The sequence below is a fragment of the Agelaius phoeniceus genome, chromosome 10, assembly GCF_051311805.1.
Source record: "Agelaius phoeniceus isolate bAgePho1 chromosome 10, bAgePho1.hap1, whole genome shotgun sequence".
In the NCBI taxonomy this organism is placed as follows: Eukaryota; Metazoa; Chordata; class Aves; order Passeriformes; family Icteridae; genus Agelaius; species Agelaius phoeniceus.
The window spans coordinates 25038674-25182852 of record NC_135274.1 but is presented as its reverse complement, the minus strand read 5'-3'; the positions used below and the strand labels follow the sequence as shown (position 1 = coordinate 25182852).

At 42.6% G+C, this 144179-nt stretch overlaps 2 long non-coding RNA genes across 2 annotated transcripts; both read left to right on the top strand.

The window, feature by feature from the left end:
- Positions 1 to 39670: 39670 nt before the first annotated feature.
- On the top strand, positions 39671 to 52960 carry LOC143694882 (uncharacterized). Its single transcript, XR_013183625.1, has 3 exons — positions 39671 to 39807; positions 44726 to 44898; positions 52533 to 52960. It is a non-coding gene; the product is annotated as an uncharacterized LOC143694882 (long non-coding RNA).
- Positions 52961 to 62110: 9150 nt separating this feature from the next.
- On the top strand, positions 62111 to 132264 carry LOC143694904 (uncharacterized). Its single transcript, XR_013183713.1, has 20 exons — positions 62111 to 62304; positions 66827 to 66881; positions 68403 to 68462; positions 68741 to 74987; positions 84874 to 85011; positions 90203 to 90291; positions 93848 to 93982; positions 95680 to 95735; positions 97072 to 97194; positions 100271 to 100390; positions 103217 to 103937; positions 106707 to 107345; positions 108965 to 109196; positions 111458 to 111674; positions 119118 to 119237; positions 123106 to 123166; positions 123608 to 124750; positions 127173 to 127323; positions 129549 to 129613; positions 131994 to 132264. It is a non-coding gene; the product is annotated as an uncharacterized LOC143694904 (long non-coding RNA).
- Positions 132265 to 144179: the final 11915 nt, after the last annotated feature.

Here is a 144179-nt window from a genome sequence, read left to right as displayed (position 1 = left end):
CAAAGCACGGAGCTCGTTTGTCATCAGCCTTCGTTGGGGGAAAGTTTGCTCTCAAAAACCACTGAAGAAAACAACCCTGCTTGTATAACAAGCCTCGTTGGCTGCTGGATTTTCAAGCAGATGCCTCCTTTCCTCAGATCAAATAGTTGAAATATCATCCCTCGCTAGGTAAAGGGGGAAAAAACTTCATTGTCTGCATCTTTTTCAAATCCAGCTGAAAAGTGCTTCAGGTTCTTTGTGGGCTTTTTTTTTTTCCCTGTGTTTTCAGATCACTGCCTGTGCTGTTCTGGCACTCCCAGGATCAGTGATAACAAGCAGGTCTAGATAAGACATCCAAATTTCTTTTTGCTGGGAGTTATGAGTTGGTAGAGCTGCAGTGCTCCCAGGATGTTCACTGGTACATTTTAATTTATGGAGCATTTTTTTAAAATTTATTTATTTGTCTTTATGAAAAAATAGAGTGTATTTATTAAAAAAAAAAAAAAGCAAAAGCTTTCAGGGAGGATTTCTAAAAAATAACCCAGTTTTGTGCCTTTTGCAGTGATTTGACAGTTTTGGACTGTATTTGCACAGTTGATTCATGACCTTTGATGAGGCTGGATTTGATGATATCTGAGGTCTTTTCCAGCCTAAATAACTCTGTGAGTTTGAGAACTGTGGGGCTCTTTGCTAAGTAAAGGAACTCCAGCTCTTAAATCCCATCCTTCATTTCCTGTGCTTTAATTACCTGTGACCTGGAGTGATTCAGTGTCACTTAAGAGAGAAAAGGCACTTTATAAATAAATCATTTTCCTCCCTAGAGTCCCAAAACATTGGTTTCACATCCTATTATCAACACAGGGTCGTGCTGTCCAACAGACTTTTAAGGCACCCTGAATTCTGTGTGTTGTTATTATAAAGATAATGAAGTGCAGTTCTTTCAGCTAATATTGTTTGCAGAGAGTCACTCCAGTAAATTATTGGGGAATAATTTCCTTTTAAACTGAGGTGAAACTCAACCCAAGGAGATTTCATTTGTCTCACTGAAGCCTGTTTGAAGGTGTTATCTCCACAGGTTTTATTGGAAAAGGAGGAGCTGTGGTTGCACCTGGAGGATGATGGTTGTGCTCTCCAAGCCCTGGCCCAGGAATTGGGCTGAGCTCAGACAGGTAAGGTAAGTGAAGCTAAAGCTAAAGGAGTGTGGACATGAAGGTCCAAGGAAAATCCAGCCCTCAAGGAATGAGTTATTAGCATGGATGGAGGTTGTTTTTGCTGAAAGCCAAACCAGTTCTCTATGTTTTCATCCTCAAATAATTAATTTTTTTCTAATATTAAAAAACCAAACCAAATCCTCTGGTGTGACCCATAAAATTTTAGGTAATGGAGAGCATAGAGACAGATGTAGATTTATGGGGCTGCTGGTTTGGCTGGGAGCTCCAGATCCCACCTGAGCTCCAACACCTCTGCGGGAACCCATCTGACTCTGGCTCGTGGGAGAAGCATCCCAAGTGTGGAAAAATTTGCATCCAAGAAAATGAATTGCTGGCTGTGGCATTACTGAGCTTCTCCTGGGAGGTTCAGCAAGCTCTGGGCTGTGGGAATTGAGTGGAAATCACTGGGAGAATTTTCTCTGCTGGGGAAACGTCCACATGAACCCAACAAACACCAGGAGCTCTTGGAAATCTGCCTCCCTGGGCCTGTCCCACTTGAACGCAGTTGGAAGGTAAAAACAAACTTCAAAATGTCCAAATAATCCAAAAATCTTCTCACTGCAGAGCCCCCAGATTCTTGCTATAACAAAATTCACACTGGATGTCAAAGCCCAGGAACTGATTTGCAGTTGCATTAAATCCAGGGCAGTCCTGGAACAGAAATCCAAGGAACAGACACTTTCTGCAGGCTGTAATTGCAGGGATTTTCTCCTTCTGTCTTTTCGGATGTAAAATGGACAGAAGATATTTTGGAGATAATTTTCCAAATGTTTCAATTATTTTTTCCCTCGTGCAAGTTGATTTTAAACTTACCCATGTTAATTATTACACATGTAAAGGCTTGGCACCTTTCACTACACTGGGCTGCTCAGGTAAGTTGGATAATCATATTTTTTAAATGTCTGTAGCATGTCACATTGTAGTCAACAATTACTGAGTGGCTTTGTTGTGGTCAAGTGCCACAAACCAGTAGCACAAGCAAAAATTTCCCAAATTCCTCTACAAATACCTTGTCCTAAAAAAGTAGGCTAAAACCCAAGGCCATTTGTACATGAGAAGGTTCCCTACCAGAGCTGCTAGATCACTATTAATTTATTTGACAGCTTTTAGGCTGAGTTCAGATATTAGAGCTGTCATTGTAAAATACTTCCATTTTTCCTTCAACACTGCTTTGAGATGCTGCTGCTTTGAAGCTGTGTCAAAGTAGCTCTGAATCAGGAGAAACTTTCCATTTTATTTTTTTTTTGTAAGTTGAAAGTCTGAAGAGCCTCAATATGCTGTATAAAATTGTTCTGAGGATCGAACCTCCTCCTATGGTACCCTGGAGCATTCAGTCACTTTCAATAAATCTCTTTTAATAATTTCTCACTTGTCCTTATTATTACTAACAGCCAGAGCATCTCAAGGCAATGTCAGAGTAAAGGCTTTGGCTGGATGCAGGAGGAAGGCTTATTTGAAAGTTAACATGAAGGAAAAGTAATCCAAATGTGAACTTTTTGGTGGAAAGTGACTGGATATTTTTTTTGCATGAATTTACAGATGGGGTCGATTCTGTCAAAAAAGTCTCAGTTTCTTTGATTTAGGAAGTTGTGTTACAGGGTAAGGATGTTGAGAATGGAGTTTGGGAGGTCTGTTTTTCTCATTTTTAAAGCTTTGCTTTGATTAGTTTTCTTTCATTATCTCTGGAAGAGCTGCGTTCAGCATCTGTTGGGAATTTCTGCCATTAAATAATTCCTGAGATATGGATTTGGGCTACTTGACTATCTCCCCATCCTTTAACAAAAATAATCAACCACAACTTTCCATTAAAAGTATCCTGTGAGTTTGGGGAAGGCTTTTCATCCTCTTTACCTTGAGTTAATTGCAAGCCCCCTTTATTGATCCCCACGATGTGGATGAAGAATTCCAACTGGACAATGCTCCCTTGTCTTCAGCTGGATGTCACACTGATTTCTGATGGATTTATCCAGGGAGTGATAAGAAACAAATTCCAAGTGATTATCTGAATAAATAAACGTAATTCCCCATGTGGAGTGAGCTGGATCAAAGCAGAACCTTGACCAACAAATCTTTCAGCACCTATTGTGCTACTCCCAAGGTTTCTCCTTCCAGCAACCTCTTCCCTGTGGTTGTGTGGTCCAAACTGCATTCTCTGCCCTAAAATTGATTTCCTCATGAGCTTTTTGTTTAAAAATGTGGCACCTGAAGGGACCCCCCCCACCAAAGCACTGCCTCACGCTTGAGCCAAGGTGAAAGGATTTAATCTCAGGACTACCCCCCTACTGAACGTGCACTTCTTTCCCTGAAGATGTTCCCAATTCCCATGGAAGCCACATAATCCTGCAGGAGGTGATGCTCCTTGCATCACCTTCCTTGTTTGATAAGGAAGGACAAAATCGGGGAGAAACCATTCATTTCTTTGTGGTTTTGTGCTTTTTTTGTTGTTGTTGTTGTAGGACTGCCAGGAAGAGTTTTCAAACAAGGTTTGGGGAGGGCGAGCGAGGCCAATTCTCTCTTTATGGTTGCTTTTTTCCCCTCATAAACCAACCCTCAGCTTTGCTACCAGTCTATCATGGAGGAGATTTAATCTCTATAAAGCTCTTGACAACTGCAGTGATAATTTCAGCCTCCCAGTTTATGAGATTATAAAAGGCACTTTTCCCTCACCAGTGCGAAGAGCTGGGTTTAGCCAAGCTGCAGTGGATGATTCAGAACATTCATTTTGTGCCTGAGAGAGATCCTGAAGCCTGGCAGTGCCTTGTGACCAAGTTATGTGGTGTGGTTTGCAAAAAAAGAGCCGATTTTATAGGAATCATTGTAACACAATGAAAAGGATCTTTTCGGGGTGTAGCTTTCAAAATACACCCATAAAACAGTCCTGGTGGTTACAGGGTGACAGGAGCATGGCAAGAGTAATCACTAGGCTGCATTTAATATAAAATAATGGAGTTTGTAGGGTATTGGGACAGAAAGCAGAAGTTTGTTACATACATTGACCCTTTTAATGGAGCACAATGGAATTTGGGGGTCGGCCTCTTCTCCCAGGTGATAGAAGAAGGGCAATTGGCCTCAAGGGAAGGCTCAGGTTGGAGTTTAGGAAAAGATTTCTTCACTGAAAGGGTGATTAAGCATTGGAAGGGGCCGTGGTGGAACCACCAGTCCTGGAAAGGGTTCAACAATGAGCAGATGTGGCACTTGGTGCCTTGGATTGATTGACAAGGTGGTGTTTGTCCAAGTCCAGACTTGATCTTGGAGATCTTTTCCAACCTTAGTGATTCCATGAGTTCTCAGAGCCTGGCTGTTCCTTGCAGCCAGAGGTGTGGGTGCAGAGCAGAGGAGCCCTCACCATGCCCGGGCTGGGCGTGAGGGGCACAGGGCCAGCTCTGTCCCCTCGCTGTCCCCACCCTCAGCAGCTGGGCCAGCATTCCCAGCAGACATTCCTGGGAGCACGAGGAGAACAGCAGTGACTGGGGAGGTCATGGAGCAGAACCTGTTTGTCACTGCCCCTGTCAGTCCTTGGTGCTACCGAGAGGGAAAGAGCTGGGAAAGAGCAGAGCCTGACTCTGGAGCCACCGTGAGGCAGAGCAGAAATTCTCCAGAGCAGAAATCCATTTTGATTTAGGTGAAATGTACATCTTTGAGTCTGTGGCTAGAAAACAGAGCTCTGTAGCCTGACTGCAAGGCCTAGGCTCAGGGAAACTGATTCAGTGAAGGACAGAGATAAGGGGGGACAGACAGAAGGTGATAGAGTGAGATAGAGAGACTGCTGTGAGAGCAGGTCAGCCTGACCTAGGAATTCTTCCTGATAAAGAAGAACTAGCGGCAAATGTCAGGCGAAATTCATAAAAATGAATATGTCTGAGCCTATTGTGAAATTGTATGCTTATTATTATTATTTGAGAGGGGGATAAAAAGGGACCTGAAGTTCCCAGAGGTACTCATGTCTTTTAAGGAGAGCAATCTCTGCATGCGTCTGGTGCTGTAATAATAAAATAATAATAAACATACCGGCTTTACAACTTGCACAAAGTTGTGGAGTTTTTGTCTCTCTCCGCAAAACATCTGGCTTGCCCTCCTGGGGTTCTGGGTGAAGCTCTTGGATCTCCCAGGGGTTTTTGATTCAGAGGTCTGAGGAGTAAAAGCAGGAATCCCATTTTGAGGCCTCAGGAGGGAGGGCATCAATGCACAGCCCTTTTCTGTGTTCACACGTGAAACCAGGAGGAAGGAAATTGAGTTTTCCGTTCAGTCAAACTCGGCTTAATCCGGTGGACGAATCCAAAGGGAAGAGGAGAGTACTGGAGGGAGACAGGGAATATCTATGGGACTGCCTGGTTCTCAGTTTCTCAGCAATCAGGGTAAGAAGCCATCAGTTCTCCCCCCAGGGTTTGGATTTCTTGAGGGGAAGGTGAGGCCTGAGGCTGGGATCCTTTCCCGGGCGGGCGGTCAGACTCCAGCCCAGGATGAAAACAGACAGGGGAGGCTCCCAGAAGGTCCAGAGGTAGAACTGGAGTCCTGTCAGCGCTGCAGATGCTCCAGAAACATGACAATAGGAGCAGATAAATCTTTTAATTAAATATTTCACATATCAGTCGTAATTACTTCCAATTAGCGCTAATGAAGTAAGGACGGTACAAACAAGCAATATAATCTGGTGATAAGCATTTCTTAATTAATATGAATGGCATGGATGGCACTAATTGACTCAGTTTGGGTTTGATTTTTTTTTAAAATACTTTGGTGTTTAAAGAGTCTCTTTTATTTTTTGAACTCTTTTCCCCTTTCTCTCCCTTTTCTTTCCTCCACTACAGCATTTTTTGCTACTTGGAATTAAAATATTTTGAGTATCCCAAGCTCAGTTTTATCCAAGAATGTTTACTGTCTCGAATTTATATTTTATATATTTTATATAGTGATGAAATCAAATCCTTGCCTCATCTCCATCATGGCAGTTCCCATTATTAACAGTACCACTGAAAATTGGATCTTTGTGAGGCATTTTCCAAAAAGCAAATGCATCATGCAGGAAGGAGATAAGTTGAAATGCCAAACCCATCAAACCAAATTTGAAACCTTCTCATACTCTCAGATATTGACATTCTTTATCAATATTTAAGATTCTTTTTAGGAATCCCAGGCACAGGATATTTGGTAGCTTACCCTGACGAGGAATCCAATATATAACTGTCTACAAAATGTGGCTTTGCCAGGATGAATAAAGCCTTCAAAATGATCATGAATCACACCAGAAGATTTGTGGGGATGGTTCTCCCTGTTTTCTCTGGCTTAGGGTCTCTGAAACCCTGTTCAGGCCCTCATATTCTATTTTACTTTCTCTTCCAACTCCTGATCTTGTGTCAATCCAACTCTTCCGTAAAGATTTCTGGGGGAAAAAAATTTAAATGAATTCCAAGATTTTTACAGGCCCATTTTCCCCATTTCCTGTGAAAATGTTCACAGGAATTTGATGCAGGGAACTCATCCACCTTTTGCAGATCAGTGCAGTAGCTGGGAATTTTCTGGGAACAAATAACCCAATCTAGGATTGGCCTATAAAGTTTTAGGGGTGGGAGCACAAATAGAAACCCACTCCTACTAATCACAGTCCTCTCCCTGCCTTGGGTAGCTTATTTTACAATTGGGGGGGTCAATCTTTTCCTTTGATTTAATTTAATCAAAGGGATTAAATGTGGGATTTTAATGACTCCTGGAGATCCAGAAGAGCTGCCAGTGTTGGTGTCTTCATTCCCTTCCTTATCAGTAAAAGGAGAGTGTGAACTGCTGCATTAAAGACAAACATTGATTAAAAAGATTTTTTTTTTAAATTTTTTTTTTTTTTTGGTGCAGCCTCATTTAGTCTTTCAAAAACCATCAGAGAGGATAATTCCATCATGCCCAGGATCCAGGGCTGATCCAGATCCTCAATTCCCTTTGCTCCCCCTGGAACCTGCGACCATCAAGAACATTTCAACATCAGCCCTTGGACAGGAGACTGTAACTCCTTCCATTCCTAAAATTTCATATTTTTAAGACACATTAGGAGACAGTGCTTGAAGAGAGGAAAAATAAATGAAAGCATAAAACTGAGTAACAATTATTTTCCCTGCCCATTTGAGGGGAGCAGCGAGCAGTCATTACCCTCATAAATCACCAAGTGTCCAATTTTGGGAGCAACAATTCAAGGAACTTCAGCCAGCAGAATGAACTAGGAGAGAGCAGCAGTTTTATTAAACATTTCCAAGACAGATTGTGTGGTTAACTGGCAAATTGGGGAGTCTATAAATAAAATATGGAAGGAGCAGCCAACTACGAGCTCCTTGTTTTACACACAGCTTGTCCCCATCAGTAAATCTGTTTTAAAAGCTGCTGGGTGGTTGATAAGAATTGTATTTTCTCTTTGAAATGATATCATGTCATCCCAGCACCCAATCTCCTTGTGCTGGCGGCGTTATTGGGTGATTTGTTATAATAAATGTATTTGCTGCTCACTTTATGCTTGTAAGGACACATTTTCCTCTTGGAAAATGGAGGTAATTAGACCTGAAATTCTCTCTCTGAGTGACAACTTCTCCACAGCTCAGGAAGTGCTGAGGTACCACTAAGGATGAATTTCATCTTGTCATAAAAAATTGCTTGAAGTATTCTATTTTGCAGGAGGCGCTGCAAATCCCATCTACCTAAATGAAACTGGGCTGGAGAAGAGGTGGAAAATTACCTGGATTCTGTGAATTTCTTTTTTTTCTTTAATGCTATGAAACTTTTTTCTGTTTTTCCCTCATGGGTTTGATTAAGTTTTGCTGAGAAACTTAAGGAGGGAACTCAGCCCCTTTTTTTTTCTGGAAGGGTTCAACAGCATGCTTGTCTCTCTTGATTAAAGCCAAATTTTACATGCTATTAAAGCTGAGTTTGTTTGCTGCTGATCTTTAATATAGGCAAGAAAAAAGCTGCAAAACCAGGCCACAAAAAAAAAAAAAAAAAAAATTAGCAACAAAAATCACATTTAGGCAGAACAGGAGATCTTAGACAACCTGCCCAATTAAAATTACATTTAAAGAAGTCATTTGAAGCTGAGAGAATGAAGACTTTGAGTTACAAAACAACCCAGCTCATGGAGAAGAACACAAAGCTGTTGAATTAAGGATCAATCCAAACTGGGATTTTCAAAGCTTTCCCTCTTCATTGAGCCCATTTCAGGAGAACTGCAGTGGATAACCCAGGCCTGAACCTGGAAACAATGCCCAGCAGAAATTGCATTTATTGCTGTTAATTCCATGGCATTGAGGTGGTTCCATGATCCAAGGTCAGCTGAGCAGGGCCAGGAATTGGATTCCCATTTGTGGTTTGTGCCACAGCTCAGCCCTGTCAATGAGGGATGGAGATCAGGAACTTCTGGGAATTAAAGGATTTTAATGAACACCTTTAATGTTGCTTTAAAAGTGCTGGTTAATTGGGAGTATCCTTAATAATAATATCAGGAATTTGGGTATCTTTATCACACCCAAATGGGAGGTTTTAGGAACGTGATCCCAGGATAAAGGGTAGATTCCCAACATTTTTAGGCAGGAAAACTTAAATCTGACAGACTCAGCTGAGGTCAGGTTCTAGGTGGAGAAATGAAAAGCCTCAACAAAGAAATTTTAAACCTAAAGAGAGAGAAATTAAAAGCCTTAAAGATGAGAGAAATTAAAAGCCTTAAAGAAGAGAGAAATTAAAAGCCTTAAAGAAGAGAAATTTGAAGGAATAAAGAAGAGGGAAATAAAAAGCCTTTAAAAAGAGAGAAATTTGAAGGATTAAAGAAGAGAGAAGTTTAAAGGCTTTGTAAAGAGAGAAGGTCAGGCTGTTTAATCGATGTCCTTTGGATTTTGGAAGCCTGTGCTCGCAGAGGGCCCCGTTCCCTGTCCGTGCAGTCAATGGGATGCTCCCAAATGAGCCTGGCCCAGGTGCAGCCCCATCTGAGCTGGGCTTTGGAGGCTCCTGGGCTTTTGGAGGCTGCTCCCTGCTCCTGGCACGGCAGCTGGATCACCCAGCACAGCATTTAACTGCAGCTGGAGCTTGGATTTGCCTCTCACCCATGAGCCAGGAGCTCCCATCCAAACCTCGTGGATGAGAGCCCATGGGCAGAGCAGGAGTCTCCCTGGCCCTGCTCCTCTGCAGCAGGATCAGGGCTGGAGCCAGAGCAGCTGCTGCCCTGGCTGGCTTTGGGGCAGCACTGAATTTATCCCTCTCCCCACCCATTATTCCCAAAACTTCTGTGTGAACAGGCAGCTCCGTGCCGGGGCTGCCAATGCTGTGCAGGAACATGAAAACAGATTTGGAAATAGGGAATCTGCTCCCAGGGCTAGAGAGAAGGTGCCAAGTGTGAACTCTCTTTTCCTGTGGGGCTTGAAATTCCATGGAATCAGTGGTTTGAAGGGATCATTGAGTCACAGAATGGAAGGGCCTTAAAGCTCATCCAATTCCACCCCTGCCATGGCAGAGACACCTCCCACTGTCCCAGGATGCTCCAAGCTTTATCCAGCCTGGCCTTGGGCACTGCCAGGGATCCAGGGGCAGCCCTGGGAATTCCATTCCAGCCCCTTCCCACCCTCACAGGGAAGAATTTCTTCCTAATATTTCATTTAAATCTACCCTGCTTCATCTTAAAGCCCTTTCCCCTCATCCTACAACTGTGTGCCCTTGTAAAAAGTCCTTTTCCAGTGGAAAGAAACAGGAGAAAGCAGATGAAAGTGTCAAACAGAAATATATTTCAATTTGATTACATTGCCCTTATACTGGCAACGTATTTATATGTGCACTGTTAGAGGAAGGGCACTGAAACTCCAGAATGATTTTACTTTTGTAAAAAAATCTCCATTTACTCCAATAGGAAGGAAATCCTGCACTGCTGCAGCTCTATGGAGCTGTGTCAATGTTATTTGGGAATTTCTGCGGGAGTTTATTCCTGTAGAATTTGAATGGCAGAGTTTGTGTAGCTTTGCCAGCCAATCCTCAGAATTCCAGAACTTTGATTAGTAAAATAAAAACACACCTTCAGCTGTTCACCATATTTCTCCCAGAGAATACCAAAATTTCTCCCAGAAATATCTCCCAGCTCTGCTGCAACCATACATTTCCCAAAGTCTCTCAGACTTGCAGAAAACAGGATGGATTTGGATCCAGAGGATCCGAGGTGCTGGTTCCAGCCTTTTTTTCTGACAGGGAATGGGATTTGCTCCATCCTGGCCTGGAGTGTCTCCCTTAAACCTTCCATGGGGAGGCACTGTCTGGGGTTGGAAATGCAAAGGAATTCTGTGTGTTCAATTCCCACCTGTCAGAGCTGGGGCAGTTCTCTGCTGCTCTTTGGGCAGTTTTCTTTATCTCTCCCACAGCCAATCCTCCCTCCAGGAGATCTCTGCTGTTCATGGGCCATTCATTATTAATTATCTCCTGTCCATGGCCAGTGAGTGTCCCTGCAGGGCTGATCCAATCCCATCATCCCATGGGGAGATGCTCCGCCCAGGGGAGGAGCCAAGCATTCCTACCTGGGTACAATCTGAGCTTTGGGACAGCACAGCAGCCTCTGCCCCCTGCATTGCCAGAGGAGCAGCTTCTGCTGCCCTGCATTGCCAGAGGAGCAGCTTCTGCCCCCTGCATTGCCAGAGGAGCAGCTTCTGCTGCCCTGCATTGCCAGAGGAGCAGCTTCTGCTGCCCTGCATTCCCAGAGGAGCAGCTTCTGCTGCCCTGCATTCCCACAGGAGCAGCTTCTGCTGCCCTGCATTGCCAGAGGAGCAGCTTCTGCTGCCCTGCATTCCCAGAGGAGCAGCTTCTGCTGCCCTGCATTCCCACAGGAGCAGCTTCTGCTGCCCTGCATTGCCAGAGGAGCAGCTTCTGCTGCCCTGCATTCCCACAGGAGCAGCTTCTGCTGCCCTGCATTGCCAGAGGGAGCCCAGGCCCATCTCCAGCAGCCCTGGAGCTGCAGAGGAAAACTCCCCCCTTGTGCAGGATCCCTGCTCCAGCAGAGCCACAGCTGGCACTGCAGGAGGGCTGAGCCCCCATGGGATGGGGCTGTGCCACCCCTGACACACAGGGGGACAGGGGCTGCTCTCACTCTGGAAGGGCTGTTTTGTATTACTGCATTTTAATCTTAATTTTTCCCCAATAAAGAACTGTTATTCCTATTCCCATAGCTTTTCCTCAGAGCCCCTTAATTTCAAATTTATAATAATCCAGAGAGATGTGATTTACATTTTCCATTTCAGGGGAGGCTCCTGCCTTCCTTAGCAGACACCTGGCTTTTCAAAACAAGACAGGCACCACAAGATTTTTGTGCAGACCCAGCTTGCAAAATGGACCTGTGAGATCACCCTGTGATGCTTTTTGCCATCTCCAAAGTGAGGAAACAAATATTTTTATTTCCTGCCACTTCAGTCCTGAGTTTTGCCCCAACCCCTGAGATCTCCCAGGGTCAAGCCAGGTAACCAGGAACCGGGGTGTCAAAAGTGCAGCCCGAAATTTCAAATAACTTTTAATTAATCTAATTAAAATTAATTGCTTCTGCTTCTTTGGAGAGTCTGGACCAGGATAAGCATTTCCATCTTCCACATGCAGCCCTTCATCTCTGCCCGTGTGCTTTGAAGTGAGTTTTTCCAGCTCTGCCATCAGCTGAGAGGTCTATATTAAGTAAGTGGAGAAGCTCTGCTTGTCTCTCACATCCCAGGATGTTTGGCTGAGTTTTAGCATCACAGCTTTAGTAGAAAATGATTCATTAACGAGGAGATGCAATAAAAAAGGCAAAATGTGTGAAAGCTCTCAGGTATTTTTACTTTCCTCTTTAATGACTGTTCTAATATGACCATTGACTCTTTATTTTTTTTCCTCTGTTAACAGTTTTGTTGTTAATTTGAGGTCAAATGGAGTGAAAACCCAATATGTTTAATTTGTATCTCTATTTGTGCTTGAGTCTGAGTAAAACTCTGATTATTTAAAAATAGGGCTGTTCCAAAGGACTGTCAGCTACTCCAGTTCCAATTAAACTTTTTGGAAAGGCTCAATCCGGTGTCCACCAAAAATCAGAGTTTGCCACGAGTTCCCCTTGGAGCTGAGCAGTTCCACAAGCAGGAGATGATTCCTGAAGGGGAATTATGGAAATAACAATAATCCACTATCTACCTGCTTTAATTGTCATTGCTTCACCTTTTAATTATTGAAAGGTTTGATGGTAAGATATTCCTTAACATTTACTAAAGTTAAAATTGTTGGGATGAGACAAAATAATTGAAAATATTCACGTTGTTCACATTGCACTTATATTTAATTGTTTTGTTTCTTTATTTGGGTTATTACAAAAGGAGGGGAAAAAAAATCAGTTTTCAAAGGCATCTTCTTTTGCCAGCCAACATTTCACCCTCAGTTGTCCCGCAGTGAATGAATTATTGGGGACTTATGAACATATTAATCATCTCCATGGAAACAGTTTGCAATTTCACAGCACAGGAGTTTGACTTCCCTGCATGACAATGAAAAAAAGGAAGGATCTGAAAAAGAAGAAGCTGAGGAGAGATGAAAACCCCTCCAAATTTAGACCCAACTTTAGCAATAGCCACTCCTGCTCTGGGAGAGGAATCAGCATTTCCAGTGCCCCCAAGACCTTTGGAATTTGCAGCCGATTCAGGTCATGGATCCTTCAAAAGACTCAACATGCCTTGCATGTAGGGCTTTGTAACGGGAATTAATTCAATTTTTTTCCCCCCTGCAATGGTGCTATTTAAGGAATCAGCTCTCTGGGATGTGCTTGGCAATGGTTTGAAACTGGAGACCTCAGTAAATGAGAGAGGTTTTGCGCTGAGGAAAAGGTGTTGGGTGTGAGGCTGAGCACAAGTGTGGATCAATATCACAAATATCAGGGGTTCGGGGCAAGAGAGGGAAAGGAAATAATCAAATTTTAAAGCCATTCTGTAACACAGCAAAATTTAGAGACAGAGAAAAAAAACAGGAGCACAGACAGACAATTTTTAAACCGTGATCTACTGGAATATCGGAACATTGCTGGAACACTGGTGGCCTCCTCCACCAGGGCCATGTCCCTCCTGTGGGAACCCAGCCCAGGACACAGCTCCTGCTCACCCTCCTGGAACCCCATGGAATTCCCTGTCACTCCACTTAGATCCAGGCTTTTATCCCAAAACACACCCTGCAGATCCAGGCTTTTATCCCAAAACACGCCCTGCAGAGCGCCAGGAGGGCTGGGGGTGCCAGGGGCTCCCAAACTCTGCAGGAATTCCCTCTGTGATCCCTCCCAGCTGTGGGGTCTGTGCTGAGACCAGGAACAGCTGCTGCCCCTTGGGGAGGGGGGCTCTGGGAAGGGAATTTAGCAGAGGAGGAAGGGAAGGAGAGGGGAAAGGTGAAGCAGAGTTATTTATTGGGGTGTGGAAGCCATTGGTTAATGGATACAGAAGGATTGGCTGGTCCTGCTGGTCTGTTCCTGGGAATGGGACAATTGCTGCTTTCAAGGTAAGGTTGGATTGGCTTTTGTGGTTTCTTTTAATTCGGTTTTGTGGTTTTTTTCTTGTTTTTGGGTTTTTTTTTGTTCATTTGTTTGGGTTTTTTTAGGTTTTTTGTTTGGTTGGTTTTTAGTAATTTTGTTAGTTTGTTTTTGTTTGTTTGGGTTGTTTGGTGTTTTTTTTCTGGAAAAATCTTTCTCTGAGCAGGACATTAAGAGCTTGAGGATGTATTTCCCCCTGCCCCTGTGATGTTTCTGTCTGGTGGCTGCTGCAGGAGGGATGCCCTGCCTGGGGCTGCTAAATTCAGTTATTCCAGTGGCTCTCAGCATTCCCAGGATCTGTGCCAAGAGGTCCTGGAGCCTCCTGGGTCCCTGTGTGAGCTCTCAGGCAGGAGCTGGGGGCTGCTTTCTCCTCTGCTGTAGGAAGGAGGTTTCCCTTTTGTGGCTCCCACCAAATTTTGCCTTTCCTGGGTTGGAGGGGGCTGAGGTGGAGCAGTGGCCTGGTGATAAAAGGGGTTACCTGCAAGTGCAGTGTTCTTGTCTCTCAGCTTTGTGATGAGGCAATGGAAGGAAAATGAGGGGGAGAAAAACACGACCAGGATATATAAAAAGCCCCAGTGGACCCAGGAAGGTGCTGAACAATCTCTTGCTGGATGCTTTCTCATGGAAAAATGCCTATAACAGCAAAACCACTGCTTTTATTTTTCTTCTGCACTTTTTCCCCGGATGGGAGCTTTCAGGCACTGCACATGCAGTGAAAATCAGAAGAATCAACTCCTTCCCAATACAATTTCCTTCCTTTAGGTCCCCAAAATTGAGAAATAATGGCTCCTCATGAGTCCTGGCAGAGCAGCCTTTTGGAGGCTTCAAAGCAGAAGTTCAGCTTGGGAGTTCTCCTGGCTGCACACCTCAGCATCCAACTCCTCCCTCTGATGTTTGGGGAAACATTTGCTCTTCCTGGTTTCAGTGGGACTGGACCATCTGGTGGCATCACAGAAATCATCTCTGCCCTAGGAGAATCCCTGATGAATGGAGGTTCCTCTGATGAGGGGGAGATGGGGCAGAGATGAAGTGTTCTGCTCAGAGGTGGCCTGAGCTCCCTTGGCCTCTCAGCTGCTGGAGGATCAGCCTCTTCTCCCCACTAAATGAAGAATTTGCTAATTATAAACAGTGTAGAAGAAGGGGGAAAAATAGTGTTACTTGGTATTTTGAATTTCTGAGGAATATATGAGGACTTGTTTAAGGCTCCTGGCTCAGTGTTTCAAAAGCCACTGGTAATTTGTGGCATCTTGCTGCCATTGATCTTTGGGGTTTATTTTTTGGGAGTAACCTGCTAAAATCTCTTGCCCTATGAACCCATTTCAGTAGAGTGGCTGTTTCTATACCATTTTAAATGCATTTCCTCAAGCTGTCCAGTAACTGGATGTGTTGTGATGCTTTTCTCTGAGAGTGGTAATGCAGGAAATATTTATCTGGGTGTCCTTCTGATTTCACCTTTTGTTTAGGCAGATGTTTTACCTCAGTTTAAGCTGGGGGAAATAATCTGTAATGCACTTTGCTTGCCAGCTTTGTGTAGCACTTTGCAGGTTTCTTTGGAGATCTCTGTGTCATGTTTTCAGCGTTCCAGCACGAGGAGATTCCACATGAAGTTAGGAGGACTTGGCCTATATCAGCCAGAGCAGCTGCTGTGATGAAGGCAGGCAGAGAGATGAGAGAAGAATTTTGCTGAGGTGAATGGTTAATATGCTTTTGTGATAATAAGGGGCTTATTTATGCTGCATTAATATTTTGTACCACCGCTGTCTGCTTTAATGTTTAATCTCCCTGCTGAAAGCACTGAGAAACCCTTTTTAGCACAGAGGTTTTTGCTGTGCTGGGAGGGACAGGGCAGCTTTTCCTGAGCCTGGAGGACCTGGGGAGAGCCTTGGGGTGGGATTGGGCACCTCTGTGCAGCCCTGCTGTGCTCCTGGGCATTGGGGGGACCATCCCAGCTCCTGGGATCGTGCAGGGAGCAGGGGCAAGTCTGGATCACAAATTAATCACAGGCTTGGGGTGGCTCTTGCTGCCCTGCAAGGGGCTTCACTGGACTAAATCACACAGACCCCATTTTCTTCATGGTGGGAAAAGCCCATTCTTTACTCACATTACTCCTTTCTATCCAGTTTTACAGCCCTGTGTGTGACTCCCATTGGTCAGCAGCTTTGTTGCCAATCACTTTATGGTTAATAACGAGTTGTTACCCTGTATTAATTGGTCACTCAAACCCCTGTGTTTGAGTGTTTTATGTGCCTGGTTGTGTTTCCAGGGCTGCTTTTCTTCTGTGTTTCCCTATTTTGACAGGGCTGGGCAAAAACTCCTGTGTTGACCCAGGTTTAGTGAATTTACAATCGATACAAACTCACCTTTTTTAAGAGAGTTTCCTTTTTCCTTGCTGTAACTCTATTAAACTCTGCACATTTACCTGCACTGAACCTCAGTGCCTGCTTCCCTTGCCGAAGGGACTTTGCATTCCTTGACAGGGCTCAAATATTTGTTCTTTAGGAATTAGGTGGACTTCATTTGGACTTGCCATTTAGTTTGTAATACCAAGAGAACTCGATTTTCAGGACTAATCAGGCAGTTGTGTATTTAGTTCTACCTTGCTGCTGCAGCTGTTAGGGGTTGATGGTGCCCTGAGGCACAGATGGGATCTTTCCTCTAAGGGAAATAGGAAAAAAAAAAATCAACCCAGTTCTTCTTTCTGGGGTCTTGAATCTGTAAAAAAACCCCATTTTTGGGTCTATAAGCACAGATTTCTTTTAGGAACTGGGAATAAGGGAAAAGCTACTACAGAACAGAGAGGAATTGGAAAAGGAACAGAAAGGAATTGAAAAAAAAACCCCTCTTGTCAAGAGGGTTGAAGGGGGGAAGACTTTCCAAGTTTTCCAAGCAGGATTTAGGGTGGCATCTGAAAGAGTGCTGCTGTCATAATGTGATTAAAAAGCAGTTTGCACCTGGTATTTAAAAAAAAAAAAAGGAGTTTGGGATTAAAAAGAAGTGAGGTAAAGGAGCAAAAAATGTGTTTGAGGAGCAAGAACCCAGGAATAACCTTGTGTTTGGGAACGAGAAACCAGGAATAACCTTGTGTTTGGGGGTGCTTTTACAGCAAATCCCAGGATGGGTCAGGTTGGAAGGGCCCACGGTGATGCCCTGGTGGCACCTCCCTGCCCAGGCAGGGCTGTGGCCCAGGATTGTGTCCAGAGGGCTGTGGGACATCCCCAGGGAGGGAGATTCCGTGAGTTGGAGCCTTAAATGAGCTGCCAAAACCCCAAAGCAGAGCAACCCCAGCAGTGCTGGAGCTCTGGAATATAAAACCCCAAAGCAGAGCAAACCCAGCTGTGCTGGAGGGATGTAAAACCCCAAAGCAGAGCAAACCCAGCTGTGCTGGAGCTGTGGAATATCTCAAACCCCAAACTAGAGCAAACCCAGCTGTGCTGGAGCTCTGGAATATCAAACCCCAAAGCAGAGCAAACCCAGCTGTGCTGGAGCTGTGGAATATCTCAAACCCCAAAGCAGAGCAAACCCAGCTGTGCTGGAGCTGTGGAATATCTCAAACCCCAAACAGAGCAAACCCAGCTGTGCTGGAGCTGTGGAATATCAAACCCCAAAGCAGAGCAAACCCAGCTGTGCTGGAGCTGTGGAATATCTCAAACCCCAAACAGAGCAAACCCAGCTGTGCTGGAGCTGTGGAATATCAAACCCCAAAGCAGAGCAAACCCAGCTGTGCTGGAGCTGTGGAATATCTCAAACCCCAAAGCAGAGCAAACCCAGCTGTGCTGGAGCTGTGGAATATCAAACCCCAAACAGAGCAAACCCAGCTGTGCTGGAGCTGTGGAATATCTCAAACCCCAAACAGAGCAAACCCAGCTGTGCTGGAGCTGTGGAATATCAAACCCCAAAGCAGAGCAAACCCAGCTGTGCTGGAGCTGTGGGCCGTGTCTTTAGGGTGCCCTGCAGATCTGGGAGCTCAGGCTGTCCCACCTGTCTGCTCAGACCATGAATTTGATTCCCCCAGGAGCCACGAAGCTCCTTCAGAGAAGGGTGATGAGAACCTTCAGCCTCCTTGTGATTTTAGCTGCGTGCTCAGAGCCCTTTGTCAGGAGGGAGCAGCTTCTGGATGTCTGCTCAGGGGGAGAGGGGTGAAGTAGTTGGGTATTTTTAGCTCTTTTCCATGCCTGTGGTTTTTATATGCTAATCTGTTTGTTTCTTTCCAGCCTTTGGAATATTCATTCCACAACATCTAAAATTTGACACCTGCTGTAGCTTGTATTATCACTTTCACCCTCAGAAACCCAGAAATTATTAAGGTGGAGTAATTGCTATCCTATTATATAATAACTACTTTAATCCAGCAATCATAACGTGATTTGAAATGAACCCTTTTGTGCCATTGATTTTGGAATAATTACTGTTATATTGTACTTCTGCAAGAGTTATTCTCAGTTAACCACTTGAAAATAATACGCTCTACTTATTGAAAAAAATAAATCTGATTATCCCCCAAAGCTCGATGTTCTTTTTACATCTGTGCCTCAATTGTCTGCTGGTGACCTGAGATGCTCAAACAGGCTCCTTTCTGTAACTACTCCAGGAAATATCCATGGGCCAAAAACCTCCTTCCAAGCCTTTTTTAGTGGGGGTTTTTCCCTCTGAACCAGGGATGTGGTCACCGTTCAACCCTGCTGGGCCTGACAGTTGTTGAATCAGGAAAGAGTGACAAAGACTCAAGGAAAACGTGGGATTTTTTTCCTCTTCCTGCCTCCAAAGTTTGGTTTTCATTTGTCTCTCTATAGACATGAAAAATTCAAATAAAACCATCACATTTCGTGAAATGAGGTTTTGTCCCTTTGAAGCAAGGCTGGTCTGGAAGGAGGTGCTGTCCATATTTAAAGGTATGAAGAAAAATATCCTGTGGTTGTTGGTTATCCATGGGAGCATTGCCATTTTCAGTGTTTTATCCCTCTGGACTTCTAAATTCTGGCTGGGAGGGGTTTCTTTTCAGTAAGGAAATAGTGGAAAAATTGTACATTTTCAGCTTTTTCTGATTTCATGGAAGCTCTGGTGTGGCCTCTTCCCTCCTGTGTTGCAGAATGGAGAGGAGGGAGGATGTTTGATTTATTTCCTTTGTTTCTTTCCTTGCTGGGAGAGCGGGGATGAGTTTGGCTCCTGTAGTTATTCACCAACCTTTCTGGAAGAGATGAGAGGTGTGTGACATTCTCTGTCTGAAAGTTAATGAAACATTGATAAATTAAAAAAAATTAGAGTGGAAACAATGTCAAAACTCGAATATTTTCCTGAAACATGCATTTATCTGGGGCTAATACCCAGAATGAGTGAACAGCTTTGTGTCTTGGAAGACCCAAAATGAAATCCCAGCTGTTCTTTGAGTCACCTTTGTGGTGGCTGCAGAAGAGATTGGTTAAAAAGAGATCTCAGCTTTCCAGATTTGATTCCACACGGACAAAATTGTCACATCTTTTCAAGGCTGCTCTTTTCAGGGAGCCCCAGAATATGGGTCAGCAAACTTGAGAGCACATGAGCAGGCTGATAAAGCAGAAGTGAAAGACTCGCTAATGTGTCAAGTATTGATGTTGCTGCAAGCTTTCCCTTGTCTCCTGCTCCCCGAGTAAATAATTCACCAAACTCCTGTTAGTCCTTGTGGTGATACTGAGATATTTTTTTCATTAATTTATAAATTTCTGGGAGGAGTTTTTGATGATTTCAGAGCTGTGGTGGTCAGGTGTGTGTTCCTTGGCTCTCAGGTCTGTGTTCCTTGGCTCTGCCCAGTTTTGCATAAGTGGTTTTAAGTAGTTTCCCTCACTTTTCCAAGGTGTGCAGATCTGCTTTTGGCCCTTCCTGAAAGGTCAGGAAATTCCAGTGTTTGAGCAAAATGCAGCCTATTTTAAAGTACAGCTCCAATTGCTAATGAAATGGGAGGTGAATCACGATTGAAAGTGCAAGGGAAATGCTGATGGGCTCCCACTTGTACTTTTCCTCCTGTGTGCAACAAAAAAAAAGGGCATTTTAATCTCATCCAAACCCAGAATTCTTTTCTAGACCAACACTTTCCCCATTACTGCTGCAGCACTGGGGTGATGTGTTTAGGGCAGTTCAATTCCCCATGAATTTGGGATCCGTGGAGCATGGACGTTGCCACCCCGCCCATGGGAAGGCCGCGGTGGCTGCTCCTCCTGTGCGTGTGGTGGCTCTGTGTCTCTGCAGTGTGGTCAGTGGCACGGAGGGAGGCCCAGAAGCCTTCCCATGTTTGTCCTGTTTATCCCCACGTGGCCCAGGTCGCTGCCAGAGGCAGGCAGGGTATTTATAGCTGGAATATTTGATGTCCCTGTCGCCTTCCCCAGGCCATGTCTGATTCCTTCGGCTTCAGCGGGCTCCGTGAGGCTTCTCCTGGTTTTTGTGCTCCAGGCACAGCTCCCTGAGTCAGTGCCAGCCTTCCCTTGGTGCTTGCAGTGGATTTTCCTTTAAAATATGCATTGCCCTTTGGATTTTGTGTGGGATCAGCACCTCCTGCGTCTGGCGCGCCGAGAGCCCTGAGGAAGTTCGAGGAATGGCTCCTCTTGGGTCATCATTGCCTTGCCTCTGTCCCAAAGCCCTTCCATTGAATTAACCATGGAATTATTTATAGCAGCCCTTTTTGGGCCAGGCCAGCCTCCAGCACTCAGGAATCACTGCAGAGCTGCTGGGAATCTGTGTGGTGGGAATTCTGGAACTGGGATATCTGTCCTTCAGTGCTCCCCTGGAGCCAAACCCTGGGATGGAGATAACCCCTCATTGAGCCTTCCTGCTGGATTTTCTGCTTTTCCAAAGGAAAGAGCTGCAAGTTGCCTCATGGGAATTTCTTGGGTTTCAAGGGTTTTTTTTTCTCCCTAAAAAAAATACATCCATTAAGTGAAAGCATCTGGGCCAAAGGGGCTCATTGGTGTTTAGAATTTAATTTAAAATCATGTTTGTTCAATCTTCCCATGAAGACAATGAATTCAAGTTTCGATGCACTCTGGAAGCCAAGGATTACATCCTGTTTCCCTTTTGTCTCTGTCATATTCCCCACTAATTTCCTTGACTTTAATCACCATTTCAGTCCTTTCCTTGGGTTTTATTTCACTTGCAAGGAAAAGGAGAAAACCAGCTTCCCATTTTTCTGTTGATTCCTGAAAATTGTGGGAAATGGGTAGTAAATAGGCTTTAGGACAAGGAATTTCTTCTTTTTCCATGGATAAATAGGAAGAGGTTGATGTGTTTGGGTTTTTACTCTTCCTTTTTTTGCTTTACTTTTTTTTGACTTTATCCTGATGCTTCCTTTCTCTGTACCTGCCAGAACTTTGGGGTTTCTTGTGTTAGTGACAACATATTTAGGCTCGAGTTTAACAAGAGTTAAGTGTTAATTTGGTAATGGAGACAAAGACTCACTGAGGCCCAGCCTTGATGAAAGAAGCTGTTGGTGACCAGGGAGGATGAGAGCCCTCAGGGCAGTGGGAATTGATGATTTTTGGCCAAGACAGGTTCTACCAGGCCATCTCCACCTTTGAAATGCACTGGTTTCCCCATCCCAAATCCTGGAATTACATTCATCAGCCTCCTGTACCAGGCCCCTTTTTTTTTTTTTCTCCAGCAGTGCCCAGAAGCATGTGTGGAATAATCACATTCAAAATTCATTGCTTTGTGTTTTTAACTTCAACCCCAAAATGCTGAGGCAGCTCAATGTGTCTGGAGCCACTCTCTGAATCCAAATCATTCCAACATCTGCCCCGTGACTTGGTCAGCATTTATCCCTCCAATGTTTTTGCAAGGAAAAGTTGTCTCTAACACTATTCTAGGCGAGGTTTACAAGGTTTCGTTATTAAAAATGCATTTTTATGCTGTTTCCAAAATGCCACTTTCATTTTATTGCTAAAGTGGTATAAATTCCACGGTGAGCACTCTATGAAATGCTATTTATAGAAGAAATAAATGGAGCTGCAGCCCTGTGCTGGGGTTTGCTGGCTCAAGATGAGCTGTGTTTTATACCTGGCAATTATGCACAGAAAAGCAAGAGGGAGAAAAATGCTGTTTGAAATGATTGTGGGGTTTGTGTGGCCCTGTGGAACATCCAACAGCGGCTGGTGAGACCTGCCAGGATGATCTGAACTAAAAAATCAGGGTGGCAGTAACAAATTGTCCCTTTCTGCTGCCTCTGTAATTCAATGATCCATTATTGCTGGAATGGGGATTCCAGAGGAGGCAGCAGCTGCAGCCTTTGCTGGGAATGGGGGCTTGGAGATGTTCCTGCAATGATTTAGGGGCTGGACTCGTGGTCGAGTGGAGGAGCCACAGTTTGCACCTTGATCCTGACTCCTGAGCACGTGGAAGCACCTGAGGAGAGGAAGCAGCCTCAGGTGGCACCAGATGAGGTTGGATAGAAGGAAAAACTGCTCTTGTCTGTTGGAATAAATCACATGGAGTCCATTTTCTTCATACTGGAGATAAGTCCCATTCTTTATTCACATTTTTATCTGGTTTTACAGCCCTGTGTGTGACTCCCATTGGCCAGGAGCTCTCTTGCCAATCCCTTTATTGGTCAGTAACAAGTTGTTATCCTGTTTTTATTGGTCACTCCAACCCCGGTGTGTACCTGCTGAAAAGTTGTTTGTGAGAGATAGTTTTCATTTTTCTAAGGGTGCACAAACAGTTTATCCAGGTGCTGGTTGTTTTTCCCCAGGAATGGATTGTTGTGTCAATGAACTGCTCACACCAGGATTGCTTCCACATGGGAATTGCAGAGGGCCACCTTGACAAGGCCAGTCAGTGATTCCAGGAGAGCAGCCCTGATTTTCTGATTTTTTAAAATAATTTTTTATTATAATTTTTTATCATTTTAAAATAATTTTTCTACCTTCCTGCAACACTTGTCCAGCCCTGGCACAGCTGCAGTGGTAGAATCCCCATCCCTGGAGGGATGGAAAAGCCACCAGGATGTGGCACCTGGGGACAGGGGTTGGAGTTTGGGCTTGGTGATTGTGGAGGGCTTTTCCCACCCAAAAGAATCTGTGATTACCTCAGCAAACCAGAATTTTGCTCCAAGGAATGCTTAATTCCAGCTGGATTATGCTCAGTTTTGGGCTGCAGGAGATGTGCAGAGCAGGGCACAAAGCATTCCTGTCACAGGGGGATAGTTTATTTCCTTCCACCTTAGTTTCAGAATTTGGTGAGGTGGAGATGACCTGTCTTGGCCAAAAATCATCCATTCCCACTGCCCTGAGGGCTCTCATCCTCCCTGGTCACCAACAGCTTCTTTCATCAAGGTTGAGCTTCATTGAGTCTTTGTCTCCATTACCAAATTAACACTTAACTCTTGTTAAACTCGAGCCTAAATATGTTGGCACTAACACAAGAAACCCCAAAGTTCTGGCAGGTACTGGAAGCATCAGGATAAAGTCAAGAAGAAAGTAAAGCAAGAAAAGGAAGAGTAAAGCATTTCCAAAGCATTTGGCCCTTAGTGACAATTCCCCTTCATAATTTAAAGGATTTTCTTTATATATGGAAACAAATCATCTTTGTCATGTCTTCAGTGAAATCACACAACATCCAGAGCACTGGAGAGCAATTTAAATTTAAATTTAAAGTCACTTTTTAAAGTGAAATCATGCAGCATCCAGAGCTTTGGAGAGCAATTTGAAGTCAGTAGGTTTGGATGTTACTGGGCAATGACTTGTATGGTTTGATACAGGTTAGGAAAGAAAAGAACTTAATTTTGGGTGATTTCTTGCAAATCTTGAAATCATAATTTGAATAAGCTCAGGAAAGCAATGTCTGAATCTTCCTCTTCAGTATGTTAATATATATAGAAGTATATCTGTGTTTATATATAATATATATATTTAAAAACTAAGACCCAGGAAAATTAAAAAAATAATAGAACAACTACAAATAAACTGCTGTAAACCCACTTAATATGAGGCTATTTAGGAATAAATCCAAAATTTTGGAAGACTATCTCACTCCAGCCTCAGAAATGAATTTGTCTCAGTGAAGCTGCTGTGGATGGATGGTAAACAATCAAGTTATTTCTGATGTCATGGTAATGACACAGCTTTGAGGTGTTGAATGACAACTTTTTGGACTTCCTTGACATTTCTGAGGTGGGAGAGCTCCTCTTTGGGACCTCCGTGGCCATGCTGGGGTCTGTTTTGATGCTGCTCTCCCTGTGCAGATCTGTTGGGGAAAAGCTGATTTTCCTGGCAAGGGAAGGACTCCACATCTGCCGGGCAAAATCCAGTGGGAATGAGGCCTTTTCCTGCTGGGGAGAGTCAGTGCTGTCCCAGGGCTGTTGGTGCTGAGTGGGGACTCAGGGTCACTTTGCTGGCCCAGGTGGCCTGATTTGGTCACTTAATTAAGGCTTAATTTAATGGTATTTATTGGGTTTGTGCTGGATTTTGAGAAATTAATGTTTATAGTGTAGATGCGTAAATAAATTACCAGCAGCACTTTGCACCTCATCTTCAATTTAAAATAAAAATTGGAAAAACCTACTAAAAAAATCAAAATCCCTCAATGCACCCAAGGAAAAAGATCCCAGCTGAACACTGTTTTTCATTTAAAATTCTTTTCCTATTATTCTGACTCCATTATATGTTTTTTATGATGAGATTGTAGGACCTCTGCTGCACTTTGGAAATCAAAGAAAACAAGGGTTTGGGAATGTGGGGAGGCAGCCCTGTCCCAGGAACACAACCCTGGTGTCTGAGAAGTTTCACCTATTAAAACAACCAGGTTTTATTTTAACATGCAAAATGTGACATCACGTGTGGAGGAAGGTTCTAAAAGCAAATGAAATGATGGCAGCTGCTTTTATAGTCACTTAATGCTCAAGGTAACTATTTTTACGTGTCTTGTTGAAGGAAATGAATCCATTAAAATACAATTTTCTCTTTTTTTCCTAAAAATATCTTTAATCCAGTGGCAGATTTGTTGCAAAAAAAAAAAAAAAGAGAACCTCTGTTCCTGGGGACTGGAGGTCAGGTGTGGAAAAATCCCTCTGGAGAGGATGGGTGAGAAATGTCCATGGAAGTCAGGTGGCAACAACTTCAGGCCAATAAATCCCCTGCTAAACTCCCCAAACTCGCCTGTCAAACCCTTGAACTTAATTTTTTGAACGCATGTTTAATGCAAAAATAAATCTCTCTTCAGAGAGTAGCAAACTTGCCAGACTGAGTTAGACACATGCAGCTGGGCCAGACTGGTTGAATATTTAATAAGCTGGTGCCAGATTTTTGGTCTTGTTTGATATTTTTTATTTTTAATTTTATTTTTTCCTGCTATAAAAAGGCCCCCAAACCCACATCCTGTTGTGTGAGGAAGGAGGAGAATTGAGGATTGAGTACTTTGCAAATCTTTATCCTTACCTCAGTGTCTCAAACATGTTTTTGGATTGCCTGTGCTGACAAGGAATTTGATGTCAGAAATTATTTGTTAAAACTTCTCTCAGCTGCTCCAAACAGGAGTGATCTTTGATAAAATTTTGAAGAACATCTGTTCTTTGTCACTAGCAACACTGATTTTATTTTTTTTAAATTTAAACTGATGTTCTTTGGGATTCTGATGAAGCACAAATTATCCTGCCTTAGAATTGAGCCATTTTGGTGCAAAAATAGTGCAAAAAATAAAGCCTATTAGAAGGGAATGCAGCCACTGGGGCTGAGGAGTGGAAAATGGAGATAATGGACAGGCAGCCTGGGACTTTTGGGAGTGGGATAAACGCAGTTATAGCATCTGAGGGAAGAAGCCAATGGTTATTTACTGCTGGCCTGGATTTATCTGGGGTGTTTCCCTGTGAATTGGGCTCGATAAATGTGTTATTTTTAAAGAGCCCCCAGGGCCTTTGGGATGTGGAGAAAATCAGGAGGATGATCAAATTAAAAGTGAAGCTGTGACATAAAGTGGATAAATGTTAGGATTGGGTGACATAGCCATAAATAAGCGCTGGTAATTCCTCCTGATGTGCTCCATACAGATATTTTAGCCAGCTCTCCTGAGAAGCAGTTACAAGTTCCCTGGAGTGTGGTTCAGTGCAGACTCTGAACAGGTTTCCTTTTTTTATTTGGCCATTTATATTTCCTGCATTTCTGGGGTTTTCTGCTTTTACACAGAAAAGGAAAACGCACAAAGCGCTCGGTTTGGAAAGACGGCTGAGGTGCCAAGCATGGCCTCAACGTGTGGCAGAGGGGTGAACTTTTATATGGGCTTTCCTCACCAAAAGTGGTGTCAAACATTGGCCCAGCTGCCCAGGGCAGAGGTGTTCTGGTGGAACCCTGGATGCTGAGAATTTTGGGTTTTCTGTGCTGCCAGGCACTGACCCCCAGGAGAACACTGCATTGACCTGGGGCTGTGGAGAAGGATCTCAAAATGGAATGATGGAACTGGGATTGTGGGGGTGGAGTTTGGATAGAAGTGTGTGATGCCACAGGGTGGAGAACTCAGAGTTTAAGGGTTTGGAATGTAGTAATATGTATAAAGCCAGATGGAGGTTTTAGGGTGGATGCTGGTCTTTCTCCTCCACCTTCTTCTACACCGGTTTGGGTGGTTTTGTGTAATTGGATACAAAGTCCCCATTGAGGGGATGGGCGGTTGGTTATTGGGTTAAAAGTAAAAATAATTGAGGTGTCATTTCTTAATTGGACAGTTTATCCTTAAAAGGCCTTGTAGAGAGAGATGGGCTCCATTTTTAGTTTGTTGGAGTGAAGTGCTGTAGAACTCAACCTGTAAGACTGTAATAAAGATAAGAAATAATAAACACCTGACTCTGAACATGAAATACCATCTTGAGCACTTTCCATCCCTACCCTGACTTAGGCAGGAAAAGAAGATAAAGAACTGACAGTGTTCCCATTCCTGGAGGGATCTAAAAGCCAGCAGGATGTGGCACTTGGGACATGGGGCTGTGGTGGCCTTGGCAGCCCTGGGAATGGTTGGATTTTATGGTCTTGGAGATTTTATCCAAGTTTTCTAAATGATGCTGTGGTTTTGCTCTGTGTCCCTTCCTCAGGGACAGCTGGCTGCACCTCCGGGGAAAAAAAATTATTATTTTTGTGCAGTTATGGTGGTGATGAACATTTAATTTATGAATTCCAGCCTGTGGCCAAGTTCCATGCAAGGAACAGGGTTAAAAAAAAAGGAGTAATTATGTTCTCTAATGGCTGAAATCCTTCTCTAGGATAATTTTGAAAATGGGATTTTCTTCCTAAATTCTTGGAGGAGAAATGGGAATTGGTGAGGAATCTTGGATTGGGAGCTAAGCCTGTCCTTTGGAAATGCATTAGGTCAAGTCTCCAGTTATTCAGGAAGAGAAGGAAACACCAGAACCTCCTGAGTATTTCTGAGTTTTTTGTGGCATGAATAAATCATCATGTAAAAATTCTCCCTTTATTTATTGTTTTGGTGGAATGAAACTTGGATGTGTATTTTTGTGGGTGACAGATGTTGGAATAAATTTTTGAAGAGGTGAAAATAACAAATATCTTGTGTTAATTTCCAAAATTGGTCAGCTTGGTGTGAATTTTTCTGCTTTTTTTGGCCCTCTGTGGTAAATGTCTATTTTTGGGCTCTAATGTATTGTGGAGAGAAGGGAATAATGCACTGAGAAATTCAAACTGTATTGCAAATCTTATCTGGATGGAATTGAATTATTCACCCTGACACAGCAGAAAATGCAGGGATATCACCTCAGGATGTGTGATTAAGCTGAGGTATTTTTCATCACAATATCTTGTTTTTTGATGGAATACAAGCAATCAGAAATTGCTCTGTATTTTGTAAACAGCTGCATTTCCTATTCCACGCTTTTGTTCTGCAATATTTTTAACATCACAGACTTTTTAAGATATAGAAAACTGAGAATAGTTGGTTGTTTTTGTTTTTGGTTTTTTTTTTTTTTGGCTGTGTTTATGAGAATTCTCCCCTCTCAAAATCACAAAGCTCAATTTTCTGTGAGAACCACTGAAGTCACAAATGAAGACTGATCCTCTCTCTGAGCTCCCCTTCTGCTGAGCCACGGCGTGGGGTTGGCACAATCTGTTCCTCAAACAGGGAGAAGCTGGAGAACAAAGCTTGGTTTGATGGGAAATCCAGCAGGATGCGGCTGTGGATTGTTGGAATAATTTTAATTTAGTAATGCTAATGAATCTTCTCCCTCGTCCTGGGCTTTGTTTGGTGGGAGAGTTGGAAATTAAGGGAAGCAGACATTGGAATTACCAGTGCAAGCAGGCTTCATAATCACCACCCAGCAGAGCATTTTATTTCAGCACTGAACGGGAAATGTTCTGGACAGTGGCATTAATATTTTTGCTTTGAGGCACGTTCAAATTAACCAATTCTAGGCATAGGAGAAAGTGAAAATCACAGATACCCAGAGCATTGAGCATTTGCTGCACCCCAGATGATGAATTCTAAGCTCATGGTAGGATTCTTACAGATATTTCACAGAATTCCCAGAATCACTGGGTTGGAAGAGACCTTCAAGATCATTGAGTCCAACCCAGCCCCAACACCTCAACCAAACCCTGGCACCCAGTGCCACATCCAGTCCTTTTTATTTAGGCTCCTTCCATCTGAAAACTTTTGGAATTGGGAACTTAATATAGATTGTTGTTGTTTTTGTGCTTTCTGGCTTGCAAGAGATTTTTTTATGTGCTTGAGTGAAAGAAAACTTTGTGAGTCCACATGCTCTCAGTTAAACAAAGACTTCTAGGGACAGAAAAATGGCAGTTTAAATGAGAATCCACATCTGTGGACGGAAGTGTTTGGTCACTTGTGTGGGGTTTTGTTGGGTTTTCCCTGTTTTATTTCCCCGCTCAGCTGGGAGCGGGTGCAGATGGGGAGAGGTGTGGTTTATTCCCGATAATGGCTCTGTGGGTCCTGCCCACAACAACAGCGAGCAGAGGCTGAGGGATGAGACAGAAGGGGTTGAGGGGCAGCCTCGTGGCAGGGTTTGTTCTCCCTGGCTTTTAGGAGTCAGTTGCAATGTGTGATTATATTTTCTCTCGTAGAACTTTGAAACTACTCTGGGCGCTGCATTTTTATTTTTATTTCTCCTTTTACTCCAGTCGTGTTCTTGGAGTGCTTGACTACTTTTTTTTTTCCCCTTCATTTATTTTTCTGGAAATGGTTCAAAAGACATTTGGAGGAGTTAATGAGACAATTTGCAATTTATCTTGGTGTGTTTTTTTTTCCTTTTGGGGGCGATCCAAAGCCATTTGGAGGCAATAGAATGGTCTCACTGACTCTGAGGAGCTATGGGTGAGGCCCTTGATGAGAATTGTTGTGAGTCTATTGACAATTAGGTGATGTCTCCATATGTGAAATGATAAAATACAAGTGTAAATGTTATAGCTCAGAATGTTTTAGTGCTGCTTTGCAGCTCTGTTTTTGCAGCACGCTGCAGTGACTCTGCTGGGGCCAAAACAGTGTTTGGGTGCAGAAACCACTTTAAAACAACCAGAGACTGCTGGAATGATCAAAACTGGTCCCCCCAAAAAAAAAGAAAAATAAGAAAGGAAGATCAAACCCAGGTTTATTATTCCAATGGGGGTGTTGGAAATAGGGGGAGCAAGGCTCCTTTTGGGTCAGTGTGGGTTGTAAGGCACCTGCAGAGCAGTGCTTAATGCACATTAATTATACATTAACACATTTCTGTCATGCCAGAGCAGAGGGTAAATATGGATATGAGGGAAGAAATGGAGATAAAAGGCGAGTGGAGAGGAGGATTGAAATTGGTCTCCCTGGTAAACAAGGCTCAAAGTCACCCCTGTATTTGCTGCCTGCTGAAGGTGAGCAGGGAGATGGGCCTTTGTAGCTGTGTCAATATTGGCACTTTAAAAATGGAAGATGATAAACCAGAGCTGAGCTGGGGGTGCTTCCCTCTGGGTCTAAAGTGCTGCTGAGCAGTTTTGGGAAGGGCTCACCTGTGGGTGTTTCCCTGGCTCACAGCAGTGATCCCAGTGTAGATCCACGAGTGTGCTCCCAACATCTCCTGGAGCAGCCTCCTCATGGGCACAGGGGCAGAGGTGCAACCTGGCTGTTGGAACCCTGGGTGCTGAGAACTTCAGACTTTCTGTGCTGGCCTCAAGAATTGGAAATCTTTGTCTCAGTGAAAATGATTTTTTTAAATATTTGATTTTCCTGGGTCAAAAATTTCTAATTTTTGAGGTTCATAGTGTGCTTCAGGGAGAAATTTGGTCCAGACACCCATCCCTCACCTGGGATCTGTTCCAGATCCAGGTTTGAAGCAGTCAAATCCCTGTTTTCCCAGGCAGCAGCCCCAGGGAAGCTCTGCTTGGAGCTGTGCTGCTGCTTGGACAAAGCAGGTCAGCAAGGTGCTGCAGACCTGGCCATCGGCAGCATCCTCCATGAGCAGTGCCTGGAAACTCCCTCAGACAGGAATTTTCTCAAAGTGCAGCTGGTTTATTTTCTAGGGTGGCTTTGCTCCAATCTGAAGTGGCTGTAATTGCAATTTTTCTTTTGTCTTGTTATCAATTTCCCATTATTTTTTTAACTAACAAAGCAATCGAGGTTTGGGGATCTTGTGTCTATACCTGGGCTTCTTTAATCACCGAGTCATGGAATGGTTTGGGTTGGAAGGATCTTAAAGCCCATCCAGTGCCACCCCTGCCATGGGCAGGGACACCTTCCACCATCCCAGGTTGCTCCAAGCCCTGTCCAGCCTGGCCTTGAACTCTAAATTCACTTTTGGGGTCAATCCATAGAAGTTTGGTTATCTTTCACTTAATAAGATTTCGGTGTGGGGTGGAGGCAGATGTGAGACCCCCACCCTTGTGCACATATTAAATGTTTAGTCTTCCTTCTTTGTGCTAAGAAAAGTTGTGTATTTCTCAAGCAGAGCTGAGTGCAGCCAGCTCATCCTCCCATCACAAACCTTAAGTTTCTCAGAAATAAAAGGAAATGACTCTCCTGATATAATTTTTCCCCCCCACAAAGTAGCATCCTGTTGCTGACTAATATCTGGCCGTGCTTTGGTGGGGAGTATGAATTCTTCATGGCACCTCAGGGGGCTGCTTAACAGCTTTATCAGATAATTACAGTGCTGGAAACAACGTGTGATGTGTGCTGTGGTGTGGGGCTTTGGGATGCACCCTGTCTCCCAGGGCTCTTGGCATTAATATCTCCTCTCCCCTCATCCATTTCCAGCAGCACAGCACGAGCTGGAGCAGATGGAGGAGCCTTGTCCCTTCTGTCCCAGCCCTGCTGCTGGTCCCCTGTCACTCTGTGCCACCAGCTCAGCTTGGCTCTGCTCCAGCACTCAGGAAAGGTCATCCCTGCCTCTTCCAAGGACATCTGACAGCATCAGGGACTCTCTGCTCCTCTGAGGGAGGAACTCTGTGGTGGATGGCGCACCCAGGGGAGGCTTTGCTGGAGTTGTGCACCCTCAGCGCTGGAATAAAAGCTCAGGGGTCCTTTTTGAATAGGATCCACTTATTTTCTGTGAAGATTTTTGAGTTTAGGACACAAACCACGTGGCTCCTGAGCAGCCTCAGGGACGCTGCTTCATTCTGGGAAGGCTGAGTCACAGTTCCTAAATATGACAAGATAATATTAACAATGAGGGGAGTCAGGAGGGAAGGAGCTGAAAGTCTGAGAAGTTCTCTCTTAACCTTTTCAGGCTGGTAACACAACTCCTTGTCAGATGAACCAGTCTGTATTAGAGGGCCTGAAATCCAACCTTCAATTAAATGCTTGGCCAAAGTTAAACTTCTGCTGTAGAACTCCCCCGGGGCTGGAAAACTTATTTTCCAAGGAGCTGGAAGAAGTGAACAAGGACCTTTGACCACCCTCTCCAGCCACTCCTTGCTCCTGCGAGCCCTCTGTGTGACTGAGCCAGGCGTGAAGGTTTTGTCAGGCAGGATCCTGGGTGCTGAACTTTGTACAAAATTCCTCATTTTTGGCGCATCAAAGGCCTCTGAGAACAGAAACGATGCTAATCGTGTGTTTGTGCACTTAGAAATATCAACTCATCGACTTGCAGAGGCAGAAGATGGAGGAAAACCTGGAGGAGCAAAATATAAAATTCTCTTCCATCATCAAAGTAGCAGCATCAAGCCATGACCTCTCTGTGTTCAGACAAGCTGCAAGCCAGAAGTAGAATTTAAATGGGCCTGGCCTCCTTGCTGCTTAAAAAGGGAGAGAAAAACAAGTAAAAAATTACTTTTACCAACTTTCCAGACCCAGCTCAAAGCTGCTCTGTGGAAAAATGTAGGCAGGGGTTGCTTTTCACTGATTTTTGCCTTTCTCCTCCACGTGTTTGTATCAGTGTCCAGGTGTCCAATGCCTGAAAAACACCTTGGAAGCTTCCTCAGTGCCACCCTCAGCCTCCTGAAACTACCAAAATGCACCTTCTGCAAAGGAATATTTCATTTTTTTTCCTGGAGATCATCACAACTTCTCCAGGAATTTTGTAGGAGCCATGGGGATTTTTGATGTTTAAACTAGAAACTCCTTCTAGAAGCAGCAAACTGGCGACACCTCGGCTTCCTTGTCTGACTCCTCAAGGACACGGCGTGGCCTCTCTGCTGGGAGCTCCAAGTGTCACTTGTCTCCACACCTGCACTTGGACATGTCCCCTGACATGGGAATGATGAGCCACAAACTGTCCCATCAGTCTGTCTGAACATTTCACATCACAGGCTGCTCAGCCCAGGCTCTTCACAGAGAGCAAAATCCTTCATGGTATGGACAGTCATTTCCTGCTAGATGTATAATTTATTTTAGTCAGGGCAGGCTGTAGTCCTTATATAACAGCTCAGCCTAGAAAAAGGAAATTTATTTAATATTTTTTGCACCTTCTATAAAGTTAATGAATGAATTCTAGTAGGTGTTGTGCTACAGCACAAGATACTCAGCTGTGATTTACACATCATGACTAGGATGTTAAATAAATATGCTTAAGCTGTTTGGACATCAGGAAATTTGGAAATTCAGTGTTCCTATATATCCTTCCCATAGGCTTGGATTATTTCTGTAAGTCACATTCAAATGTATATATCTATCCATCTATATATATATATATCTATATATAGATATAATATATATAAAATAATGGGACTCTGTTCTTTTAGTCAATCCTTGCAGCTGTATAAAGATTGAAATTTTAATATATATATCTATCCAACTAATTTTAGGAGTTAATTTCTACTCTGAAAGTCTCCTGAAGCACTGACTGCACAATTTACAAAGCTCATCAGGAGAGAACATGGCACTGACCATTCTTCCTGTGGGAAGCATCTGAAACTGAGGGATTTTCTATTTCTGAGGAATCTCTCTGTTCAAATCTGTGTCCCACCCCAAAATGTTTAGTAAGTTAAGGGTTTTTATAAAATCAAGGAGATAAATCAAATTTAGGATAGCAGTGTCTGCTATGACCTTTCATTTGGGGAAAATGGTTGAGCTTCCAGTCCTCATTCTTTAAAAAGCCTGGAGTTATTTTCCTTGGGGAAGGACAAATTTTCAGTTGCACATCATCAAATATTGAATGTATTTGCTGCTTATGTAAAAGAGCATTTTAGCCTGGTGAGAGAGAGGAGATTAAAACAAGCAGGCTGCATCCCTAAATTCAATTGTTTTCCTGGGAGATGCCACTCAGCCTGGCAAGAGATTGACACCGTGTCAACTCTGCTTCTCTCAAATTGCCCTCAAACGAGGTGCCCTCCAAATCCGTCCCTGAAAACCGCGGCGGCCCAGGCGCCACCTGATGAAATTAGGGAATTAAATTTCTGGGAAAGTCTTATCTGAGCACAGGGAGCCCTTTCCAATGGGATCACTTGTTTGAACATTAAATTAAGCAATGTCCCCTCCCCAGAGCTCTGAGGAGCGTTGGAAGGTGCCGGCAGCGAATCTTCTGCTCCCTCTGGAGGGAAGCGCCTTTGCTTTGCTGTTGGTTCCCCACTCCATCATTGGCCACTTGGCCACGGGCGCATCCACAGTAAAGTGACAGATTTAGGAGGATGTTGTTCCTGCAGGTGAAGTTAGCTCTGTGTCACAGGTCTCGGGATAAGTGGTGGCACTTGGTGAGGAGGTGGCGGCTCCCGCCCCGGGCGGTCACGGTTTGACGGCGCTAACGGGGAATTTGATGGGATTTGATGAAGGCTGGGGGCAAACGCAGTCAACAGCCAGGAGCTCCTGCTGAAACCTCATTCTCCTATCAGTCCTTATCAGCCTGGACACTGCCAGGAGAGGGGTGGGGATCAGATCCAGATTAAACCCCAGGGTTCTCTTATCGCCTCCAACGCTGCCGCAGCAAAACGCTCCAGCTCGCCTGGCAGGGCAAGCCCAGCATTAGAATTTAATATGAAATACGGGATCATAAAAATGATAAAATGCTTGTGCTCCTTGTAAATATCCTTTTCTTTCCCGCCCTGCCTCCCTGCACGCAGATCTAATGAAAATCTTGGGTTTAGCAAAAAAATAAAAATATGTGGACAGCAGAAGGGGGGAACAGCCTGGGAGCTGGGGATCCTTAAGGGTTTAGGAGTAGAAAGGAATTATTTGCCTTAATTATTAAAATGTGAACACCACTGTTTGCTGGTTGGTTGATTAAACTTTCCAAATGTTAGTAACATGGATGTACATTTTAAGAAGAGGTTTTTGCACATTGGGATGTGCAGGATCCAAAACACAGATTATTTTCATAATAAATTTTACATTAAAAATTTTACATAACAATGCAACGGGGCTGAGGGGGTCCTGATTTTGGGCATTGGTGTTCGTGTGTGGATGAATTTTAAGAGAAATAACAAGGAGGTCAAATATCTTGGAGGAGGAATTTGGCCATATTTCCTTAGCTTGAGGAATATTTTTATCCTTTTCCCCTCTCCCCTAAAAGTTTTAACCAGATTTTGGGTTTTCAAGGCTGGAAAACACAGGAAGAGCATGATACGATTTGATTTTTGCATGTGAGCACTGTGTGGCCTAAGCAGCCTTTTAGGGTTGCAATTTCATTTAATTTAAACCCAAATCTCTGGTACTTGACGAGTATAAAGCTGGTGATGAGCTCTGAAGAACAAATATCTGAGGGGTGTTTCTGAGGAGCATTTCTCTTCCAAAAAGTGCTGCCAATTAGCTTTAGGAGCAGGGAACGAATGGCAGCCTGGAGAATGCAGTGTCTGAGGCAGATCTGGCTGGGCTTTAAAGAAATGCAAACAGGCAGAAATTAAAATTAGCAGCAAAAAGTCAAACTCGCCTGGCGTGGTGTTGTGGGTGAAACCAAACCCCCAGGAGTTAACGATGGCTTTTGGTGCTGTTTTCATCAAGTGTAACATTTGTGGAGATTAGATTTTGTTTTTTAGTGGTCAGCAATTCAGAGAAATGAGACCTTGTGGTGTAAAATACGCAGAATTTCAGGTATTTTTGTTGCTGAAACCCAATTTTTTCTATTTTTACACCCCGAGGGGAGCTGTGATTTTTTGCCAGTGTAAATTCCCAAAGTTGACGATGCCATGCTGGAGAGCTGCATTTCCCTTCTAGGGCACACATGGGGATGAATTTGACCCGAATGCTAAAAGTCAAATTAAGTTTTCAGCCCCTTGGGGTGTTACAGGGATAGTTTAGGCTCAGCCTACAGCCTGTGGAGGTGTTGGTGGTGGCCTTGGTGCTAAAAGTCCCCTACAGGTGGCAAAGCTCCCAGGGGGCTCCTGACCTGGTGAGATGCTCCCTCCTGAATAATCCCCTTGCTCTGGTCTTTGCCGAAAACAGCAAAAATCATGGGAAAAATGGATTTCAGGCAGCAGGAGTGAGAAGTTTGAGTGTCCTTCCCAAAAGCAGGATTCTTGAGCACTGGAAAAATCTGGTGTTCCCTCTTGGATGTGATGACTTCTGCAGATATGTTGTGGAAATTTTGCTATTTTTGATTTATTTAAAGGGATTTTAGTTCATCCATTAAAATGAAAACTCCCCCGTAGCAGCAGCATCTACAAATTTGTTTCCATGTTGTTTTGATCATTCCTTTATATCAGCAAACCCTCAGCTTCTGAAGGGAAATATTCCCAACAGAGCAAGAAAAATCCATTTGGTTTAAAATAGGTGATAATAATTATTAATTTTATTGTTATGATTTAGACTTGACAAGTTCTGTTACACAAACCTGCCCCCACTTGGATTTTAACCACTTAAATAATTGGGAAAAATAATGGTCCAAGTGGCTAAAAAAAGAGAATTTACCCTGAAGACCCAGTGATGCTTCATTCCATATTAACTGATGTTTCTTACTGTGAAAAGTGAGTTCTCTCTTAGCAAAATGTCTTTTCTGTTTTGCCAGGCAATTTAAAATTAAAGCTTGACAGGCCATGCTAATGAAATAAAGCAATAAACATTTTCTGACAGGTGCAAAATACAGCCCTTGTTCGATAAGATGATATTTGGGGGAAAAATTTGCTTGGTAAATCTAATTTGTGTCAGCTCAATATTGGCTTGAGCATCAAATTCTAATTTATTGAAAGCACCAGCAAATACTAGAACCATTTGTTTAGCACAAAGCATTCAATCTATAAGGACCAACTCCATGAAATTTAATTTTCTGAGCCAAAAAAGACAATCAAAGTAGGAAAAGCAGGAAAAAAACCCCTCATGCTGGAATAAAGGGAACTGCAACTTTAGAGAGTGAAAATATTTAATTTACCATGAAAAAAAGGGAAAAACCTCTATAAAATGAAATAATCTGACAATTTTTTTAGCTGTTGCTAATTTTTAATTCTATTTTCCCTCTTTTCAGTGGAAACCCTGATATTCCAACCTTTTCCTGGCTACTCTTGCAGAAATTTTTATGGATTGACAAGGAGACGTTCAGGAGTTGGGATGAGAAGAGCTTTAAGGTCCCTTCCAACCCAATCCATTCTGGAATTCCATGATCCTCCAGTGTTTGAATCTCCACCAGTTTCCCCAGTTTGCCATTCTCAAAGCTGGTTGGGATGGGGATAAATCTGGGAGGGAATTTCCCCCTTGTTTATTTAACATGGGAGTTTAATACTGGACCTGCTGAAGTGGTAACTGCTGCATTCAAATGATGGAATTCCAAATAATCCCAGCTTTATTATTATAATAATTTTTCTTATAGCCCCATTTTGGTTTATTTTTGAGAGGATTATTTAATGAGCCTCAGTGAAAAGCAGGAGCAATCATCTCTCCCAAGGTCTTGGACCTTGGATTGGATTCCTGTAAAATTATTAATTGAAAATCAGATATTTTTAGCATCTTTTTAGGGGACTGGAAACCCTGCAAGAATTTTTGCCTTTACTCTTTGACTTGCAGGAATTTAACACTTTTTTTCCTAATAATTTCTAGTTATTGCAGAAATGTAACTTTTTATTTTTCTCTTTACAATGATCTAATTGGATGAAACAATTACAGATTAATCTGGCTGCTAATTGAACATGATGCTGGGTTTGTGATGTGTTTCCTTATTGGATATTGCACGAGGCTGGAAGATTTTGGGAATTTCTTTATGCTGCCACTCCCAACCTCTTCAGCACCTGGCATCTCCTCTGTGGTGCTGACAGAGGATTTGGGACTTTTCCCTGTGTGGAAATTCTTCACCTTCCCAGAGGGTTGATTGATGAGGATTTCCTAGGTTTAAACCTAGAATCACTCAAATCAGCAGGGTTAGATTGAATTAAAAATGATATTTCCTTGAAATTAGGATTTTTAACTGTTTAAATTAATTCAAAACAATGCAGTTATGTTTTTTCCTGGGCTGGGACATGTGTCTGTAATTTGGATTCCACAGAGCTGACGGCTCAAATTAGCAACGACTTTATTTGATAGAAATAACCTTCAATATTTTACTTTTTAAAGTATCCACGTGATCTGCCACCAAGTTTCACCACTGAGGTCGTTTTAATTTATTTAAATTCCCTTTGGGGTGCAGCAGGTGAGGAGCTGGGGCAATGCTGGCTCATGAGGATTTCCTCCAGCTGTGCCTCCCCTGCACAGGAAAACTGGGCACCCAAACCTCTCCTGCCCCCAAAATTTCCTCTAAACCCCTGGCTCCACTGAGGAGATGCATCCTGAAATCTCAGCAAGGCTGGGAATTGTGCTGCCTGGCAAAGTGATGTGGAAAGATCTAAAATCCATGGAGGTTATTAAGCAATCCTTCTGCTGTTATGGCTTTTGGGGATTGCTTCTATTTACTCCTTGAACAATTTTTTGGGTTGATTTTTTTTTTTTTCCCCTCAAGTAAGTGTGAGGGGAATATTTCTCAATTTTATCTGTCGAGAGCTCATCCGAGCCCATAAAAATCCTCAAGAAAAGAGGAAAAAATCCATATGGCATATTTATAGCCAATTATTTTCCTGATTCTTCCTTTCTTCAACTCACAAGTTTTATGGGAGCTTCATCTTTATCCATTTTACACTCCAGCAAGCTTTGCAAATAAATACTGAAGGTTAAGAAGAGTTGCTGATTTATTCTTAAACCCAGCCTGAGAGGAGCTGTGGTTCTGGGGCTGTCTGGATCCCATGGACCCATTATTAAATTAGCAGCTCATTTGTGCCTTTTAACCATGGAGTTCTGAGGTGGCCTAAACTTGCACAGGTATAAAAATAAAATTTGCCTCTATTAGTCTTTTTTGTTTTTATTTTTCTTTTCAAAATTGAGCCTCATGGTGCTGTAGCTGCACTCAGCAATCCAGACCAGGCACAAATCACAAGAGGATATTTTTGGGAATGTTTTGCTTGTTAATTTTTTTTCCAGGTTGGGGGAAGAGGATTCTCATCCTCTGCCAGAAACCTCTCTCGTTATTATGTGACTTTTGCACTGCAGAGTTTTTCCAGGCACGTGCTCCACTCTTATCAGCAAGAGCAAACTGCCACCTCTGGGTTTTTAGGGAACTTCGTTTCCAGTTGGATCTTTGGGACAATTGTTGTCTTCATTCTCAGTATTTTTTGACCATAAACTGTTTAGTTCTGAATACCACATGGAAATGTTTTTGATGGCTGTTGTTCTTACCAGCCACACCTGAATATCTGCATTAAAACCTGGTTTAGTCCAGGGGTTAAGGAAAATTATTGTGGATGTGTGGGATGAGGAAAGGATTAATAGTTTTCCATCTGTACCCTGGTTAATTATATCATGTTTGGTACTTAAATGTCCTTTTTGGGTTTCAGGATATCTTTGTTGAATTAAAACAGTATTTTTTCCAACCAAGGCCAGGCTGGATGGAGCTTGGAGCATTCTGGGATGGTGTCCCTGCCCATGGAATGGGTTGGAATTAAGTGGTCTTTTAAGATCTCTTCCAATCCCAAGCCACTCTATGATCTTGCTGTTTTCAAATATCAAAATATATCTTTATTATTGTTCTGAATCCCTGAACAGAAATGTCCTCATATGCAATTCTATTCCAAAGTATCCACGGGTCCGTTCCTGAGTTGGAATTGTGCTGTGCAATGGATTTTTAAAAATATTTTCATAAAAGCAGCTTAAACAATTGGCACCATTTAGAGAATGGTGCTGATAATGGAGCCCAAGTTGATATATTTATAAATTTTATTAAAATTTATTAAAATTATTTTTAAAATTGCATTATATATATTAATATATATAATTCTAATAATATATTAGAATTATATTGAATATATATTATATAATACATAGACTATATTATAATATAATATATTATATTATTATATAATATTATATATACTACATTATATAATAATATATTATTTTATTATATTATAGATAATATATTATGTATATTATGTATAATATATATAATTCTAATATAATATTTATAAATATAGGATATTTATAAATATATAAATATAGAATAAATTTATTTTGGAACTCTAACATTTCCTTGGCTACAGAAGGCTGTGTGACTGTTTTCAATATATTTCTACTGATGTTTTCTCTCTACAGTTCTCCAAAGGAGGCTGTAGCCAGCTGGGGGCTGACCCCTTCTCCCAGGTAAAAGTGACTGGATGAGAGGAAATTGTGCCAGGGGAGATTTAGATTGGACATCAGGGAAAACTTCACTTTTGGTGTAGATTTTGTCATGTAATTCCTGCTTCTAAAATTCCTGCTTCTTCTGCTTCTAAAAGCCCTCAAAACCAGGTAAAATTCCTTTGGGGTTTGTTCATTTTGGATTTTTTTAATCTTTTAAAAATGAAGGTGCCAACGAGACCTACCCAGCCACACGTGAAATTTCATAAATATTTCCAGGGAGCAATTTTGAGAAAGTCAAGTGCAGAAGTTTCTCTCTGATGCACATCTGAGGTGAAGGTGTCTATTTAAGAAAGGATAAATCTGGATGCCATGGTGATGGGAAGCTTTATATAGTCTAAAAGGATAATTGCATTACTTTGAATTTTCCTGGGCTGGGACAGGTCTGTAATTTGGATTCCACAGAGCTGATGGATCAAATTAGCAATGACTTTATTTGATAGAAATAACCTTCAATATTTTACTTTTTAAAGCACCCACGTGATTTACCACCAAGTTTCACCACTGAGGTCGTGGTGCTCCTTGTTCTTTGGTTCTTCCTTTGGGAAAAGTTGATTTTGGATCCACTTCTGAGCCTGTTTGGATCTTTTTTCCCCAGCAGCAAGGGACAGGATGAGAGGAAAGAGCCTCAAGTTGCACCAGGGGAGGTTTAGGGTGGATATTAGGGAAAATTTCTTCATTGAAAGGTTGGTCAAGGTTTCATGACCTTAAATTAAGACTTTTCACCAAAAATATCTCTTTTTACTGAGATAAATCAAACCAAATCCTGTATTCACCAACCAGAAGGTTCAGGTGGGTTGAATGAGCAAATTTATTAAAATAATGTAACTTTTAGTAAATTTAACTTGTATTTTTAACCCATTTTTTTACTTCTCCTTTGTTGTACGGTGGCCTCTTGGTGCATTTATTATTTCATACTAACTGTTCTCCTATCACCCTAAATTTACTTTTTTATTATCTTATTATAAAAATCTTAACAGGTGAATATTTCTTGGATGGGTAAGGAAAAAATGCATTAAAAATAGGAACATATCTTTCAATAATTTTTTTTCATCACATTTTTTTACTATTTATATTAATCCTCTAGCCACATTATTATTATTTTTGTATAGATTGATCACATCCAGAGTGCAATATTTGAACGTATTTGAAATTGGGCAACAGGAATGGTTGACTTGACGTGTCTACAACAAAGGGGAAACTGAGATGTGCTGAGCATATTCTCATGAAAATCTTTAGTAAAAAAAAAAAAATTAATGAGAAATTCTTCAGGATCTCACAATTTAATGCATTTTGGGGATTTCATGACCTGCATGTGAAAAGGAAATAAACGAAGAAAACTTTCCAATATACGAAGAGAACTTTCCTAAATTTTTGGTAAAAGCTCTCATAATCTGTGCAAGGAATATAATATTTAATTTTACATTTGACCCCATCAACATCCTCTTAATGCTCCCATTTAGAAGTGCAATATTCCTTTCCATTTGATGTTTGTGGATAATCACAGAAATTCTTTAAGGAAAGTAATTTCCTGGAAGATGTAAATTTTTTATATCTGATAATTAACAGCTATTTGATGAATGATAGGACAGTGAAGCAGGAAATTTAATTCTCATTTAGAAGTTGGATTAAACACAGAAATCCTGAGGGCCAGAAACATTTATAGGATTTTTGTTTGATTTTTGAGCTTGTGCCACCCACTTGTGAAAATCCGTGGATTTTCAACTGATTTCCTTCAAATATTTTTTTTCCCAGAGGCTGAAGATGTTTTGGGAGGGAGAGATAATTCAAATATTGTGTCCCCAGGCCCCTCCTGGACTGCAGTGTTCAATCACAAGGTGGCACTTCTGCCTCACAGATGAGTTTTTCTCCTCCCTCACTTTCGGTCCAGCTCCCAAAAATCCCACTCGGTGCCTCCTGCCTCAATCCCCCTTTCCTTTTCCCGGGGAATAAACATTCCTGATATCCCTGGAAAAGGGCTTCTAAATATGACCACAGCTTTTAACTCCACCCCAACCCCGGAATGACAAGCAGAGATAGGAGTGAGGTTGTAAATCTTCATTTTCCTTTCACATCCTGAACGTTGCCTAAAATGGTTTAGGTCAGCGAGGTGCTAAAATTGCTCTTATTGCTATTTTTAAATGGACAAAATTATCCCTTATTTTATCTGAATTTTATTATTTCTTACATAATTTTGATTTAAAGCGGTTCTGGGACTGGAACTGTTCCCATGTCCCAGTAAGGTGCTGGGACACCTTTGGAATAACCCAACTTGGAATTCTTGGAATATCCCAGTTTCCTGGGGTCAAGTTGGGATATTCCAATAACTTTGTTATTTTACTTGTGAGTTCAGATATGAAATAACTTCTGGGATCTTCCAGATTATTGAAGACCCAGGTTTTGTTCCTCTCTTTGCCTTGGGGATATTTTATGGCTTGCAGAGGGTTTGTCCCAGGAAACACCTGAAGGAGCAGGAAAACTCTTGCTTTTCCCTCCTGTGGACAACGCTGGATATTCTGAGCCCTTTAGAAGATCTATTCCTGCCAATCCCTGGCTCTGTCCAGGTGTTTGCTCTGCGTGGAGCCAGGTAGGGCTGGCCAGGTCCCTTGGGCTCTTTATGGGATTGGGAATTCCTTGGGCAGGTGGAAGTTGAGCTGCAGGTGCTGGAAAAGCTGTAATAAATCCCAGTTTCTTAATTGAAATAAAGAATTTTAATTCTCTTACTTAATATTTATATTGCTCCAACAGGCTGTTCCTGTTGGCTGCCCAGCCCATCAGGATTAATAGTTCTGTAAACTCAAGGCCTTCATTCTATCTTTTTTATTTTTCCATTATCATTTACCATTATCTTCATTGGTAGACAAAGGAAAAATTCATTCAGACCTTCCTGAAGACTTTTTAAAACCTCCTTAATTAATGATAATAATGCTTAGCTAAAAAAAGTATCATTTTTAATGGATATGGGCTTGTAGCTTTCTTTTCTGATGGAAAATTTCGAGGCTAGGTTGGCTGGATCTTTGGATGATCTGAGATAATGGAAAATGTCCCTGCCCTTACTTATTATTTATATTATTTCCCTTACTTAATATTTCTATTGCTCCTTTTCCTCATGTCCCTCCTCTCCCTGTTCCTCACCTAAATTCCAATCCCTCATGTGGGTAAATCTCCCCTGGATCACTGGGAGCAGATACAGACCACAGAAAATTCATTGAAAAATAATTAACAATGCTTAACTGCACCATTTAGATTTCTTAGAGACATCCAACTCCATGAAGAGTTTGATGGGAAAACAGGGAACTTGTAGCTCAAAAACTCTTGGACTGGATTTTTTTCCCATGTTTTTCAGGCACTTTTCCTTCATTTTCAGAATAAATCAGGTGATTTTAAAAGCAGTGTTAATCTAAATAAAGATTTATTATAATTTATATTTATACACAAAATATAATTCAGCCTCACCATGGCACAGGATGCATATTAATATTTTTTCCCATACTCATTTCCTGATCTATCTTAGGCTTTTCCTTATTTTACCTGTGAATTCATTTTCATTTTATTGTATTTGAATGCCTTTCCTGAGCCCTGGCAACCAGAAATCCCTTTGCTTAAGGGATTTAAGCTACACATCTGATGCTTCAGGTAGGTCAGCAAATAATCCAAATGTCCAGATGGGATCCCCAGGAAGGGCTGGACCTCCTTTGGATAGCAAGAAAGAGCTTTGTCTCAGCTCTTAACCAAAAATGAAGAACTTAATTTTCTTTTTTTTTTTAATTTAATTTTTTTCTTAATTTTTTTCTATTTTTTTCCTTAGTTTTTATTTTTTTTTCTCAACTCTTGACACAAAAATACAATTTTATTTTTAGTTTTAAACCTGGCTCTGAGGTGGAGGGGATTTGGTAATTCTGCTTTCTCATGCATCTGCTCCCTCTGCTAAATCAAAGGAATTGACATTTAAATTGGTTTAAACCTTGCTTAAGTTCAATTTTTACCAGGTGATGTCAGGATAAACATTTGATTAGATCATGAAGAATGAAGGATCCAGCCAGCAAAAGGAGCACTGGAATTCTTTGTTTTTTCCTGGAGAATTTCTAGGGTTTATTTTCCTTCTCTGGCTACAATCCTGGCCAAATGTGGATCTGGGCCTGAAAGGCTCCAAATTGCTCCAGCAGATTGAGAAATTTTGTCCCAAATTAAAGGAGATTTAATTGAAGAATTTCTTTCATCTACTTTTTAATTTTGAATAATGACTTAGAGAATTTCAGTGCTTTCATAAGTTGGGTTGTTGATTTTTTTTTTTTTTTTTTTTGGGTTTTTTAAACCTGTCATTTTGGGCCTTTTTAATCCCTATCCCAGGGTTTGGGTAACTGCTGTGTGTGTTTGGTAATCCCTGTCCCAGGATTTAAATAATTCCTGTGTGTGTGCATGGTTCAGTTCTGAAGTTGATACCACAGAGAGGTGCAAATTGTGAAAATCAAAGCAGAATTCTTGGTATTTTTCTCGGGTGCCCCTGAAATCATCCCCAAGTCTGGAATGTGATTCCCCTTTCTCTGTTTTCAGCCCTTCATGTGTTTGTGAAATGCTGGGAAATATTAACTGACCTTTTTTATATTTTAAAAAAAATCAGATTTTTCAACCAGGCACCGAATTTCCATTGATTTTTGCATTATTTGGTTCTATTAGGTTTTGCTGTTTGTTTTTCCTTAATGTAGCATTTGATAAAGATTTATTCATTTCCTCAAAATCTTATTTTTGCTATGAAAAGGTTGCATCCAAACCTTTATAGTTATGTCTTTTTTTAAAAGTCCTGAATCTCCACCAATCAGAACAAATAAACAGAATAACCAAGAACATTTTGCTGACATCCTGTGGAGTTATGGAGGGGACTTTATTTTCCTAATTTGTGTTGTGTGGCAAAATTCTTGGTCTGTTTTCTTCATGGTTTTCTTGAAATGTCTATAATGTGGGATTATTATTTATTATTATTTATTCCCTATTTCTTTGTCTAACATATGCTCTGCTCCATGTTTTCCAGAGATAATTGTCAGGCATGTGGAGCAAGGAGCTGACAAGAAATCTGATTGTGCCATATGGTTCCCAACATTGTGCTGGAGACATTTGGGATTTTGGACATCCTTGATGATCCTTGCTCTCAGCAAATGGTGGTGGGGAGCACCAGAGAGAACTTCTGCCATCCAGCAAATGCAGGTTAATGCCAAATTTATTTTCCATCTGTGAGTTCCACCACACGAGGATGAGTTGGGAGGGTCACAGACATGGACAGAAATAGCAACAACTGAAATTTTCCTGTGGAAAAAATGCTCATTAAAACCTTGAGGAGGATTCATTACTTGCATGGAGTGGTTTGGGTTGGAAGGGACATTAAAAACCATCCCATTCCACCCCCTGCCATGGGCAGGGACACCTCTCACTATCCCAGGGTGCTCCAAGCCTGGGAAAGAGAAATTTCTGTCCTTGCAGTGCCTGAGGGAGCTGAGGAGATAGAGAGAGACAATTGACAGGGGATGGAGGGACAGGACACAGGGAATGGCTTCAGATGAACAGAAATTAGGGATGGATGGGATTCTGGGAGGAATTCCTGGCTGGAATGGGATTCCCAGAGCAGCTGTGGCTGCCCCTGGATCCCTGAAGCGTCCAAGGCCAGGTTGGACATTGGGGCTGGAGCTCCCGGGATGGTGGAAGTGTCCCTGCTGTAGCAAGGGTGGCCCTGGGTGGTTTTTCATGTCCCTTCCCATTCTGGGATCAGAAACACCTTTAGATGTCTGATGTAATCACTCAGCTTTGATCACTTTGGCAAAATTTCCTGCAATTTCTGCCCCTCAGTTCAGGAGCTCGTCAGGAGGGCCTGGTCTGCCCGAGCAGAGCTGGGCCCTCCTCAGGGCTGCTGTGGGAGCTCTCCCCTTTCCAAAGCAGGGTTTGGAACATCAATCCCTGCAGCCCTGCACTTCTCCCTTGTGTGCTGAGGAAATCAGGTCTTTGGCATCTGGAATTTCATAATGTGGTTTCTATTTGTTTTAGATAAACCTTGGATGGGGCTGAGATTCTGCTTCTCCTTCGCTTTACCGAGCAAATCAGGGCGGCAGAGCCACAACTTGCTTTTGTTTTCCAGTCCCTTTGAACAAGTGATTTTATTGCTACTTGAACAGGAATTTTGGAGGATGAGTGGGTTGCTTGGCAACTAAACTGCAGTGTTTGCACTGGTAGCTGCTGGGAGAGCAGAGTTTTCTCTGGTTTTTCATTTGTTGCTCACACAGGACGTGGTGCTGCTCCTCCAGCCTGTTCTGTCATTCCCTAGACCCTGAGGGAGACTCCTGGAAATTCCTGCCCCTTCTCAGGGCTTTGCAAACTGCTTTTGGTGGAATTCTCAACCTTTGAAGGTGCTAAAGCAAAACTGTGTCTGAGTCATGGAATCACAGGTTTGGGTTGGGAGGGATCTTAAATTCACCTCATTCCACCCCGTGCCATGGACAGGGACAATTTCCACTACCCCAGATCATCCAAAGCTCCAGCTAACCTGGCCTTAACATTTCCAATTAGAAGTGAAAGCACCAAGCCCATACCCTTTAAAAATGATCCTTTTTAAGCTAAGCATTATCATCATTATTTAAGGAATGTTTAAAAAGTCTTCAGGAAGGTCTGGATGACTTTTTTCTTTGCCTACCAATGAGGATAATGATAAATGATAATGGAAAAAAAAAAAGAAAAAAAGTCAGGTAGAATGAAGGCCTCAGGTTTACAGAAATATTAATCCTGACAGGCTGGGCAGCCAACAGGAACAGCCTTCAGCAGCCCCAGTGTTTTATTTCATTTTTAACTGAGTCTTAAGGTGACAATCTAGCTTTTATTAATGGCAACTCCGGCTAATCTGCTGATTTTTTTTCTTTTTTGGAATTGAGAGAAGGCAGAATGTATCCCCGGATTAGTCATGCTCCATGATATTATGTGCACACAAAGGGCTATGTTTTATTCATTGCTGATATGCAAAGTGCATTTCCAAATAGAAACTTTCTTCCAGGCCTCCTACAGTACTGTGTCTAACACCAGTTTGTACAAATGCTCTCTTGAGAACACCTGGGTTAAAAAAGAGAGAGAAAAAAACCCCCAAACCCCTTTCCTTTTGCTATATGGACGTCCTTGGGATGCTTAGAAATTATTTATCTTGTCCAGATGCTGAAAAAGAGTGAAAATTGAAAGAAAAAAAAATTACTGGAAAGCACAAAGGTTTTTCTAAGCTCTGTTTGCTCCTGAGATATTTTGTGCAAAGAACTTGGCAAAATTTTCTTATTATCAATGATATTAAGAACTTTTAAGGGACACAAAATACAGGAGAGCTGGAAATGTGGCATGATGGGAATTCTTTTTAGGATTGCCCAAGATAAATAGGTGAATCCTTGTCCCTTATGTTATATTTTATATAAGAGGAAAAGGAAATACATTTCCTTTCATTTTCAGGTAATGGTTTGTGATAAAATTTCTTCAAGAACTTTTCTTGGAGTTCTTGGAGAACTTTTGTCTCAGGGGGCATGGGCAGCACAACCCGGGGATGATCTCCAAGAGGAGAGAGATTTGCAACATCTGGAAACCCTTCAGAAAATGCAGGAAAATGTTCATGAATGGAAGTGTGGTGCAGGCAAGGAGAGCTCAGAGCCCTTGCAGGGCCTGAAGGGGCTCCAGGAGAGGGACTGGGGACAAGGGATGGAGGGACAGGACACAGGGAATGGCTTTGAACTGGGAAAGGGGAGATTGGGGTGGGATCTTGGGAAGGAATTCCTGGCTGGGATGGGATTCCCAGGCTTGCTGTGGCTGCCCCTGGATCCCTGGCAGTGCCCAAGGGGCTCCTTTCCCTCTGTTTTCCACATGAGCCTTTGTACCCACAGGCTGCAAACTGAAAGCAGCACTTGGAGGGAACTTTTGGAATCTTAACGACTTTGATCCTTCACCTCACCAACGTTCTCAGCTGTGAGTGAGAACATAAGCAGGGAGGAAATTTTTCCCTCTGAAAAAATCATCCAGATCTTTAATATTGAATTTGTACTCCAAATACTGCCATGGGTGGGGGAAAAAAGCAATGAAATCAAGGGAAGATGAGGAATTTTATGGCACACCCAGGCAGGCTGCAGTTTATGGGGAAGGTCTCATCCTGTGGCACCTCAGCTTTGCCCTTGAGCCTGGAAAAATCATATTTTCCTTTTCCAAGGAAAGGAAAAGTGTGGAAGGGCTGAGGAATAAGGGAGGGGAGCTGATTCCCACCTCCCACTTGATCCTCAATTCCAATCTGGGGAATCCTTGATTTTCTAGTTTTGAGGGGAATTGGGCTCACCCCACTCCAAGACTGGGGTTGTGGAAGGAATATTGGGATTGCTTTGACCTTCACCAGCGAGATTGGAAAAAAGACAAAAGGATCAGCTGGAGCTGAGCTCCAAGGATGCAAAAACCAGCAGGAAGCACAGCTCCTATAAATGAAACATGAGGAGCCTTGTATGAAAATGTGATAATCTCGTGTCACCAGGCATGAGCTGGGGGTGTAGGTGTTGTCTTAGGTGAGTAGGAACAGAGATTTTAAAAATAACATCTCCAAAGAATGGTCCTAGAGGGAGGAAAGTTGCTTTTTTTATTTTTTTCCACACCAACCAAGCCCCTAAACTGCATAAAATATTTGCCAGAGCATGTAGTTGATATGAGTACAAGATTTCAGGAAGCTGGAGTGGTTTTCCACCTGTTTGTTGGTTGTTTTTTATCTTGTAACAACAGCAAATGTGGAGAATTCTGATTTTCAGGGCGGAAATGCTCAGTGCTCTCCACTTGACACATTCCCTGTGTCCTGCCCCTCCATCCCCTTGTCCCCAATCCCTCTCCAGCTCTCTTGGGGTCCAGTTGGGCACTGGAAAGGGCTCTGAGGTCTTTTTGCCTCAATTAATGAAGATTTCCCTGCAATTTCTGCCTGGGTCCGGAAGAGTTTCCAGATGTTCCAAATGCTCTCTCATCCTGGGGAGTTAATGGGAAAATAAATAGGATTTTAAGTGTCTGCACCAACTTAGGAAATATCTTAACCGTAACCAATTTTATCTCTGTGCTTTTAATTGGCCACACCCAGACAAGCCACGCCCAACACATTAAAATTGTGCCAAAATGTACAAAACACATTGAAACGCTCTTAAAATTAAAAGATCAGCCAGCTCCAGGTTTTTCAGGAAAATTCTGACTTTTTGGCCCTGCAGCTGAAGGTGATGCTTGGTCACCCTCACCTGGGGCTCCCTGCAGCCCTCCTGGGGAGCAAGGAAATAATTTCAGTAATTCACTTGATGGATGCTTCCCATCAAACCACTCCAGGCCTGGGAGCTGCTACTGGGATGCCCCATGTGAAAACAGGGAAAAATTCCACTAAATGTCATCCACATCCTGCCCTTTTCCCCCTTCTTTTCTCCAGGCTTGCTCTGCAGAGGTGCAGGTTTTGGGATGAGGTTTTAGGGTTTTTGTCATGGTTTAAAATGTGCTTTGGTTTTGTCAGGATTGCTGATCCTTGATTTAAGTGTTGTTCATTGAGTAACAAGAATTATCAGAACAGAAAGTTTTCAGGTGGACGATGGGGATTTTTAGGTTCTTTCCACAAATGTGATTTATTAGCAAAGCACAGGAGTTTCTGTGGAATTTACTGTTGCTTGTGACAGAAAAATCATGTTAGAACTTTGTCTATATTGAGCTGTTTGCTTTGTCTCAGGGTGTAAAATACGATGGTCCATACAGTATCTTTCCAATTCCCAGATTTTATTTTGTTTTTTCATTATTTTATTTTGATTTATTTTTTCAATAAATCAAAATTTTATTTTTTCATTATTTTATTTTTTCATTATTTTTTCATTATTTTCTTTTTTAAATTTTATTTTATTTTATTTTTATTTATGTTATTTAAATTTTTAATTTAATTTTTTAATTTTAAAAGTTTTTAATTTTTAAAATTTTTATTTGTATTTTTAAATTTATTTTATTCTATTTTTAATTTTATGTATTTTACATTTAAATTTATTTTTTATTTTATTTTTTAAAATTTAAAATTTAATTTTAATTTTCATTTTTAGTTTTAATTAATTTTTTAAAATTTTATTTTATTTCCCTGACCCACACGGTTAATACTTTAACAACCTACAAAACTTTTGCTGTCACTACTGGAATTTTGATCCTGGCAGCAAAAACCTGGGCAGATCTTCCTAATCTTGAGTTCCTTGATTTGATTTGCTCTCAGTCCTGACACAGAGGTGCTGACTGGCCCTGTAGATTATTCCCAGTGATCCAATCAGGGAAGACTTTGATTATCCTGGAAAAACAGAAATTCCCCCAGGATGGGCAGGAGATGCTGAGCTCACCTGTTTCCCCTGTGCTCTGTAAGAACAAAGCCTTGAAATTCAAGTCATTCTATCAAAATAAGGGCCAAAAAAAAATCAAAAATTTTTCTGGAAAAAGCTGGACCTGGCTGGTGTTTTAATTTTAAGGGAATTTCAGTGTGTGTTGTCCATTTTGCCATAATTTTTACTGGGGTGATGGGAGTGACTTGTCTGGGTGTAGTTAAAACCACAATAATAAAAATAAAAATTATTTTGGTTAAATATTTTCTGAGTCAATGCAGGCACCTAAAATCTGATTTTTTTCCCCATTAAACCCAGCCTGGACTCTACTGCTGTTCTGTACTGCAAGAAAAATCCCTGAAAATTCACATTAAATTTAACTGTGGCGTTTCCATAGCGATGATGTTTAGCATAAAAATAGCTGAAACATTTTGACACTGATTCCCAGCCCGTGGTTCATAACATCTCTCTTTTAAGCTGAAGTATGGAAATAAATCCCTCATTCCAACCACAAAAACCATGGGATAAAATATGGGAAGGTGAAACAATTTGTCTCTAATTTAAGATAATTAAAGGCAACTTCTCCACAAATTGGAAACGGAACTTATCTTGTTAAATCAAAGATGAGTTGAAAGGAATGTTGTAATATGAATTTATCTCTAATTTGAAATAATTAACCCTGAATTCTCTGCAAATTGGGAGGTGAAACTTTGCTTGTTGCATCAAGGATGAGCTAAAAGGAAAATCCTAATTTAAACTTCCACCAATGGGCTGGGTGTTTATAGGTCTGAAGGTGAATTACAGTCCATGGAGATGTTTGAATTCTGTGCTAGAAGCCAAAAATGTTGATTTTTGGATCATTTCCTTCATTGGCAAGGACTGCAGGAAGAGTTTCAGAATAATTTCAATGTTTCTGGAGGTGAAGCAAAATGATCTCCCTGTTCAGGCTGCTGAGCTGGGATTTTTTGGGTTTCATCCTGGAAGAGAAGCCAGATCTGATAAATGTGGCGGGGCTGAAGGTTTGGAGATCCCAACATCGTTCCACAGGAAATTCAGTTTGGGTTGTTGGCTCTGCCTGGTGGATTTTAGCAAGGTGGAGCTGGAATAAAGAGGTGAAGGAAATCCAGAGGTTGAATATTACAGGGTAATTAATTTTTTGTTGTTGTTGTTTTAGAGGGGGAAGCGGTGAAGCTGCAGGATGGGGATGTTGCTGGAAGCAGAGCTGGGCAGTGCTCAGAGCAAAGCATCCCATGCCTGGAATTTGGGAGGTGTCCAGGGCATGGAAAACCCTTCCAACTATGGAGCAGGGCCTGCAGTGCTTGGACTCCCAGGAAATTCCAGCAGGACTGACTGGGAACTCAGGGAAAACCTTGACTTTGATGGGATCCAAGCCATGATGGAAGAGGATCTTTGAGTCCTGGAATGGTTTAGGTTGGAAGGGACCTTAAGTTCCCCAACCCTTTCCTAAACTTCTCTTGGTTTGAGATTGTAAATTCTGCTCTGTAGGTACTTCCTGGTACATTTGAAAGAGGATGATTCAAATTAACAATAATTAGTATGATTTAATATTATTTATTTATTTGTTATTTATTTGGGAACCCTATTTGGAGAACTTTTCTATCAGGGGGCATGGGCCGCACAAGGTGGGAATGCTCTCCAGGATGAAAGAGCTTTGGAACATCTGGAAACCCTTCTGGATTCAGGCAGAAATTGCCTGGATGTTTATATATGAATATTTAATATTTATTAACTAATAAATAGTATTATAACTAATAATTCAAACCTGTAGAACTGAGATTAAAAAAATAATAGAAATCCCAGTGATGATGGGAAAGGGGACGAGTGACCACATGTGGAAGATGGACGCACTGAGGTTGGGAACAGAAACTCTGAATTAGTGAAATATTCCATGCAGATTTTACCTGGAATCCATCATTCCAATGCCCCTGGCTGAAATGTAGCATGAAATTTAAGCCACTTCTTCCAGGGGCAAATCCAGAGGGAATTCTTGGGGTGGCTGCAGTAGGGTGTCTCCAAGAAGAGCTGTTTGATTTGCTTGCGTTCAATGCCACACGCTCTGTCTTTGTGCCAAGCACTGTTCCAAACCTTGGCCCGCTGCTTCCAGGAATATTCCCTTCAGGAATAATGCCACGTCCCTCAAAACCCCACTGCTGCTGCAAAAATTAGGGATTACTGGCAATTTTGGCCCAGGGGCAACAGGAATGTTCTTCCTTTTGGGGGCAAGAGCACGTCCATAATTCGGGACATGGGGTTTTTACATTGTTGTATTCCAAACACAAAGTTTTTCCAGGAAAATCTGTGTTCCTCCTCTGGAACTCTATGTTCTAATTCAAGCTGATGTCCTGCTGGACACAAATAACCCCAAAACTTGAAATGAAATGATTTTGGCTTCAGGAAATGCAGATAATCAGGTGATTAGTGGGTTGTGGGGCTCATTAAGATGTTTGATTTTCATTCCAGTGAATCTCAGCACCTCTGCATCCATGAAATGAGTGGAGAGATATCCAAGGAAAGAAAAAAATGGGATCTTTATAAGGGATCTTTGGCATCCCTCCTCAAAAACACTTCAAAGGAGCAAAGCAATGGGATTTTGGGCTGGAAATCCTGGTTTTTGAGGAATCCAAGTCCTGGGAATGGCTGTGCCTCTTGGCTGGAGACTTGGGGCACCCACAGGAGGTAGGAAAAGGATTTCCAGGAGTATTTCCTGAATTTTCAGCGTGATCTCCAGAAAATCTGGCAGTGCTGGTGTTTCCTTGGAGCCCCTCATCGTTCCAGACTCCGCTTTTTTGGGTGTCCCAGCTCTGCCTCAGTGAGGAACCTCACTGTGCTTTAGACCCCAACAGCTGATATGCAAAAAAAAATAGTCAAAAGGTCAAAAAAGAAGGTATTGAACAAGTAAATCCTTGGAATAACTACTGGGAAATGAAAATTGAGCCTTAACCAGCACCCTTAAATGGATATTTGCAGAGAGAACTAAATTATTTGTTAGACTGTATTTTGTCGCCCTGTAAAAAGCTGTTATTTCCCACCAAAAAAGATAAAATGTATTTAAAACAGCTGTTTTAGACTGTGGTGAATTCTAGTTTTTGGGTTGTTAGGTTTTTCTTGCTGCCTGTCCTGAGTTTCCTCATTTCAGTGACTCAGAAATGAGTTCTTCACTCTTTTTGTGAAGAACTCACCAGAGGTGACACCACTGCCTCCTTCTTGCTGCTTTTGAGGCTCCAGATAATCACAGGGAACTTATTTGGGGACTGATAGGGAAGTTGTTAAATGGCTGTGCCTGACTTCCACTGAAAATCAGCCTTAATTAAAAGATAATTATTCCAAATTGTCCCAATCCTTCGGCAACAATATTAGAAACACGGAAGGGGGAAGCGCAGGGATTGATTTCAAATGAGATCCAGGCAATTAAAGGAGGGTTTGAAATGGAATTCTCCTGGAACAGGGGGTGGAAAGGCAGGGTCAGGTAAATTTCCTGAGGAAATTTCGGGTATCCAGACAAATTCCTGTGATTTGGAATGATTAGAGCAGGGATATTGGTCTTTTCACCTCTGCCATAAGGAACCAATCAATAAATAATCAATTAATGCAGTCAATAATGACTGCAAACCATCTTTGCAGCCACTGAAAAATTGGGAAGTTATTCCTGTCCTTCCTGTGCTCAAGTCACAAAGAAGTGATTTCTGGAACCTTGTTAAAACTTTTAAAGGTAATTTATTATTGTTAACTCTGTCACTAATAAATAGAAATATATTTAATATATTAATATTAAAGCCATGATATTGCTTTAGTTAAAAAGAATAATTTTAAAGCAATGTTAATTATAGTTAATATTAATATTAAAGCAATGATATTGCTTAGCAAAAAGAAACAATTATTAGAGGTTGATGGAAGGGTATAAAAGTGAAAATTATTGTTATACTATTAGATAGGATAGTGCACTATAGCAAATAATATTAAAGCAATGATATTGCTGTAGTTAAAAATAATAACTTTAAAGCAATGCTAATGAATTATCCTTAATATTATTGAAGCAATAATATTGCTTTAGTTAAAAATAATATAAAAACAATGTCAATTAATTATAGTTAATAATAATATTAATGCAATGATATTGCTTAGCAAAAAGAAACAATTTTTGAGGTTGATGGAAGGGTATAAAAGCTAAAATCATTATTATAGTATAAGATAGGATAGTTCATGATATTAAACCAATTATATTAAAGTTAGCAAAAAGAAACAATTATTAGGAATTGAAGGAATTCACCCAGATTAAGGGCTGGGCCTCGAGGGATACCGTTGGTGAGCATCCCCAAAACCAAAGGGAGGAATCTCCACACATTCCAAGGGGGAATATGGGAAAAGAGCCCACCCCATGGAAAGTTTTATGGTTTTATGGGGTTGGCAGCCAGGCAAACGCCTCCAGACCAGTTGAGCTAAATTCTGACCTCAGTGTCAGGATGAGGATTTGAGGCTGGGGCCCCAGACTGGTTTTAGGATAATTCCACCCCAAACCCCAGCCCCTCTCAATCTGCCCCTAAAACCCAGTGCCAAACAGGGCATTGCTGGAGCTGCTCTGTCACAATCCAGCAGCCTGAAAAATCCAGGCTTTTATCTGTTCTCAAAGCTCTTTCAGCTCTGCCAGAGCACAGGACTTTTACAGAAGGCAAACAGGGAGAGTCAGTTGTGGGGACAATAACGAATTTCAGATTCTGCCACCATCAAAGGTGGAGAGAGAATTTAAAAAAAAATCAGATCTCTGAACATTTCAGGTATTTCCAGATGATGCAGCTGCTGTGTGTTTCAGCCACAGCCCCGTCTGGTTGTGAGCAGAGCATCAATTCCTGTTTGAAAGCCCTTGTCTGCCCCAGGAATGTGTTTGCCATGCAGGGAATTTGTCAGATTTGCTGGGTTTTTTGTGCTGCTCTGCAGTCAGAGGCTCCTGTTCCAGCTCGGGCAAGCTCCCCTCTGCATTTCCTTCTGCCCACTGCCTCCACAAATTGCTTTCCCTGGAAATCAAAGGGGGACTGAAGCAATGAATTTTCTTTTTCTGTTTACCTCCTCGAGGTTTCTGGCCCTCTCTGTGACTTTTGCACTTGCAAAGGTTTTCCTGTGAGGAATGCAGAGCTACTGACACATGTGCATGTATTTATATCTGCACAAAACCACCTAAACTGAACTTTTTTCCCCTGGGATCCAGTGACAGACTGGTGGGAATGGTTCAGAACTCTTCTGAAGGTTTACAATGGGCAGCAGGAAGCATTTCTTTACTGAGAAACCCTAAACTGAGACCTTTACTGAGAAATCTTAACCCAGATCAGGCTGCCCAGAAGGACAGTGGATACCCCCACTCTGTTGGTGTTTCAAAAGGGTTTGGAAAATGCCCTTATTAGGCTTTAACTTTTGGTCAGGCAGCTGGGTTAGCTAATAAATGATTTTATATCCAGAGAATCCCTTTCCCATCCCTAAGAGTGAAGATGAGGTGAATTGCAGTGACTGTAAGCTCTAAACCTTGCTATCCCTAATTTCTGTGGTTCCTTTATCATTATTTCTGTATACTCTGATCAGGGGTTGGCAGCAATCAGTTAAATCTTTATGTTACTTGTGCAAGATTTGAATCCTTTCAGTACCTTTAGGATGCTTGTAAAAAGGACTTCTGATACAGACAGGATTTGAAAATGAAGAGAGGCAGATTAAATGTGAGGAAGGAATCCTTTACTGAGGGTGCTCAAAGAGTGGAACAGGTTGCCCAGAGAAGCTGGGCATGTCAATTAAATGATATTTAATTAGCAGATGGAAGTGCAGGACTGAGAGAAAAACCTCCTGGAATGAAAGCTTTTCCCTTGTCCTTCCCTGGGGTGATTTCTGGGTCCCTGATTCCTTCAGTGCCTTCCCTGCAGTGCTGCGTGCGAGCTCTGCTTGCTGCTCCTGCTAAACAGGAGATTTCTGGTGATTAAAAAGGGCCAATAAAATTTTATTTTAGCTCAGTCTACAAAGCAGAGCTTTATTTTTGCAGATATTTAACCGAGGGAAAGCTCAGAGCTCTGCATTTGAGAGGGAGAGGCAAAAAATGTTTCACACAAGTTCAACAAGTACCCTGATGTTGTTTGGAGAAAAGTTCCCAGTTCAACAGGTAATTTTTTTTCCTCCAAAAATAAAAATACCTTTTTAATTGCACCAATCTAACATGATTGCTTTTATTTTGGAGCATCATGATGATGAATCACGCTGAGATAATTGGCTTGAAAAAACTGAATAATCCCTACCTGTGCAAATAAAAGATGGAAAAATTGGATCTATTCTGAACATGTGGTGCTCAGGCAGGAGGGAAAGACTTCCACGGATGCTGAGGACCAAGATTAGTGCTCATCATCTGCAGTTATTAGTGCTTTTAAAATTTTAATTCATTTGCAAAATGGATTGTTTTAAAAAGAATCCACAGAGTCAAGTTTGGAATAACTTCTGAATATTGTGCAGTTGTCCTGGTTTGTTTCAGCTGTTGGGAATATGCATGGGAAAGTTATTGGAGACAGCACTGCTTGGAGTTGTATCTGTGGTGATTTTCTCCTGAAAGTTTTAATTTTGTGTGTGTTTAAGACAATTTCAGGGAATTTAAGCACAATGTATTAATACAAGTTTAAAAATTTCTTTTGCCTTTTTTTTTTTTCTTTTCAGGAGAACAAGTTGGCAAAGATTTTGGAGCCGTTTTTTCTTGTTGCTATGAAGATGGCCATAAAGATTTTGCAAAGAAGTCAAAGCAGCTTTTCCTGACTGAGGTAAAGATGATCATGTCCAGGTGCTTCTCACACCCTTCCCATGTGAGCAAACAGCTCCAGACTCATCTTTTCAAGGAAGGCTCCCACAGTTTCAGTAAAGAAGGAAAAGCTGCACAAGTTCCTGACCAGTTTTCAGTTCCAGTCCTAGTTTTAGCTGTGTTGGAATCACACCATGAGCAGGCCTTGTTTCTTATTTTTTATAATCAGAATGGTTTGGCTTGGAAGGGATTTTAAAGCCCAGCCCATTTCACTATCCCAGGTTGCTCCAAGCCTGGCCTTGGACACTCCCAGGGATGGATTATAATGTAGAATTCTATAGGTATTACCCTATGGATAAAAAACCTTCAAGCCCTGAAGTTTTGGACTGTGGAGAAGGTTTGTATTGTGCTCAACCTTCCCAAGAGGAGCAGAGCTCTCCTGGGCCTTTCCCAGCTGCACACTCCAAGGAGCTGGGAAGGGGGTGATGCCTGGAGGGCATACCTGGAACAGAGGCTGGGCAGTGTCAAGGGAATAAAGTAGAGATTTATTAAAATACCTCAAAGGATACACCTTGGGCAGCACAAGAGCCTGGCCATGGCTCTGCCCAAGATGAACCCAAGATGGACTCCTGGTCATGAGTTTTCACACTTTTGCGAGTTTTGGTCCGTTTCCATGTTGGGTTGATTGTCCAATTCCAGCTTGTACAAACAAAAGGAGATTTTTTCCTCCTGGCACCCCCTGTGGAGGCAGAGCATTGTCACCTATTCCCACATCACATCCCTGCTGCTCTGGCCTCCTGCTCCCAGTGATGCTTTAGGATTTTATCTTTTCTATTTCCATCTCTCTGTGACCCTGCAGTTCTTTAGTGTGTAACTCTGAGCTCCACACCCAGTGCCAGCTACTGCTTTCCCATTTTGGGCAGACACAACAATTCCTCTCCAGGCCTGGCAATCAAGGACACCTCACTGCCTCAGGGCCCAGAGATGGAAACCAAAGTGACTTGGGGCAGCAAACTGGGGCTCAATGACTTCATGGCCTGAAGCTGGAATTGGAGGATGAGCCCCAAGATGCAAATGGCCCAAAGTTATAAAAGTGTGAAACCCGAGAGCCGTGGGGCATTTTGGGTTGGTCTGCCCTGGATGTACCTGAAGGGCCTTCCATAAACAGAACTGCTTTCTATTCCCTTAATCTTGTCTGCCCTTTGTTCTTAGGTAGCCCCAAAAGGCATCACACAGGCACATGATTCTTTCCTCCTCCCTCCCAGTCAGTTGTGGTTTAATGTCAAACTGGATTATGGAATTGAAGAAGTCTTGCAGGGTGATCATCAGAAATATGAAAGCATAATTGGAAGTGAAAGATTGGAGTTCAATCTTGGAGGTAATTAATTATAGTTGCATAAGCACACCGTATGTACAACTACTTAAATCACTTTATCTAAGCTGTATCATTAATATTAGAAATATTTGGGTAGGAGACAGCAAAATTGCTGTACTTAGCATAAAGTTAATGAGTTAAACTACTATTATACCTAGAAAAAAATTCTCAGTAGATGACAAATTATTGGTATTAAAGAGAGTGGGTATTTTTATAATTATTTTTCTTTGCACAATGCAGTGGAGTCAAGAGGTTTGTAATAGATTTTTAAAACAATAAAGAGAAAATTTAAATAGTTCCCAGAAATCAGGTAAAGCTGCCATGGGGTTATGTGATAAATGAGGGCTGAAAGCAGAGCCATCCTGAGCCAGCAGGAAAGATTAGATTAAATCAGCTGAGACAGAAAACACTGGAAAAGGCATGGATGGATGAAAAGGGATGAGTGAGAGTCATGTGGGAAATGAAAGGGCAGGAACAGGATTCAGGATGAATGGGAAAGATCCTCCTGGACTGGGCATGAGGCTCACACAGCAGCAGGGGCACTGCCCAGGAGGAGGGGAGGATGAAGAGCTTCAGCCTGGGACAGCTGAACAAGTTGTTCCAGCTCTCTGGAGAAATGTGGATGTGGCTGGGGTGTTTGGGGCTGTGAAGAGATGGGTTTGTGCACCAGAGCAGCACAAACTGTGCTCCCTGTCCCAGAGAAGGCGGACGTGGTTCAGCATTTTGGAGATGTTGGAATACCTTGACCCCAGAGCCATGGACTTGTGGGAGCGAGTCCAGAGGAGGCACCAGGATGATCAGAGGGATGGAACAGCTCTGCTGTGGGGAAATTCTCTCTGCTGGAGAACTGGGATTGTCCAGCCTGGAGAGGAGAAGGTTTCATGGTGAACTAATAGTTGTGGCCTGAAGGGAGCTACAAGAAAGATGGAGAGAGACTTTGGACAAGCAGGTAATGACAGGGAAAGAGGGAATGGCTTCAAATTGGCAGAGAGTAGGTTTGGATAAAATATGAGGAAGGAATTGTTCCCTGTGAGGGTGGGGAGGCCCTGGCACAGGTGCCCAGAGCAGCTGGGGCTGCCCCTGGATCCCTGGCAGTGCCCAAGACCAGGTTGGACATTGGGGCTGGAGCAGCCTGGGACGGTGGAAGGTGTCCCTGCCCATAGCAGGGTGATGGATAAAAAGGATCTTTAAGGAGACTTCCACCCCAAACCATTTATGATTCTAGGACAAAAACCATGAACTTTACAGTTTCAATCCCTCTCCAGAGTTTGTGGATCCCTCTGGCTCTGCCAGAGTCTCTCACTTCCAGTTTTTCCCTCACAGGCACGGAATATCCATGTGCCAGCTGAAGGCTCCACAATTCTGTGCCGTTGCGACGGAGCAGGCACTGAAAGAAATGATTTTTTAATTTGATGTGCTCATTGTTTGAAAGCTGAGAATCGTTTTCCTCTTTATTCAGCGGTGAGCTTTTTTTTTTTTCCTTGCTTTTCAGACCAAATGAATAAAGAGCTGTAACAAATATTGAAGGCTTAGAATTCATAAAGCAGTGCATAAAAGTATCTCTCCCACTTTATAAATCATATTGTCCATTTGAAAGATTTTGCTTTAATGACTGGAAATAAATTGGAGGCTGAGGTGTTTTTCAAGGAGCTGTGAAGAGCAAAATAGCTGTGGAAAACTCTGCAGCAGTTAAATGTACCGAGAGGAGAAGAATTGATTGAGAACCCCAAATGCACGACGCCCTCCTTCAAATCAATTAAGAAATTGCTGGAAATTTCATAATTAACGACAAGTGGGAATAGTGCAGTTGCAGGAAAGGTGTTTTCTGCAGACTGAATTATTCCAGGGGTGCTCTTTCCTTCTGATTCCTTTCTCCAGGTGTTGTGTGCATGGACATCAGTCAGTGGGACTGATGGCAGTGCCCAGCAGCTCCAGCTGGGGATGGCTGTGGATGCAGGGATCAAACCCATCAAAGCTCTCAAGAACACCACGGTGGGATGGACCACAAGCATCTGAAGGTTTGTTGAACACACTTCTGATCTCAGGGATGGTTCTTCTGCCTGTGAAGCTCAAGCCAAGGATAAAAGCCTGTTGGGATCAGGCTGCTCACTGCTCCATTCTTCACCACGCTGTTTTGTTTCAGCAAAGGACCTCACACTTTGATTTCTGCAAACAATGGTGTGGCCTGAGCATCTGTGGGTGCTTCAGACAAGAGCTACTCAGGAGGGTGGCATCTTCTGCCTGCTGCATGGCACTAATTCAAAACAAGCCACTTTTCTCACCTTCAGTTTCCCAACCAGGCTGCTGCTCTTGAAACCTCTCCACTGAAACAATTCCTTCTGTAATGTGTCCCCTCACCTGTTTCCATGGCAAAGAGTGAGCACCTGCTCTTGCACTGATTCACTGACGTGTAATTTCCCCTGAGAGTGCTGTCCCTGGAATGTGGCAGCCTCCTCTTTGTCCTGAAGAATTGTGTTTGGGTAGAGCATCCTCAGGGTTTAATTGCAGCTTGTTCTTAGGCCTGGCTCAACAGCTCTTCTGCTTTGGATTGAAGGAAAGGGGGTACCAGGGAAAGGAGACAAATCAAGGCTGTGCCTGCAGAGACAAGAGTACCCAAAACCACTCTGAAAGTGAAAGCTCTGCTGAAGGAACTGTTTTTTATTGGTTTTTTTTTTAAGGTTGTCTCAGTGCCGTCAATAACAACTAAATTAAGGTAGGCCTCAACTTAGCCCTCATGGTCATCAAAATGAAGACACACCAAAGTAAATCTTCAATATAGTTTGCTTAACAGTCTTTTAGGATTTATTCTACTGTTTGTATTTCCGGTTTCTGGCTGGCTGTTTCATTGCTTCATTAATTTAATGAGGAATTGGTGCTGTGGGAAGTAAGAAATGTGTTGACCGAGCAGTTCTGTGCTCGTTTTTTGTGGAAGGAAATCCCAAGGTGAGAAGCAGGCCCCCAGAAACAAGAAGAGGTTATAGAGGAGGTTAAATTGATGATCATGGTTTTGCCAAGTGGTTTTGGGGCTGTCTGTGGGTTTTGCTTGGTTGTAACACAGTTAAAGGGAGGCTCACCTCAAAATATTCTAATTGAGCCTATTAATTAACAGGAAATGATGCCCTGTAGCTTAATGGGTCATGGGAGGTGGAGCAGAAGCACAACCTGGCAGTACCCAATTAGGTCAACCAGCAGGTTTTTAATTTCCTTGTTTTGGGCAGCCTTTAAAAGGGTTTGGGAATGAAGACACTTGGAATTGCTGTCGCTGGGAGCTGCGATTTGGGGCAATGCAAGGAACTGGGTGCCATCAACAAAATTGTTACTGCCAAAGAGGGGTTTGGCTGTTAGGATGGATTCTGGGGAACTGCAGAGTAGGTGAGGAGAGAATTGAGGTTATGGCAGCGATAACCATTAAACCAGGGCTGTTTGCCAAGACAGATATTCTCTCCCCCTGTAAGAGAGCAGGGAGAGAATTGTCTGGACTGGGAGATGCTCCATGGATCTGCTGGAGGCTTAAACGCTGAAACACCCAGTCACTGCAAACCTGTCCTCACCACACCTGAGAAAGATCCTGAACAACTAAATTGGAAAAAAAAAGAGAAGAAAAAGGCAAGAAAAAGCTAATTTTAGCTCAGCCTCTGAGACCAGCATGGGACAGAATAAACCCAGCATATTTAGAAGTGCCTGAGGCTTTTCCAGTGCATGGAGAATGCCTGATGCAGTTTGGAAATTCAGCAGATACTGCTCTCCCATTGCTGTTATCACTCCAAAGATAACCCAGCTCCTCCCTATCTCTTTCCTGATGTTAGTTCTGATAAGTGCACGTTTCTTTTTATGGCCTAAACCACTTTCAGAAGCATTGGTCTTTGAAAAATTGATATATTTTTAACCATGTAACAGAAAAGAGACAATCCCAGTGGACTGCACACGTGGGATCTGCATCTACTCCACACAGAACCCACTCAATCAATAACCAGAAAGAATGGGGAGTTTTCAGTGTTTTTATGTCTTTTGCAAAGGGGGAAGAGAGAACTGTGAGTGAGGAGTAAATAACTCCTGAATTTTAAAGAGATGGACTTGTTGGATGTCAGCAAAACCTGTGCCCTGTGAGTATCTTTAAATAATACACACTTTGGAGATAAAAAACATCAAAACATGCCAAACACACCAAAAAACCTGGCCTGGTAGCCATAAGTGTGTACTGCAAACAAGGATTAAGAGTTAAAACAAAGCATGAGGCAATTGGGGCGTCCCTCAGAGCCCCATTCCCAGGAGGAATATTCGACCATCTCCTTCCCCATCCAAGGGTCAGAAGGGGAATAAAGGGTTCAACATCTCTCTTCCCCAAACTATGTGCTTTTTCCTCTCCCAAGTAACAGTCAAAATTCAAAACTATCTAGAGAGTCAAGAGAGGTTCTCACCCGCTCTCAGAATTCTTTTTTTGGGTTTGGTATTTTTATTGATTAATTTATTACACCTCAATTCAACTCCTGCAAATGTTTAAAGTTTTGGAGACTTCTACTTTTAGCCTTTGTAGCCAGCAGGAGGAAAATCCAGAAAACCCCAATATTTGCAGAGAGTGGAAGGAGCAGAAGTGGCTGCAGAGAGGAACAAAGGGCTCATCCTCTGCCAGCAGCCACTTCCATGGATGGCTCCATGTGGGCAAAATCTTGGAAATCCAGGAAAAATCTCTTTGTGGAAAGGGCTGTAAAACATTGGCTCAGGCTGTCCAGGGAATGGTGGAGTCACCATCCCTGGATATATTCCAAAAACACAGGGATGTGGCACTTGAGGGCATGGTTTAGTGGTGGCCACTGTGGTGGTGGGCTGGTGGTTGGGCTTAAAGATCTTAAAGGTCTTGTCCAAAATTACCAATTCTGTCATTTTACAATTCTATGAAAATATTTCAGATCTAGCATTGAAAAAAAAATAAATCAGTTTTTACTCAAGAAATAAGGATTGGCACCAAGCATGATTTGGTTTTGGTCACCTCCACTAATTCATGAGCCATGTTTTTGGTTAGGGCAAGGGAGAAACATTTTTTCAAGCTTATGTTGGAACTCAGCTTCTTGTTTGGCTCTTTACAACTATTAACACCGCACAGAAACCTCGTTTATGTTGGGTTTTCTGTGTTGGAAAGGGATTCCCAGGTCTGAAATCAACACAAAAATGCTACTTGCCATTTTTTTCCTGTTGATTTCAGTAGATAGTGGATTTAACTCAGCCTTTCCTATCAGAAACCAACTCTCCCAGTTGTTTCAGACAAAAAAACAATGACCTGTTCTTAAATACAAAGCCAGTCTTGTCGTGATGTCATTTCAAGGGGTAGAACAGAACGTCTGCACTCATCTCCCTGCTCTGCTTTGGGTCTGGAATGTTCCTTCTGAACGACTCCTGTCAATTATCCCTGGCCTGTCTTGGCTGACTCACAAAATGCTGGGGAAAACACAAAAGCCTTGTGAGTAATGGTATTGATGGGAACCCAGAGCAGATGATGATGTCTGGGAAGTAAAACCATGCATTCAAATCTCCTTAGAAAGTTTGGGAAAGGACAACAGGAACTGGGTAACTTTTCTATTGTCAGAGAGGGGCATGCTCTGTTCTTGTATTTATTCCTGCAAAATCACATCTTCTCTTGGAGTGATATTGACTGGGTGGTTATTTAAATCTGTAGTGTTTCAACATTTTGAGTCCCTTTTCGTAATTATATTTTTCTTGCATCCATTGTCATTTGTTTGTACTTGGTCAGGCTCTTCCCTTTGTTTGGATTTTATATTATTTTATATTCTTTTCCCCAAGAGAGTTGTTATATCTGGTTTTATTTTCTTGCCTATTGTTTTCCTGAGCTAATCTCCTTGTTTTCCTTCATTTTGCTGTTCTCTTTGCCATTTAGACTCATTGTGTGTGTCTTTACTTCCAAGCCTGCATTGATCTCATTTTGCTGGGGAAGAATTGCTCCTTTTGGCTGCAGTTTGAGGCTGCATCTATTTTTTGCTCATACTTTTTATTACCATGACAAATCCTTTTATTTAAGGGCATCTTGTTAAGACAGCATCTTGTTTTTGTTGCTTCTTGTCTTCAGTGGTTTTCAAGCTTCTCTGCCAATTTTGCTCATGAATTTTGTATTGTCCACTTCCAATATTAGAGAGTGTACAGGCCCTTTTTCATAGCATTTCTCTCTAATTTTTCCTCTGATACATCTTTTTATGGCCCTGAATTCCCTGCTGCTGGAATTTTGACCCTGCAGGAATTGAAGGTGTGTAAATTCAGCTGTGCAGAGTCAGTTTTCCTCTTTATATTTGATACCAATGGCTCAAGCAGCCCTCCTGCATTTTTGAGGGGGCTGTTACTTGTGAAGAGGGTCCTGCACAGGTTCTCTGCTCCTGCAGTTCAGCTGGACTTGGAATCAGTTGGACAGCTGGGACCAGACCCTTTTAGGTGGAATCAGCACATCCTTGTAATTGCAATGTTCTAAATCCTTGGAACTCTTACACATCCCATTGGACTGGTCATGGGAATTCTGTTTCCCTGCCAGTATCTCTCACAGAGAGACACTGAATTGCTTTTATTGAAAAAAAAAATTAATATATAATTTCTCTTTGAAGATGGAGCTTGAGGACTCCAGGAACCCAAGAAGGAGCTGAAGTCTCTGAGTGCCCTGTCAGGAGTGAAAAGGGTTTTCTTTCACAGCTGACAGGAAAAGGGTTCATTCATGACAGTCCCTTCAGAAAAAAAAAAATTAATTAACACTTGTCATCTGTGCCAGTCACAGGGAATTCCCACAGTGATAGGTCTTTGCACAGATTCCCATTTTGTCCTTTGACAACTGGACCGTGAATTCTAATTTTACCAGGACAGAAAATGGTATCAGTGTCTATGCCAGGTTTTGAAAGGCATCGAAATGAGCAGGGAAGTGTCTGCAGAGCACTGGGAGCACCCAGGTGCTCCTCTCAGGACAAGGCACATTGCTCTGACAAGCAGCAACCAGTCATTAATTACAAACAGCTAATTGGCCTCTTAGGGCAGGCCTGAGGATCATAATCCAAAAAAGAAAAAGAAAACCCAAACAATTTGTTGGTGGTTGGCTGCAGCAAGGGAATTAATAACTGAATGCCTGAAAGACAATAGAAAACAATGGCTGACTTTCATTCTGTAAAATGTTTCTGATTAATGAGTTGATAATGGCTGTGAGTATCCACTGAGTAATCCTGCACATACGAGTAGCTGCTCCCTCAGCAAGAATCACAAACCACAGAATATCCTGAGTGGGAAGGGAGGATCATCCAAACCGAGTTCTAGCCTTGCACAGGACACCCCAAAAATCCCACCCTGTGCCTGAGAGTTGTGAAATGGGAATAGTCTGGGAAGTTTTACACAGCTCTGGCATTAACAGTGACATAATTTGGAACCTGATAAAAACACTTCTCATTTCTGAGTAGATCCGAATGATTTAACTCCAAATCTATGGGATGTGCTTTCCTCAGACACCAGTGAAAATCCCAGCAATCCCCGAGACCCTTTTCCCCATGGAAATGGAGTAGATCCCATTTCTCTCCTTGGTTTCAGGGAGGTTCCAGTGTCCTCTCACAGCAGATCCTGGCTGAGCTTCAGCTCTGGGGGAAGGAGCTCCTCCAGTTGACACTCGGCTTAAATTATCTGTGTAGCTTCAATGCAGTGCCTTTTTCCCCCAGACAACTTGGTCAGGCCTGGAGTTTGGAATGCCTCCAGCCCTCGTGTCAATCCACAATGTGCAGCTGAGCATAGGCTTTAGGATCTCTTAAAGAACAAGCATAGCATGAAGGCTGAAATGAGGCGTGGACAGGTCTGCTAATTAGAGCAGCAGAGCAGGGAGCTGGAAACGAGCTGGGAATCAGCTCCTCTGCACCAGTGATCTCCCCCACCTGCAGAAATTCATAGTTTGGGACTCATGATGTTGGGAATTGCACTAAAAACTGTGGGAATTACACTAAAAACCGTGGGAATTACACTAAAAACCATTGTGATTGATGTGATCTGCAGACAGGGATTGTGACTGTAAGGGGAGAAGGAGCCTCAACAGAGCAACAGAGCTCTCCTGAGGGATTTTCCTGAGTGCAGGGGAAATCCTGTCCAGAGGCAATGAAGGTGGATGAGAAAGTTTTCCTTGAGTATAACTGTCACATGAATTTCTGCTGCATGGCTTCCCAGTAATTCCCAGTACCCTCCTGGTTACTCAGGGCCTGTATCCATGCTGGATCTTTCCCACTGGTGCTGATTCCACACGGTGCCTTCCACACTCCTGATAAAACCCTGAATTGCTTTATGAGGCCTCTGATGCTGAGTTTGATATCCAGATATTTTCTGCTTTATCAGCAAAGCCAGCTCAGATAGCAGCACTTCCTCCAGCTCGTGGCTTCACTATTTCTTTCTGATTATTCCACAATTTCCAAGTTTCACCAGCTTTGTCATATTCCACCAGATAGCAACTTCCTGCTCGATATTTTAGCACGTTCTGCTGTTGAGATTGTGGTACCCTGCACACCTTGTGTTTGTCAGTCACCAGCTCAGCTCTGCCTGCCTCAATTGATGGACTTTTATCTTGTGGAATTTGCTTTATCTCAACAGCTCTTCCTCTCCTCCTTTTCCAAGAGCAGGAAACCCTGGCTGCTGCTCTACCATTGAAAAAATTTATACATCAATCCAGGTGAGATGGGAATTCAGCCTTAACATCTGTGCAAGTGCTGCGTGTGCCGATGTACAGGGAATGGATAAAAGTTTGGGCCTGTGGAGTCTTTGCTACTTTTTTGCCAGGGTCGGGATGAAAAGCAATTAAATGTTCAGGCTCAGATGTAGATTAGTTTTTATTTATGTTACAGACTGTGTTACAGTTGTGAGTTCTGTAGTATTTGACTTTAACAGGCTAAAAATGGAGCCCCATCTCTCTCTCTCTACAAGGCCTTTTAAGGATAAACTGTCCAATTAAGAAATGACACCTCAATTATTTTTACTTTTAACCCAATAACCAACCACCCATGGCCCACAATGGGGACTTTGTATCCAATTACACAAAACCACCCAAACCCAAGGAGGAGAGCAAGAACCAGCCACCATCCTAAAACCTCCATCTTGCTTTATTTCTATTACTACATTCTAAACCCTTAAACTCTAAATTTCCCACCCTGTGATATCACACACTTCTATTCAAACCCCACACCCACAATCCCAGCTCCATCATTCCATTTTGGAAGTTTCTCCTCAGGTCAGTGCAGTTTTCTCCTGGGGGTCAGTGCCTGGCAGCACAGAAATCCAAAATTCTCAGTAACCAGGGTTTCAACATGGGCCTACTCAAATAAATACTCATTCAATTAAAGCAAGATTTACAGGGCTGGATCTGTGCATGGAAGTGCTGAACTTAGCCCATAATATTCTGTGCTGAACTCACCCCATAAAATTCCTGGAAAGTTTTGCCTTGTCTGTCCAGCTTGGATTTGTGAGCATATGTGCCTGTGTTAAACTTCTTTTTGCAGCTGCTATTGCTAGTTTAGCTTTTTTTAATCTGATTTTATTGTGCTGTAAACTCCTTTCTCTTTTCTGGAAAGTAATTTCACTTCCCTCTCTGTGAGGAATGTGGTAAAAAACTTACAACTATTAAGTTAAAAAATATAGAGAGTTTTGTTTGCCTCCAGCCTGGTTTTTTATTTTACCTCCGAAGCTTTTGGCAATATCCGTGGCCTGGGAAGTGATGCTTGTTTTGCAAGCTTTCCAATTAAGCAGCTTTTCTTCATCAAATTCTGCTCTTGAGGACTTTCAGCATCTGCTGGCTCAGAGGAAAAGGTTCTCAGTGAAAATCTTAATTTCAGAAGTACTTTCTAATCACAGCATGTAAGTTTTTATAGGATATTTCAGATTTTCACCCCAAACTCTGACCTGTGCTTCGAGAGATAATTAAGCTCAGTCTTAGCCTTAAAGCAACTGGGGAAGAAGGAGCAAACAGAAGGGATTTATCCAAACTTCTGGCTACCCTGAGATGGAAAAATGCCTCTTTTAAACCACTGAAAGTTGAAAAAGCCACGAGAATCCGTGGAGGAATAGCGGGAAAATTGTCTTCTCCTCCATTTCATGTTTATTTTATGGGTACTTTCCATGGCTGAATAAATGATAGGGACTCTTACGTCCTAAATGACAGTTTTTGGCTGGTTTTAAAGTGTTCCAGTTTTTCCTACAGGTTTTGAGGCTCCAACCTTGGGAAGTACCACAAGAGACCAGGAAAAATGGGATTAATTTGGTGAGTGGCACAAATCAAGCTCTGTGAAAAAAATGCTGCTGGATTTTATTTGGACCCAATGCTGTTGTCTTTTAAATTATTTTTTTTATTGTTACCACTACTAAATTTAATTTTATTAATAAATTTTCCTATTTTTCATTATTATTCTATTATTATTCTACTGTCATAGTTCTAATTATTCTCATTATTATTAATTCTGAGCAGACAATCTGCTCTATTCACCAGATCAGGATTACATTCTTTGTACAATAATTTTCCCTGCATTTTTTCATTTTCAGCTCCAAGTTTTCAAGCCAGCTCCAGGTAAAACGTGGGGATATTCATGAGGAATGTGGTGTCAGCCACAGACAACTGAGGTAAACCACATTTAAGTCAATTAAACCTTGACCTGGACAGGTAATTAATGTCTTTTTCATTGACAATAATGAAGGAAAGGTTAAAAAAGATAAATGTTGGAATACATAAAAAACCCCAAACCCCAAAACAGAAAAAGGAATTAAAGATGAAAATCACCACCACAACCAAGCAAATGTAAGCAATATTTCATATTTTTCATATTAAAAGCCATTTATTTCAAATTACTCACAGAAAATATTATTATGTGATTCAACTCTCCTTAAATATCCATTTGGGTTGATTATAAAAAAACAAAATCCATGTTTTTCCAATGGTTTTTCTTTTCTCCAAGCAAAAGCATGCTTGGAGCACTCGAAAATCTGTTTTTCTTTTTGTTCTGCCTCATTTATTTGTTGTTTTCAGCCAAGGTTTCAGTTGAGCACTGCAAAGTGTCAGAGGTGGTTAAGGAACATTATTGATTCCAAAACTGCTGAAAGACAGAACAAGTTTGGGATAAAGAGATCATTTTTCTGCATGGTGAAGGTTTCTCAGCCACCAGTTTTGTTCCAGGGTGGCTGGGTTGAAATGGATTTTTAATGAGTCAAGGGAAGGGCTAAACAATAGCACGAAAAAGAGCAGATTTTATGAGATTTAAGAGCAAAAAGAGGGAGATTTTGTAAAATTTTGGGGTAAAAAGAGGCAGATTTTATAAAATTATTCAGGGGCAAAAATAATAAGAGGCAGATTTTATAACTTAATTCTGGTTTCTTGGCTGAACAGAAAAAGTTGTTGGCTTGATCTACAGGAATTACATGAAATGGTAGGATAAGAAGTTAAAACAGGCAGGATTATTGAGGTTAGCAAAGAGTTAATGGATTTGGAAAGGAAAAAAATTATTTTATAGTGCTGGGTACAAAACCAAACAAGGATTTTTTTGCCTATTTTAGTGCTGCTTGGAAAAAACAAACAAAGGATTAAGTGGCTTTAAATTAGAGGATGGAAGTAATACCTCAATTATTATTTGGGAATTTGGGAATCCATGAGAGGAGCTGTTGAAATCCAGAATAACTGAAAAATTGATTTTAGTGGTGTCTGTGGTACAAAGAAGGGAAGTTTCTTGTATTTGTTGTGTTCCACATTTTAGGAATCAGCAAAAGTAGAATTGATTCAAGGATATCCTTGTGGGAGATCTCCCAGATTTAGGTTGGAAACAGATTTGGAATTCCAGTGTCTAAAACCCACCCTTGAATCTCGAAGCAGCAAATATTCTTGGGACCACAAAGAGTCAGGAAAGAAAATTTCTCTTCGTTTGCTGGTCTCATCCATCTCCTCCAGGAGCTTCCTCAACATCCTGACCTGTGATTTCCACCTGCACCAGGTGTTTTTGGAGTACAGTTCATGAAAGGTTGGAGAAGGGCCCCAAAACCAAGCCCAGCCACTGGCTGAGCTCACCACCAAACCCTGTCCCCAGGAGCCACATCCTGAACAGCTCCAGGCATGGGCATTCCACCTGCTCCAACACTTGAGCAGCCTTCCAGTGGAGAAATTTTTCCTGATATTTAATTTAAACTCCTCAGCTCAGTCTAGAGCTGATTTGGGAGAGATCCCCATTGGATCAAGCCCCTCCATGAAGTCACGTGGTTATGTCTGCTGCAGGTGTGGGTATTTTTTTACCCAATTTATCCTATCTTTCTTAAAAAAATGTTTATTTTGATGAGAAAGCAGAGAGATCACATTTCTTGAGCTGCTCCATCTATTCCTGCTCTTTGATCCAGGGATGGGGATGGCTGCTGTGGTGGGATTGCTCCTCTGGTGGGCTGGCAATACTGGAAAAGGAGACTCCATGATTTCTGAGGTCTCCCTAACAGCTCTTGTGCACAACCCTGTGTGGTTTTGCTTACCTGGCTTCCAGACTTACCAATCAATAAGTCCTGGCTCGTGTCTGGGTATTTTCTGCTCTTTCAAAGCTGTCATTTCTCAGGCTGCATTTAAAAATTGGCTTTTTCCAAAGCCACTTCTTGGAGTGGTTGGGGTCGAACGTCGCTATTTAAGATCAGCCCTTGAAAGAAATAAGGTTTGAACTCCAAGTGGAAAATGCTTTTTCTGAGATGCAGCAGGCTGAGACGTGACAGTGCCTTCAGCTGCTATTTTCAGTCTCTTCTCAAAGTTTTTATGCTTCATCCTGAACCCTCCCTAGAGACTTGGTAAAGCAAATGTGGAAAATGCCACTGTGCTCTTTATAAGTGTAGACTAGAAGTGTTTCAAACCCCAAAGTTTATCTGTCAGCATCAGGAAAAGCTACATTTCATACACTGGGTAAGATTTGTTTCTCAGTGACAGCTCTTGTTCAGATCATTTTGTTGTAATTTTGACTGGGTTGAGTGAATAGTCTTTAATTTGGGTGAAATTTTAGGTTGTTTTACACATCCCTGGTATTTTTCCTAAGGGAGCAGCTGTTATAAAAACTTGATTGTTATGTGGAGTTTTCTCTTGGTGGCTTTAATTCTTTTTTGCAGAATCATCTGATTTTAGAATAAGAGAAAGGAAATGGATAAACACTAAAACTTCTGCCACTGATTATGTTCTCCTTGGCCTCTTGTCTCCTATTTTTGGCCAACCAAATTCCAAGGATTTTCAATCAATGCATTAAAAATTTGGGTGGTATTTGGGTCCTGTATCCCAGCAGATCCCTTGGGAATATGACTCCACTTGCAGGGTTCTGACTGTGGGGATGGATTCAGAGGGTTTATATTGTGTAATGGAGCAAATCTAAGTCTTTTATCCCCTTGGAGGATTTAAAAACATAATATAAACAATGAAATAATGACAGGTTGAATTTCACTTGCCCATCCAACCTCTAAGATATCCATGACATAAAAAACTGAGAGTCTTTGCTCTTGAGCTGCCTTTCCGAAGGGATTAATCCGATTTATTCCACTGAATCTCTGAGTTTCCATTCAAAGACATCCCGTGTTTCGGGAGGGATGTAAAATTGTGCAGGAAATTTCATTGTGGTGTCTCCTCCCAGCTAAATCAACTCACTGAGTTATATTTAGCAGAGTGTGATGCTCCTCAACTCGGGATTGGATCTGTCTGGGCTTTCAGGGGGGCTTGGCAATGATGAAAACTGATGCCCCGAATGCAGTTTGTTGGGTTTTGTGCTCTCTGGCTCCATAAACTCTTGAAAATTGCTATAAATACAGTCAGGCACGACGCAGCAAGAAGCAGGGGAAAGCATAAACCTCTCCTCTGGATTTTCCAGCTGCGTGCACATTGTCTCTGAAAGGCTCCTTTAAAATGTGCATTACTCATTGTATTCCTGTAACCCTGAGAACATGACAGGAAACCGGGGACTCTGAGGGCTTGTCACCCACATGGGGACATCAGCAGGCTGAGGGAGAGGAGCCCAGAGGGTGAAGGCAAATATTCAGCCGTGTAAAAAGAAGCGTTTTGACCCTTTCATGTGTCAGTCATTTATCCTGTCCATGGTGAAGGAACACGCCTGACAAAAAGCTGAATTTAATTGTCCCATGTTGTTATTGTCCGATGCTCCTAAATAACCTTTCTGTTGGAGCTGCCAGGACTCAGCTGATAAAAGATGTTTGTAAAAAAGTTCATCATCCCTTTTCTGGAGCCACAGAAGGGAGGAAACACTTCATCTTCTCTGAAGGGTGGAAAACAGAGTTTAAAGCCTCCGAGTTTGGTGTGGTTTAATTATTGGGAAGCTGTTCCTTGCCCCATTTGGATAAAATCAGAAATCAGAGAATAGGGGACAGAATTTTTGGAATATTTGCTAAACTGTGCGGGGCTGGATCTCTTCCATTCTTTAAAATGTCCTGAAAAAATAGAACTAAATTCTCTAAGTGGCCTAAACAAGAGACAGAATTGTGCTGGGGAAAAAAAAGAAATGAAAGGAAAATAAAAAAAATTTATTTTGGCCAAGCACAATCTGAGCCCCCAGGACTTGTGTTGGCCTCACTGTCCCTGACAGTGATGCTTCCCTACTTTCCTCTGTGGGAAAGGGAGGACTTGAGGGGATTTTAATATTTTCCCTTCTAATCCCAGGGCATACTGGAAGAGATTACCCCAATCCTGTAACAGACAGTGTTTTTCCTGCCACTGAAATTTTACTTCCCTATAAAAATCCCCAATATTTTAGCAGGGCTCAGGAACACCAGAGCTCATTCCTTTGGTGGAGTGAAGTCAACTTCTTTAAACCGCTGATGCTTTGATCTGACTTGCAGATAAGAGAGGGATAAACAAGCATTTCCCAGCATTTTCCCTCCATTCTTACAGCAAGAATCAGGCATTGTCTGGGAACAGCAGATCTATTGCTCAGCCCCATGTATTTGAATAAATAACACATTAAAAATCCCTCTTTATCTGTTTGCCTTCTCCCCTCCTCGACTCCTAAAACCAAACTGAATTTTAAAGCATGCCTGAATTTAAAAAAAAAAAATGGAGCAGTTAGAGGTGTTATTTTAAGTAGATGGAGAAACACTTGTGAATCTTGCATAGATATTAATAAATAATAATAATATTAAATGGGCGGTACCCTGTTTTCTTGTCTAATGTTCTGTTTTTTGTTCTGTGCCTGCTGCTATAAATCATGCAGGATGTTCCTCCAGCTCCTGAGACACCCAGAAAAGGCTTTTTCTGGGTCATGAGTTTGGGAATTTGCTTTTTTTGCCCGAAACATCTGGTTTACATGCTCACCTTCACCCCAGGTGGGAAATGGCAGGAGGAAAACATCGTTATCTTTGAGGCTGTGCTTGGTTATTTGTACAGGAGCCATGCCCTGTATGAGTTATTGTATCCCTTATTGAAAAAGGTGGATATTGCAGGGAGCTGGGAGGGCTGGAGTGACACGCTCAGCAAAGGAAAAAGTGTTTGTGGCAATAAAAACGTAAAGGTTGGATTCCAACTGCTCCCCTCTGTGCAGAAGGGAGGCGAGGGATGGAGTGGGAAGGGTGAGGCTGTTGCAGTGGAATAATCTGAGGGGTTTATTTCAACAGAGGCCATGAAGTGGAATTTGAACGGGCTCATGGAAATAAATTGGGATTTCTGCTGCAGAAACTTGTGGGAAATGGGGGTGGTTTCAGCCCAGGTGCTTGCAGAAATACCAAATGCAGCCCTTGGTTGGTAAAGGACACGGCGGACGCGGCCTTCGGGGGGTGACACTGGCAGGGAGGGGAGTGAGCTCAAGGTTATAGGAATGAATCACACAGACTCCATTTTCTTCAGGGTGGAAAAAGCCCATTCTTTATTCACATTTTTATCCAGTTTTACAGCCCTGGGTGTGACTCCCATTGGCCAGGAGCTCTCTTGCCAATCCCTTTATTGGTCAGTAACAAGTTGTTATCCTGTAATGATTGGTCACTCCAACCCCAGTGTGTACATGCAGGAAAAGTTGTTTGTGAGAGAGAGTTTTCATTTTTCTAAGGGTGCACAAACAGTTTATCCAGGTGCTGGTTGTTCTTTTCCCCAGGAATGGATTGTTGTGTCAATGAACTGCTCACACCAGGATTGCTTCCACATGGGAATTGCAGAGGGGCTACCTTGACTTAGAAGAAATGGCAGACCAGCCAGAGCAGCCCTGATTTTATAATTTTATAATTTTTTTTCTTTATAATTTTTCTACCTTGCTGCAACACTTGTCCAGCCATGGCCAAGGCAAGGGAGTCACTTGCAGGTCATGATTGTGATCTGACTGAGGCCAATGGTTCAGAACTCTGAGAAACTTGTGTTAAAACAAATAAATTTTTATTTTCAGGACAGTTATTTCATGTATTTTTTCTCTCTTTGGAGTCATTTTTCAGAAAGAGGCGAGAAATTGTTGTGCTGTGACAAATCAAGAGCTGCCATATATCAAACAAGGTCCTTTGGTTTCCTTTTCTGTTTGTTGGTTTATGTTTTGAGGTTGCTGTGACCTCCACATACACCTAAAAACATTCCTTGGAAGCTTTCTCTTCCCTGCGTGTGTCGTCCCAGCCACAATCCCAACCTTCCCTAAATTTCGTGTTCCTTTGTTCCCTATTCCTTTTCCTGGCACCACGAGGCCTCTGTCCCACAGGACCTGGCTCTGGGAATAACTGGATATCCATGAAGATCTCCTTCATCATTAATTGGGAAGAAAAAGCCTGGAGGGGAGAGGATCGGGGAAAGAAGAAGCTTGGATTGAAAGCAAAGGTAAGGGTTTCATTCCTACTGGCTGAAATAAGTAGTTGTGTTTATCTTTGCAATCAGCTCTTCAATTTCATCTTGGATCAAGCAAAAGAAGCCAGGCTTTCAGTAGATATTATCTTTTCAATTGTAGTTCTTGATATCCTTGTATTTATTCATTTCATGTAATTTCAGGATACAATATAATAACAGAAAAAGTGCTCTTGTCGGCAGCTTCTGTTGAACTTAATGTCTCTGTACAAATTCAATTTAGGATTTGCTCCACTTTGAGCATTTTACACCCAGCATCTCATATTGTGGAAAACTCCTCATTTTGGTGGTACAGGTGTTTCCCCTGTTAGCTGCAGCCTGTGGTTTTTATGTTTTGATGGAATGAATCAGTCTAGAGGCCAAAAATTCTGCTTTCAGGTTCAATTCCAGTTCCTGCCTAAGGAGTAAATTTACAGCTGCACAAAAACTAAACCAACAACACCAGAGGAAAGGTTTTAATTCCCAGGAGCTGGAGGAAATGTGGCAGGGCAGCCTCGTGCCTGATTCTCACAGGTCTCAGCTGAAGGGCACGAGGTGATCTGGAGCAAACTCAAAGCAGGGATAACCCAGGAATGAGCACTTGGATCCTTTCTAGTCCAAAATGCCCAGGGTGTAAAATTCCAACTATTTTTTTTAATGCCAAATTGTTTGTGGCAGTCCCTAATCTGATGCGGACAAGGAATGGGAGGAGAGGTGTTCACCCTGCTTGGTTCTAAGAGGAGGTTTTTGTGAAATTCCCATTTATTAAATGGGCACAAAGGATATCTTGAAATTTGCAGTGGATCCCTTGCTGGTGCTACAGAATATTTCCTTCAGTTCTGCACCTGTGCTTTTAATCCCCACCGCACCCTTCAGGAGTTTAAGAAGACAATTCATCTCCAAAATTTAGGAAAAAAATTAGAATAAAAATTAGAATAGCAAAGGTGAAAACATCAGGTGCAGAAAAACTAAATCCACATTATCCCTCCCTGCCCCCTCAAAACATCCCTTAAACTCTCCAACAGACAAAAACTAGACTTGGAAAACTTTGTTTTCCTCAGGATTAATTTCAATATGAATGAGAGTGTCATTGTACCTTGCAAATAATTTGTATTCCGTGGTCAGAAAAGCCTTTTGGGTGTGAGTTTCCTCCCAGTTGCAGCCTTTCCATCAGTGGGATCTTTTATAGGATTTCTCTCCGCCCTGGGCTGGATGAGTCAATGTGTTTGCAGTTGGATGGGAGTGGGCAGGGAGAGCTGCAGGAAATGGGATGTGAAACATCCACACGTAGAAACAGGGCTGGGAAATGACTGCAAAACCCAACAGTTGCTCCTCTCAGACCAAAACACAGACTCCACACCAAACTCCACAAATATCGCAGCTGCCACAAGCTGTGGAAACAAAGATTCCCACGTGGAGAGGTTTTTTAGATTGAAATTTCAGGAGAAAATCCTGCAGGAATTTGTTCAGGAAAAATTATCAAGCCCAGGGCAGGGACGGAGTCCCCATCCCTGGAGGGATTTAAAAGTTGTGGAAATGTGGGTTAGGGGTGGCCTTGGCAGTTCTGGTTCACTTGATGATCCTAGAGGGCTTTTCTGACCTTAATGATTCCCATTCTGTGAGGTGAAACAGCCCTGGACAGATTCCAGGCGTGAGTAAAATCTCTTTTTGACAGTTGTGAGGATATAAAACAGCAACAGAAATTTAAACCCTTTAATAAAATGATTTCCAAAGGACTTTTTGGGAATTTCGTCCCCAGTATGGGCCCAGTGAGGCTTTGGGAGGTGGGAGCAGAAAGAGAATTATTTTGAATAATTGACTCACATGGAAATGATGAACAGCTCTGGAAATAATTTCTTCCTGAAACAAATCATTGCAGAGTGTGAATTCAGAACACAGCAATGATTGGTGGCTTTCCTTGGTTATTTGTTTAGTTTGGTTTATTTTGCCAGAAATTTCTATCCATACATTTGAGAATACAACTGTACCTCAGGGAACTTCAGGTACAATGCACAAAAAAATGAATTTTTAAATGGGAAATAATAAGAGTAATGCATCATTACTGACTACCCCGGTGCAAATTTATAGCAGCTTCATTTTTAGCCATTAATAAACAGGCTAAATATTAACATTAATTTCCCAGGAATATTGGTTATTATATTATTGAGTTATTAATGAATTATATTATTGAATTGTATTCTGAACACCCAGCATGCTAAATGTGGTATTTAATTGTAAATTACTGCCTCATTGCTCCATTTTTTTAAAACACAATCAATATTTCAGAGTTTTTGTGGTTTATGTCTTCTACTTTGGATTTTTCACTGCCTATTTTTGAAAACTTCCTTTTGTTAGAACCCTGTTGTTTCACTGCTTCGCTCTAAATCAGGATTTTGATGAAACATGTGAGAACTAAAAATGGGAGGGTAAGAGTTTAATGCTTCTTGAAATGCCATGTAATGCTTGGAAGAATCCCATCACTTGTACCAGGAGCCCTCATGCATGATCCCAGAATGTTTTTTTTATATGGGAAAGGAGAAGAATGGAATAGCTCCTTCATTCCAGGCACATTGGCTTTTTGTGGAATGACAAACTGATTACCTCTGACTGCTAAAAGCAGGATTTCAACGTGCTGAGCAAATTGGCTTTTAATATTTCCCTATTTATATAAATGTATATCACCTTAAAATATAGGATTTCCATTTGGGATTATGTTAGTGGAAAAGTTCAGCTTCACAGGCAACAGGATGGGAAAAGCCATCGGGTTTCAGCCTTTGGTTCAATTTGGGCCTGTGTAAAACTCCTCAAACTGGGTCACAGAACGAGCTCCTGGAGTATGAGCTGCACATCTGATCCTTGTGGGCCTGGGAAACAGGAAATTGAGGGAGGTATTGAATTCTGGGCTTTAAATCGGTTCTGGATCTGCATAAGGGGCTCTAAAACCAAATAAATCACCTGAAGGCCATGGCTCTCTGCAGCTCTGCTGTCCTTGTGAGGTGACCCTGCCCAGGTGGGGCTGTGGGATGGGTTTGTGGCCCTGAGCAGTTCCCAGCTCTTGGCAGGAGTCCCCAGACCACACATCAGCTCTGTGCCTTTTATCCTGTCCTTCATTCCAGCAGGGATGTGTGGGGAAAGGGAATCGAAACGGGAAAGGGTGAGATGGGATCTGATTGATCCCAGCCCCACAGACAGGGTCTCAGCATGGTTTGGGCTGGAGGGACATTGAAACCATCCAGTGCCACCCCTGCCCTGGCAGGGACACTTCCACCGTCCCAGGTGCTCCCAGCCCTGTCCAGCCTGGCCTTGGGCACTGCCAGGGATCCAGGGGCAGCCACAGCTGCTCTGGGAATCCCATCCCAGCCCTCCCCACCCTCACAGCCAGGAATTCCTTCCCAATTCCCCATCTAACCCCGCCCTCTTTTGGTTGGAAGTCTGGAAATTTGACACAATTGACCCTTAGATTCCATCCAAAGAATATTCTGAGGAGTGGAGATCCCAGTGTCAGGAATATTGGGGGAGTGGGAGAAGGAAGAGCAGTTTGTGCAGCTCAGACCTCAATAATCTTCATTTTTCTTCCTTCTTCCTTAAGCAATTACAGAGCTGAGGTGGCTGGAGGAGCAGAAAGGAATAAAGAAGAAGGGGGAAAGGAGATGGTTGTAGTCATGAAAGTTGCAGGAGAGGCATGACTTGTTTTATTGATGTGAAATTCCCTGGATGCCCAAGCGACTTCACTTCTTAGGAGAAACCTCGGCGATGTTTCAGGAGGGGATATTCTAAATGAAATGATCCATCTGCAAAGTGCTAAAAATACATTTCCTCTCTGGTGGGTTCTTTCACTTTGAGGTTTCTGGCTTTGGGAAATTACCTTTGAAGCTCCTGTTGTCTGCACCACCTCTGTGGGAGCTCTGTTCCTTAAAACTGGGGGATTATGAGGGGAAGCAATATTTTTCTTGGTTTTCCATTTTGCAGGAAAGGTTGTTCCTGCTGTTCTGCCACTTCAGGATCTGTTTCCCCAGGAACACAGACATGGAAAATTGTGCTGACACAGTGAGGAGACCTGGCTGTTGTTGCAGAGGCGTTGGTGTTGTGAGACTTTATTGGAAATCTGGGAAAATTCATGTCATCCCTGACTAAGACCTGTCCCCAGGGAGTACAAACTAATTCTGAGAAAGAGAAGGAAAGCAGAACACCCCAAAGATGTTCAGAACATCTCCTCAGCAATTTCCTGCATTTCCCCAAACACCAGCATATTTTAGGATGCACTTTAACACTGCTTTTCCCCTCCAGAAAAACTGAGCTCCTTTTTTTTCCCCCAGTTAAGCTCTTAGAAGCCTCATTTTGATTTTCTGTACAAAATAAATATCCCTATATCCTAATGACAACCCTTCAACAGAAGTGGATAAATACAGTGGCATTTGGGGAGGATCATTCTCTTTTAAGAAGCCTCAAATCCCTTTCTGAAGGCACTGGGACATCATGAGGGTAAAGTTACCTTCAAAAAATCTCTTTTTTTTCAGGCTCCCCACTGTTGGGAGCCTGTGCTGCTGAAAGGTGCCAATTAATCCTTAAACAAAGATTTCTTCCTTGTCCCAGGCTCCTGCTGGCCCTGACACAGCAGAGCCATTTCCAGCTGGGACAATCTGACTTTCCTCTGTCTTTGTCTCCTCCTCTCTCACAAACATTATCTCCCAAACAGGAATTTCTCTTTCATTTTGCCATCATGGCAGCTCGAGGAGATGTTTTTCATTTCATAACCACATCCCTGAGGACAGAGAGCCAATAGTGAGCCTGAATTCCCAAAAGCTATTTCCTTTGGTGTCCATACCCTCTTCTCCTTCTATTGGTGCAATCTAAAGTTGGAGATGGATAAAAGCTACTCTTGTCCAGGAGATGAACTTGCTAAAAAGCTCATCTCTTACCAGGGCAGGAGCTGTTCTCTGTAGTTTATTTCTGGTGGTTTGACCAATTTGTTATTTTGAAGTTTATTGTATCTGTCTGTTAGGAAATAGAAATTTCTCCTGTTATCCATCCTAAATTTTTGTTCTCCTTAGCTCATTTTTTTCCTCCCTCCTCCTATTTCCAGTTTCTTGCAGCTCAAAAGTAGAGAATGACACACCTTTAACACTCACAGAGAAGAATCATTCTGTGAAAATAACAAATCGAGGAAACTTTGTGTAAATTTTTACTTCTAGATCTTTAGACAGGATAAATCTGGGTAGGAAACAAGATTGCTGGAGAAAAGAGCAGGCTGGTGCTCCTGGTGGCCCTTGAATTGCTCTGAGGCAGTCTCTGGCTGAGGAATGGGAGGGAAATCCATCTGACAACTGTTGGCTTCTCTGTGGGTTTTGTAGGGTTGGGTTTTTTTCGGTTGTGTGTGACAAACATTTGCTGTCGCTGCAGTTTCAGCAAGTTCCATGATGTGATAAGGCAGAAGTGCAGAAGCGTTTTGGGCAGTTCTGCTCGATCCTCTCAGTGTCACTCCTGGGGCTGGCAGCTGTCAAACCCACAGAGACAAACCAAACCTGTCAAACCAAAGGTCCTGACCGGGCTGGGAGGGACCAGCACTGATCCTCTGCCAAAGGGAGCTGCAGGAAAGGCCCCCAGCTTCCAGCTGAGCCCCTTTGGGAAGGAGCAGAGATGATGGGGATGGGAAGCCACCAGAGCCATGGAGATGTGGCTGCTCTGGGGCAGGAACAGGTTAACGAGCACTGGGAGAGGGAGGGGGAAGAAATCAAAGCACAAAAGGAATTTCTCAGTCTCTCTTGCAGTCCTTTGGCTCCAGCCTTAGCTCTGCTTGGCCTCGCCTCTCCCCAGCCTATTCATAGCTCTGTATTTAACACTTGTGCTTGCTTTAAAAACCCAAAGTACATCAAGGCTAAACAGAAGCGTCTCTGCGGCTCTTTGTTGTCTCTGACAAAGGCTGCAGCTGAGAGTCCTCACTCCCTGGCACCTGCAGACACTAATTACAGATGTCAAACGAGGTGTGGGCTGCCACCACCACCATCAGAGGAGAGTTTGCTTTGATGTCTCACACCTTCCCTGCCTGACTCAAGTGGCTGCCAGAGGTGCAAGACGTCCTAATCCCTCCCTCTCTTCCTGCCTGTTTATCTCTGGGAAGCTTTCCAGGTAAAACATGGGAGTGAAGCACTGGGGGTACTGATGCCAGGTTTGAGCTTTTATATTTTCCAAATTCTGTGCTGCTTTAGTGTGCAGTGCTGAGCTTCACATGAGGGGATGGTGAGCTCTGTGCACAGAGCAGGGAGACAAAACAATTCCTGTTCCAGCTGGGCACCAAGGACAAATGATCCAAATCTCAGCCCAAGAGCACAAACCCCGTGGGCTGGAGAGAGAAAAACAAGCAGGGTGGGACTGCAGGGGCTAAAGCTGGGATGGGACAATGAACTGCAAGGTGCAAATGGAGCAGAACTGATCCAAGGCAGAGAGCCCGGGAGCGCTGGTGCATTTTGGGGCCATTTTGGTTCATCTTGGGTGCAGGCCTGGCTGGGCTCTGGTGCTGCCCAAGGTGGATCCATGGAGGAGATGCTTGGAATGAATCCCTGCTTTATTCTGGAGCTCTGCTCCAGGGCAGCCTACACAAGGCATCAATACCCTCCTTGCTTCGAGGTGCTGCTTTTATAAGGTTTGTACATTTTGTCCTGTTCCAAGTCACCTCTGACCTGAGGTCAGATGCACCCACATCTTTTACTTGAAGGTGTTTTGCAATTTTAGTTCAATAACAGCTCTGATCGATCTTTTTATTCTCATGGAAGAGAAAACCTTGATGCTTAAGGTAAACTTCATAATTTTTTCACTAATTAAAAAAGAAAATATTATATTCTATAAAAATTCTGCAGTGATCACCCTGAAAGGAGGTGGTGGTGAGGAGGGGCTCAGCCTCTTCTCCCAGTAAACCAGTGACTGGATAATGGCCTCACGTTGTGTCAGGGGAAGTTCAGGCTGGATATTAGGAAGATTTTTTTTTGCACTGGAAGAGTGGTTAAGCTTTGGAAGATCCCATCCCTGGAAAAGTTCAAGAGGTTGCAATGTTTCAGTCTGGTTTAGGGCAGGGTGGTGATCAGTCCAAGGTTGGACTTGATCTTGGAGGTCTTTTCCAACTTTAATTTCATTTTATGTTATGATTCCATTATCTGTTTCTTTTGAGAACTCACAATCCTGGTGTTGCTGGCACGGTGGTCACTGAAATTCCCTCTCCCTCTGCTCCATTTGCATCTTGCAGTTCATTGTCCCATCCCAGCTTTAGCCCCTGCAGTCCCACCCTGCTTGTTTTTCTCTCTCCAGCCCACGGGGTTTGTGCTCTTGGGGCTGAGATTTGGATCATTTGTCCTTGGTGCCCAGCTGGATTAAAGGTCCAGGAACCTTGGGATTCCAGCTCATCCATTCCTCCAGGAGGGGCCTTCCATTGAACCACTCTGGTCTTCTGTGAAATCACAAATAATAACTCATCTACAAAATATTTCTGGCTTGGAATTGAACCAGAAGCAGGGATGTGAAACATCCCCCTGTATCTGGGGAAAACTCTGTGTCCTGAGGAAGCCTTGGGGCCATCCATGTGGGATTTGTTTATGGGAGACTGAGTTTTCCTGAAACCTTCAGGAAATGTGCCTGGTAGTAAACAGGTTTCAAAGAGACAGAGCTGCCACAATTTCAGCTTTGAGCAGTGAACACTGTAAATATAAATTGCCATTATAAAATGCAGTAATTGTGATTTCCAGGAGTTTAACTTTCCTATTTTATCCTGCTGTTTATACCCAACCAAGAGCTGGAGTGATATAAAAATACATAGATTCACTCAAATGCTCACTAATACACTGTTTAATTCAAATTGTCCTTAAATAGCTTCCTAAATTCTATTTCATTTTGTTATTTTTCGATTTATTGCCGCTTTAGTTCATAAAGCTGCTGGATTCCAAAATCTGAATTACAGTCCCTCTCTTTTTTTTTTACTACAATAAGTTGTATACAAGTATTCTTGATTACTTTCCTTTAGTTCCTCGTGAAATAATAAAGTAACAGCTTTTTATGCTCTATTTAAATTTTGAGTGCCAGCCAAGCTCCGTCTCTCCCTGTTTTATCATCCATTTAAAGTGAGTTTTGTAATCAGCTCTGCCCTGCACATCATAAAGCCTCCCCTCACTATCCGTGCTGATAACTCCAGAGATTTCCAGGCTGGGATGTTGTTGGCCATGCTTCCCTGGCTCTGTTTCCCTCAAGACTCCAACCCTTAGGAAATTCAGATTCCCCAATCCTGAGGTTATATCCAGATTCCAGGAGCAGATGGTTCTGTGGAAGTTCCAAGGTCAGCGTTCAAGGAGCTTGGAAAACTTTCACTGAACATTTCTCTCCCTCTGATGAGTTTATTTGGTTGGTCTTGGGCTCTTTTTCTCCCTGAACGGTCTCGTACTTTTCAATAAAAGCTCTAAAAGCAGAAGATGTAGTTTTAAGTCCTAATATTAGCTCAAAACAAGGCTCCTGTTGGTTTAAAAAGACCTTTCACCCTTCTCAGGGCTCCTCACGATGCCAATGTTTGTTCTTCTGGCACCATCCAACCCAAACCTGGTGCTACCGCCAATTCAAGTCATAGGAGATAAAAAATAAACCAGAGTGACTCTGGACATCAAATTATGGCTGTGAAGATTCAAAGGATGGGGTGAAAATTGAAGAACTCAAAGTAACTCCATTCAAAACCCTTACACGACAGGAAAAACCTGTTCCCCCTCAGCAATCTTCTCTCCTGACAAATGTCTGAGAAATTAAAAGCAAACAAATTGATGGGAAACTAAAATTCCCCCTCACAAATGCTATTTTTTTGTTATATTCCCCCATCAGCAATAGGCTGATGTTGCAAATGAAAAATGTGGATTATTGCTGTGAAAAGAATCTCTGCAGAGGAGGCATCGAGCTCCATTCAGCTCCAAGAGATGGTGCTTAACTGGGGCTGTAAAATGAAAAGGCAGCAGCAGGGAGAACACAGCACTGGGAGCTGGTTATTATGCTCAGATTTGAACATTAGCAAGGAGTGAGACGCAAAATGTGATTTCTGAACATCTCCAGAAGCCTGTGCTCTTAAAATGGATTCATTTTAGGAGACACTGCAATGTCTGTATCCCCACAACGACTCACTAACCCTCTTCTTATGCTTAAATATTATTACTAAGAGTTTTATTCACAGCACTTTTATTTTTCCTGTATTTTCTGAGATGCTTCCATGTCAAAAATTACCTCACCTTTAATATAATAGTTGATACTTAAATTTTGCCCTTTTTTCCAAGCTTTGTCTTTTAAAGAGCAGCTCAGAAATGTGTCATCTGGCTGCTGCAATAATGCTGAATAGATATGAAAATTCTCCTCCTGATTTTTTTTTTTCCAGCAGCACTTGTAGCAACTCTGTCTCTTCAAGGCGGTTTCCCTCCTTATTTAGACACCCAAACCTTGTTAGCAGACCCTGATGTGGGATTTTGTTTGCTTTTCTCTCTGCCCCAGCATGGTTTGGCCTGGGTTTTACCCACCTGAGGATCCAAAATCCATTCTAAGGCACAGCAAGGACTCAGTGCACCGGAGGCTGAACGGCCCCAAGGCTTCCTCAGGACACAGAGTTTTCCCCAGATACAGGGGGATATTTTACATCCCTGCTTTCTGGTTCAATTCCAAGCAGAAATATTTTGTAGATGGAGTTAAATAATAAAAATTTTTATTTTATATATATATGTGCAAGCAAGGACTGAACCTCCTCTGCAGAGCCAGGCTTAAAACGCTTCAAACCAGGGAGTTCTGCTGGAGCTCCGACACGTTCCCTGCCCGCTCCCAGAGTTTCTCTTGCTCCAGTTGGTTTCATCCCTTCCCTTTTGTGTGTTTCTGTTTGAAGGGAAGGTCAGGGAGCCGCCGGTGTCCCAGCAGAGCGGGAGGGAGCTGCCGCGAGGGCGCCTGCAAGGGAACTTCAGAGGGGAACAAAGGCAGCTGGGAGGACCCCGAGGTCCAAGGCACAACCCTTTGGAAACAAGAGGTCAGGTGAAGCTTTCAAATTGTGTATGGCTTTCTCCTGGCTTTGATGGAAAGTTCTTTTGGAGCTCAGCTGGAAGAAAGGGCTGGGAGTGAGGGCAGGGTTTGCAGCGGCGCTGATTTTTCCGCTTTCTCATCAGGATTGCACACTCTGCAATAGCCCCAGCCTTTTATTTGGCTGCTCAGAAGCCTGTGGAGAGGAGAGTAAATTATCCCCATCAATGACAAACTGACTGTGTGGGTAAAGTGCACACACAGAAAATTAATTATGAAAAATCAAAATTAAAGCTTTGCCTCTGAAGATTTCCGCCACTTCCTTCCGCCACTTCCTTCCGCCACTTCCTTCCGCCACTTCCTTCCGCCACTTCCTTCCGCTCCTTCCGCTCCTTCCTTCCTTCCTTCCTTCCTTCCTTCCTTCCTTCCTTCCTTCCTTCCTTCCTTCCTTCCAAGGCTGAGGTGGAGCTGCCTGGGACACCTCAGAGCCCTCATTTTGGTTGGTTTTCACTTTGTGGAGCTCCACACAGTGCTCTGAGCACAGAAAATGTGGAGAGGTGAGGTTTTCCTTGAGCTGGGCACCTGAGGGGACTCCATGGCACACAGGGAAGCAGCAGCACTTGGAATCTTTATAAATAACATGATGGATCTGGAGAAACACACCAAACAGTCCCTCTTTTGATTTAAAAATTGAAATCATGGAATGGTTTGGGTTGGAAGGGATGTTAAAGGTCTCGTTCCAACCCCCTGCCAGGATTTGTTTCACCTGGTTTCCTGTTTCTGGTGAACTCGTTCATATTCTGGTGAACAGAGGTTGTGAAATGCATTCAGGTTTTCAGCCCTCATTTAGGTTTGCTCAAATTTTAAATACTTTTATAGATTTTCTTCCCCTTTCATGCCCTGTTTTCTCCTAGGCTTGTGTGCTCAGTTGAAGTTCACGCGGCTGTTGTGAGGATGCAAGTGTAGAAGCTGTAGAAATTTTAAAAATCATTAATTATACATTTTAAGCAGAAAAGCCCCCCATAATCTGAATAAATAACCACCCCCTGCTAAGGGCAGGGACAGCTCCCACCCTCCAGGCTGCTCCAAGCCCCATCCAAGCTGGCCTTGGGCACTTGCAGGGATGGGCACCTTGTGCCAGTCCCTCCCCACCCTCACAGGGAACAATTTCATCCTAATATCCCATCCAACCCTGCTCTCTTCTGGCTTGAAACCATTCTTACTTATCCTGTCATGTAAAAAAAAAAAATATCTGTGGACCATTGGCAATTTCCATTTCTTTACCTTTTCTCCCTTATTTTTCTTGGCAGCACGGTTGCAGAAGGGTGATACTCTGACATTCTGCAAAGGACAGCAATTGGATTTTTTGCTGCTTCCAAATTGATTTGGGTTTCAAACATGACTCAACAGACATACAAATCTTACTTAAACCTGTCAGATCCAGAATAAAATGTATCAGTTGATACAGAGTGACATTTTTAACTGAGATGTTTGATTTGCAAAAATGTTCTCAGTTCCAGCTTTTTTTCCCTCATGAACTGTAAAAGGAGTAGTTTTGGACATTCCTTACATATCTGAGTGGGCAACGATTGCCTTGATTGCTCTACCAGAGCAATAGATGACATAATTAAATAATGAGGCTTTAAATGTTTATATTTTGTAAATGCAAGGACGAGGCTTTAATTATTAAATTCAAATTAAATTTAATTGTTAAATTCAAATCAATAAAGCAGAGTATCTGCATTACAAAATTCTGAAGGCTGACAGCATGTTCCTGGAATGAGGCTGGACTTGATCAAAACGCAGAACTGAGAGAAATTGTGAAAACTTTTATAAAGAACACGTGGACCAAGAGCTGGTTGCTTTGGAAGCAGGTAAACAGATTTATCCCAAAATCCATTCAGACTTCCAAACCCATTCTGTTCACCGCCTCGGTATCCTGGAATGGCTTGGGCTGGGAGGGGATGTTAAAGCCCATCCCATCCCATTCCATTCCCTCCTTGGGCAGGGCCCAGGCTGCTCCAAGCCCCATCCAGCCTGGCCCTGAATATCTCCAGGATTGGGGCATCCCTTCCCTTTCTGCACAAACCAGAAACGTTTTTTTCCCACCCTCAAAGACTCAGGTTTTATTTTATCCAAAGCCAAGGCTATGGAGTCACCACTGGTGCTTTTAGTGATGGCTTTCTAGTCTGCACTGAAATGACAAATTTTAATTAGTGGAGTTAAGAGCAGCTGCAGCAGCCCAGATCCATGACCCTGCTGAGGCTGATCGATGTCTGGGGCTGGTGGAAGGGGTGGGTTCAGTTCCCCACCAGCTTGGGGAAAATAAAATGCAAATTCGTGCGTCAGCACCAGAAATCTTGAGGAGAACTTGGTGTTAATAATGTCTGAAATGCCCCAAACCATGTGAATGAGCAGCAATGACCTGGTTCTATGAAAAAAGAAAAAAAAAAAATTGTACAGAAAAACCTACTCAAGCTGTTTTATTTGATTGTTCAGTCACCTGCAAATGATGCCCCTGGCCATGAAATGCAAATTGGCCTCAAAATATTCTTGTTCCTGTGAGGAGAACAAGGTCTGGTGTTCTTGGAATCTCAATAAGCTTGGCTTGAGGAGCCTTTCCTCAACAGAGTTATTTATACAATGTGAATATATAGATTATTTTATAAATTTTATATTTTAAATGGAGACATCTCATCTATTTGTATCATCCCCTTGGTGTCCATGGCAGGAAAACTGGGAAACAAGAGACAGGACTCTGCCATCATTTATTTTCCAGATCGTCCCCTCAAATCCTGGGATATTTACTGCATGTTTGAGCTTTTGGGGATTTTCTCCAACCATATCTTCAGTTATCTAAATGATAATGTTTTTCTTTCTTCCTTTGAGAGACAATCTCATATTATAATCTAATTTTACAATCTAATATGTCACTGTCAGAGAGATATTTCCCTTTAAGCTGTGCTCCCTTTCGTTACCCTACATAATTTTCCCCTTCTTCAGCTCATTCATCAAACATTTATATGCAGTTTATGCACCTATTTACTCATTACTTAGCCCAATTTTACACCCTTAACTCATCCTTCAGTCTTTAAGTATTTACCCTAAAGCTTTATTGCAGCTCAGAATGAGATTTGATTGCTAGTGAAGAAGAAAGATTAATTTTTCTTGATTTATGTCACCGTAACTGTATTAGAACATTACCTGTCTTATTTATCCAGTGTCAGTGCATGGAGAATTATGAAAAAAAGTACAGAAATCGGTCTGTTGGGCTTGTGTTGCACTTTGGGCAGAAGTTGCTAATCTGAAGTGACATCCAGCTGAAAAGCAGCAAAGAGCAGCGAGCCAGAATTGCTGTGCCTTGGCAAAATCCTGTTTCCCTTCTTTGTACTCTGATTATTGGAGAGGCAGAGGAATAATTTAGGTCTGTGTTGCAGAACCCAAAAAGTTCATAAATATGAATTTCTGAGTACAGATGTGTGTGGACATGTGGATGGTAAAGAGAACTGGTGCTGCTTGGAGAGAATGAGTCAAGGCCAACCAGAAAATAACAAAAATCAGTGTTTTTCACATCCTTGAATTGACATTTCTGCGTTCCTTTTGGTTCTCTTTGGAAAGCAGACCTGTTTTGCATTTTGTTACTTTAGAGCTGCTCAAAGGGCTCTGCTGGTGTGAATCCTCTGCTCTGGCTCTGTGCTCCTGCCCTGTCCCAGCCCTATTAGAGGAAATCTTTGTTATTGACCCCAGCAGTGTGTGAGCTGCCACAGGGCCGTGCTGAGCAGCCCAGTTTATTGATATTATTCATGCTGAGCAGCCCAGTTTATTGATATCATTCATGCTCTTGAAGCAGAGGGACTCCTGTGCAGCTGGCTGCTGAAGGAGGCATGTCCAGCCCTCTGCCCTGGTGGGCTGGGGTGTGCCCAGGAAAGGGAAAATGTGATTTCTTTGGAGCTCTGTGAATCTTTGTTCCTGGCTGGGAGCAAGTGTTTGGGGGGAGTGGTGTGTGGGCCAGTGTTGGGTGTGCTGCTGAAACCCCAGCCTGAGTCTCTGGGGATGAAGGGAGGGAGCTTCTGTCAGTTCTTTCTGATTTTTAAATCCTATTTTTTCATGCATGAGACAGTTTTAGTATTTCCCCAAGAATATCTGGTAGAAAGAGCTGGAAAGTGCACGATGGGGCCATATAACATCTTAATTTTTCAGGCAAAGGGAGACGCTTTCTCCCACAGGTGCTGTCTCTGCTGGGTTGCCCTTCCCACGAGTATTATTCCACATTTTTTGGAGCCTTTTCCAGCCTCCAGTTCCTCTTGGCACCTTTCAAACCCTGCAGCAGCCCAAGACTTTTGGGTTTGTCACCATCCCCAAGGTGCCAAACCCACCCCTCCAAGCAAAGGCACTGACCTTCTCCTCAAATATAAAGATTTAATTCCATAAACGACAGAGGGAACAAATGGCTGGAATTCACATCAAAAACAGCACAGAGGGGAAAATCAATTTACAATACTGCCCTCATTAGAACTCTAAAACTCTGGCCTTGTGCTACCTGTATTTATTTATCCCTCTTTATTCCTCCTTGCCAATGTTATACATTCCTGTTGTTTCAGTGCTTTTCCTGGCTGGCTCAGCTCAGTTTTGTGTTGCAGTTGTTCCCTGTGGTTTTGGGGTTTTTTCTTCTCTTTTCTGTGCAGCTCCTCGTGCTGAGAAAAGCATCACCTGCTGCTCTGTGCTCCCTCACCTGGGCTGGAAGGGGAGAAATCAGGTTAAAAAAAGGGAAAGGTTGTAAAACTTCACAGTTGTGGTACTAAAACATCACCCCTGACAGCTGGATTTCAAATCTGGCCAGTGCTTCGATTTATTTACTTATTTATGTGTTGATTTTCCAACCAGAAACTGCCCTGCCAAGCTCCCAGCTGACTAAAACTGTGACTTTCCCTTCCCAGAACCAGTAAATAAAAAGGAGAATGTGGTGTCAGCACTGTCAGTCTTGTCCCTTATAAATTTTACCACCATATTTAAAGGAAAAAGCAAGAGAGATGCAGGTCTTTATTTTAAAAATTGTGAGTTTAATTTCATATTTTTGTTTTCCCCCACAGAGAAAGTTGAGGACAAAGAACATTGTGGGGCTGAACTGAAGAACGTTCTTCAGGGATGGGCAAGGAGATTTCAGATTAATTTATTTTATTTTATTCATTTTATTTATTTAGAAGAGGATGAATTAAACCTACCACAGAACGTTGGCCACAAACATTTTTCTGGGATATCTTCAGGAAAAAAAAAGAAAAGAATTTTAAAAGTAAGTGAGAACAAATGATAGCAAAAGTTTAGTTTTTCTATCTTTTAGAGAAGACTGCACCAGAAATAAATATGTTTAAACAATTCTAAGGCAGTCACAGTTACAGTTCAAAGATTCAGAAATAACTGAGCTACTTTTACATATTTGCACTTTTAGTCCAGATTTTTCATTTGTTTGAGTTAAAATAGCCTGAAAGTTGTTCCTTTAGTACAAAGCTTTTTTTATATATCTTTAGGTAAGATCTTTATCTTCTCAATTTGGAGGTTTTGATCCCTTGTAAAACACTGGCTATAAATGAGAAAATATGATCCTTTCAATGGTGACCTGGGAAGGGAACTTTATAATGCTCTGTTAAACTTCTGAGCCTGAAATTTCTAAAAAGAAAGATAAATAAGAGAGCTGGGGAGTGCAAATAAAAGAGTGAGAGGTTTATGCTGCTGGCTGCTGGCCAGGAATGCTGAATGCATTCAGGTTGGAGGGAAGGAACAACAATAAAACACCAGGCTGCAAATCCATGCAGGGATTTCATGGCAAGTACAGGGACTAATTGTTCTTGTCAGGCTTCAAATGCAAATGAAGGTGTTGTGGGGATGGATCCCAGACTGGTTTGGCTTGGGAGGGACTTTAAAGCTCATAAAGTTCCACTCCTGCCATGGCAGGGACTCCTTCCACTGCCCCAGGTTGCTCCAATCCCAATCCAAGCTGGCCTTGGGCACTGCCAGGGATCCAGGGGCAGCCCCAGCTGCTCTGGGCACCTCCCCACCCTCCCAACCAGGAATTCCTTCCCAATATCCCAGGGAATCCCACTAGACCATGAGACAGCAGAAAACGAGAGACCTTGATGCTCCCTGTTCTAGATCTGTGTCTCCACTTACCCGAGTTTGGTGTGTGGGGATGCTGGTGGTTAATGGATTTTTGGATGGAGTTTTATTGTTCATGGACAAGTGGGAATGGCTTCCCACTGCCAGAGGGATTGACTGGGTATTGGGAAGAAATTCCTCCCTGTGAGGGTGGAGAGGCCTTGGAATAAAATCCCCAGAGCAGCTGGGGCTGCCCCTGGATCCCTGGCTGTGCCCAAGGCCAGGCTGGACAGGGCTTGGAGAAACCTGGGACAGGGGAGGGTGTCCCTGCCATGGCAGGAGTGACACTGGGTGTTCCTTAATGTCCCTTCCAATCCCATCTATTCCGTGGCTTTAAGCTGCTCACTTTCAGTAATAAGATTAGGTTACATTTCAAGGTATAGAAATTATTTTTTAGAAGCAATGGTTGCAGAAATTAAAATATTTTGGTTTTGTGCCTTTAAATGAATTTTTAATATTCCATCTCTTAATTAAGAAGGGCAGAGAAAAAAAAAGGAATTCTTCAGGGGAAAGCCAGGAGATATGGTTTGATATTTTAAAAGTGCTCAAAAATTTAGAAAGCTTAATGAAGTAATAAAGCAGAAAAATATATTCCCTCTGTTCCCATTTATTTTCTTTATTTTCCACAATCTTGGGACCCTCCAAAGTTTCCAGGGAAGGTGTAGGAACAGTGACCAAACTTTTCCTGATTGCCTCCAGTGCCTCAGCAGTGATCCATGGCCCTGGGGATCTGTAAATCATGGACTGGGAGCAATAAAAGCTGCAGGATAACTCATTTAAAAGTTACTTTGTGGAAATGATGATTGCTGAGTCTTGCAGCAATATTCACATGAATTGTCTCTTGACTTGGATTGAGTCAATTAAAGCTACTTAATTAGTGCAGTTAGTAATCATCTGCTAAAATCACAGACATTCTTTTGTGCTTGGGTTTGTCTGTTTTATTAACATTTTTAAACCATTTTTAAAAATGACCCTGTGCAGATGAATTTGGTTAAGCATTTTCTTTAAGTTGCTTTTGCACTAAAGGACAACTAAAAAATATTTTAATATCTGAGACTTCTTACAGAAATATAATTCCTATTTTCTGCAGTATTACGGTTCCTGCTTTGATTCCTTGTTACCCCTCACGGTTAAATAATCTAAACTCTGAGACTTGCATCCATTTTCCTTGGCTTTTTTTTTTGTTTGTTTGGTTTGGTTTTTTGGTTTTTTTTTTGGTTTTTTTTTTTTTTTTTTTGGTTTTTTGTTTTTTTTTTTTGTTTGCTTTTTTGGGGGGTTTTTTGGGTTTGTTTTGTTTTGTTTTGTTTTTTTCCCAATTAATTTATTAATCATGAAAGGCTGTCAGCTTTCCTTATGGGAAATGTCATTTAGTGCACCAGACTGAACTCTTCGATTGCACTTTGATTTTGAAGTAATCTGTTCCCTTTTGGAAGGGGTTACAGGACAAGGAAAACTGATAGACCCAAATTAAACATAAATTTGGGGAAAAAAAAAAGGCAGTGGAAGGAGCAGAGCCTGTAAATTCCCTCTGGAAGAGCCATGCCAAAAGGACAACAGGCTCCAGACTGCCTGGAAATTGGTGGGAGGGACTTTGAGTCCTTACAGGAAATGCAGTCCTGTGGCTAAGCTTTGGGATATTGATCCCTCTGAAGTTCCATAAACATCACAAGATGTTTTCACAGAATTCCCAGAATCACTGGGTTGGAAGAGACCTTCAAGACCCTTGAGTCCAACCTGTTCCCTGACACCTCAACTCAACCCTGGCCCCCAGTGCCACATCCAGGCTTTGTTAAACACCCCCAGGCATGGGGACTCCACCACCTCCCTGGGCAGCCATTCCAGAACTTTATCACCTTTCTGTAAAAAACTCTTTCCTGCTATCCAGCCTGTATTTCCCTTGGTGCAGCTCGAGGCTGTGTGCTCTGGTTGTGCCAGTGCTGCTGGAGACAGAGCCCAGCCCCAGCTGAGCACAGGCCCCTTTCAGGAGCTGTGAGAGGGATGGGGGCACCCCTGGGTCTCCTTTTCTCCAGGCTGAGCACCCCCAGCTCCCTCAGGGGTTCCTCACTCACAGGGTTTGTGGGTTTGTGTTCCCAGCCCCTCTCCAGCCTCCTTGTCCACCCTGGGCACACCTGAGCATCTCAACATCCTTCCCAAACCGAGGGCTTTTCTCACTGAGCAGGATTCTGTCATAGTTTCCAACCTGAATGTTTAAATCCAGTGTGGCACCTGGAACGTCTCCACATTGGCAATTTTTCCCAGCTTAGGAGCTAATTGCCCAGCACAGAAAGCACTGGGAAGGATGTGGCTCGTGTTTAGTTCTGGAGCTGCTTCTGCCATGACAAATCCCCCCTCTCATTTTGACTGGCTCACATTTGTCGAGCAAGCGGCAATCCAAAATATTGTGAGAATTTATTTTCAAGCCGAGCGTTTGTTTTGCCAGTATTGAAAAAAGCAGGGGAAAAGCAGAGATATTATCCTGTGACAATGCACCCTTTTATACCTGAGAGGCATCGATTCACAGCAGAGCCATTTGCAGCTCCTCACACGCCTCAAGAATTGTTTACAAGAACAAGGAACCACTGCCGGGCTGCTCGGTGAAATCCTGAGGAGTTTTTCTTCCCGTGAAAATAATTCCATATTCAGGACGGGGTGGGCGGAAGGTGGCTTTGAACAATCTCTGTGTTCCTGCTTTGCAGGTGCTGTCAATAAAACCAGGCCAGATTTATGGACTGACTGCACTGCCCAGGACAGGACTGGAATGCTCAGCAGGCAATGAGATCACCAGAAATGAGCCCAGGAACATCCAGAGCTCACAGGAGAGGACACAGAAGGTGCTCCAGAGGGTGATGGGACAAGGGGAAATGGCCTTAAGATAAAAGAGGGGAGGTTTTGATGGGATATTGGGAAGAAATTCCAGCTTGTGGGAGCGGGGAGGTGCCCAGAGCAGCTGTGGCTGCCCCTGGATCCCTGGCAGGGCCCAAGGCCAGGCTGGACAGGCCTTGGAGCAGCCTGGGACAGTGGAAATTGTCCCTGCAATGGCAGGAAGTAGAACTGGATGATTTTAATGTCCCTTCCAGCCCAAACCTTCTCTGATTTTGTGATTCTCTGTCCTTCAGGGAGGAGTTTTGGTTCCCAGAGCTCCCATCAGATTTAGTGTCAATTTGTTCAAAACTGAGACCCTTCAATCTTTCCCTGGGTGTGGAACTGTCTTCAGCTGGGGAGATTCTCTCTCAGCAGTGTGGCTGCATCCAGAGCAGCCAGGCTGAAGCCAATCAGATATTTCAGATTTATTTGATCTTCAAATTCTAAATTTGAATTTAAGTCCAGATTCATTGCACAGACACATCCCAAACGAAATGCGTTTTAAGTGAATCCATTTTCTCTCTAAATCTGTATTTTTTGTGACTCAAGTATTTCTCAATTTTAAATAATATAGGACCATACAGTGCCCCTCACATTTTATTGGCTTTATCCAGGCACGTGCATGGCCTTGACCTTGGAGAAAATGCCAGTAAATGTTTAATAAACCCACAGGCCAGCCTGAACTGTAAGAATTGTTCCAATACATGGATCAATAGCACGTGTTGGAACGCTGTTATGAAATAGAGAGCTGCCTCAGTAATGAAAAAAACACATCAACTTTCTATGAAAAGCTGTTTTTTGGAGGCAGAGTGAGCCATAGATCAAGCTTTGACAAATTCTGCTGCTGTTGAATAGATTAATTTTTTGCCATCAGCCCCTGTTCCACCTGTAAGAGAGAAAAGAAAGGAATTTGTGCTACAAAAGAGTTTTAAAAGGAGGTGAAGGAAGGCACAGCTCCAAACAGCAATGTTTTGATTCAGAAGCTTGAACACTGGTGCATCATAAATTGTAAAATGTGTTTATTTCTACTCAGTGATAATTCCTGTTTTAGGAGAAAAAGGCTTTCTTTTATATTTCTGACAATCTGGGGGGAAAAAAAAATCAAATCCTGCTGTCTTTTGGCAGACAAAATTCCATTAATTTGCAATTCTGTGAAATTTCATTTCTTCACAAAAATAAGTGGTAAAATATTAAAATTTTAAATTTCAGTGCCTCTCCTGCTGCTTTGTCCCAGCAGCACATGGTTATGGAGCCTTCAGCTGGCACTTGGATATTCCAGGTCTTTGAGGGGAAAAAACTGGAAGTGAGCAGCTCTGGCAGAGCCCAGAGGGATCCACAAACTCTGGAATGGGACCAAAACTGCAGAGTTTGTGGTTTTCTGCATAGAGTCCCAGAATGGTTTGGGTGGAGAGGACATTAAATGTCACCTCCTTTCACCCCTGCCATGGCAGGGACACCTCCCACTGTCCCCAGTGTCCATCCTGGCCTTGGGCCCTGCCAGGGATCCAGGGGCAGCCCCAGCTGTGCCAGGGCCTGCCCACCCTGCCAGGGAACAATTCCTAATTCCCAATACCCCATCAATCCCTGCTCTGGGTCAGTGTGAAGCCATCCCCCGTGTCCTGTCCCTCCATCCCCTGTCAATTGTCTCTCTCCATCTTTCCTGCAGCTCCTTCAGGCCCTGCAAGGCCACCCTGAGCTCAGCCCAAAGCTTCTCCTGTGCAGGTGAACAATCCCAGCTCTCCCAGCCTTTCCTCCTTCCATCCCTCTGCTCATCCTGGAGCCTCCTTTGGGCTCTCCCAGCAGCTCCAGGTCCCTCCTGTGCTGGGGAGCCCAGCTCTGCAGGTGGGGGTCTCAAAATCAGTAATCAAATGTTATCAATTGCCAAAAGCATTTTGAAGTTTGATTGTCCTGGGCAGCGCCTTCCTGCCCACTTGGCAGGAGAAAAAGAAGAGTGTTTGAGATGTAGACCTATAAAATGCTGTGTGCTCCCAGTCCTGCTGGAAATGATGTCACACAGCAGGACAACACATTCCAAACAACACCTGATATTAAATTATCCATCCTCTCCTGCATGATCCCATTGTCTGTGACCTCAGCCTGTGCTGCCTCCCTGCTCTGTCGCCCTGGCACTTCCCAGGTGACCCTGGCAGCACCCAGTGTTCTCTGTGAGGCAATTCCCACTCAACAGGTGAAATCATCAGCATTTTTCCCATGCTTTCCTGATGTGGCCACCTCCACAGTGAGATCAGTTCAAATTCCTCCTGTCCTGCTGTCCATCAGCTGTGGAAAATGGAATTATCTTTGTGCCCCTCGTTGGAAAATTTGGCCATCAATTAATGGTGTTTCCATGGCAAACCCAACCTCAGAAGTCCCCAAAGTGCACCCACTAAGCACACGTAGCCAAAATATCTCCCAGAATGTGAAATGTGATGCTAAGATTGTGTCAACAACTCCAGGACAGAGATAACTCTTCCTATAGAGTAACTGTGTTATATAAGCAGCCATGAGAACCTTGGAAACACAAGATATTTGAAATCTCATTTGATAGAGGTGATTTGTGCTAAAGCAATTTCTCCCAAAGAAATGTGGATCTCATTTGCCAACAGTGATTTGAAAGAAGAAATATATATATTGATTTTTTTCCTGGTTTTGGTTTTTTTTTTTTTTATTTTTGGCCCTCACAGGATGGATTTTACTCCAGAGCAGGGAAGGGGACAGAGAATAAAATACTCAACTCTTCCTCCACAGCTCATTGAAATTCCCTGTAGGAAGAGATGTTCCATTCCATAGATGTGACATCCCCATGCACCCCCAAATGATTTATTTTTAAGCCCTGTATTATATTGTAGGTTATAATCTATCTTTTAATAAATTTAAGAGGAATTTAGCAAATTTTGGCAAGGTGTCCTCAAAGCTGACTCCTCCTTTCAGTACTTTGAGGGTTTATTTGAATTAATAAAGATATTAATTTACAACACAGTGAAAATATTTGACAAAAACCACTCAAAATATTGAATAATCCTTTTCCTTAATACCTTTTTCCTGTATTTTCCAACAGCTGGAGACACTTTTGGAGTGGTGATTCCCAAATTTTGCTGCATGAAGCCGTGAAAAATATAAGTCCAAGTGTTTCTCATAGGTTTTGTGATTCTCTCTGGAGTCAAAAGAAGTCACCTAACTAGTGAGTACTTTATTTAAAATATCTTATTTAAAAATATAATATTTAAAAGTCAGTATTTTCCTTTGTGGGACATGGGAATACAGCTTTTAAATCAGATTTTTTTTGGCATTTTTTTGGTTTTTTTAATGACACAACTTTGTAATTATGTATTATTGAGAAGGAATTCATATTAATTTTTTTTGGACTGTAATTTATGATATTGTTGTTTCTTCCTGTCCTTTTCTAATGTTCTCTGTGGAAGCCAGTGCTAAAACCAAACAAATATTTGCAGCTCTTCCTCAGAAATTCTCTTTAAAGTTTGGTTGCTTTTTCCCAGACCGTGCCTGTTAATCCAGTGACACGAACCCTTCATGTTGAAATTTTAGTTTAAGAACAATGGTTCTGTTTCAAATCAGAGTCAATTTTTTTTTTCAATCTGAATCAAAAAGTATTTTTGTGCTATTCAAAGTCTAAAGAAAAATCCTCTTTATGATGTTTTGCAGATGCCACCAAATCAGAATCACTCCCTAAATTTGCTGTTGCAAACTCTCCACCTTTCTCTGTTACAGGACAGATAAACACAGGCTCAGGGGCTGTTTCCCTGCCATTTTCTCATGGTATTTTCCCCTTTATTTGGATTCCATGATATGATATATGAAGCAAAATCAATAATTCCCACTTTTCAGGTTAAGGGCACAGCTGAATAAATAATTCATAAGTCCTTGGATCAATGTGATTTCAGAGAACGTCCACCAGCAGAGACCAGTTTTCTCAGATACCCCCATTATTTGAAATTATCTGACAATTGTCTTGGGTAAATCTTTAAGTCCTTATATTGACCAGAACTAATTTGAAATAAGCAGTTGCTGTTTGTGCTCTGCTGCTTCTTTGTGAGCTGCCAGCTCTGAGTCACCTTGTGCTGCCTGATTGGATCAGCAGCAAAACCTTGGTGAAAAACCCTTGAAAAAACAGAATTCCAGACTGGTTTGGGTTGGAAGGGAGATTAAAATCCATCCCTGCCATGGGCAGGGACACCTTCCAGAGACCAGGTTGCTCCAAGCTGGCCTTGGACACTTCCAGGGTTGGGGTAGCCACAACTTCCCAACTTCCCTGATCCACACACATTTCCTTGAGTGGAAGAAATATCCACACCTGTCCTAGTGGAGCTGGAGACAATACAAAGCAACACACTCCATTTTCAGAAGGCTTCAAACTGTTTTTATTTTAGCATGCATGCTTTTTATTCATTCTTACAAAACTCTTCAGGTTACACTTTACTCATTGGTCACAGGAGACAAACAAAGTGCTCATTGCAGTAGTTGCAGGTTTCTCTTATTTTTCCTTCTTTCTTTCTTGGTTTCTGTGTCAAAACCCTTGGTAGAAAAATTCTTTCAGGGGTAAACATGGTTCCTCTTATCAAATGTGGATCCTCTTATCAAACATGGTTCCCCTTATCAAACTTCTCTCTGGCTCACAGAGGTCACTGTAAAGCCTCTTCCACACATGCCATTAAGAGAGTGCAGCACTTCCCCAGAGATATTTTTTTTTTTAAGGATAGATTGTCGGGAGTTGAAATCCCCTCTCCTTCCCATTTTTTATTGGCACTATGGAAACCATGGCTGTGAAGGCATTCATCTTCCTGCAGCCTCTTTTTGAGGATTGGCTCTGGAATATGTAACATGTTTATCTCCCAGTCCCGCAGGGCTGATCTGGGTGCTCTTGGAATCAATGGAACAGTTCCTGGAGCTTCCAGGGAAAGTGGGAATGTGCTAGAAGGGTGTTGGGGCTGATCTGAGTGCTCTCAGAACCAATGGAACAATTCCTGGAGTTTCCAGGGAAAGTGGGAATGTGCTAAAATGAGTGTTGGGGCTGATCTGGTTGCTCTCAGAACCAATGGAACAATTCCTGGAGTTTTCAGGGAAAATGGGAATGTGCTAAAATGAGTGTTGGGGCTGATCTGGTTGCTCTTGGAATCAATGGAACAATTCCTGGAGTTTCCAGGGAAAGTGGGAATGTGCTAGAAGGGTGTTGGGGCTGATCTGAGTGCTCTCAGAACCAATGGAACAATTCCTGGAGTTTCCAGGGAAAGTGGGAATGTACTAAAATGAGTGTTGGGGCTGATCTGGGTGCTCTTGGAATCAATGGAACAATTCCTGGAGTTTCCAGGGAAAGTGGGAATGTGCTAGAAGGATTCGTTGGGACACGTTCCAGCCACAGAGATTTCTTGCAAGGTGAAGTTGAGCACGGTGTCAGTGCTGGCGGAAATCAAAATGTTGTAATTCAGAAATTGAATGCAAAGATGGAGGAACAGTAAAAAGAGGCATTAATAAAACTTTTCTGATATTCAGGCTTCACTTGCTGTTTCCATGGTAGGTGTCTGATATCTGCTTCCACACATAAGTCCTGTCCATATCACATCTTTTGTGATAAGGGCTATCTTGCCCGCTGAAAAACCAGCTGATAATGCCTCTCCCAGTCCATTTTAAGGAGCATGGAATTTAGTCCTATGGATTTCTCAGCCAGGTTTTCTATTTTAAATTGTTTCAGCTATTGGTTGATTTGTTTCCAGTGCTGTTAACAGCTGGTACATCTCTGAAATCTTATTTTTGTCATTTATTCTTCCAGGGCTGAGTCCTGCCGGGATCACACTGGGACAACATCTCCCGTGTGCAGCTAAAAAATACTCAGTCAATAAATCAGTCATCTTTGCTCATGTGCAAATCCACTTTTTTAACTTCTCCCAAAACTCTTAAAGTCTGGTTTTGCTACAATATTTACATCTAAAGTAGGAGCCAGGGTGCTGATGCACTCTGAGCACTTCATCATCCTTCTGGTCTTTATTTTCTTGCTTTCTGTACTCCCATCATGTATTTTGTCTTCAATTTTGCAGGCAAATTCCTGGCTGGGGAACTTCCCTAGGAGGAGATGTAATTCCTCACGTCCCTACTCCATGAACAAAGCTGCAGGCACTGTATTTATACAGATTATGGCTGATTTTATATGTCCTTATATAATGCATTCTAACAGATTTAAGCTGGGGGAGCATTTTGTAATTTCTGTACGGGAGCTTCGTCATCAAATCCTATTTGTTTTTCAGATTTTGGTTCCAATTCTCATGAATCCCTTTACAAATGTTCTTTTCTTCACGGAATAATGTCAAACTACTTTTCTGATCACTGGGTATTGTTTCTCCTGGAACATGATGGATTCCTCTGAGGTAGGATTTGTCAAGTTTTTACATCTCCTTTTCTGGTCACAACTGAGAGCATTACGAGTGTTTGGAGTTTTGGATACTTTGTCCTGAAATCTTTCCTTATTAACAAACTCAGGGAGATTTTGTTAAGTAGGGATAGAAGATAACTAATTTTGAACTCTTGAGTGCATTGAAATCTTGGATATCTCAGGCTGTCCTTGCCACAAATAGTTTTGTCAGTTATTTCAGGAGAAAAAAATGGTTTTTAAAGCAAAGCCATGATGGTCAATGCAACAGCAAAAAGTTATTTTGACAGAATATTGGACTCCCTGATTGAAATAATTAATAAATCCTTGGACAACTATTGGGATAATCAGTTTGCAGCCACTCTTGGAAGACTCTGCTGCTCTAACTGCCCAGGGAGGGATCTGCTCTGTAAATAAGATTTTACCATTCCTCCATCTCCATTTCCAGTCCATAAAATCGAGGCTTCCCATGGAGGAATGGCCCAGTTATCACCAGCTTCATTTTGCATAATTGTTTTTTCTGGTGCTGCAGTCAGAGCTCCCATTAAATCCCAGCCAGGCTGACGGAGCACAGGAGTGAGAGTGGAGAGCAGGAGTGAATCCTGGAGCACTGACATGCCCAAAAGCCCCTCTGTGCAGCTGGTCAGCACTAAGACAGCGGGAAATGTTGTTATGCAGAGATGATCCAGATGTCCTGTGATTGGAACTGCTCCCACTGCCTTGTTTTGTGGGTGGATTTTCGTCCTACACTGATGCAAAGCCACTAAAAGTGGTGAAGTTCTCCATGTGGGATGTGGGAATTAGACCTGTGGTACAGCAATATCCATAACCACTGAGCTAAACCAACTGCTTGGATAGCCAGCATTGAAATTTGGATTCAAAGCATGAACTGGTTTTTGGCCTGCAGTTTTTTACTAGTTTAGGACCATGTATAAACCCAGTATATATGTGTATATTAAACCAATATAATCCAAATAATCTGTGTTAAACTGGTTTTACTCCCTCAGTTGTCTGTTATGGCCATGCCCTATAATTATGGGACTCATCCCAACAATTATTTCATCCTTCCTCTCCAGAGCATGCTGTGCTTATTACAAACCTTTGGTTTCTCTGGTACTTTAAATATTTTTTCCTTTTTTTTTTTCAAGTACCTGAAAAGTTTTCAGATCATTCTATCTTCTCACTCTGCAACTGCAATGATATTTCAGAGAGCAGTAATAACCTACATTTTAGAGTTTATCCTTTTCCTCTCAGAAAACACGATTAAAACTCTGTTCTCTCAGTTCTGAAGACTTAATTTATTTGTCTTTCACAGGCAGATTACTTAAAGTCTTCTAATATTCAAATGTAAATAATCAAACCTAAGGCCTATTTGCTGTAGATCTTAAAACAAAATCTCTGTTCTTTAAATCTTTGTTTCCAAGAGAGAAAAGAACCTTATGCCAAAAAAAAAAACCCAAAAAACCCAAGGAAAAAAAGAAAAATCATTTGCAGTTCATCTTTTGGATAAGACTATTACAAAGCTATTGGAAGCAAAAAGCCAACCTACAAAAAATGCACATTGTACTGCCTCAGATACAGAAGAATGAATTACAGGATTTGAGTCTTATTTATTTTCCAGAACTGCTTAAGAACATTCAATCCCGTATTAAAGAGTAGTCACTTGCTGCTTTGTTCATGGGTTTGTTGCTGAGGCACTTGGGGGTTTTGGCTGGGTGGGTTTTTTATCTAAACTTTAGCAAAGCAGAAGAGGAAAGTAGGGCACTGCAGCAGAGAGAGGGCCTTGGAGAGGGGAAAACAATCCTCAGCCAGCAGGGATGGGGCTGGGACAGGGATGGGGCAGGGACAGGGATGGGGCTGGGACAGGGATGGGGCAGGGACAGGGATGGGGCAGGGACAGGGATGGGGCTGGGACAGGGATGGGGCTGGGACAGGGATGGGATGGAGCAGGGATGGGGCAGGGACAGGGATGGGGCAGGGATGGGGCAGGGATGGGGCAGGACGGGGATGGGATGGGACAGGGATGGGGCTGGGACAGGGATGGGGCTGGGACAGGGATGGGGCTGGGACAGGGATGGGATGGAGCAGGGATGGGGCAGGGACGGGGATGGGGCTGGGACAGGGATGGAGCAGGGACAGGGATGGGGCAGGGATAGGGATGGAGCAGGGACAGGGATGGGAATGGGACAGGGATGGGACAGGGACAGGGATGGGATGGAGCAGGGATGGCTCAGGGACAGGGATGGGGCTGGGACAGGGATGGAGCAGGGACAGGGATGGCTCAGGGACAGGGATGGGGCAGGGATGGCTCAGGGGCAGGGATGGGGCAGGGACAGGGATGGGATGGGACCGGGATGGAGCAGGGATGGCTCAGGGGCAGGGATGGGGCAGGGACAGGGATGGGGCAGGGACAGGGATGGAGCAGGGACACGGGTAGGGACAGGGATGGAGCAGGGACAGGGATGGAGCAGGGACAGGGATGGCTCAGGGACAGGGATGGGGCAGGGATGGGGCAGGGATGGCTCAGGGGCAGGGATGGGGCAGGGGCAGGGAGGGGGCCATGACAGGAATGGAGCCGAGTCAGAGATGGAACTGCATGAGGGATGGGGCAGGGACAGGGATGGGGATGGAGCAGGGATGGAACTGCATGAGGGATGGAGCTGTGTTGGAGAAGGAGCCATGTCAGGCTCCAATTTTTAGGATTGGGATGTTTGAATTTCCGTATGGATCTATGGGGATATGGCCACCATAATGTTTCAGAGAAGCCATTGAAGAAGGGTGCTGAATGTTCCTTTTCCATCTTGTTATTCCTTCCTTTTTTAAGTGTTATCTTCAGAGTGGATGAAATCTTTGGAGAGGATCAGCACACGAGGAGTTTGTTCTCTCTCTTTAACCCTGTGAAAACACCTCCATTCTGAACAAAGCCACCTTGCCTTTGATGTCTGTGGAATTCTGGGGGAGGCACAGGAGCAGAGCTGCTCCCTTTGGAAGTGTGAATCCTTCAAACAAAACCTTGGGACATTGTTTTAAATGCTGAAAACAAAGCAGAGCCCTGACAGGGCACATTGCTTTGAGGAGTTAATTTGGGGAGTTCTCAGATCCTTGATGGGTGAACAGAAATCCTTCCTTGGAATATTGCTGTGGAGATGCTTCACTTTTACACTCCCCACAGTGGAGGGTTCTTGTCACAAAATTCCACATCTCAGATGTTTGATAAAAGCAGGGATGCTGTGAGTGCCCACAGATGATACAGCTCCAAAATGCCTTTTTTTTTTTTTTTTTCTGGAGTCCATCATTGCAGGAAGAAGTTTGAGGTTTTTTCAAATATTTTATCTTTGAATCATGATTAAATTATAGTCTGATCATAGACTGAACATGAGGGTGTTGGTGAAATAACCCGTGGATAATGCAAGGATACTTGTCCAGGAGCCTTACATGGGTCAGGCTGTGCCATCTCTGGAATTTAATTTGAAATCTTGACTTTACCTAGAATTCTTTACAGTAATGTTGATGGTTACTATAAGCACAAACTGATTTCACTGACAGTAAGTTGGTTTTATTTATTTCCTTTTATCTAATGCAAAGTATTTTTTGAAATCATCTTAGAAATTCCTTGTGTGAATTTCTAGATAAAACAAAGATAAAACAAAGGTGCAGTTCTGTTACATTTTACAAGCAGATAAATGCTTTATGAGTATGCAGAAATGATTAATGAATTTCTTATATTTTATTTTAAATGTGTCTAATCATGGGGAGAAAGAACAGATTGACATTTTTTCTTTATATTAAGTCAAAACTTATATTAAGTTTTAAAGATTCATTTTCACATGGAACTGGCTTTAAAATGATGTTTTTAATTTTTTGAGTTTAATTGTTGCTGTATGAATATTTGAATTTAATCTCTGCTGGAGAGGCCGAGGTCCAGGACAGCAGTGATGCAGCTGAAGTGACCCTGAAAGAGAGGGAAAAGCCAGCACAGAAGCTTTAACTCCTTTCACACAATGTTCAGACACATTTACAAATAACCATTTTCAGCATCTTCCTGCTGCATCCAAATCTGTCAGCTCAAGCTCTTCTCAGTTTGTGTGGAATCACATCGTTCCTGCTCCGAGGTGAAGCCTCATTAGCCTTCACAAAACAATATCAACAGGAAATGTCTGGGATGATGGGACTGGAGAGGTGCAAAACTGCTGGTGGAAACACAGATACCTGACAAGCCATTAATGAGATCATTAAAAACAGGCAAAAATTCAATTTCATCTGAAAATACGAGACTTGTAATGTGCTGAAAAATACATCAAAAAGCTGTTACATTGCTAAAAATGCTCAGGGAGTTTTGCATCCTAATGTGGGGCATTGACTGACACGCAAGCAAAGGAAAAATATCAATATTAAATCAAATGGAATGGCAGGCTGTAACTTCTGCTATCCGTGGGAATTGTAATTGAATTTCTTGTGGGAATTGTAGAAGTATTTCAATGGAGGTGCACAAAAATCCCCTTAGGGAGACAGAGGTGTAGAGGCTGCAGGTTTGCTCCTGCCCAAAGCTACAGCAAGGGTGAAAATGGAGCCTTGGCAAAGGTATTCCTCAATGGATTTTGTCAGGAATTATATTTTTGGAAATCCTGCTGAAAGTGTTTGAGGCCAGGATGGACGGGGCTTGGAGCAGCCTGGTCTGTGGGAGGTCCCACGGCAGGGGTGGAACTGGGTGGGATTTAAGTTCCTTCAAACCCAAGGATTTGCAGGTTTGTGATAAGATTTTGTCTGGGATTTGTGATAAGATTTTGTGAAGTTCTTAGGAAATTTATCAGGTTTAAATGATCTGGAGTGTGACAAAGGGATCCCTAATGAAAAAGCTTTAGAATAATGAATTTCTCCTGCAGAACCATGGAAAAATTGGGGTTTGAGGGGACCTTAAAGTTCATCTCATTCCAGCCCTGTGCCGTGGGTGGCTGGTGGTGCTCAGTGTGGAATTCCAGGTGGGTGGAAGGTGGGAAGGAGCTCCTGTGCAGCTCATTCCCATCCCGAGGGACAGTGCTCAGGCTCTGGATCCATCGGCCCCCGTTCGATGCCCGCCTTGTCCCTAATCTCCTGGCAGACTCCTGCAGCTAATCTTCCCATTGATTTCGGCTTAGGAACACCTGGAGCTCTTCAAGCCCTAATAAAATCTGAGGAGCTCAGTTTTCAAGCCATTTAACTCATTTGGAGGCAGAGTTTATTTATTTTCTGAGGAGCAATCGAAGAGCTCTGCTCGTTCCTGCGTAAAGGCATCGGTCGGGCGAGTGAAAATGGAGCCAAAATCCATCCAACCACACCGAGCTCCAGCCCTGAAACCGGAATCTTCTGGGCCACCATGCACCTGCCTGGGTTTTGTTCTTCTCTTCTGGTTTATTTTCCCAGTTTAACTTTGGAGCAAAAAAATCTGTTTCTCTTCCTAAGCTTGTGTTTCAGGACACTGCCATAATCAATACTGCACCGCAAATCCTGATAGATCCAGGCTGGAAGGAATGCCAAACTTTCTGATTGCCTTTCTCATTGTTTTTCTGGCTTCCCCTTCTGTTATTTTCTCCACCCTACTCCAAATCCAGATGTTTTGTTCAGGATCCTGGCAGATTTGTTGAGGAGAAGCCAAGGTGAGACACAGCAATAGGTGCAAGTTTTGGGGGATTGGGTGCGCAGATGGGGTCACCCTCCTGTGTCCCATGCCAGGTGCCCTGGAATCCTGCTCACTTCTTCAGGAAAGGCAGAAATTACCAAACAACCAAGGCAGTTCAACAGGAAAAAAATCCAGGAACTTTTGTCTGGGTAGGAATTGTTACTGGGATAGAGAGAGAAGGCTGAGGTATGGAAATGGAAAAAAACATGGGGAGAGTTCACATTTCCAGATATTTATTTACCTTTATTTATGTTATTTACCTTTAAATCATGACAATATTTTTGTAAAAATAATGTTTTATTTAATTGTGAGTCCCTTGCAGAAAACCTCTAATATTTCATTGCATAACTGATAAGCCCAAATGTCTGTCAGATAATGTCTCACTTTTCTATTTATTTAAATGATGAAAGATGGATTTTTTATGACTAAGATGATTTAATGACTTTTTCTTTCAGGTTTTCTTAACCAGGATGACATTTAGACAAGGGAAAGGAAAAAAAAAAGTCAGACCAGCCATCAATAAATGGTTTTATTGGTTAAATTTTAATGTTATTTTTAAGCAAATAATGAATTACTTTGACTAATAACTGCAGAGCCAGACATGATTCATTCCATAATTAGCTTGACAGTCACCATCAATCCTGTCGTTTTTTTTCAGCTGATTATAAAATCGTGTCTCCTTTTCCCACACAGCATCTTCCCAAGTTGCACCCCATGAAACAGGAGGTTCCTGAGGGGTCTCCAAGCAAATCTTTGGCAATTGCAGCTCTCCAGCCACTGGGGGTGAGCACCCGGCCCTGAGACTGAGCCTGGAGCCAGAATGTGGGGAATATTGAGAATATTGACAGTCTGGGAGAGCTTTCAGCCTGGGTCAGGGCTGGTTTTGTAGGAGAGCTAAACCTGGCAGCTTCAGATGGAAATCAGTCTCTCCTGAGGAGCCCAGCCAAAGCACCTGCAGTGTTTGAGCAGCTCTGGGGGTGACATCACACTTCAGCCTTTAATCACAGGTCTGAGGAGAAGAAATCACCTTGGATGAGAAGCTTTGACATGGGAGATTCCTCACATGAAGAATCCAAACGAAGAAGCTTTCCCACCTTTCAGCAAAGCAACTCAGTATTGGCAAGATAAGAGAAGACGGCCCCAAGCTGTGCCAGGGGAGGCTTCAGGCTGGAGATCAGGAAGGATTTATTCATGGAAAGGGTGGTCAGGCATTGGAAGGGGGGGTTGCAGTCTCCATCCCTGGAGATGTCCAAGGAATGCCTGGACGTGGCACTCAGTGCTCTGGGATCAGTCACAGGTTGGACTCCATGATCCTGGAGGCCTTTCCCAGCCTAAACAATTCCATAATTCCATACCCAGCAATAATGCTGAAGATGTGAGAAGATGTGGGGATTTGTGCATTTGGGAAAATCATTGCAACTCTTTCATTAATTTACTTTTATTTTATGAAAATGCGTCCATATCCACGGCAACTCCTGTAGATAAAATGCATTATCTCCCTTTCCTCATACTCCCAGGGAGAAATCCTTGGAACCTTCCTGGATTTCCCACAGTAGCTTGCAAAGCATTTGTCCCACAGATGTCAGAGAATAAACATCTATTTTCCAATTAAAAAAAAAAAAAAGAGTACAAACATATTGGTGTGTGTTAATAGCATTTAACACCTGAGTTTGGCAGCGGTGCTGCTGTTGGGAAGCCAACTCTCAGTGCTCCCTCTGCAAGAAGAAACTCCTCTCGTTACAAGTGGCTCGCAATCCTCACTGTGTTTTCATTCTGCACTTCACACTTGTGCTTGCTGACAGATTTAGAGCGCTTTGTGGAAGCAATAATTGGCCTGGAAACACAGCTGGCAGGCTTCCCCAGGAAGGAGCAGGGATTGCACTGCCTGAGGTCTTTGCTGAGCTGCTAAAACCCATGGAATGAGGCTCCAGGGCTGTGGTGGTGCTCACAGGGGTCCCAGGACGAGGGAAGAGAGGAGAATGTTGACTCCATGTCTCAGAAGGCTGATTTATTATTTTATTATATATATTATATTAGAAGAAAATGATATATTAAAACTATACTAAAAGAATAGAAGAAAGGATTTCATCAGAAGGTGAGCAAGGATTAGAAAGGAATGGAATGATAATAAAATCTTGTGACTGACCAGAGAGTCTGAGCCAGCTGGGCAGTGATTGGCCATTAATTAGAAACAACCACATGAGACCAATCCCAGATGCACCTGTTGCATTCCACAGCAGCAGATAACCATTGCTTACATTTTGTTCCTGAGGCCTCTCAGCTTCTCAGGAGAAAAGATCCTAAGGAAAGGATTTTTCATAAAATGTGTCTGTGACTCAGGACTGCCGTGTCCTTCCAGGAATGCTGGGAGCTGTGGCCCTCCCCACCCTCCCTGGAGCTCTGTGGGACCTGGGGTGCCAGGACACGGGGATGGCCTCGTGCTGACAGAGGGGAGGTTCACATGGGACACCGGGAGGGAATTCTTCCCTGTGAGGGTGGTGGGAGCCCGGCACAGGGGGTGCCCAGAGGAGCTGTGGCTGCCCCATCCCTGCCCCGATGAGATTGGAACATCTCAGTCTATGGAAGGCGATTCCATGGTGACCTGAGAAATCTGGGATGTCCTTTGGGGCAGAGGAGAGTCCAGAGGAGCTGAGCTGATCCATCTCCATGGAGGGATGGCCAGCATGGCATCCATCCCACAGCACTTCCCATTCTTTGTCGGGAAAGAAGTTGTCAGGACAGACTTGTCCAGTAGGAAAGACATTCCGCTGGGTGTTGGGGTTGCTTTATTTGGATTTTGGGGCATTGTTGTTGTCATTGTTTGCTTTTTTTTTCTTTTTTTTTCTTTTTTTTTTTATAATTTCAAACTGTCTCTTTTCTCTCAAAACCATAAAATCTCTTTTCATGAATTCACAGAAGCATGCTTCAGGAATTGAATGCAACGGGGTCATATTCTGGCTGTTAATATTAATGCTTAAGCCTGGATTTGGAGATGCCTCCTAAAATAAAACCAGAAAACTGCACTTTTGGAAGAGTTGTTAATAATACAGAAGGAGTAAAATCTGTCCCACTTTATTTATATTGAAAGTTCCTATCTGAAGAAATATTTCTGAGGAAAGTCAAAGATCCTGGAAGAAATCATAAATAGGTAATATTTAGATTTACTGTTGGTTGTGTGCAATTGATATCTAAGAAACTAAAAAGCTTTATCTTTATCTTATTGCTAAAAAGCAATCATCAGATCTTTTTGAAGTGGAGAGAGATTGGATAGAAGTCAGAGGGAGGATAAAAATAGAATTATTATGTAAAATTGTTTTGGAAGGAAAATGAAGTGCTTTTCCATCCCAGACATCCCAGTTTGTTCCGTTCACTGTGGTTCTTTCCTCTGAAAAAAAAGAAAAAAAATCTGATTATATTCCTTATGCCTGTTTTCACTCACGGAAGGTAATTTAAGGAAATTAATTTCCCTCATTAGGTTGTATAACTCAATACTAATTTACTGAAATGATCTTAGAAAGGAGAGGTAGGCTCATCTTTAGATATTAAAGTGTTTCAGTAAGAATCCCTGGAACTTTATTATTTCTGTCAGCTTGGGGAATTTGGTTAAGGTCTGGTTTGAAGGATGGGCTATGAAATCCCTAATAAACATCTCTGCCCTGGAACACTTAGATGCTTTAAGGCTGCTCTAATATTCCTCTCACAGAGGTGCTACTGAATGAATCAAAACTGAGCTTATACCCTTAAGTTAGGCCCTGTCTCGAGCCCAGACTAAAAGTCCCTATTCAGGAAAATAATTTATGAAATATAATTTGTCCTGAAGTGCTTCTGAAACCTCTATCCCTGTCACTAAAGCCTAATTAAATAATGAAAGCCCAGAATCAATCCAGATGGTCTTTTTGGTAATCTGATATTTTTCAGAAGGGAATAAACAAGAGAAATTACACTTGGACTCTTTGGGAGTGGATCTTACTTAGTAAAGTCTGTGTGTTAAATTATAATATAATTACTTGTGTGTGGAAAATATAGATATTCCAATAGCTGGTTCAGACAGTAAAACTATACTAAATGAAAACAGAAATAGGAATTTATATTTTATTCAAGCCAACAATACCAAATCCATTCCCTTCTTAAATCTCAGTAAAAAAAGTTTTTCCATGACAACATAACAAAAAAAAAACCTATAAAACCAGACATTATCACCCCTATAAGGCAGGGGAATGACAGATTAAAACTTGAGGTCTAAAAGTCAGAATCAAAGTGGAGAAGTTGATTAGTGATCTTAAAATTCAGGAAATAATGACAAAGCTTCAAGAAAAGCAGGTTTTGCTGAATATGATTTTCAGTGGAAGAAACGAAGCCACAAGTGGAGAGCAGAACATTAAATAAATATAAGTGAGGAGAGCTGGGAATAGAAAAAAGTGCAAGACAAGTTGGTGTGTTCCATAAAACATGAACAAATGCTTAGCAACATTTTACAGTTAAAAAGAGGGATTTTGTTGAGCATGTACAGGTCAGGGATGTCTGTCCCTGTGCATTTGGAAATCTGCAGCACAGATGGGCAAGAAATTTATGTATTTGTTACATCCATGCACTAATACATTTGTATAAGGACAAAAAAACTCCCAAATTCAACTTATTAGACAGATAAAAGAGAAATAAACACTGATTTTTTTGGGGTTTTAAAGCCTTTAGTTGGACCACGGTTTTAACCAAAGGGTTTTTTTTAGTGATATTTTGAGGGATTCTGTTGCTGCTTCATTGTTAATCTTCAAAACTCAAATAAAAATATTGTTTTTCATATCTGCTGCTTTAAGTAACACATCCAGCTTCCTTCTAATCTCTTGCCTTGCTTTTGGCTGCTTCATAAATACATAAAAGCTTGCCTTGAACATTTTAGCAGTTGTTAAAACAGCCAGAGAGATAAAAGAAAGTTAAAGGACATGCAAAGATTGAATTACGGCGTTTCCCAGCATTTGGATGACAAAGTTTGACCATTATGAGGAATAAATCAATTTGCAGGCACTGTGGCCAGCGAGCTGAGCCTGGAGCTGAAACTGCTCCACTGGGAAATGTGCTCAGAGATAAAAGGAGTCATATTTCTCATTTTGTGTGGAGAAACATGGAAGGGAATTTTGCAGACCTGGAGATATGCAAAAAATTTACCAGGAAAATGAGAAGGGAGAAGAGAATGTGAATTCTAATTCTAAAATTTCCCAGTTACCATTCTAGAGATTTTTCCCATTATTTAGAATTAAATAGTGGGAAAAATCTTTAGAATGGTAACTGGGAAATTTTAAATTTTAGAATTTAAAGTGAAATATGTACATCAATTACAAAAAAAAAAAAAGGTTATTTAGAAATTAGGGCAAGATTTCATATTTATTGGTCTACTGTATTTTAATTTTAAAGGCATTCTGGGTTCCTAATGAAGAGTCTCATGATTAATGATTGGAATTGATGATCTTAGAGTTAACGATTCTATGAAGTGAGGAGCACCATGAGAGGCCGAAGGCGCTCCTGGAACCAAGAGGAATTGACATGAACTGCTGTGGAACTTGTCCTGTTTGCTGCCCAAGGTCCCAGAACGTCCCTGGAAGGAGTGTCCTGGAGAAGGTTTGGAAATCTGGTGAGTGCTTCATAACATGAGTGAAAACTTTCCTCTTTTTCACCCTCTCATGTTTTCTCCTCCCCTTTTTATTCGCCAAGAATCCCTGAGCAATTGCAGATATTTCTAAACTTCCTCAGAGTAGTTTCCAGCCCTTATTAAGATTTTGTCACAGAAATGAAGAGTTTAATCCGCCATAATCACATTTCAAATGGCAGCCACTCCATCTCCTCGGCCTTTGGAGCGTTCTGTGGTGGGGTGGACTGGAGATTCTCCCCTCCTGCATCCTCAGCAGCCTGGAAGGAGGGGAATGGTGATGGGAATCCAGCATTTCAAAGTTCAGGGTGGCTAGTCAGGCTCAGAGGGAGCTGCCCTGCCCACCTGCTAAATCAGGCATGAAGATTTATTTTCTGTTGCTTTATCATAATGAATCAAACCTGGAAAAGCCCAAACTCGGGGACGGCACAAATCAATTTGTGTGGTTCTGGCTGTAATGAGAGAGACAAAAAGCAAGGGGGGCTTTTTTATCCTGCTTTCCATTTCAGCTGAGTGTGTGCTGCTAATTGAAACCCATCTCTGGGCTCCAGCTGGAGCTGTTCCAGACAGGAGCAGGGGGAGCCAAGGTAATGTCTGCTCGGATTTGTAAAGCTTTAACCTGCCTCAGACAGCAGATGAGTCCTTTCATTGCACACGATCCATGGGAGCACTTACAAATGAGTTTCCACATGTTAGAACACTCTTCCAGCCTGGTGGAAGAGCCTGAATAAAGTCAGAAAGGCAGGCAGGGCAGGCAGGCTGGGAAAAGGAGCCACCAATCTCCTCCCTACAGCAGCTCCTTGGGGTAGATCCCTGTACTCCTCTGAGAATAACATTTGGTGATTCCACAGGCTTTTCCTCTCTGATTTCACAGAATCCAGAATGGTTTGGGTTGGAGGAGACCTTAAACTTCACCCCATCCCACTCCTTCCATGGCAGGGACATCTTCCTCTTCCTCAGGGTGCTCCAAGCCCTGTCCAACCTGGCCTTGGGCACTTCCAGGGACCCAGGGGCAGCCACAGCTGCTCTGGGAAACCTGAAATACCAGCACAAGAATTATTGGAACCCCGATGCAGAGAGAGATTTCAGGGTAAATCATGGTGCTCAGAGTGAAGGGTTAAAGACCAACGTCCTCTGCATCTCAGCCTAAACACTAACAGCACAAAACATCAAAGTTATACCCCCAAATATCTGTCTGGCTGCTGTTTCTAAAAACCCACTGAAACATTCTGACTTCAGTTCTACAAATATTTCTCTCCTGATGTGTACATGGAGTTCATTAGTGACTGTCTGGGAGTAAAACCTTGAATATTTATGCATAGCCTAAAGCCCAGTAGTCACATTCAGTGAAATCATCTCGTAACTGTGCGCTGGTTGTGGTTGCCCACGTAATTGGGAGGGATGGTGAAATACTTAAGTGCTTCTAGTGAGCTTTGTGTCAAAGTTATTTCAGCAGGAATTTGTCTTTGGTGTTGTTACAGACCCGGCTGGAGCCCCTTTTTAGAGCACAGCTCTCATTTCAGCAGAAATGAAGAAATCTCTCTGATCATCCCCCTCTGAGAGGAGATTTCCTGGGTTAATTGGACAAACAATGACATTTTGAAAAATTGGAGGGTTTGGCCATTCCAAAAATATTCTGAGGATATTTTGCTTCCAGAGCTTGACCTAAAAAGTGTTTAACTTGCTGTGCTGAAGTATCATTTCTTTTGGAATTTTTAGTGCAGGTTGGAGTGTTCTGGATGTCTGATTCCAGCATGGCCCGTCAATGCTCCAGGAGAGGGGTATTCTTTTTGCTCCCCAAACCCATTCCAGTTTAATTAAAGAAAACCAGATTATACTTCCAGCATGAAAACCATCGATACTCAAAATCAAGAAATTCTTAAACACTTAAAACTTCCAAGTCCTAATGGGAGCTGCACTGTCCCAGAAGAAAAATGATCCCATTTATTCTAGATAATTTCAGAAATAATGCAGTCAGCATATTTAAATATATTTAAAAGAAGGTGATTTCAAAAGCAGAACTCCCTCTGAGCAAAATATTGTTCCGTGCAAGATGATCCTGCTTGGGTGGAGCCTTGTGGGTGTCTTAGAAATGTTACCGTCCCAAGATGTTTACAATTTCTTTATCAGGTGGTTCTCATGTCTGGAAGAGGCGTGTGACACTTATTTTTAGGTTCTGTCCTTTTCTTTCTCTCCTTGCAGCTCCCCCAATATCGGTGTTTCCTTAGAAACCCTGGCTGTCAGCTGGCATCATAAAAATCTGAGATGACACCGAGCTGGCTTTTGGGGGAGGCGATTCTTGTGCAAACAACGTGTTTGCTATTGCTGGCAAAACTCCTGGCTTTAATCCTCATCCCAAAAACAATAATTTCAAGTCAAGATTTAGGAGAGGGAGGGGCCCTTCTGTGCTTCCCTTTGCTTTCCTGGTTGAGAGCGAGGATTACTCCGAGGAAAAGCTCATTGCTATGCAGAGGTGGAACCTTTTTAAGCCCTAGGTTGATGCTGGATGGATGTGTTGTCATGAGAGCTGCACGCTAGGCTTGCATAACTCTTTGGAGGTGTTTATGTACGAGCTCTCCCAAGGGTGATGTTTTATCAAACCTTATTACAAAAGTGCTCTTCTCCGCGAGCCACCGAACGCTCCGGGAGCATTAAAATGCAGAGTTGTGTCTGGTCAAGGATAAGCAGAGGCTGTGTTTCATATTCATGGCAGAGATAACTCCCAGAAATTTCCAGAAGATTTTATAGGAGCTGCAGCTCTCCTGTGCTGTGGTCACCTACAGGGATTTAGAATCCCAGAATTGTTTGGGTTGGAAGGGAATTTAAAGCCCATCCAGTGCCACCCCTGCCAAGGGCAGGGACACCTTCCACTGTCCCTGTGTTCCACCTGGCCTTGGACACTGTCAGGAATCCAGAAACCCCTGCCACATCCAGGGGTTTCTGCTGTATCTTTTAGTTCTTCCTCTAACAAAGAAAAAAAAAATGCAGATCAGAAAGAATCAGAGGGAAATACTTGAGGAAAGGTCACTCTGCTGAGCTGCTTTGAAACTCAGATAAAAGAACACTGGTAATCCCATTACAGAGGAGCCACAGATGCTTTAATTTAATCCTACAAACCAGGGGAGTCCACAGTGGAGCCTTCCCTGCCCTCAGGAAGTTTTTGAGCCGCAGGAGAAGGGCACAAGAGAAAAGGGATGAGATGGTGATGATGGGGGAGACTGTGTGGACATGGAGAGGCTGAGAAAGGACATCCCATTCCAGGGTGATCCAAAACCTCACCTGAAGGCAATTGCAGCTTTATAGACTTGAGATTTTATTTATTTTTGGTTAATTTAAGCAGTGAAGCTCTGCCAGCCCTGGTGGGAGGGGAGACTTGGTGCCTTCTCCTGCTTGAACCCCCTGAGGCCAAGGAGGAGAGTTTTATTTTCTGTTTGCAGAGTTCAGTTCTTCTCTCTCTTGAATCGCAAACCTCAATTCTTTTATGAGCCACAGCTTCAGGGCCTGCAGCACAAAATCTCTGCCAGTGTTACTAGGTCAGATCTGCTGTCCTCTATTTATGTTTATTTTATAACTGAGCAAGAAGGGTCAGGTTTGGTCTGTGGCAAAGGTCATTTTTCTGTGAGCAGACTTTGATGGACTGAGATACAAAAGGTGATAAAGTTATCACTTTGAAAAAAGTCTCTTGTTAGAATACAAATATTATGAATTAATTCCTCTTTTTTTTTGCCTTGAATTAAAACCCACCAAGTGCAGCTATCTTTGGTTCCCTTGTCTGACACGGCTTTGCCAGTCTGTAAATTTTCTTTCAAATTAGCAGCCCGAGTTTTCTTATCAACCCTTAGCCAGTTGCAATTACTGTCACTCTTTTCAGCACAGTTAATAGGTTTGTGCCAACCAAACAGAAACTTTTGTCAGGAATTGTGATTTTCTGAGTGCCCTGAAGTCGCTGATATTGTTTTAAACATAAGAGCTTTTTAGACATGTGGGTGACAGGCAAAGCCAAACTTTGTTCTCTGACTTCACAAATTGCACTGGACAATTCAGCAAAAGCTGAGGGCGTGAAGGAGGGCGTGAAGGATTATTTTTCCCCTCATTTTTGTGAGGGATTTCATTTTTTTTTTTTTTTTTTTGAGAATACAATTTAAAGTAGAATAAACAGAACATGCACAAAACAGCTTTTGAAAAATGTGTGGTACAAATGTAGGGTCTTTTGGGAATCAGTGTGATGCATCTAAAATGCTGTTGAAAATGTTAATTAGTCCCACGTATCCAGTACAAAGGAGAACATGTTCATAATTAAGAAATATATAGAACTAAGAAGAAAATAGATTCAGATGCCAGGCAGCTGGACTTGCCTTGCTGTGTTTTCTCTAATATTTTTGGGAAAGGATCTTTTATGAGAAAGAATCCTATAGAGGTGCAGGTACTTCTTCTGACAAGAAAGGTGGTTTCAGCTCTTTTTTGATGGAAGTATCACTAAGGATATTCACAGCTCTTCCTGCAGTTTTCTGCCAGAGAATATTTGGACATTTACCAGTTTGGGGGCTTTTGATGTCATGGGAAAGGGATCTCCAACACCTCTGGGGAGCTCAGCAGCTGTGCAACCCAGGAAAGTTTGGGGTGGGGACCCTTGTCCATAGGGCTGAGCCAGGCCTTGCCCTTTGCAGGGAAATTTCTGTAAAAAGTGAGGGTTTATGAGGGAGTTTTTTGGAAAAAGAGCAAGTTTGCCTGATCTAAGAGGAACATCCTTGATATGGGACAGTGAGGCTGAAGAAGTGAGGCCGAAGACGTGAGGCCTCCTCTGCCTCTTTGGTGCTTTTCTGTATTCAGCTGTGAGAGGAGGGAGTTCTCAGAGGATTTTGTTTTGCTGAACACATATTAATATACAACACTGGGGGGGATTTTTGTGTTTTTCCAAGCTTTATTGCTCCAAAAGGGCCAGAGCAGCAGTGAGCCCTCTCAGGCCCAGTGGCAGCACTCAGGGCAGAGTGGGGGACAGCCCTGAGACCATCTGCCATCGTGTCCCTCCCCTGGCAGTGGCCACGAGAAGATGTCCAGGGCCAGAATTTAACAACTCTGAGAGAGAATTCCTCTGGATATCCTCTCCAATAATCTGCTGGTTAAGGATTTTCTGGTGGTGGCAGCTACATCACAGCCTCTAACAGGCCTCAGTGGGCCTTATTGCTGCAAAATCTGCCTTGTTATCCCCTTGCACAGTGGGATGGCATGGTTTGAATGAGCAGAAATCCCTTCCTTTTTCATGCTGGTTGGGCCACCTCCAAAGCATTCAAATGGGATTTGTCCTGATTTGACAAAGCTGAGGCAATGTTGCAGCCAGACCTCCCAATCCTCACGTCTGGGGTGTCCCTAAATAGGTGTTTGCTACCAGGGCTCAGCCTCCAAAGGATAAAGGACATGAGTTGCTGTAAAGAAAGATGGTCCAAACTGCTAAAAATACATTGTTCTGGGGTTTGAAGTCACAATCATGCTTCCAACAGAGAAATTAATTTGGTTGTCCCTGACAGAGCCTTTGCTCCCTGTGGGTTTCTCCACAGAACTGTTTCTTCAGGGGACAATTAAAACCCACAGTGCTGGGAGTGAGGGAGAAGGGGATGGACACAGTGTAATAATAGCAGGGCCCCAAATGCTCCTTTCATTACTTCCTTCTCTTCAGATCTCCTTCCTGGCCTGTCTCTTTGTTTGTTTTTGTTTTCCATCAGCAGGATCCAGTCTCTTTCTGAATATATTTCCCCAAGTAACTTGCTGGAAATAGCCCACATTTGATCCTACACAAGATGCTTTCATGGGGACCGAGATCCAGCTGAACGAAGAACATTGGATCCAAAATATATATTTATAAAAACCAAATAAACTAAAAAGCAACCTCCCCCCCAGCAAACCCAACCCTCAGGAATAAAAATTCCTGCTGATACCCAGTTTTTCCCTTTTTTCCTTCCCTTCACTCTTAGTTACATCTAAATGCAAAATAGGCAGCAATAAATCCGGATCAGGCTCCCACTGTTCCTGTAGAACCACCAAAAATATTTGTTCCAAAATTTTTGCAGGGTAGTCAGTTGTAGGTTATTAAGAGTAAAACACAGGAGAAGTTTTTGGAAGTCTGGTTGGCCCCAGGAGAGGGGAGCCTACACCAGGAAGCTGCCCAGCCTTGGAGGAGGATTTCCACCTCACTCTGCTACTCCAACTCTTTAAAAACCCCATTCTGCTGGATTTTTAATTCCTGATTTCAAGCCAGGCCTTGGGTGAACAATTATTACAGAAAAAAAAGAAATCTTTGCAACTTGAAGCAGAAGATTTTTACCCTTGTGTGTTCCTTTACACTTTTCTCACTTAAAACCTGTGTGATTGCCCTTCCTGAGCTTCCTGTGGTCCCAACCACTTTCTGTGCAAACCTTCCTCTACCACCTCAGCCAAATTAATTCCTGGGATATTTCCCATGCAAACATCAGCACTGGGTTATCCAGGTTGTTCTTCAGAACTCAGTGCCAGCAGTTCCTTGGGGTGGCAGTCCCTAAAATGTTCTGATGGCTGTAGGGGCTGTTAATTTATAGTTTTTTTCTGCTGTTTGCATTTATAGATAGAAATGCTTGCATTTTTTTCCCTTGTGTTTTCTTGGGTTTTTCATTGCCAAAATCCAGCATCAGTGGCTCCATCAAATGGAGCTGATTGAGGCTGGTGAAGTGTGCCTGGCTTGCATTTTAATGGGAATATTCAATCTACAGATGGGCTCGGAGAGAGGTCAGCTAAGTTCAAGTGAGAATTTCCGTGCAGATTCATAGATTTTCAAGGCCAGATGGCAGCACTATGATCATCTTGTGTGATCTCCTGCAGAACACAGGCCATGGAATTGCACACATTCATTCCCACCTCAAGCATGAAATTTTCCCTGCAGATGTTTGACTCCTCCTCTGTCAGGCCCAAATTTGAGCTGACCTCAATATATCAGTGATGTGATACTGATATCAGTGCTGTTAATAACCCAGGTTACTGGAACATTAAAGAGAAAAACTTGCAAGGTCTCCCCTGGAATCTTGTTGGCTTGGCTGCAATTCCTATTTTTTTTTTTTTTTTTAATTATTTGCTGTAAGATCGATAGAGCTGTGCGGTTGTTTTCAGGAGTGTTTAGTAAGAACTCCAGAGGGAGGATCTGACAGCCTTGCTCTGTGATGGATTGGAATGTCAGATCAGCATATGGTGAAAGGAGGGAAAAGGCAAGAGGGACAGCCAAACCAGAGGTCTTTTTTGAAACACCCTGGAAATTGGGTTGGTGACTAAATAAAGCTTTCTCGCCACCAAAAGTACAGCAACAACAGCAAAATATTTGATCTGAAAATAAATCCCTTTTTTTTCTTGCAGAAAATCATCACATTTTCCTTGTTCACTTTGGGTGATTGTTATTTTTCCCAGCAGGATTTCTCACTTTCCTGGAGAAACAATGAATCTATGAAACTTTCTCCAAAAAACCAAACCCACTTCTGATGCTTCCCAGCCAAATGCTGTGTCAGCCAGCCAGGACAAACATTGCACGAGGTACTGTGAGCCCAGTTCCCTGCTCTTTGTTCCCCCCAAAAGGCATTTTTTTCCTTGGAATTGTCTGATTTGGTCTGACAGGAGCTTGGCACGTGACTAAAATATCCTGCGACATGAGTAATGATTGCAGAATCTGATCTGCACAGAACTGGTTGGAAGCAGGAATAAATAAAATAAATAAGAGGGCAAATATTGTTCATTTTGCAATTTCATGCTCATTTTGCAGCATTGGCTGAAGTGAGTTGTCTTGGAGCTGGCTCAGGGCTGGGAATTCCAAATTTCAAGTGTTCCCACTTGAGATTGGGGTGTTTCAGCAGGAGGTGAAATGGGCAATGATAGGATGGCAAATAGGGACAGGAGGTGGGCCGGGAGGATGAATGTTGGCAGGAAAAGGGGTGATACAGATCTTAAAAGGTGTTTTGGAGATTGGTGACCAACATTTCTCCTCACTTCTTCTCCCTCCAGGGAGAGCCTTGGACTGTGGTTAAAGGTGTAGAAGGAGTTAGCAAAACCCAGCCCTGCAGCTTCAGCTTAAGAGGGATCCAACCAAATCCTGTTGTAGTCATGCATCCTATCCCAGTGTTGTCTATCCACAATCCTGGAATTGTTCAGGTTGGAAAAACCCTGTGACTGATCCCCACCTTATCACCAGCCCAGAGCCCTGAGTGCCACATCCAGGCCTTCCATGGACACCTCCAGGGGTGAGCACTCCAAACCTCCTTGGGGAGCCCATTCCAATGCCTGACCACCATTTTTGTTCCATGGAGAAATTCCTCCTGATGTGTGTATGAACACGTAGCTTGTGGGCTGCCTTTGTTTGCTCATAAGTTTCAGGGAATAAAAGCAATAAATAAATAAATGCACAGAACTCCACAAACCAAATCCTCAAATGTGGAGGAATAATTTAGGACAGCGTGGGAAGGGACGGATTCTTGGTGGAGATCTTTAGACACGAACAACAAATCTTTCCTGACTGTGACCAGAAACACCTCGGTGTTCCTCACTTTCTTCCAGGTCAAAACGACTTTAATTAGCAATTAACTGAATCATCTGCAGGGTCTGGAAGCAGTCTGTATGCAGGAAGGATGTGCCATGGGAGGGAGAAAGAGAATGCTGGGTGTTATCAGTGTTTACAGCTCCTGACAGGATGGCTTTTAGGAATGAAGGTTTCGACGTGGCTTAGCACACGCACGCTGTAATTTGTCTGTCAGTTCTCTGAAAGTTCATTGGCATTGTCAGGTCGTGTTTAACTCAGTGGGGAAATATGGATTTCATCCCTGGTGATTTCACGGAGCACTTTGATAGCCTGAAGGTTTCCCATTAGAACCATGGCCTCCCATCTCCTCCCCACCTCCTCGGGAATTACTGAGCCTCTTCGGAGGACTTCAGCATGCACAGGACCCAAAATGAAGCAGGAATGATTCTTTCAAACTCTGGGTTCTGTTTGAAAGGATTAAATGTCTGATTGTGCAGGAACACCTGCAGGTCTGGAACCTCTCTGGGTATCTGTGTGGATAGGGGTTTATAAAGCCAAAAGAAGGGCATGGACAAAAATCAGAGTTTTCCTTGGTGGACGAGGGCATGTGCCAAGTATAACAGAGAACTCCACTTGCTGTGCTGGGGCATGTCCAGAGAAGTATGACAGGAATACTTTGGCACTTTTCTTCCCCTTCTCATTTCTAAAGGAGAGTAGGGAACTGTTTGCAGCACTGTACCTGCTGGTCCAATACCAACAGAAAATCTCCACATCCATTGAGGAGCCCAGGCCAGAGGTGCCTCTGCCTTTCCCCAGCTGTTGCAGGCTTCACATGAAGACCCATAAACCTTCTTTACCTGGAGAACATTTAATTTTCCATGCTCAGCCATTTAGTTAAAGGTGTTTCCAGACAACATTAACAGAAATAGAAGCTGACAGATTAAAAGGAGCTCTTCATTTTGGAGATGTGCTCCGAGCTAAAGTAACTCTTGGTGCTGATCCTCCACTGTTCAAACCTGAGCTGTGCAAAGCACTCTCTGTGTGGGTTTGGATGGGTAAATGTTCCATGTAAAAATAAGTGTTTATAGCAAAACACTCTTTATTATTTCTTTTCCACTCTTCTGCCATGCTGTGGTCTTTTAAATCTGATTTCATGAGCACATACGTCGTTTTTATAGTCTCACTTTACCTGGTGAGTGAAAAGGCAATTTTTATAAACAAAACTTAGTGCTAACAAAAAACCTGCATCTCTCTGTGGTACAAATGAGCATAATTACAGTAAAACACTTTTTTAAAGAGTGTTCAGCTGCTGTCAGCGTGCCTGACCCCCAGCAGAATTGGATACATGTTCTGTTCCTGGAAAAATAGACCTAGAATAGACATGGGTTCTGTTGTGTACAACTTGAAGACAACTTTTAACCATCAGAAAACAACTTTTAATTATCAGAAGCCAACTATTTAGCCATCAGAAGCCAAAGGACACCATGCTGATGTTGATTTTCAGTCTGAAGCAGGCTTAACAAGTTGGAGGGTGGAAAGAACGGAGAAATATGTTCTGTTCCTGGAAAAATAGACAGGAGACATAGGTTCTGTTGGATACAACTTGAAGACAACTTTTAACCATCAGAAAACAACTTCTAACTATCAGAAGCCAACCTTGAACCCTCAGAAGCCAACTTTTAGCCATCAGAAGCCAAAGGGCATGATGCTGACATTGATTTTCAATCTGAAGCTGGGTTAACAAGTTGGAGGGGAAGAGTGGAGCTGGTTTTTCTGCTGACTGCACAGAGCTGGCTGTTTGTTAAACTCCAAGGGTAGCTCATTGCCAGTGTTCCTGCCTTGCTGTTTGGCCTGGGCAGAGCTGGCTGTGCAATATGGGATGTGCCAGGCTGGATCCCTGTCAATGTTCAGTCTCCAGTGCCGCTCGTCTGGAACACCAAGTGCTCTCTGATAGCCCTGAGATGTCCTGGTCTGCTGCAGCTTTGAGGGCATCCCACCCTGACAAGCTGTCACAGCATCCCTGGAGAGGGACAGGAGAGGTGTGTGAGGATGTGACAGACACGAGGGCTCCTCCTGAAACCCCTCAGGGCAGGACCAGGTGCTGAATTCTGGAATTGGATATTTCCTCCCAGGCTTCTCCAGCACCTCAGCAAAGCTTTGCCAGGATGTGAAGAACATTTGTTCATCTCCACTTTGTTGTTCCACTCTCACTGCAATTCCTCTCCAGAATTCAAGAGTGGAAAGAACTCCGAGCAAGTCACAATAATAATTCTGTGGCTGTCTTGGTAATGCCTCCATAATTAACATTTGTCCTTACAGATACAATAACTCCCTGTAATGCAGACATAAATATTCCATTTTAAATAGGCACCTGAATTCTGGGGATGAGTGGTGTAAACTTTAATTACATTTCACAAGTGCATTTCCCTCATAATCCCATATTTTTCATTAGACACAAAATAACATTTCTGCTCATTTTGGATAGGTTTTTTTTTTTTCTTTGCTTTGGTCTGTTTAAATACAAAAAAATGTGAACAAGTGGAGGAAAGCCTGTTGACTTAGACAAATTAAATATGTACAGAGTAATTCATACAGAAAGTTTAATTTTTTTCCCTCTGTCTCAATAAAGATATGATAATTTTTTGAATCAAAGTCTTAAGCCTCATACTGCTACCATCTCTTCAGGAAAAGAAATGCTAGATTCATTTGAAAGTTATGATTTAACATGCTACAAAGATTAATCTCTCAGCTATTATTGAAAGCTCATGTTGTTGAGTTTTGGTAATTCAAAGAAATATAAATACAATTGAATTTTATGAGAGTCTGTATTGATGGAATACAGACTTTGCTTTCTGACCAGGATTTACCTGCTAATCTCATTTTTCCATGTAGGAAACCACAGCTGAGTTTGGGCAGAAATGGAACTTGAGTTATATTCTGAAGGTTCATCCCTGTGAGTATACACATCACCTTAAACTGGCTCATGGAATTCATACAAGGGCTGGAGGAACGGGACAAGGGGGAATGGCTTCCCATGGCCAGGGGGGATCTTGGGATGGAATTGTTCCCTGGAGGGTGGGCAGGGGCTGGGATGGGATCCCCAGAGCAGCTGGGGCTGCCCCTGCATCCCTGGCAGTGCCCAAGGCCAGGCTGGACACTGGGGCTGGGAGCACCGGGGACAGTGGGAGGTGTCCCTGCCATGGCTGGGGTGGGATGGGATTTAAGATCCCTTCCACCCAAACCATTCTGGGATTCCGTGATTCCCTGAGATAAAACTTCAGCTCCTGTCTGAAGCGATAAACCAAAAGTTTAGGCTTGAAGCAGAAATTTCTGTCATTTCTGGAAATAGACTCAAGAGTTTAACGTTGCATGTTTGGTTGTTTCCAATTGACAGATCCTTTTTCTCTCCCTCTATTTATTGAATATTATCTCTCCATTCTGCCTGTCGTGGCAGTACCTGAAGTTTTGTGATACCCAGGTTTTGGCAGCGTTATTGACTTGAAAAGTTCCTGTGTCCTTCACATTCCCTTGTGTTCAACTCCCCAGATAAGTTCATGGCTATATTCTATAGATCTGATCCAATTTATTTCAACAACAAGATATTGCTTGGAAGGAAATATGTCCTGCTCTCTATCTTTAGGAATTACCTAAACCTGTTAAAATCTGAGACTATTTTTCACAATTAGCCTGATGGAGCTTGATGCCTTTCTGAGGGAAAAAAACCTGAGAAATATGCCCAGAAGAACAAATCATTAGATGTGATAAGCCAGGAGGTCCAGTTTTCCTGATAATTTGTCTTAATTATCTTTTGGGTTTTTTTTTTTTATTTTTAACTCTGGGCTACTTGTTTATATTGGAAGTAAAAATAATCCCTCTGTCATCCTTGGATATTCCCAACAGCCAAGAAAGTCTTTTCCATCTATTTCCCCTCATCTCCCCAGCCCCTGCAGCCAAGCTGCCTTCCAAGGTATAATTAATTTATGGTTTGTGCCCCAAGGAGGAAAAACTGAGCACTAATCAGTGTGATGTTCTAGCACTTCAGTGCATTATTTTTGGGCATCTTATTGTGTTTATTCCAATACCCATGGCAAAAAAACCTGGATTCTTTGCCCTTCATTTCCTTCTTGAACATAATAAATCTAATTCTGGCACTAATCATATTACAACCACTTTTTATGATGGTAATTCTGACTAAAAAGGGCCTGATTTTGGTGCTCCCAATGTGGCTGGTTGGGAGGGAGGTGGGTATCCACTGAAATAGTAAAATACAAAATATAATGCCCAGAAATTGACTCTGTTCTAAAAGAAAACCTCAATTTTATGTGTTTTAAAGTGCTTTGTGATGCAGAATTTCTGCACAGGGCAAGAAAATCTGCACAATTCTTGGTCCAGTTCATGCCACACTTTTTTACTTGCTTGGGAACCTGAATTTCAGCTCCTTATCTGAGAGCCTCAACCCTTGTGAGCAGTGGCAGAGCAAAAATCCCATTGCCAGCAGCTCCTGTTTTAACTGTCTGCTCTACTTTAGCAATTCCAGGTAAGGTGGTGAGTAATTTTAGTTTTACAGGGACTAAAAGGATGGGTTTTTTTCCAAAATGTTGAATATTGGTCTCATTTTCATCCAGAGATTTTTATTCATTTTATTCCTTTTGAATTTGGCATTCTATTTTCTCTTCCTGTTCTAAAGTGAGCTGTCAAAAAGCAGTGTAGTGTCTGGGAAGTGTGCAGGGAGAAGGGAAAAAAAGTCACATTTCTGTGTTCTTTTATTTCCTCAATTTACCAGGAGACTCAGTCTGACCCAGGACTTCAACAGGGAGAAAATACATTTAAAGAACAACACAGGAAAAGAAAGAGTAAATAGCTATGAAATGTGATATTTTGGTGGATAAGACTAAAGTTATATATATATATTTGATACAGTCAATCAGAAATATTTAATTGTCGAGTGCTGGTGAATTGTGGTGGCATCATGAAGGGGGTAGGGAAATTCTTAGCCCAAAATGACAGAATTTCATGTCCCTAAAACTTGGGAAATTCTCCTTAAAGAGGACATCTGAAGTCATCTGCATGGACCTGATGTTTATTTTTCACAATGAAATGTGGTATTTTCTTACTTTCTCCTCTGAATACCAGAGAACTTTGTTGTTGCTGTTTGTAATTAATAATTCTTGGCATTTTTGCTGCACATTTTACTGGCTATATTTATAGAACTGAATTTAACTCAGCCTCACTTTAGGAATACAAATATATTAAATCCCTAAGTCATGGTACTTCTTTTTTTTTTTTTTTAACTCCTCACATGCATTTAGTAAAAGCTACATTTCCAAAATTCCCATCTGTTCTGCATGTAAATCCAGCTAATTATACACTGATTGACAGGGCTATAAAGGGACATTTTTGGGGAGATGATAGGTTTGGGAGCTGCACTAAAAATTCCCACGTGGAGGCATTCTGCAGTTTTCCCATGGAAACTCTGTGTGGGAGTTAGGGGGATACAAACACACCCAAAAAAGGGTGCTCTGGCTGTCACCTGTGTGCTGTCAGAAAGGCTTTGGGGTTGTTGTGTGAATGTGAGGCTGGGAGGGGTCAATAATCCCAAATAATGCCACAGCTCTGGCAGGAGCCCTGCCCGGCCCTCAGCTGCATCGGCAGCAATTCCTCAGGGCTCTGCTCTGGGCTTGAAGGGCAGCTGGAGGGATCCCAGAGAGCTGTGGGTGGCCCCACAGGCTCTTATGGGGTCAGAGAATCCCAGAATCACTGAGGAATTCCAATGAGGATGGAAAAGCCCTCCAAGGCCATCAAGTGCCCAATGCCCACCTTGTCCCCAGCCCAGAGCTCTGAGTGCCACCTCCAGCCCTTCCTGGGACACCTCCAGGGATGGGCACTCCAAACCTCCCTGGACAGTCTGTTCCAATGTTTATTCTCCCTTTCCATGGGGAAATTCCTGCTGGTGTCCACCCTGAGCCTGCCCTGGCCCAGCCTGAGGCCATTCCCTCTCCTCCCGTCCCTGTTCCCTGGGATAAGATCCCAAATCCCCCCGGCTGTCCCCTCCTGTCAGGAGCTGTGCAGAGCCACAGGACCCTCCCTGATCCCCCTTTTCTCCAGGCTGAGCCCCATCCCAGCTCCCCCAGCCCTTCCTGGTGCTCCAGCCCCTTCCCAGCTCCCTCAGCCCCTCCTGGTGCTCCAGGCCCTTCCCAGCTCCCTCAGCCTCTCCTGGTGCTCCAGGCCCTTCCCAGCTCCCTCAGCCTCTCCTGGTGCCCCAAACCCTTCCCAGCTCCCCCAGCCTCTCCTGGTGCTCCAGGCCCTTCCCAGCTCCCTCAGCCCCTCCTGGTGCCCCAAACCCTTCCCAGCTCCCTCAGCCCCTCCTGGTGCTCCAGGCCCTTCCCCAGCTCTAACCCCTTTATTCCTCCCCATATTTCCATGGAGAGCATCATATCCAAAGGATGATGGATTTAGCACTTGAGCTGCCACAATAAATTCTGAGCATCAGCAAACATCTTGGATTTGAACCTTAAATGCTGAACTTTTCATCTAAAAATAGCCATGGTGCAAGATGAGCCACTCATTTTATTTTTAATAAATCACCCACTTTAAAAAATAATTTATTTTGTGTTTCTTCTTTCTGTTCTTCCTTTTTTATTTTTTTTTAATCTACGTAAGCTACTTTTACTCTAGACAAGGAAGAGGAGAGCTTGTATTTTAAATAGATTTATGTATGAGCAGGGCTATTTATGAGAGAATCTGGGAGAAACAGGAGCAGAAAATTTTGATAGAACTAGAAGGAAAATTGAACACAGAAAAAGGTCAAACAAAAAGCAGACAATTTCTTAATTGTATTCTTAACAAGGGTAATTAAGCACTGGAACAGATTATTAATGGATATGGTTCATGCAGCATCAGATATGAGGAGCCTTAAAATAAGATTGAATCCCTTCCTAAAATGCCTGATCTAATTTCAGCACGAGTTATTGGGTTAGATGAAGGCACCAAGAAATAAAATCCCAATCTGTGGCACAGGAGAAATGTTCACAATATTTCTGATGGCCCTGGAATGTCTGATTCTGGAAAAATCCACCAGGAGAAAATCTAATTGTTCTTCTAACGTGAAATGTGAGTATAATCACATTAAAAATTAACACATTGCCGAGACCATAGAATGATATTGGCTTTGTGGGCTTCTTTTTTAAAATTTTTTATTTGTTCTTTTGAAGATGACAGATAAAAAGGACCAATCTGTATTTTATATTTTCTGATTTCACCGTGTTAATGTGGTGCTCGTTGATCACATCAGCAAGGAATTCCTGGCTGTAGATCCCAGGTGTTTGTAGGGAGTTTTAGATAATTTTTATGGGATTTTGAGGATTCACTTTTAACATAGGGGGAGGAAACAACAGAGTTCAAATGCCCCTCAGATGCTGCCACAGATCCATGTCATGGCCATCCTGCCCTTCCCTGTCCTTCAGTGAAATTTGGGGGTGCAGGGGAGCACCATTTAACCCTTGTGGGAAGAGGTAAATCTGGGAATGATGTGTTCTGGAAATGGTTTTCCATGGGTGGAATGGTTCATCCATCCCCCTGACCTTCAGGGAAACTTTGGTGCCCAGGATGCAATCCAGGAGCATCGTTTAACCCTTGTGGGAACAAATGAATCTGGGAGTGATGTGTTCAGGGAATGAAGTGTCTTTCAATAGATAGACTGGTTCATCCCCTGTCCAGTGGAATTTGGGAGTGCACAGGATGCAGGAGCATCCTTTAGCCCTTACAGGAAAAGCTCAGTCTGGGAATGATGTGTTCTGGAAATGGTTTTCCATGGGTGGAATGGTTCATCCCCCTGTCCTTCAGGGGAGTGCACAGGATCCAATCCAGGAGCATCATTTAGCCCTTGTGGAAGAAACCAAATCTGGGAATGTTTTGTTCAGGAATGAAGTGCTTTTCCATGGATGGGCTGGTTCATCCATCCCCCTGACCTTCAGGGAAACTTTGGTGCCCAGGATGCAATCCAGGGGCATTGTTTAACTCTTGTGGGAACAAGTAAATTTGGGAGTGATGTGTTCTGGGATTAAAGTGGTTTTCCATGGATGGAATGGTTCATCCCTCTGCCCTTCTGGGGACAGCATGGGATGCAATCCAGGAGCATCATTTAACTCCTTTAAAATGGAATGATGTGTTCAGGGAATGAAGTGGTTTTCCATGGGTGGAATGGTTCATCCCCCTCTCCTCCAGGGACGTGCACAGGATGCAATCCAGGGTCATCATTGAGTCCTTGTTGGAGCAGCTAAACCTGGGAATGAAGGGAATGAAGGGCCTTTCCATGGATGGAATGGATCCATCCAGAAGCTCTGCTCCAGATGGGGAATGTCAAACACTTCCCAAGATAATTAATCTCCCCCAAACTCCTGTCTAATTTAATGAGTGGTAGTTCACAGAGCGGTGTCAGCAAGGACCAAAACATTGGCTAAGGTCTGTGGGGAGCTTAAATCAGGGAAGAGTGCTGCTGATGACTGCTGGAAGTCAACCCAAAGGCTGCTCTGAATTTCAGATTAACATTCCTAGTCCTTCCTCATTGCTCTAAATAACAGCTTCACCCCTCAGCCCTGAGGATGAGTGAATGCTCGTGGTCCCTGTGCCAGGGATGGGTGGGAGCTGGACCCTTTTGCCAGCGGTATTCCCAATTTCCAGCCATCAGAAATGCAGGATCTTTCCTCTTATCCCCAGGAAATTGCACTTCACTCTTTTAGCGCTCTTGGATTTCATTGCCACCATTTCAGGGAAGTGTAAATTCTTAAATTTGGTGGATTTGATGATATGAAATTGTGTAACTGATAATTAGACTCCAGCCTGGATGTTTACAACCCCTGGCTCCATGTTTTCAGCCAGTTCTTTCCCTCTGAATTCCATGAGGGTCTCGGTGCAATAACAGGAGCAGGTTTCCAAATAATGCAACTTCTGGCTGAATGAGGCTTTGATTTTAGCCTTTCTTAGAACCAGGGCTACAAAAATATTTGGTTTTTTTCCTTGTAGCCTTTAATTTATACAAGAACCCTTAATAACCAGTGCTTAATCACCAGGAGTCTGCATTTATTTAAATCAATATCTAATTAGCTTCCTTTCACTCCAGAAATTTAAGGAATTTAAGCAATTAAATTTGGGCAATGATATCCTCCTGCTTGCTTTTGTTTCTGCTTGACTAAATTTTGCCTGTAATTGATAATTTCTAGAACACCAAATCACATTGATTTCTTTAGTTTGTTGGTCTACTGGTGTATTTTTAAAGATTTTTTTAAGGATTTTGGGGTGCAAGAATCTTTCCTCTTAACTTTCATTTTTTTTCCCAGCCAGTGGAAAATTAAATTAAAGGATAAGAAGAGTGATTTTTATGGATTCACAATACAATGCAAAGGTGAGATTTCATCTTACTTCCACCTTGAAATTGCTTTGATTAAAAGATAAAAAATTATTTCTGTGCAAAGAAAAATTTGTAAAATGTAGAGATTCTGATTCATAGGCAAAGCAGAATATTTGAGGAACTTTTTTGGGTGGTGGGGACAGAGAAATCTCTTTGAGGATCTTTTTGTGGCGTGGACAGGGAAATCCATCCTATGATACTTTATGTATTTGACGCAATTAATTTTTAAACCATTTAATAAGTTAAAACCATCTTTCTTTTTTTTTTTTTTTTACAAGCAGGACTTGAAAAGTAAAAATGAGAAAAATCAGTTTTCCCCCTTCCAACAGAAATATTAAACACATGAAAAATCAGAGCTGGGACAAAATATTTCTCCTGTGCTCTTTGTAAAGAACCTGAAAGGTCTCACAAAAATGATCCATTAGGAAGGATGATTCCCTGCACGGGGATTTGTGGGAATCACAACTTTCCAGGAAAAATGGAAGTGCTGAGGGTTTTTTTATAAATCCATGAAAAAAATGAGCAACCATTTTGGGCGGACCAGAACAGCTGATACCCTCCTGCCAACCTCGTTTCTTTATATAAGGGGTTTATTTATATATGGAGATGTATGCAAATCCTCGACACTGAAAACACCCTGTAAGCAAAGGAATTGACAGGAAATCAAAGAATTCCTGGAGCTGCCAGAGAAACTCTGCAGAGCCAGAGATCCCCACTGCAGGAGGCCCCTGGCTTGGAGTTTTGGGGGTTGTTTTAAGGGGTTGTTTCAGCTTCTGATATTAAAAACTGAGGTTCAGGGTTAAACTTGATGACCTCAGAGGGTTTTTCCAACCTGATTGATTCTGTGATTTTGGGTGGCACAGAAGGAATATTCAGCGCAAAAATGTCGGAGCAGATTTATTTTCAGGAACTTTTCTGAGTAAACTCATCATGAAAATGATGCATTGTGGATGGATATCTCTGGATTTAATTTGCACCTCTGACAGGAAAAGTGGCTGCCTGTTGTGTTCCAGGACAGAGAATGGTTCAAAACAAACATCCCAGAAGGAATTTTACATTATTACAGCACTGTCAACCTGAAATTGGACTTTCTAGGACTTGGAAATCCCATTCACACAGAGATATCAATTCTAACAAATAATCTCTTGGCTCACTTTATTCCTATTCACCTTATTCAGCCTTATTGAATTAAGGAAATATAAAAATAACCCACTTGCTGAATTTTTCTGGATATGTATTTGTCATTCATGTCAGTACAAAAATAGCTCGATTTTTTTGGTGTGACTTTTATTTTTCTCCCCCAAAAACTTGAGAACAGATTTTTTGAGCTGCCTGGAAAAAAGGTTGCCTCAGAGATGACATTTCAAAGATCCAACCCAATAAATCAAGATATTGTGGCCGTTTCCCCGTATTTCTAAGCTCGTTGTTGGAAACAACAGCCTGATAATTGTGGCTGCTCATGCCATTAATGAAGCAAAGCCATCTGAAGCTGGGATTTTGCAATCTTTTCTGCATATGAATAGCCTGAAGTTCAATGTGATCTGATGATCAAGACCCACTCGAAGCATTTGATTGTGCAAGTTGGGGTTTTTTTTTTTATGCCTCGGTTTTCGGCTCCCTTTGACTCCCAAGTGGCTGGAACGTTGTGAATCATAAGTGGGGGAGCAGCTAAATGGGGAAAGAGAAGCAAATGGATAAAGCAGAAAAGAGTGTTGGATTCTCTCTCCCCCATCCCAGCTCTGGGCACGCAATGGCAACTCCTGACTGGAGGAACAGGCGGGGAAAGCGTTGGGGTTTCCAACAATCCGCTGATATTTTGGATGTGAGTTTGTAGGGTAACTCAGGCTTGCCAAATGCTGCTGTTGTAGGTTTTGGGTGCTCCATTCTCAGGGGTTTTGGGGTGTTTGGGGCAGAGTTTGACCCCAGCACCTGCATCCACAGATGCACCCTCTGTTTGCATCCCGAATTTTGTGGCTCATCCAAATCCAGCAATGTCCATCCATGCAGAGCAAGGTGAGGTGAGGTGACCTTGAAGAGCATGAGGAGCGCACACAGGTCCTGCTTGGTGCTGATAATAAAATAAAAAGAGAAAAATCTCCTCCTGATCAATGCCACACCCCACATATTTTATATTTTTTTTGCTCTTTTCTGTCTAGACAGGGAGGCTTGGAAGTGTGGTTTGATGGCAGCCTGAAACAGAAACTGATCATAGGAAAGTATTTTTAATAAGGGCATGCAAGAATGAGCCAAATCAAATGTAAACAACTTTTTTTTTTTTAGCCTAATCTGCCTCAAGAGAAGTGGCAGATTCACCTCCAGCACTAATGAGTGAATCCATTCCAACCTCACTTGATTTTTTAACAACTTCCTACAGGAAAAATGCACAGAATATCCTACATACAAATATATGGAAGTGGAACTTGATGATCCCACGTGTCCATTCCAGCTTGAGGTATTCTGTGATTTATGAAACAAAGGCTGCAGGTAAAAATGAATTTTAAAAACAATCCTGCCACTAAATTAAAGCAATACTACAGGTGTTTTCTGTCTTGTTTGGGACTAGAACAAGGTTGGTCCAGTTGAATCTGTTATCAGCTCATAATTTCTTGGTGGCTTTTAATGATTCCTGGTTTTCAGATGTATTTATCCACGCCACACCCACCTTCCATGTCACATTGAGAATTTGCTGGTGGGGACATGAAGTTGAGTCTCAGGTTGTTCTTTTTTAATATGGAAAGTGTTAAAATATCCCATTTGGTTGAAAAGAATTCATTATTTCCTAATCAGTCTCTTTCTTGAATATGTATTTCCCCAAAACACTTGTGAAGTGTTCCTTTCATCAGGATTTTGAGGGGAAAATAAATATTAAGGGTTTGGAGCTGGCCAACAAGCTGGAAAATCAGTTTCTGAACCAGCTTTGCGTACAAGATGCTCAAAATAAGAGAGAAAGCAGGATGGAGACTTCATTCCTACCTGGAGGATAAAGCCCAGCTGTTCCAGAGCCATGAGAAACACAATTATTAAAAACCACTAATGAGGCATCTCAGGTGGCACAACAAACTCACCTGTATCTTATCTCTATGCATAGCAAAGAGATTTTTTTCTGAAAAGAATTGTTAAAAGCAATGTTAAGACGGGAAAAAAAGGAAATATTTGCTGCACAAATTCTCTGCTTTCAGCTTTATTTTCATTTACAGCCGTGCAAGCTGAGTATAAACCACAGCTACTTTGACTTTGTAGTATTTCACGTCTCGTTTGAACGGTTTTAAAAATTGATTGAAGGCAGCCAAGAATTGGACCTTTTCCCTCTTCTCTTGTTCCGTGGTGCTTGGTTTTATGTGGCACCTTTTCCACTAAAAAGGCACAGAGGAGACTAAACAGCAAAATAAAAGCCTGCCATGCTCTACTAAATCTTATTACCCAAACCAGAATCATTTGAATGTTTTAAAAGTTTTATCTGTTGGGTCCCTGTGGGAGGGGGATGTTGGGTTGGTGGTGGATTTATTTTTCCCTAAATTTCTGAATTTCAATCAGGTTTGCTCTAATAGCTGTCAGCTGACCTGATTAAAGCCTACCTCTCCTCGAGTTGATTTAAATCAATTTGGCTGCCACACAGCAAGCTGAAATCCATGCTGGCCATCTGCTACGTGAAATTAATTTATTTTGGAGAACTTTAATTCAATTACCAGGCCCATATTCCGTGGCAGGTGTAGGAGACAAATCCATATTTCAGGTTCCTATGTGGGATCTGGTGTAGGCAACTGAGGAGTGAGAGGAGGGCTTGGGTAATATAAAGGGAGTAAGACAGGATTTCCCTGAAAGCTTTAATTACAGTTTCAAAGCAGAAGATTTAAACAGGCCTTGGAATCAGGAATATTTAAAAGACTCATATTGTGACCTCGCAAATTGCTGCTGGTGTTGCACACAATGCTAGAAATTATATAAATACTGTGACTCGGTTAACATTTCAAATCTCTGACTCACGAATTACCATGAAAATGGGGAATATTTCAGGATCAAATGAGGCCTTTACCCATTTCTTGGCTTGGGGTTGTAGATCTGGGAGGCCAAAGTGGCAGAGCCAGATCACGTGTGGCTTTTGTGTGGTGTTGGGAGCCCTCTTGTCACATCTGTCAGCTGCTGGAGGAGCTGCACTCCATGGATCTGCTGGCATCCAGGGTCTGAATGCCCCCATCCAACGGGAAAACGTGGAATTGGGGTTTAAAAGTTCAAACCAGCTCCTGGAAAACGTGGAATTGGGGTTTAAAAGTTCAAACCAGCTCCTGGAAAATGTGGAATTGGGGTTTAAAAGTTCAAATCAACTTCTAGAAAACGTGGAATTGGGGTTTAAAATTTCAAACCAACTTCTAGAAAACGTGGAATTGGGGTTTAAAAGTTCAAACTAACTCCTGGAAAATGTGGAATTGGGGTTTAAAAGTTAAGACCAGCTCCTGAGCTACTTCTGGAAAACATGAAATTGAGTTTGTTTAAAAGTTCAAACCAGCTCCTGGGAAACGTGGAATTGGGGTTTAAAAGTTGAAACCAACTCCTGGAAAACATGGAATTGGGGTTTGAAAGTTCAGACCAGCTCCTTGGCTGTTCCTGGTCTCACCATAACAGTTGTGGCTCCTCCTTTATCAATAACATGAGGGGAAAATGGTAGCCTTGGTCTTCTTAATTCCAGGGGTGGTTCAGGATGGAGATCAGCAGGAATTCCTCCATGGAAGGGGTGCTCAGGTGTTGGAAGGGGCTCCCAGAGAGGTTTGGAGTGCCCATCCCTGGAGGTGTCCCAGGAATTCCTGGATGTGTCTCTCAGTGCTCTGGGCTGGGGACAAGGTGGGGATTGGACTCCATGATCTTGGAGGGCTTTTCCAACCTCACTTATCCTGGGATTCTTTTCATGTGTCTCAAAGGAAAACTTTTGGTTTTCCTTCAAAGTTTAATTTCTTTCGAACTTTAGTTTTTCCTTCAGACAGCTCAATGCTGAATCAGTTTTGAACAGAAGGAAATATTTTGCCAAAATGCTGTAAATATGTTTATTGATAATAATTTCATGAGAAATTGATTGATTTTTACTCTTAATCCTAATTTGGGAGGAAAAATATCCCTACACTACAATATCACTCCAATATCCCAAATATCACTACAATAAACCCATTTCTTGCCCAGCTCTACTCAACCTGCAGATTTATTTCACTACAAATTCAGTTACCTTCTCCTGAAAGGTCAGATAAAAATGGTCTTTTATTACTGGCCTGACATTTTATTAAAATCCTGTTTTATTGTGTATGGGTAGAGAAGTGGTGGAGTGGGAATGCACAGGAGTGGCCAGGGGAGTTCTGCCAGGTTCCAGCCAGTGGATCTGCATCTCTGAGCCTCATCACCGTAGTAAATACATTTTCCTCAGCTCAATAAAATTGTTCTTAAGTTTTCATATACTCTTTTGTTTTGATTTTGGTTTTTTTTGGGTGTTTTTGGGTTTTCTGGGGTTTTTTGGGGGGATTTTTTTTTTGGTTTTTGTTTTGTTGGGGTTTTTTTTGGTTTTGTTTGGGCTTTTTTGTTTTTGGGTTAGGATTTTTTGTTGGTTGGTTGGTTGGTTTAGATTTTGTTTGTTTTTTGGGCTTTTTTGTTTGGTCGGTTGGGGGTTTTGTTTTGTTTTGTTTTTTGGGGTCCTTTTTTAGTATTTTTTTACTCCTCCTGTTAATCTGGATTTTCAGGAATATCCATCAGTCCTGCTGCCTTGTCCCCCTCCTGCCACCAGCATGACCTGGGGAGTCCTCGAGGGGCACCCAGCTCTGGAAAGCAGCAGGAGCTGGGAATTCCTGCTCTGAAAAGCAGCAGAAATGAGGAATTACCACTCTGAAAAGCAGCAGAAATGAGGAATTCCTGCTTGGAGGAGCAGCAGAGTGAGGAGTTACTGCTCTGAGTAGCAGCAGGAGTAGGAGTTACTACAACCACCCTGAGCATGAGCAGCTTGCACTGTGGTGGCCTCACTTTTCAGCCTCCTTTGCTTCATTAAGGCAATTCCATCAGAATTAAAGGAAGAGTTAGTGCCTGCTTTGAGGGCCTATAATCAAAATTAATGAGTTTCATCTCTCAGAACCATTAGATTGTTAATCAGGACACGGGGAGTTCAATAAAGGGGGTTGACGAAGATTTATGGTGGTACCAAAATGGAAAAGGAGAGAGAAAAATTTAAAAAGTGAATAAATATTGGTGGGTTTCCATTTTTGCCACCCTTTTAGGGAAAAAAAAACCAAACCCAAATCCATCACTGCCCTACAGGCAGAGTGGGGTTTGTTTCACCTGGTTTCCTGTTTCTGATGAACTCGCTCATATTCTGCTGAACAGAGGTTGTGAAATCCATTCAGGTTTTCATCCCTCATTAAGATTTACTCAAATTTTAAATAGTTCCATAGATTATTTTTCCACTTTTCATGCCCTGTTTTCCTCCTACACTTGTGTGCTCAGTTGAAGTTCACGAGGCTGTTGCGAGGACACAAATGTAGAAGCTGTAGCAATTTTAAAAATCATTAATTATACATTTAAGCAGAAAAAAACCCCTCATAATCTGAATAAATAACCACCCCCTGTCATGGGCAGGGACTCCTTCCACTGTCCCAGGTGCTCCAAGCCCCATCCAAGCTGGCCCTGCCACTCCAGGGACGGCCACAGCCCTGGAAAATCCATTCCTTGCCAAATTCCAGGATCTTCAAACTCTACTTAGGCCAGTCCATCCTTATTTCCCAGTGTTCACTTTACATGCAACACAAACACTGTGGAAGTTCTAATAAAGGGGAAATTTTCTAAGGGCTAAAAGCAATTTTGCCATTGCAAAGTATTCACCAGTTCCCATTAAATATTTTCTCTTTTTAATTGCAAATGACAGCTCGGAATGGCTCTGTTTTTACTGCACTTTGGAGCATATTAGTTTTTTCCCTTCAGGGGAAGAAATGAATTTTTCCCCTCCAATCAAATGTAATCTAGAGCATTTAAATAATTCTTCTCCCAAACACATTTTTCAGTCCTGCCTGTGAATGAAAACAGAGATTTATTCTTTGTGCTCAATTTTTAAGGATTTTTTTTTTCCTTCAATTTTCAGCTTAGATTTTTTCAGTGGAAATGAAGCATTTTTTTAATGGAATTATGAAATTCCAGTTTTCCCAGCACATTTCTGACTAATGTCTATCCATTCACCCAGAAGGAAGGAATACAGAACCAACTGAAGGAATGCAGAGCTGCGTTGATACAATCACAGCTCTCCAGGTCCTATTGTGTTTGCAGGACTGAATATCTGCTTTTATTTCAGTTTAGTGTTTCAGAGGATGAGAGGTCACAATTTCTTGTCAGCAGCAAGCTGTAATTTTAAGTATTTATATTTAAACTTTCCAGATCCCACTCATTAACATTTCCTTGGCACAGTTTATATTTTGGTGTAGTCCTTTTGTGGAAAGGTTGTAAGGGCTCTGGTAATCTTTGACTTGCTGGTCTTTCCTCTTCTGGAAATGCTGGGGCTGCATCAAAAAAGAAACAAAGAAAAGCAGAGAACAAAGCCTGAGCTCTGGGTTTAAGTTTATTCAGCTAAACAATCTCGTTCCATCATAGTAACGCTGATTTAACTCAATAAAACCAACAAAAGCCATTAACAGCTCAAGCCTTGATGCTGTAACTGCTCCTTGATGCTCAGAAAACTTCTGCTGAAGGCACCTCTGGAGAACATCTGGCCAAACCTTCTGCTCAAGCCGGGACTGAAACAAAATCAGATTTAACTTCAGAGCCGGGCCAGGCTGCTCAGAGCCTTGGTCACACAAGTTTGGGACATTTTTCAAGCAAATAAAGACACCCAACACATCTCTCTTCCATCCTGAAGATGGGAAGCTACAGCTGGAAATACTGTCCTGGGCTGAAGTCTCCACCTTTCCCTTCTTCCCCATTGAAAATAAAATTGTCGTACACAATTTTAAGTAGCAATAAAAATAACTCTCTTGTCGTCAGGGTGACTGTTCTAATTAAGGCTTAATTAGAAGAAAGTCAAGGGGGATACTCTGAAAGACACTTTTTCTCAGAGAGAGGAATTTTATTTCCTTGATTTTTCCTTTGTCCCCAACTCCTCCCGGTGTTGTTTGAAGCTGCAAAGAAAATAAAAAGATTTTAGGGAAAAATATATTGAGGTGCATTATGGCATTTATTTCTGACCACTGAAAGGTTATTTTTTTATCAAGAGGGATTTCTTCAGTGGGACCCATTAGTGGAACTGGGTAAAATTAATGGTTCACCAAATACCCCACAGCCTGCTCTGTCCCATGGTTTTCTTGTTCAGCTTTCCTTTTGTTTGAAAAGTGAGGAATTTCCTGGTTTTAAAAATATCTGGCAAAATTCCCTTCTGTAGATCCCAGCCTTGCAGGCTGCAGAGAGAAGAACTGTCCTGCTCCATTTCTGCTCCTGGTGGACCCATCCCAAACTCAGCTTTTTGGGGCTATTTGCTTTGACAACTTAAAAGTTCCTCCAGTTCCAACCCCCCTGCAAGGGCAAGGACACTTCCACCAGAGCAGGTTGCTCCACCTTGGTGATGTCAAAGCTTTTCTCCTTTCCAAAGTCCAGAACATTCCCCGAGCACGATTCGCTCCTCTCATCCGAATAAAGGCGTCCATTAGAGCATCCAGATTTCAGAGCTCCACCGAGAAGGGAAAAAATGCTGTTCCAAATTCTGCTGAGCTCTCCTTGGATGCTGATGTCCCCAAAATCCACCTGGCTGCAGATGGCTGCTGCTCCTAATTGCTGCAGGTTTTACCACGAGCTAATTGCCTGCTCAGAGCCCGTTGTGTAAAGCAGGAGAAGTAATGGCCCATGAGACATTAGAGGTGATTAGGAAAAATAAAGTTCTGTGGAAGACTGAGATGTTGGCTGCCTGGAAGTTATTTCTTCACTTAAAATTCCAGCAACTCAGGTGGGCAGGAGGGTACAGCAAGAAAATTAAAAGTGGAGTGGTTAAGCTGCTACTCAGCCTGAGTTAACGAATTAAGAACAAACAAAAAACTCCTCCAGATTATATTTGATCAAATAAACAGAAAAAAAAAAGCAGGTGAAGACCTGATAGAAAATGAAAAAGATGCAGAGTGAATTTTTCACTACTTCAAATAGAGATAATTACTGGAAAGCTGGAGCAGGGAATGTGGGTTTGGTGGTGTTATTGACCTGGGATTTTTCACACAGGATCTCAGCAGCTTGGAAATATCCTGGCAGTCAAGAAGTCAAATAAAAAAACGGTTCTTGAAGGGGAAAAAAAAAAAAAAGTGATCACATTAAATCAAAATTGATTTTCATTCTGGCCAGACTATGGCTACATGATGGTACATTAATGTTTCATAGAGAAATTTGCTTAAAAGCACATGAACATATGAAGGGTAAGTGGAGCATCTGAAGAGGCTGCAAAAATATTGCAGTAAAAAAATCTCTCTGAGTAAATTATTCAAAGTATATAGAAATTATGAAACAATGCAGTGTTTTAATAACCACACTGAGCCTCAAACCTTTTCAGATCTAGGCTGGAATTTGAGTTCAATGAGGATTTCAAAGGACCCCACATCTAGGGGGGGATCAGGCACCCACACTGCTTTGGGAAGTTCCTCCCCAGGGATTTATTAAACACAGATGATCTGTTCCTTTTTTGAGAGTTCTTGATCTATCCTACAATAAAATCTAATAGTACATTTTCATTTTAAATGACAGATAGTCATGATCCTGTCAGAGCTTTCCATTGGGAAACCTAATTTTTAGTTTTGAAATAGCGAAATAATGCTAGAGACAAGTCTTAGAGGAACGAATTTGCACGTCAACATCCTCATATCTGCCAGCCTCGAACTTTAGGGGAACTTTGGGTCAGGCCTTGGATTGAAAAGTGGAGTTTTTTGAGCAAAAGTATTGTGTGATATAAACCAGAAATCTTCCAGCCTAGTCTTTTAAATTCTGGAGGGTTCATGTTTAAAGAAATGCTTTGCTGTCAGCAGACAAATACTGAAATAATTGTTCTCTAGGGGATGACAAACACCCGTTAAAATGCAGACACACATCCAGTTCTTCATTTTTAGAGCACACTAAAAGTTTGATACACTGGGGACTGGCAGATTGATCAGGGAATCTGGAGGTTGGACAACAAACAATTTCTCATTTCTGTCTAGAGCAGCTGAACCCAAGCTTTGAGGTGAGAATGATTCAGTGGCACAAGAGGTTCTGATTCACCACAATTTTACAAAATATCCTGATAAGGTTCTGGTGGAGGAATAGGGGGCTGTTGGCTCAGGAGGGGCTCCTGGTGATGCCCTGTGCAGGCTGCCCTGGAGCAGAGTCCCAGAATAAAGCAGGGATTCATTCCAAGCATCTCCTCCATGGATCCACCTTGGGCAGCACCAGAGCCCAGCCAGGGCTGCACCCAAGATGAACCAAAATGGCCCCAAAATGCACCAGCGCTCCCGGGCTCTCTGCCTTGGATCAGTTCTGCTCCATTTGCATCTTGCAGTTCATTGTCCCATCCCAGCTTTAGCCCCTGCAGTCCCACCCTGCTTGTTTTTCTCTCTCCAGCCCACGGGGTTTGTGCTCCTGGGCTGAGATTTGGATCATTTGTCCTTGGTGCCCAGCTGGAGCAGGAATTGTTTTGTCTCCCTGCTCTGTGCACAGAGCTCAGCATCCCCTCATGGGAAGCTCAGACCCACACACTAAAGCAGCACAGAATGGGAAAATATAAAAGCTCAAACCTGAGGCATCACTGGCACTGATGAGGTTCCCAACAATTTAGTGGGAATGGTGCCAATCTGCAAGACAAGAGCTGAGGTCAATCATGGGATAACCCAGTCCTGGTGTGGCTGTGAGGGCCAGAGGCAGGGGTCCAGCCCCAGCTGGGTTTAGGGCGGGTTTAGGTTTAGGCTTAAATTTAAGAGCGAGGAGGAGCAGTTTGGGTTTTGCTTTCTCAGAACTATGTAGGTTGGAAAAGACCTCTAAAATATTCCAGTCCAACAATTCTGGTACCGCTGAGCCCTCCACTCAACCATGTCCACAAGTGCCACATCTCCTGGAGAAGGTAGGGAAGGAGGCGTTCTTGATTGTCATATTCATGATGGTTAAAATAATGCTTTTTATGGCTTTTTGTCCTTCTTTGTATTTGTGTTAATGAGCATTTGTCCCCTTTTGTGTCACAGAGATTCTGGGTAGAAGCCTCAGCTTTGGCAATGTCCTTTAAGGTGTTAAAAACCAGCAGAATTTGTGTTTTTAACTGTGTTTTGGCCCAAATCTGTTCAGAGGAGCTGTTTATTAGGTACTCTGTCTAATGAAGTGTCCTTTGATAATTAATTTGTCAGATTCAATTTATTGTTTCATAGAAAAAAAAAATTGAATGTCTGGCTTTGGTGTAAAATTCAGGGTGAGTAGGTTCAGACAAAGATGCTAAAAATAGTAAAAAATCAGCGTTGTGTGTTCAGCCAGATCCTGCTGGATTAATGAATTTTGGGTCTGGATTGAGTGGTGCAGGAGGTGGTTGGGCTGTAAATGTTTGTGATACGTGAGCATGAGACTCAGCTCTCTTTGGGTGAACCTGTTTGGGGGTAATTCCACCCCAGGGCTTGACCTCCCTGCCTGCACAGTAATTAGTGGGGCTTTTTGTACAGAGAAAAGATGGGATTTGCATTCCTTGGTCTCAAATCTGTTGGAAAACAAGGGAAATAACTTTTAGTAGACATGAGCATTCATGGGAGAGGTTTGCTCAGCACTGGGATGGTTCAAGGACTTGGTTTTCTGTGCCCAGGCACCACTAAAAGGGACAGGAAAAAAACTATATCAGGCAGCAAAGCAGAAGCTGAGGATTTCTGGAGCAATCTTGGTGCTATAATGCTGATAAGCAGGGAATTCTGATATTTTTAAGGGAAATAATTCCAAAATATGGCCACTGCAATGGAGTTGTGACAGCTTTGAAGTCAACTAAAACTTGTTCCCTGTGCTCCCTGTTTCCAGGAATGTTAATTAGGAGTTAAGTGGTGTGGAAGGTTGGGTTTTTCTGGGATTTTTGGTGGTTCTCTCTGGAGATGAGGGTATTAATAACCCTCTGCCTGGGTGTTGGTTACTATGACACCATTAATAAGGACAGGCTGTTTCTATGGCAGACACGCAGAATGTTTTAGGTGCAAAGATGGCTCCAAGACAAAAAAAAAAAAAATCCCTTATTTTCTCTTGATAACAACACAAATGAAAGCTGTCATTAGGAGGTTATTAAAGCTTTATGGCTTTAATAAATTATTTTCCTTTTGCTGTTGGGGCTGGAGGTGTTTGGGTCCGTGTGGTTTCAGGAGTATTGCCTGGAAATTCAATTTGGTTCAGAATTCCTCCTCAGACTCATCCAGGATGTTACTCCAAGCCATATGCAAGTGCTAATCCTTGTTCATAAATGAGAATAAAACAGAGTTTAGGCTGAAGACTAACCTGGGCTGCTGGCAGGGCTTGTTTGGGATGGGTTGCAATCACATTTGTTCCCATTGCAGTTTTCTGCAAAGAAATGGAAATTGCTGGCTACTCTGCATGATTCCAGGGAACTGTCAATCCTAAGGGAATTGAAATGCATTTGTGCATGTGTTCACATAATTTTTAAATGCTCTGGGAGCCCTGTTTTCCTGCTGACTCCATCTCCCATCCCTCCTCAGCAGTGCCACCACAGGCTGTGGCACCTTGTGAGCAAAGCCCAAAACCTGCGCTGGCCCCCGGTGCCTCTTTTGTCATTAAACTCCCAGAAAATCACTGCCACGGTTCAGTTTTGATTTGTTGCTTATTTTTCTGCATGCATTTCTGCCTTTGCCATCCATTTTTACCCATGGCTTTGCCTGGAGGAGACATCCTTGGGGAGCAGCTTTAATTTAGAGGCTCAGGATGCGAGACAGGGACCAAACATTGCCCTGGATGCTCGGGTGGTGCCTTTGGGCTGCGTGTGAGGAGGGAGCTGAGCCAAAAGCAGGGGATGGAGTCTGCAGCTCCCATCCATCACTAGATGGCACGCTGGGAGTGGGAATGTGCCTGGGCTGGGTTAATTCCTGCAGACCTCAGGAACAGAGCAGTGACAGAGCCCTGGTGCAAGGGACAAAGGCTGAGCAGGCAATTAAGGGTGTGTGGCACAGCTCCTGGCTGGGTGGGATGTTTGCTGTTAAAATGTGAAGGGAATCTCGAGTTTCTTTTTTTTTTATTATTGTTTTTATATCACTTATATTTAATATGGGTGTTACTGCCACCTAACAGCTCTCAAACATCAGTGAAATTCCATTTTTTTTTTTGTTCACTCTCACAGATGCCTTCCTAGTGGCACCTTATATGATTTATACTGTATAAATCCAAGCATTCCACTTAGAATCAGACACAAAAGGAGCTCTTGGAGAGTTTGGAGTGGCAGCAGCCAAGCTCCTGCTCTCCCTGTCCCCAGTGGCAACAGAGACCTGCTCTGCCTTATGCCAAGGGGGAATTCCTGCCTGTACAATCCCACCACAATTTTAGGATCTGCTGGTTTTACTGTCCCTTCTGGGGGTGCTGCTCGTTGATCCCCCTCTCCTGCATGCCCCAGTTTTGCTGCTCCCATGGGAAGCTGCTCTGGCTGCTGCCTCTGCAATCAGTGCTGTCCTCAGCTGGTGTTGGCTGCCACTGGGAAGAAAAGAAAAAAAAGAAAAAACGAGGAAAAAATAAACCCAATCCAAAGAAATTGAATCCTGTGGCCAGCCCACGCTCATTCACAGAAAGTGCAGTCATGGAGTTGTTGATTTGGGGTTGGAAGAGATCTTAAAAATCATCAAATTCCCACCCCTGCCATGGGCAGGGACACCTTCCACTGTCCCAGGTGCTCCAAGCCCCAGTGTCCAGCCTGGCCTTGGGCAATTCCAGGGATCCAGGGGCAGCCCCAGCTGCTCTGGGCACCTCTGCCAGGGCCTGCCCACCCTCGTGCCATGAAATTTTTTCCCAGTTTGGAGCCATTCCCTTCTGCCCTATCCAATATCCTGTTCCATCTCCTCTTTAATTATAAATATGAGGGTTAATACAGTTATGCAGGGATAACCCAGAGCAATGGGAATTTCAGCAAACTGGGATTTAAACCTCACTGTTTCAATCTGATCTCTCGAGGAGTGATCACAAACTCCCTCCATGGTTTCCACAATGCTCTCCCCACCTGTGTTTGATGAATTATTGCACCCTCACTGACACCATTTTTGTGTTTTGGGTTCAAACCCCTCTGAGAGCTGCAAGTGATGGCTGCACTGACTGCCCCTGCCACTTTTTTGGATGCTGTGGTGGGGAAATGAGGAAATCTTGGCTAATTGCCCTCAGGAGGAGCAAACTGGGTGGTGAAAGGAGCACTCATCCATGTGTCAGTGGCTGTTGTTTCTCAGAGTGAGGATATTTGTGATATCTTCAGCTTAAAGGTGGGGAAGGAGTTGCTGTGTTGTTCCAGCAATATGACAGCTCCCAGTTTGGCCAAATGCCTGCAATCCCCCCGAGGTGATTCAGACAAATCTTTGGTACAGACCCAATTTCATTGATATTT